This window comes from Periplaneta americana, chromosome 16 (assembly GCF_040183065.1).
Source record: "Periplaneta americana isolate PAMFEO1 chromosome 16, P.americana_PAMFEO1_priV1, whole genome shotgun sequence".
Taxonomy (NCBI): Eukaryota; Metazoa; Arthropoda; class Insecta; order Blattodea; family Blattidae; genus Periplaneta; species Periplaneta americana.
In genome coordinates this window covers 134,971,692-135,115,870 of record NC_091132.1, presented here as the reverse complement: position 1 = coordinate 135,115,870, position 144,179 = coordinate 134,971,692, and the positions used below count along the sequence as shown (strand labels likewise).

At 35.9% G+C, this 144,179-nt stretch overlaps 1 pseudogene; it reads left to right on the top strand.

Moving 5' to 3' along the window:
• Positions 1 to 53,382: 53,382 nt before the first annotated feature.
• Positions 53,383 to 115,414, top strand: LOC138691406 (NADH-ubiquinone oxidoreductase chain 5-like; annotated as a pseudogene).
• Positions 115,415 to 144,179: the final 28,765 nt, after the last annotated feature.

Genomic DNA, 144,179 nt, shown 5'->3' with positions numbered 1-144,179 from the left:
TGGTCCCCGTGTTGTCTTCTCTAGTGTTGTCGTGATGTCGCGATGGCTTGGTTATGTTCCCGCCTTCCAGCGTCGTTCCTCGGCTATGCAGGGCTGAAATGCTCCGTCCGGTCCTCCGCGTTGTTTGGTGCTGTGTTCGCACCCGGGGCCGGTCACTGGAACAGCTGTCTTCCTTCGAGCCCCACGTTGGAAAGCGCCATTTGAGGGTGAGTGGTTATTGTGACCACACGTTGGGCGCCATTTGAGGGTGGGTGCGTCTCGATGTTGCGTGAGATTCACTCAGGGTAGCCGAGGTACGGTTGTGGTATAGGTTGATGTCGGGAATAATACCAAGCCGGCTACTTAAATAAAAGGCAGCGTAAACTTCAAAACTATGAGTTTATTGTCCTATCCACTTGGTCAACCCTAGAATATGTATTTCCGGCTGACATATAATTCAATCGTTGATCGCCTTTTGTATCGACTCTATGGCGGCTCTGAATAAGCTCTATCCGATACTACAAATTCAATACTCTGTCCAGTACACTATGACACGAAGCGAAATAGTAGTCCTGTCGACACCAAACGAAGTAGTTATTCTGCCCTGTATGTAGGGCCGCCGACACGAAGTAAAGTGGTTTTGATGATCTCCGCTCCGAAGCGGAATAGTAGTCCTGTCGACACCAAACGAAGTAGTTATTCTGCCCTGTATGTAGGGCCGCCGACACGAAGTAAAGTGGTTTTGATGATCTCCGCTCCGAAGCGGAATAGTAGTCGTCATCTCCGCTCCCCGTCACCCTTATTTATAAAAACCTATCCTACGCTAAAACTAACTATCCTATTGGTTAAAAACTACGTCACTAACTGGCCTAAAATCTATTCCCTATTGGTCCAAAGTGACCTCATAAGCTGGACCAAGATCTCTTCTTATTGGGCGCGAAATATGTCATCTCTAAATTTAAACTTTGGATTTCCCATAACATCTAATTAGTTTGTATATCTCACAAGAATACCCGTTCTTTGGAAAACCCAAGCTTGGCAGTATCTTTCCCACGGGTCTAGTCCGACTCCGGCTTTAGAATTTTATGCATCATCGAGTCTCTATACGAAACCCCGCTCAAGGTGGCCCTAAATCTGTCCGATGCTGACAAGTGACGAAACACCTGTGTGGGGAAGCTAATTCTAACGAAGTCGCCAGAACATCCCCGCGAATACATGTAATAAAAATATGGAGATATCACTTCGCTAATAAATCGGTCTCTCCCTCTCCTAATTACTGCTTCACGGTCAGCAAAATTTCCCAAAAGGCTTTTGTCATAACTACGTTGAAGCCGACATTAACGACTTTTGATCTGCATTCAAGATTGGATTTCCAAAATAATACTAATAACTAACATATAATGGCTTCTAAAATCTTTACATAAATTGAACGGCTACAACAGGGATGTATAAGAAATAGCGCGTGAATGATCTTCGATTCCTTCGCGTTCTACCGGCTCTAGTATATTGCTGTACAGGTAGCAGTAACCAAAATGCAAGGATGAACAAATGTACATTAAATAAAGTCCAGTTACAATAATTTTTTTTAAGAGCCACCGGCGTAACTCGGTCGGTTAAGGCGCTTGCCTGCCGATCCGGAGTTGCGCTCGGGCGCGGGTTCCATTCCCGCTTGGGCTGATTACCTTGTTGGTTTTTTCCGAGGTTTTCCCCAACCGTAAGGCAAATGTCAGGTAATCTATAGCGAACCCTCGGCCTCATCTCGCCAAATATCATCTCGCTATTACCAATTCCATCGACGCTAAATAACCTCGTAGTTGATACAGCGTCGTTAAATAACCAAATTAATAATAATAATAATAATAATAATAATAATAATAATAATAATAATAATAATAATAATTTTTACACTTTTATTTACACCTTTGTAATAAATGAGATAAAATTATTTTATAACGGAAGATGTTATATAACTTATACGATTTTGAATAACTGACCGTAAGTTACTTATACAGGATGTTTCCGAAGTGGTGTTACAAACTTTCAGGGATGATGATGAAGAGCACATGTATCAATTTGAGATAAGGAACCCTGTTCCGGAAATGACAGAGTCGAAAGTTATAAGCAAAAATAGTTGTGTGGATATTAAATAATTTTATTCCTCTGTACACCTTATTTATGTGTATTTATCTGTACATATTACACATAATGTATTCAGCTGACGTTGTTTACATTGTCTACTTACAGTATTCCATTCAGTGCGCTATCTGAGGGATGGGGACAGGAAACTACACTAAAGCAGTGCAGATAGCGTAATGTGTAACGGACATGGTCGGTCCTGATATGCACATCTGTAGATAGCAGTGTATATGTACAAGTTGCAGTGTCTAGTCGATCAGTCCTAGTGAAATGGAAGAGTACACGAGAGCGGAATAAGCAGACCTGATTTTCGAATACGGATGAGCCAATGGGAACAGTAGACAAGCTCACAGATTGTATCCGAACCAGTACTCACGTAGGAGACATCCGGCCCATACCATCTTTCCACGACTGTTCCAAAGGTTAAGGGAAGGAGGACACGTAGTGCCAAATTACAATTCCATTTCCACATAACTATTTTTGCTTATAACTTTCGACTCAGTCATTTCCGGACCATGTTTCCTTATCTCAAATTGATACATGTGCCCTTCGCCATCATCCCTGAACGCTTGTAACACCACCTCGGAAACACCCTGTACATCATACAATACTGAATCAATAACTTAAAAGGGACTACTTCCACATATGAAACTTCGCAAACTGCTGGAGTATTGCATCATTGTCATTATAATAGCGATACTGTTATGCGAAAAGAAACCTTTCACGGTGTAATTCCTCCAAAATGGCTCCTTCCATTTCCGCTTCACACCAGTGTTATTACGTGAAAAGTTATCTAAGCATAGAGCGCTTATCGTCATGGAATGGCTTGGCTCTTGATCTTGGCTTTGTTAGTTTCACATCAATAATAATAATAACAATAATAATAATAATAATAATAATAATAATAATAATAATAATAATAATAATAATAATAATAATAATGATAAATGGCTCACCTACCAGTAGGTCTACGTATGTGCTGCAGAAAATCGGATACATTTCATAGTTTTAGGAATTGCAGCAAATTAAGAATCTTCGGATACATTTCATAATTAAAGGAATTATAAAAGTAAGGAAGTTTTTGTCATTATACGTCCATTTCAATAGTGGAGTATATGACAGATTAATTATTTATTATTTTTAGCTACAATCTGGAGGGAAATTTCCTGCTCGTACTTGACTTTTGCATGGACTGCTACCACAGTCTAGTATATACAGTCGCGAAGCTCAATACGTAGTAAATATGCAAACATTAGATAGTTGCTCACCACTAGGATCGCTAATATCGCCTCATTACAGGCAATGCAAAATAGTACCGTCACAGTCTCTTGTTTCTAGCATCCTCAAAACTCAAGCTTCGTGACTGTATATAGTAGACTGTGCTGCTACCCCTTTTTCGATGCGCTCTAGTAAGGGAAGGGAAATATCCCGCGCTCAGAGAAATCTGTTCATCTCACGCACTAGCCCGTACGGGCTTGAATATGCACCACTGGGCTAGAGCGTCGACATCCAAGTTCATATTTCAGAGATAAAAGAAGGTAAAAGGATGAGAATGGAAGAAAGAAGAAAAAATTGAAAGGATGGAGAGAAGAAACGGAAGGAAAAAAGGAGGAGAAAGATATTTTTCAGTCTTGTGAAACATATGCGGGGAATAAGATAAGGGCGGGAAATAGTGAAAACTTCCCTTGGACAGAAAACTACGAATGAATGAATTTCTAAATTTTCTAATTAGTACCCTCATATGTGAGATATCATAACTGAGAAAGTAAGAAAAATTGTCCGTTCAAGAAATGAAACATGAGGTTTGAGTTAATTATTCTCTTCTGTTTAGAAACCCTTAACATAACAATACCAGAACGTTTTATAGGTGTGAGGTGCGATTTCTGAAAAAATTGGCTACCGAAATGAGAATAACATTTGTGCAAGCACCAACGTAGTCCAAATATTTTGGAACCATTATTTACACAATAAAAGAGTAATATAATAGATTAACGACCTTAAAGTCCAAAGTTTAAATAGTCAGTTCTAAATACAATAATATTTATTGCAAATTACGTTCACCCTATTCGAATTTCTTCCTACACGTATGCTACCATTAATCTCTTTTTCGGTGTAAACCTAAACAACATATAGGTACTTAAAAATATTTACAAAGACACAAGGAAATTTAACTTCTGGTGTTTAATCTAGTTTTCCTCATTGCATTCTTAATTTAGAAGTTATGCTTGTGAAATTAAACATGTTTATTGATGCAGACCTTATTCTCGATAAGTTCACTGTTAACATTACCAACAACATACAGATTACCTTATACAGGATGTAAACTGAAGAAACTGACAAACTTATACAGATAGTACTGTACAGCAGACTCAACAAAAATAAATTAATAATGTTTTCTTCTAATGTTCACGGGTTTACCGAAAAAAAAATTGCAGACCGATTATTTAGTCTTGACAGCTCAGCGACGCGAAAGAGGAGGAGTGGGGAGAGTTCCGGAGTAAAGATAAGGGCGAGCGGTCGGTAATAATAACCCAAACACCCCTTGGCGTAACTAAATGGACTCGCCTGTCCCAAGCGTAAATCTCCGGCGACTGTCAGGACTAAATAATCGTACTGTACATATAAGAAATGAAGCTGTGTTGGCAAGAGTGGGCGAAGAAAGAATGATGCTGAAACTGATCAGGAAGAAAAAAAGGAATTGGCTGGGGCACTAGTTGAGAAGAAACTGCCTACTGAAGGATACACTGGAAGGCATAGTGAATGGGAGAAAAATACGATATCAGATGATAGACGACACTAAGATATATTGTCATATAAGGAGACCAAGAGGAAAGCAGAAAATAGGAAACAAATTTAACACCATACAATTCCGATTTCAAAATTCTCCATATGGAAAAGTCATGGGATTGAGGTCAGGTGACCATTGTACCCATTCCACAGGACCCCTTCTCCCAATCCAGCGTCCGGGAAACGTGTCAACCAATTAGTGGCGTACGAATCCAGCATAATGAGGTGGCGGATTACATCAAGTTCAGGTACCATTTTATCACCCGACATGCGGAACTAGCCTACTTTCCTCTGCGGACTTAGGTTTCGAGAAAGACTAAACCAATAACGTTCTCGTCCTATAAGTTAAACCACATCATACCAGTAGCGGCCGGTGATCGAAATCCTCGGTGAGGCCAGATGCAACTAGTTTAAGTGCCTCCGATAGAAAATGTTTATTTATGACAGTAATTATTATTGTTATTATATTATTAATATCATTATTACAGTATTATTATTATTATTATTATTATTATTATTATTATTATTAATATTAGTCTATTATTATTATTATTATTATTATTATTATTATTATTATTATTATTATTATTATTATTATTATTACTAGTAATTAAAAATAATAATTTCACTCACCAAATAAGCTGTTATGCTGCGAGTTTCAGTGATTGTTTCATTGTGATGAAGCAACCCATATTATGTGTTGAAATTTCCCTTTCTTTCTTTTGTTTTTATTTTTTTTTCCTTTGACAGCAACAAACAAGACCAAAAGAGAAGTTTATTTTCCACCACTTAACCATTTATGTTGCCCATACCAGGATGCAATAGAAACTCGCGTTTTAAGATTATCTGCCAGAAAAATTGTCAGCGATGTCGTAGGTATCTCGGTAGGCTCTCTCTTTATTTAAAACTTCCTTTCTTTCAATATTATTTCTTCTCGGAAAAGGACACTCTAACAATGAATTAACTACACCAGCATTATTTCTCGCATTTGTTTCTGTTTATATTTTCCCAAAATACATAACAACATTGGCTCAGATTCACTACTGTACTACGAAGTACAATAATACAACACCCTCGCTTAAGTCATAAACTAAGACATAAGAGGAGAGAATAGTGTGGGTCTCCGCCTGCCAAAGAGCTGGAATTTTTGTTATTTATGGCCTATTTAGGAAGACAAGTCACCATCGTTATTCCCACCCCACTCTACCCTTGAGGCCGGCCCATGGATGGGAGGAGTGAAACCTGACCAGACCACGAGGCCAGACGAATTGTGCCTCAGCTACAACGTTTTAAGCGCAACCTCAAAAGCCCGCGAAGACACACGAAATGCAGAAGCGGACCCGGCACGAGCGATCCTGGCCTCAGGAATAAATTTTACTGCAAAACAGGTCTATATACATCACAAGCCAGACCCGGGGCACGAGCGATCCTGGCCTCAGGAACAAATGTTACTGCAAAAAAGGTCTATCTACATCACAAAGATTTCAAATGCTCCTACAGCGATATATGCTTCATTCAAATAACTAATACATTACATAAAAACACACAATTTTATTTCAGTTAAGCCAAGTGACTGAGGCCTGGCCTCATTTGCCTCAGTCAATCAGCCGTCATTGCATAATACCATAACTTTTGGAGAGCTTTGTAGCTTGCTGTCATTGAACTTATGGGAGTTCGTGTTTGACTAGTACAGCTCGTCCAAGTCAAGTCTGCGAGTGGGGATATCGGGATGGAATGTAGAGGCAAAACACAGTTGCCACATAGGTCACTTGAAGCTCAGATTTCAACGTGTGCACATCGTTTAAAATACACTACGGATCGCACGCATTTGTTGTCCTTTTCTTCAGATAAAGGCAACAGTTACGCTGCCTCCCCCCCTCATGCAACTTTCTCTCCTACGCCCACGCTTGCCAATCAGAACGCCAAACCTCACTGTCAAGCAGAAGTAGAAGTACAGTCTATTTCAAAGCGTCTTAAATTGTTACCGCTCTATGAACTGAAGCGCAGTAGGAAAACTTTGCTGTCATATGAGACTGTACTGGTCTCCTCTCGTTACCTCCTCCTTTTCTTACAGAACTGTCTCCAACTTCCCCTCTTGGCTCGCAGACTTAACTTGGTCGAGCTGTAGGCCTATCTCAAATTTTGCTTGTTCACCTCCACAGAAATATTTCGCTTCGTCGAAGGACATCACTCGCCCCCCCCCCCCAAAAATGGATTACTTTTAATTTAGAGCAGGAACCATTCCCACGTTTGAACCCTGCCAGCAGTTATCTTGCTACGGTAGTAGAATCTGTGATAGTGGTATTGGCCTGGTCGGTTATGTAACCGTAGATTCTTGAGTGCCATGTTAGTTTGGGGAGCACCCTCCTATAATTGGGTAGAAGGCACATGTGAATCTTTTAACAGCCGTGAAATGGCAAGTTGAGAAGACATCCGGCGCAGGCGGCCCGCTGTCTGGTACACAGCAGCAGCAGCCCTCATCCACCCCTACTCCAATTTGAACAAGCTTTTTACGTACAAGCCTTTCGTTGCACATAGACTAAATCGATTCACACGCGGTTTTGCACTCTGAACGAGAATTCAAGTAATACTGAATTCGTAATAAGCCAGTCGGTGGGAAAATGGCAGACTGTGATCGCCATGTTGGACATGTAGCGTTCTTGTGCTCTGGTTATTTATACATGTATTCGACAACGTTCTCCACTCATGTTTATCTGCACCAACGGGCGCCTGGGTGTATTTCCGCTCTGAAATCATACCACTGTGCATTTCATCTCTTCGGTTTAGATATAGATAATGAGAATACCATGGTAATGTGTCTGATGCCATTGTGAAGAAGATTTTTAGTTTTGCAACCGTGGGTTGCGAATTAAATTCGTCGATGTTTGAGAACTACAGATTATATCCGTGAGATAGTAGATAACTTCCTAGAAGTAGAAGAGTAACCTGATATATGTTGGATAGGTCTGAAGATTAGGCCTCTGCTTCCTTGAGAGAGAGCCACTGTTTCTTGCCTTTTTCGTTATGAATATTATTGTGTTAGGTGATTTGAACGCTGACCCTTTCATGAACTATTTTTGTAAATAAAGACGTTCAATTTCAGTGGTGTATGAACTATTAAAATTAACAGAAGTGCAGAGCGTTCTGACAGTTGTTTTAAAACAAGTAGCAGTTCTAATCTCTTTTTTTTCTTTTTTCATTAAGACAAGACAATGAAAATAATTTATTACCATCCCCTTGTCATCTGTTTCTCATATTTATTATAAAAATTATATTATCTAATAACAATAGATACCAGAGGTCTGCATCGGACGCTTTCGCTCGAGCGCCAAGTAGTTTATAGCATAATCCGATAAATAGCGCACATGCATGATGGGTAAAATTGTCACGAGCGATAAATCCTCGAACAGTATAAGCCGAGCGTTAGATATTTGTTCTTGTTACAGTGATGATCTGTGTAGTAACAACATAGATGTTTATCATTTCAAAACTTTGCAGTGTTAACTAACCTCTCCATAGTACAACTACAAAATTTGCTTTAAAATGTAATATAAATGTTGTAGGTAAATGTTCCCCCCCCCCCCACAGGAGTGATTTTGTTTTTGCCACATCTGATAGATGTTATTGGATGTAAATGTAATTATTATAAACGGAGAACACAATCACGATAATGCAAGGACTGTATCAAGTTTTCTAGTAATAATAATAATAATAATAATAATAATAATAATAATAATAATAATAATAATAATAATAATAATAATCTCTAATAATTAGGGTATCAATCTTTGCGTCTGTAACAGTTGTGCAGCATGATTATTCGTTTTATTATATTTTCTATTACGTTATCTCTGTACTAATATTGTTATTAATCTACTGCTATATCAATAATATTTTGTAAAACGTTTCTACATTGTCGCAGTATATAGGCGGAACACTATTTATGGACCTATCATATTATATATGTGGTAAATAAAATATTGAATAATTATTAATTAGCAATAATAACTGTATATCGAAGTTTTTCATACTATTTTATTTATAACTTCATGTTCCTGTTTTGGTACGTTGCATTGAATGTTCCATTAAACGTTTGTCATAAACGCAGAAAATAAAGCCCTATTTTTACCGTGTGAGCAAAACATATGTGTATCTTATCTGTCGCCTTCCATACACGATAAGACATGTCGGTGAGATGACCTTATACTGTGCTTCTATTTATTACGAGCTTATCACGACCGATCGTATCTCACTCGAGGATGCGGCACTCGACCGAGTTCAAGCGAGCGATTTAACTCCAATGCAGCACTCTGATAGATACAAATTTTAACATTTATTTCACACAGTTATAACAAAAGAAAATACCGTGACATTTACCTTTGCAGATAATCAAGTGATTTAATCAATTCTGAGGAAAATCTACAAAAATCAATATACGAAGTTAATGAAATAGTAAGAAAATATACAGATCACATGGAAATATCTGTTAATAAAAGTAAAGTCACGGCCAGGGTTAGGTTGTCGTTCTCGGTGATATAATGGTTACCGAACTAGTCGTTAAATCCAGGTTCGCGCGACAAACCCGTGTCCTCCGCTATGGAGTAACGGTTAGCATTCCTGCCTGTGAAACGAGCGGGCCCGGGTTCAAATCCTGGTTGGGACAATTTACCTGGTTGTGGTTTTTTTCCGGTGTTTTCCCTCAACTCATTAAGAACAAATGCTAGGCAACTTCGGCGCTGAATCCTGGACTCATTTCGCTGGCATTATCACCTTCATCTCATTCAGACGCTAGATAATTGTAACAGTTGATAAAGCGTCGTAAAGTAACTAATTAAAAACCCCAGCTCTAGGGAATGAATTTTAAAAGGGTGGTAAAATCTTTAGTATGGTTTCCTGCACGATGAAAACGGATCTCTGTGTCGTAGATTTATGACATGTGAAAGAACTCTTCCCTTGGCTGAGATTACAGGAAAAAATTACCGGTCATTTGTCGCCAGGTCGAATTTTAACGCTAAATAATCTCTGTAGTTGAATGCATCATAAACCAACACCACCACCACCATCACCATCACCATCTAGTCTCTGAGGTCAGTTCAATCAAAATGCAGTACAATTTCACAGCTTACAAGCAGATGGCGTACGAAAATTGACCATCGTCTCTCTTGCTAATATGCATAGGCGGAGAGAGAACCGTTTCCTTGGGGCGGGGGGGCAAAGGAAAACTATAGAATTCCGATATAACGAGATTATGGGGGACATCATTTATCTCCTTCCCCCCCGTTATAGTAGCGTCACCTTGGTAGACTACAGTATATCGGAATATGACCATTTAATAAAGGTATTGTAAAATAAATGAAAATTGTAACAACATACGAGTATACCGAAAATTTTACTTTTTTTTCCTCTTGTACAGAACTGAGAGGCCGAAGGCTTGCACTGCAGCCTGAGGCTTATTGTGCTTACCACTCCTTTTTGTGAATGATCGGGTAGCGGAACGGCCGCGCTCTTGTACAAGTACAGCACGCCGCACCGTGAACTTAACACGGGCTATTGTATGGATGATAATATGTGAATTAAATTAATGATGGCGAAATGAATCCGAGGTCCAATACCGAAAATTACCCAGCAATTATGCTTCAATTGGTTGAGGAAAAACCCCAACTAAGTAACTCAGGATTTGAAACTGGGCCCGCTCGTTTCATGGCCAGACGTGCTAGCCATTACTCCACAGCGGTGGACCAATTTTACATTTACTTAATCTGTTTATTTAAAAAACAGATATCATATGAAATGTAAATTCTAAATATTTTATTTAATCTCGTCTTTAAGTTTACACATTATACCGGGATCACTTTTCTTTTTTCTGCATTGTTGTGCAGTATGTTATTCATATTTCTCCAAGTGGCGGCCTGAACACCTGCAGACTTCTAACACATCAGTACAGCTTAAAAAAAGAACCTTACATTGCTTCCATTCCTCAAATGGGGTATAGAAATTCTTATATATTCAGAATTTAAAATAAATGTTATAGTCCAAATAGTCTGAAGACATTAATTCGTCAATTTAAGCACAGAAACTTAATCATAAAGAAAAGCAAGAAAAATCTTTTCAATTCAATATTTTCTAACGTTAATAGAAAAAAATAAGAGTTCGGCCAAGTTTGGAGGGGCACTGCCCCTCCATGCCACCCCATAACTCCGCCTATGCTAACATGCAGAATATCTCTTGGTTGGGAAACAAGACAAAGTTAGAATTTAGTTAGTAATTAACAACAGTACGAATTCATTTGATAGGAGTTGCTACAAATATTCTCCGCTAGTAACTAGTCATGATTGGAATTTGATTAAATAGTGTTAATTCACACGAAAGAGCTCTTGGTAAATTATGAAGAAAGCTTTTATCTCAGTGTCAGCTTTCATTTATTGAAAGCATTGGGATTACTGTATGTTTATACACTTTGTTCTTTATATTTCAGCAAAGATAAAAACTACATGTCGTGAAATAGGAAGTGAGGTTTCGAAATACTATGTGACGTCTGTTTTGTTAGCACGCGATATCACAATTTCCAATTTCTTGTCTAAAATAGACCGGAGTTTTTTATTTTTTTAAATGCTGCATATCATGATCTCATTTACAATGGCGATATCAGAAAATTTCTTCGGACTCAGTTTCGACATAATATGTATCCCACATAAAAGGTCACTGTCCGTTCAGCGTAACATACCCTGGTATGATCACACCCAAAAGATGATCGTCAGTAACTTTCCACTGTCCAGCTTGTTTCTTAGACGACCGTACTCTTTTGTTGTTCTAACCGATGCTGTTTAGATTTTTTATCATAAGTTGACAATACCATACGTTGCCTGGTTGCTATACAAACAAAAGAAAAACAGTGCCGTTATATGATTACTTCCTGCACGCAATGTGGAAAGTAAAATGAACAAAAATCTATTCAAGTATTTCTTACATTTAAAATATCTGAAGTGTGATCATGAATATGCACATGTGTCACACTGTATCTTCATCGAATTGGCATGTTTATTCACTTATGTCATATACCTAGCTTTTATTTTTCAAGACAATTATACTAATAACACTGGACAACAAATTTAAACTTTGTTCCTGTCCTTTAGATGAAACTAGGCTATGTAATTTTAACTAAATGAGAGGTGCTGAATTCGTTTCTGAAAACCATACTTGCCAGAATACTCGTACTTGCATTCCACTTTCCACTGAAGCGCTTTTCGAAGGTAGATATTTATTGATGAAAACTCTCCCCGTGTTCATCACTTACAGCACCAAGGTTTCTTGGAAAGAAGTTCAGATGGTTGTTAAGAAATTGTACTTTCAGTGACATGTTGTAGCCCATAAAGTGAAAGTAGTGCAACATTTCACTAACATTAAATTTTTTATTTTGGAGAAACAGTACGTGCTGGACAAAACTAACTGCAGATTCCTTTTTACCATCACAAAATACATCGAATACACATATTTTTATAAAAAGGACAAATTTCATGTTGAACATTGTAATTCAAGAAGTTAAGCCATTTTCTGAATTTGTAAGGAATCATTGACGCCCAACCGTTTTTCCATTCTTCTTCAGTATCTTGATCTTCTTCAGTGTCTAAGTCTGTGACTTTAAATTCATCCAATTGCATTTCTTCTAATACTCATTCCTTGAGCACGATACTAATATATTATGTTTGACTGATTACAATAAAGACACACAAAGACAAATGCTCTATATACAATCTATGCACACTAAAATCGTATAGACCTATAATGCCATAGCAGCAAAATCCAAATCTCTCTTAGGCCTACAGTCCTACATTTATCGCTAAGCTTTTAAATTTCCATTTAATATATATATATATATATATATATATATATATATATATATATATATATTAAACGGAAAGGTAAAATCTTAATTTATTTCTTAAGCGATATTAATGGCCACCCTATCCCATTATCTCCTAGCTTAGTTGCATCATGAATAATACCTTATTGATGTCATTTATGAGGTTCCAACCTGTCTTCGGACAGTTGACTAAACAACACCAACAACATATATGTATTAAACATAAAGGTAAAGGTAAAGGTATCCCCGTAACATGCCATGAAGGCACTTGGGGGGCATGGAGGTAGAGCCCCATGCTTTCCATGACCTCGGCACTAGAATGAGGTGGTGTGGTCGGCACCACGCTCTGACCGCCTTTTACCCCCGGGAAAGACCCGGTACTCAATTTTATAGGAGGCTGAGTGAACCTCGGGGCCGTTCTGAAAGTTTGGCAACGAGAAAAAATTCTGTCACCACCTGGGATCGAACCCCGGACCTTTCAGTCCGTAGCCAGCTGCTCTACCAACTGAGCTACCCGGCCGCCTTATGTATTAAACATATTAAACAAAAAAGTAAAATCTTAATTTATTTCTTAAGCGTGATAAATCTAATATATGCCTGAAGGGGTTTTGAATTTTGTTGCTATGACATTATATATCTTTCTTTGTGTGGATATAAATAAAGCGTGAAGTGAAAATGGGGAGGACACATAGCACGATCGGATGAAGGTCGATAGAAGGTCTCTCTTTCAGGGGAGTGCTAGAACTTTGTAAATTTACAATTTCTTTGTATTGTATTTTTCTGGCAATAAAGAATATTATTATTATTATTATTATTATTATTATTATTATTATTATTATTATTATTATCATTATATGCGTCAACTATGTGGGACAACAGACTAGGGAAGAAATGAAGAGGGCGTCCGCATCACAGATGGTAAGACGACTTTGTGAACACAATGGGAAAGGTGGACAAGACTAGCCAGAACCGTGCATGATGGAAAAACATAGGAATGAACTAATCATACACCTTACACAATGTTATAGAAGAGAAAAGCAAGAAATATTATAGTGAACAGTGTATAGAAGGTGATATGAAAGACCATAATGTTAGCAATAGTTAGTATTATCTAATATATTAAATTCAGTGCCAAAGTTAATAGGTAAAACACTAGACAACATTTTTCATAGATTGGCTCAGCATGGGAGGTCAACGGCGCCACCCTATTTTGAGTAGAAGGTCATTCTACAATAAGTAAGTTATCTTTTGGCTATCATACTTACAAAGTTAAGAACATATTGCCAATTAATTAATTTTAAAAGACGTGTTGGTTCAGAAAAGTGTGAATGCAATTAATAATTATATATAATAAATTTTCAGTCAAATACACTTTTCAATTTGTGAGGTCAGCTAATCTGTTACATCACAATATTTAATACGAAGTCACTAATATTTTCGACTTTAAAAAGTCATCTTCAGGTGCATGAGATGCAAACAATATTTAAGAAATAGGTGATAAGTTGATCTAGCAATTAATAACATAGTAAGTAATGCACGTACTGGCATTTACAATTATATAAATTTCGTGCCTCTTGAGGTAAACTGTACATGGTAAAGCTGAACACTGATGCTAGATTCTCGTATGTATATAAGACAAGCAGAGGGCACAGCATGATATTAACCTTATACAATTAAAGGCTAAGTATTCTCATTAGATCATATCATTAAAATTAAATTTGTACAGTTTGATATTAACTATGTTAAAATGTTAAATATAATGTATAAATTTAAAAGAGATGGAGAAGCTGTGATGAAAATGCTGTTGGTGGGAGAGCACGCAGTCTAATTCGTCACACATCACAGCTTCTCCATCTCCTTAAATTTATACATTATATTTAACATTTTAACATAGTTAATATCAAACTGTACTAATTGAATTTTAATGATATGATCTAATGAGAATACTTAGCCTTTAATTGTATAAGGTTAATATCATGCTGTGCCTTCTCCTTGTCTTATAGACTATACATACGAGAATCTAGCATCAGTGTTCAGCTTTACCATGTACAGTTTACCTCAAGAGGTACGAAATTTATATAATTGTAAATGCCAGTACGTGCATTACTTACTATGTTATTAATTGCTAGATCAACTTGTCACCTATTTTTTAAATATTGTTTGCATCTCATGCACCTGAAGATGACTTTTTAAAGTCGAAAATATTAGTGACTTCGTATTAAATATTGTGATATAACAGATTAGCTGACCTCACAAATTGAAAAGTGTATTTGACTGAAAATTTATTATATATAATCATTAATTAATTTTAATTATATTAAGTGACGATCGTCTAAAAAAATATGCAATAAACCTGGTAAATGAAATGTAGAATCTCGGAAATAGAAAGAATTCCGCTTCTCGTTTTTTCACACTTTTCCTCGATTCTGTAAAATATCACTTACCACACTCATATGGTAATATACTATTTCTCATTGAAGCGTCTGAAAATAATGTTATTTCGACTTGAAATTTACATGACTTAACGATATACATATTTTTCTTACGATGCATATGTGTTTTATTACCAAAAGGAGTGCGGAGTGTTTCTCGAACAATTAACGATCGTTACTGGTACGTGGTGTGTTTGCAGACTGTTGAGGAACTTAAAACAGGACCATAACATTGAAAAATATCACGTGTAGGTCTACCTTTATTAAAAAGAATGCTTATACTATGTTTCTTTTGTCCAGCTCTTTGGCTAGTCAAACACAATTTTCAGAACGTAGGTATTCTTTTCAGTTCTTCATGAACCTGTTCATAAATATTGGACAAATGACTTATTATTAACAGCCTGTAGCCCTTTCGGTAACACAATGCTACAGCGTGGGCTTACCATTCTGCAAACTGCGTTGGACATCCGGTGTGTTACGAAGAAAGAAGGGTTAGGATCTTTCGGCGTTCTCCTTTCCACCCTCCTCACCTTACATTTACCTAATTACATGTCATAGAAAACGACACAGAATAGCGCATGAACTTCGATGACGCCGAATAGAAATCGACACCCAGATTACTGCGTATCTGTAAACGCTTACTGCCAAGCATCGAGTTGGTCAGATTCGCTGTCGTTCCAGAGTGTTCCCGATCATAGTCGACGAATTTATTAATGTCGTGTTGGGAAGACATGCTAGTATACGACTGTTGGTCACGATGGAGAATTTCTAGTTACGCTAGTGTATAGGATTTCTGTAATATCTGGTGACCGCTGAGGGAACTATCTTAGTCATCTCTCGGGTATCTCCGGGACTGAAAATTCATTCGCGTTACTCGTTATTCCACTATTCTCATTCTCCTCTCTTGAAGATTGTACACATAAATGGCTTGTATACAATGTTGCCAACTCAGAATTCCATTTACCGCTGCACAAGCTTAAAAAACCGCTAAATTGTATTTAAAAAACTCCAGACTTTTTCTTAACACATCACTTCCAAATTTCAAATACAAATTATATGTACAGTTTTAGGAATTGGAGAATTTTATATAAATATACACTAAATTATGGAAAATGTACATTACTTTGGGTCTCTATATTCTATGCAAAATCGTCTTCATCCTCGTACAGGATGGATGATGTACCGTACAGCCCTGCAACTCACGAGATTATTCTCCTTCATTACTCCACTTATATGCAGCCATTGTACTTAAACAGAAGAAATCATAGTCGTGTCGTGTTTATTATGAAAACATTTTGTGATAAGATACTGTTTTTAAATAATAATAATAATAATAATAATAATAATAATAATAATAATAATAATAGTAATAATAATAGACTAATAATAATAATATTATTATTATAGCTGGCAGAGTTAAGGCCGTAAAGTAAATCAAGAATATACTGGACACTTGGGAAATAATCACATTCACAATCACACCAATCGGTTCGAAATCTGATTTCACACTGAGCTGGAGACGTGGCTGCCAACAATGAGTCTGGTGTCTGTGTTACATAAACTATAATGTGGAATGATAAATTAAATAATATATCATAAATTAAAATAATAATTCAGTTCATTATCTATTCTTTATGATTAAATACATCAATTCATTTACAAAACAATGTATACATTAGATTAAGAGTTTAACCTTATTATTTTGTACAACAACAATGGTTGACGGAGGTGGTTACACCAAATCGAGTTATTAGAAAACGTTGATATTTTATACTCGTACAATGAAAAAGTGTGATAATACCATACTAAACTCTGGTTTATGATTAACTAACACTTGTCCGCAAGTACATATAAAAACATTACAAATCTTTAGAGAGAAAAAAAAAACTTAGAAATATTATCTCCCTCTACCGGAATCATAAAAAAAACGCCAAATAGATAGCTAGCCGCTGACGGTAAAATTCTATAGCTGATCATAGTTCTGAAAACACCAGATTTAGCTACAAAACCGCTGACTAGGCAACACTGCTTGTATATTGTCGCAGTTCCAATATTTCCGCCACCTCATTCTGTCGAAAAAGAAGAAATAACGGTTCAAAGATCCAAGAAAAATTTTACAAACTACACATAATGAAAGACTGAAGTCTCATATTTGACCCTATTGTTACAGTACACAGTATTGTTATTATTATTATTATTATTATTATTATTATTATTATTATTATTATTATTATTATTATTATTATTATTATCAGTATTACTTTACTTATTTGCATCCGTATTTGCCAACCGCATTAAGAGCAGGCTAGCAACGTTCTAGCTGGTTGTCAGAAACTAGCCAGTGACTTGGGTTAGTATAAAAGGGATAAAAGCACCGTTGCAGTTTATCCTGTGTCCTATGTCCTTCTGAACGAGTCTCAGCTTACAGTGCTGTTGAACTCGAAGATGCTGCTCCCCGGGGCAACTTCTGTTTGCTTCACGTCGCAAAAGGAAGTGCGTATACAGTATGGCGAGGGAAACCCGCAGATTTGAACATGGAACGAATCCACAAAGTTGCTGCTGTAATTCCAATATATAGTAGCATTCGAGTCAGTCAACCGACAAAGTTCTCTTCCAGTTTGTGTACAGGTTCCTCTGTGTGAGCTCCTGCTGTGTTGTTGGTTCCTCTAGGAAAACAAACGCTTCCGACTCTACGGATGTATTCCTACTAGAAGCGACGGCATTCATCCGCTTTTATACTGCAACACTCTGCACAGATATTTCTCATTGCATTCTTAATTTTTTCACATAGTTTGATACTTTTTTTTATCTATTTATACAGGGACATCATTTTATTTTTACTTCAATTTTTATTGTACCTGAGTTTTTGAATGTACTTCACTCCCACCCCTTTTACTAATGATGTTCCAACTGTCCTCCACACAGAACCAAGGCCGCATATATTAAAGAGTACTGAGTAAGTGAGTATAGTACGTTCCAGAAATATGTCCGCGTTTTCCAGTGACGAAAGAGATTTCAATATTGAATCATATCATCATTTAATTCGAGAAAAATTCGTTCCGGCACCGGGAATCGAACCCGGGACCTCTCAACTCTGCGCGCTGAGTGCTCTTTCCAACTGAGTTATGCCGGGACACGATCCACAGTGCCGGCCGAACTCCTCTCGTAATATTTTACGGCCTTACTACCTGCACTTTAGACAATGTAAGTCATACAGAAGCGCATATTTAAATGACTTTATGGCCATATTCATCCTCAGTTTGTGACAACTGCTAACAGGTAATACATCACATATTCATTATATATGAGGTCTCGCCTATCTCATTGAATATTACACGACTACTATGAAGTACCAATGTGTATTATCATCATTTAATTCGAGAAAAATTCGTTCCGGCACTGGGAATCGAACCCGGGACCTCTCAGCTCTGCGCGCTGAGTGCTCTTTCCAACTGAGCTATGCCGGGACACGATCCACGGTGCCGGCCGAACTCCTCTCGTTGTAAAGTTTTTCTCGAATTAAATGATGATAATACACATTGGCTACTTCATACTAGTCGTGTAATATTCAATGAGGTAGGTAAGGTAGGCGAGACCTCATATATAATGAATATGTGATGTATTGAATCATATTTTTGCACAGATACTGTCGTCCGTTTGCCTACGTCGCATCCCGATTTCCTCCACGTGCTTCTGCACGCCCCACTGTACGCCCCTTACGGCCTTAACTCTGCCAGCTAAAATAAATCATTATTATTATTATTATTATTATTATTATTATTATTATAAAGGCTAGTGGCTGGGCGTCTTAGCTTTTTTCTAAAAACATTAATTTCTGTTCGGAATTGGACGCCTACGTAATATTATACAATTGTTTAAAATTACTTAAATATAAAGGCCTCGTTAAGTAATTAACTATCACGTGATTTCCGCCCTTTCTACGAACCTGCGACAAAACCACTTGGACGGACAGGAGGTAGCATGTCTGAGTAATTTTATCTTTTCGGATCGGACAGAAGTGAAGATTGAATTTACAGTACGTAAGGTACTCTTTTATAGACTAGGTATAGAATTATTTGAACATGAGTTACTACTGTAGTACGAAGGACGAAACTGGTAATTGGAATTAGATGCAACAGTCTATGCTGCGATAATATGCACAAAAGAACTGAAACCTGTATCGAAATGAACGGCCACCATTTTCAAAAATGTGTTTAAATATCCATATTATGATTATTTTTCAATTTAACTTCATTCTTTACATTGTACGCTAATGTGCTGTAGACAGTATAATATATATTGTATAATAAATACATTCGCATGGATAACTCAGTTCGTGAGTAAAAACATTTATTGTTAATACAGTACTGTATTTTCATTAAAACAAAAACCTAATGAAAATTATCAAACTCAAAATTGCGATATTTCCTAGTTTACGTAATTGGATGAACTACTTTTCTTCCCTCTTATACCTAGTAAAGTGATTTGTGTTTATTTTACGCCAGTATCATCGAACTCCAATCTTGGAAGGGGGTAGCAAACGGGTTTCCGATTCTCAACCCCAAAGGTATAGCCAGGTTAATATTAAAAATGCTCGTAAAAATAAAATGATGTCCCTGTACTGTATATGTTCAAACCGTAATGCCTTGGTACAGTGTTTCTCAAACTATGGTCCGCGGACCACCTGAGGTCCTCGAGTTCTGCCCTTGTGGTCCTTCAAAAAAGACAAAATAAAAAATAAAAATAAAACGAATTGCGTATCACACTATAGCTGAAAATCTCAGAGTTTGAAAATTACACATGGCAATCACTTTTCACTTTTTCTCCCTAACCGTCTATCCACTTCCCACGCTACTCTCAGCAACAAAAGAGGGATTTTAAGAGGGAACGTGGCGTTTCTCACCATACTGTCCTGCATATCTGGCGCCGAACCTGTAACCAAGTCAGGGATCACCCGAATTCGTAACAGAGAAATCTTTTCGTGTATTGATGACTTTCTTAATATTTTTACGTCGTACACCAATAATAGAACGTGCCAAATTGCATCTTTACTTGTTGAAAATAGGGGATTTTCTGCATTAATTTTTATTTGTGTGTGTGTTTTTTTTTTTTTTCAGATGACCATATATGAAATTTTAGACTCCGCCTATTTTAAAATCCGACAGGTTTACTTGCGTGTTCCATCTCTAAGTGCCGTTTTAATTTCGCGGGTTTCATACACTCGTTTAAAGCACTTCTTAACAAACAACGCACAGAGGTTTTGGTTCACTCTTATTGCCACATCAAGTAAATCCAAGTTCCAAATAACTCTTGTCATATTTACGAAAGTATTTTTATTTGAATAGCTACCACTAGGATTAGATATGTCTTTAATGACACTATAATTAATATATTTCTTCACATAGCTTCTGATATTAGCACTGCCTAAATTAAACGTATCTTCATGTTTCTTTCTTTTCAAAAATCCGGATCGAAGCCAGTTTTCCATTATTTATAATGGGCACTATTTAACAGAGACATGGACAACTAATAGCGTAAGAAGGATTTCAAACAACTAACTGCTAGCAGGCAAGCGATGAATCAACAATGCACAGAATTTGTTATAAGTTACTTTTGATTGGCTACAAAAAATAATTAGAAAAGTATTATAATTAATTAATTCTATTTTAAAATATAAGTATACTGGTATAAAATATGCTACAAAAATGATGATTTTGCTTTCGAAGGGAACAAGAGTAAGGTGGTCCGCGGAACTGTTCTGACTTAAAAAAGTGATCCCCACTTCAAAAAAAGTTCGAGAAACGCTGCCTTGGTAGATCAGTTGGCAGAGCACTGGCTTACGGCGACTGCGAACCCGGTTTCGAATCCCAACTGTTGCGAATTATGAAAATATCCGAAGTTAGTTAGGGCTTTTCTTGAAGTTCTCCCGTTTCCACTATCACTCCCAACTTCAATATTATTTTGTTGCCATAATTTGAATATTATTAACCCAAAACTGTGCAGCGTGATCTAGTATTGACACTAGAGTATAGCTGGTTTCTCCTATAGTACGTGGGAACGGTAGAACCACAGTCTACTATATAGTCACGAAGCTTGGAATGATTTTTTGCCAAAGAGTTGCATTTCTGGCGATAGTTGCTAGCCGCTTGGAGCGCTGTGAGTACTAGGAACAATAAACTGTGTCACTGCCATCGTGATCTAATACAGGCCGTAAGGCAGACCATGTGACTCGCTTAACCCGATCACGAAGGGCGGCGTTTCAACATTATAAATTAATTGGAATGCATAAAGAGTAACATATATTTCTCTAAAATGTAGTGTAATTGCACTAATAAAATTTAAAACAATGATTAGGGGACACTTCAGACATAATTCCTTGCGAGTTAAGGTGTAATATTATTTTTGGTGTGAAAATTACGTTGTTCGTATGTGTAATACCCGCCTATATTTCGATTAAATATTGCGAAATTCTTGTACATTCATTTATACACGCTTCAATAATTCTCAGTTGCACCGCACGAATATTTAGATATGTTGAAATTATAGGTTATGTTTACTGTACCAGTTGCCCCTTTCTGTCTAATTTTAGTGGTCTCCAATGCCCTGCCACTACATATGTATGTTTAGTCATATGGATATTATAGGTTATGTTTACTATATTTAACTTATATTCCTATATTCGCAATTATACATTATAATTAAACATAATGTCATGTATGACACCCGTCACATTCCATTTGTCTGTATTTTAATACTACAATTGAGTAATGAATTATTGTATTTATCTACTACCTAAGAGACGAAGTAACACAATCGTACGTACACTAATTTCATAGGAATGGTAGGCCTATGGTAAATTTTCTGTCTACAATTAAGGAAGGTAGATGTGCTAAATTAAAATCACAATATAAATTCGTTTTTATTGAACGTCAAAATAGCTTCCATTCTAAACTTAAAATGTTGATGCGAACAGATTATGTTAACACGTAAAATTCTCTTCACATTAAAATAACACAGTTTTGTAATTATTTCTGCAACATATTATGCAACAAGAAGTAAACGGAACTTATGGACCCATTACACTAAATAAAGCTTAGCAATGATATGCAATAAAGTTATAATATAATATTTCACTGAGCTCCATAACTGAAATAGGAAACCCGAACATACATTACCGCTTGGTCTAGATCGAAAAGGCATTGACTGTGCCGTATTTCGCTTTGTTGTGAAAATTTGTGTAAACTGTGAAATGTTCGTTATCGGTTGCAATAACTGTAAATGGCTAAAATACAATAATTTGAATAATAATTATATGGGACAAGAAGACGTTTGTGGTACTATAAATATTGTAAGAAAAAGAGGTCAGAGTTATCCTTCTTCCGAAAGTTCCAGGAAGGTGAGTTTATAAAATATAATATATACTTTATGAAAATAATATATAAATCTTATGTATTTCACATTTCAATAGTGGAAGGAAGGTGTTAATTTTTTCAAAAGAATACGATATCGAAAGTGCAATAGATTTTATCGTCTGCTAGGGAAAGGGTCTGTGACGAGGCGATAGTAGCGATCCTGGTGGTGAGCAACTATCTATGTTTGCATATTTAGTAAGTATTGAGCTTCGTGACTGTATATATTAGACTGCGGTAGAACAGCATTCCAGTGGCATTTCACCGGAATCTTAAGACGCGCAGATTCAATCGATATACGACACCACACAGCTGAATCACCATCTCTATAAAACCAGATAGTTCGGGCTTCAGAAATTATTTGCAGTACAGGAGTGGTAAAGTACAAAAAGTCCACTAGCAGCTGCAATGTAATTGTTTATTGTACGAGTATTTAATGCCATGAGCACAATAAACACGATAATTTTTTTAATTTTATTTTAGTAGATTATTTTACGACGCTTTATTAACGTCTTATATTATTTAACGTCTGAATGAGACAAACGTGACAATACCGGTGAAATGAGTCCGGCGTCCAGAACCGAAAGTTACCCAGCATTTTCTCATATTGGGTTAAGGGAAAACTTCAGATAAAACCTCAACCAGATAATTTGCCCCAACCGAGAATCGAACCCGGGTCACCTGGTTTCGTGAACACGATAAATCTGTAGTGCTCGGGAAAAATGGCACAAGTAAAAAATGTTAATTTTACAGGAGAAGGAAAAAGCTGTCTTCACACTGGTTTATGTCGATTTGATTTTCTTCTGTATGAATTATTGTAATGGGAGAAATACTTATGTCTCTTTTCCCAAGCGAGCAGATGTTCCGTAAGTTGTCAATAAATTAATAAAAAATGTTTGTGGAAACTGACTTATGCCACTTTTCCCAAGCATTGCAAAAATACAAAGCAAAATTAGGGCAAATACATTTAAATTAAAATATAAAGCAAAATGACATTAACGCTATACACTAGGCTTACTAAAATACGATGTTCTTCACCTAATATAATAAGGAACATTAAGTCTAGACGTTTGAGGTAGGCAGGACATGTAGCACGCATGGGTGAATCCAGAATTTCTTATAGAATATTAGTTAGCATATCTAAGGGAAAAAGACCTTTGTAGAGGCCGAGACATAGATGGGAGGCGATTTGAGGGAGGTAGGATATGATTGTAGGGACTGGATTAATCTTGCTCAGGATAGGGAAGGCGGGCTTATGTCAGGGCGGAAATGAACTTCTGCCATTTGTAAGTACAGTGGACTCTCCTAAGCTCGACAGAACAGAGTTGAAAGTTCTGACCAGTAAGGGTAGTGGGTGTGGCAGGTAAAATGAATACAAATTCTTATTGGTTATCTATCAACGAATACAGTACTGTACTTGCATTTCCTGCCCACCCCAAGACTTGCGTGTGCGCTTCTAGTACCAGAGTGGGTTTCGACAGTTCCGTCTCACAAACGGCACAATTCTCAAATAGAAAAAGAAGAGTTCATTAATTTAAAATTAGTGATCAATATGGATGTCCTAATCAATAAAATATTCTGTCACAAGACTAATTTCTATTCAAATGGCAAACCCATTTCTTAGTGCCCGTATATAGGGGCGTGTCTAATTCTCCTACGCAAGCAGTCGAACTTTATTTCTGTCGAACTTAAGAGCTTCCACTGTAAGTAAGGTCTACAGACTAGTCGGGTCCACCGCTGTGGATTAGCGGTTAACATGTCTGACCGAGAAACGAGCAGGTCCAGATTGAAATTCTGATTGGAACAAGCTATCTGGTTGGAGTGTTTTCCTATGTTTTCACACTTCAACCATTTGAACAGAAATCCTGGGTAACTTTCAGCGTTAAAGCCCGGACTCATTTTGCCTTCATTAATTTCAACTTCATCTGTCACCTTCAATAGTTTCAGGTCGACCGGGAGATTCAACAGTCGTGGTGACGTAATTCACCTACAGGTGTCATCTGTCTGGGGTAGCAGCAAATATGCCCATGGACTCGAAGGGGCTTCCATAGTCGACTACGGCAGATCTGTGTAGCTCCTTCGGATAGATGGCGCCATGGTGGATTACGGTATATACGGTGCCGCGATCTTCAGATCAATATAAGATGCAGCAGGACGTAGTACGCAATTTGCGAACAGATGCCATCGATCTGAAGAAACTGCGGACAACAGGGAGACTCCGTCAGACCCGGATGACGTAGCTGAATCGATAAAATGGTACCAAGAAGTGAATCACGTACTTATAGGAATACAATCCTAAGGACTTCAGCAATCATCCTGCAATAACGAGATCGGCATAATAACCTCTTGCTGCTGTACAAGTCTTCCCAGATAAAAAGAGAAGAATCGTCGAAACATTTTTTAATATCATAAATGGGGTTTTCTGTTAGCCTACGTTGCAAGGTGGTATTAAATCTGTTAAAATGTACTACCGCATGTGCCTGCTGTGTCAATTTATTGAACACAGCAACTGCAACTGAGTTAAAATGTTTTTTTTTTTTTTTTTTTTTTTGTCTAACATATTTTGATTCAGAAAGATAATACTTATATCTCGTTAGCCTTTGGCCCCTCATCCGCAACAAAAACGAAGTTAATTTTATACTACGAGTAAATATGTTTTTCTTGTATCCGATGATAGATTCTTGAATTGCTTCATTAATTATTGAACTATCCCCCTCTAGGGCCCTAGGCAAAAATATGGTATAATACATTACAAATTACAACAGGAAGTTATTCTAAATATGGAGTTGTAGTGGTATCTTTCTGTTCCACAAAATTATGTATATAATTCAAAATATAGTGTATTTTTGAAAGTATAATGAGAGAAAAGTTTTTTCTCAAGGAAATCCTAGCTTTGACTCCATATGAAATTAGAGTAGTACCAATTTTAGTCAACAAACTGCATTAAACAAAATATATATAGTTTAGGACATAAAACATGTATGTATGTAGGAATATTGCTGTTAAATAGAAACATCTCGTGCTTACAAACATACAAACAATACAAACATCCGAACCAGATTCTAAGTTACAGGCTTAATTAATACAAAGGGGTGGCTAGAAAGGGCTAATGAAAGTAAAATCAGATAAAAATTGATCTAACTCTATTTAATGAATAATTAGTAACACTATCTAGGATAGGAGGAAGGCCATATTGATATACATTTTGCATCCAAGAAGAGGTCATATTATAGTGCAATAAATTATTATTTTATAGTTGTTTACTTTACGACACTTTATCAACTGCTGTGGTTATCTAGCTTCTGAATGAGGTGAAATTGATAATGCCAGCAAAATAAGTCCGGGTCCAGCGCCAAAAGGTACCCAGCATTTGTTCCTAATGGGCTGAGGGAAAACCCTGGAAATCCTCAATTAGGTAACTTGTCTCAACCAGGGTTTGAACACGGGATCGCTCGTTTTACGGTCAGGCACGCTAACCGTTACTTCACAGCGGTGGACATGCAATAAATGATAAAATGATCGTACAATGATGATAATTTTGTGTATAAAATCATTCTTGTAAGAATAAAATAATATAGTATTAGCTAGGGTAAAGATATGAGGTGTTGAAGGCGGAGATGGGAATGTAGATGGTGTAGGCAGATCTGGACAAGAGGCTAGTGGAATTTTATACGGAAATGTTTATAGAGGTGATGATGAAGTGAAGATAGTGGAGATGGCGGTGGAAGTGAAAGTGGAAGTTTAGATATGGAGTGAAAGCGTACTGGTGGTTGTGACGATGGAGGAAGTGAATGCGAAGATAGTGGAGAAAGCAAGGAGTGAAAAGAATAGGTTAGAAAAAAAAGAAGAGAAAGGTAAAGAAGGATAAAATTTGATGACGATATAATGGCAATGACGGTAACATGGAACGAAACGGAAAGAATAAGAGAAAGAACAAAAGGAGAACCGAGAACTTGTGTCATAACTGTATCAAATATGAATGAGGTCTCTCCCACCTCTCGTACTTAATTGTGTCATAACGGTAAAAATGGCGGTAGTGAAATTTGGATTTTGCACTTTTATTTTGTTTCCATAACGTCAACACAGAAGAAGGTAGAAGAAACTACAGGAAACTCAGTAACGAACCAAGAAAATAAACTAATAAGGGGAAGGAAGACTGGGTGAAAGAGAAATGTAAAGAAATAGAGGATCTAGAGCGAAAAGGAAGATTTGATTTAACGTACCGCGAAGTAAAATGTTTGGACTTCACAAATAAGTAAAACAAATTAATGTGGTTGATAAAGGACGAAATGGGAAATGAATTAACAGGCAGACCAGGGATACTGACCACATAGACGAAATATGTAGAAGAGTTATATGAGACAGGGAATCGTTCAGATGACTTGGATATAGAAGACGAAGCAGCCGTATCAGAAGACGAAAAAGGATTTTCTATTTTAAGGGAAGAAGTTGAACTAGCGCTTAGGAAAATGAAGAATGGGAAAGCAACAGCAGTGAATGGAATTACCAGTGAATTAGTGAATTGCTTGGGTGAAGACAAGAAGGAAATTTTATCATTATGCAAAAGGCGACTGGCCTGAAGATTTTACGGAGACGATGTTGCTTCCAATACCAAAGAAAAATAATGCCAAGAAATGTAACGAGTTCAGGACTATCAGTCTGATATCACACTCGGCGAAAATTCTTCTGCGAATATTGAATCGACGTTCATATTCTAAGATGGAAGAACAGTTGAAAGAAGAGCAGTTTCAAGAAGGGAAAAGGTACGAGAGATGCAATTGGACTGCTACGTACAATCGGCGAAAGATACCTAGAAAAGAATAAAGAAGAGTATAGAGTATTTGTGGACCTAGAAAAGGCGTTTGACAGAGTGAATTGGAATAAACTGATGGGGACTCTAAAGAAAATTGGCGTGGATTGAAACGACTCAAAGTCAGGATAGGAGAAGAAATGTATGAAGGAAGTGAAATAGGGAGAGGAGTACCATAAGGATGCTCTGTTCAACATCTACTTGGAGGATTTAGTGAAGAACTGTTTTCAGAACATGGAAAGAGTGGTAGTAGGAGAAAGAAGAATAAAGTGTATAAGATTTGCTGATGATATGGCGTTGTTAGCAGAAGAGGAGATGATACTAAGGGATATGCTACTGGAGCTAAATACAGCTGTGAGCAGTATGGAATGAAGATAAATGCCAACAAGACGAAGATCATGGTTATAAGAAGAAAAGTAAAGAACATAAACTTGCGGATTCTAAATGAGGCAGTAGAGCAAGTGGACAGCTTCATATACTTAGGGTATACTACAAGCAGTAACATGGCCAGTAGCCAGGGAGCATCTTCTGCGGACCTCTGGAAAAAGAACTCAGGAAGAGACTAGTGAAGTGCCTTGTGTGGAGTGTGGGATTGTTTGGGGCAGAAACATAGACATTACGACGAAATGAAGAGAAACGAGTAGAAGAATTTAAAATGTGGATATGGAGAAGAATGGAAAGTGTGTAATGGAAAGACAGATTAATTAATGAAGTTGTGTTGGAAAGAGTGGGTGAAGAAAGAACGATGCTGAAACTGATCAGGAAGAGAAAAAGGAATTGGTTGGGTCACTGGCTGAGAAAAAACTGCCTACTGAAGGATGCACTGAAAGGAACGGTGAACGGGAGAAGAGTTCGGGGCAGAAGAAGGTATCAGATGATACACGACATTACGATATATGGATCATATGCGGAGATAAAGAGGAAGGCAGAAAATAGGAAAGACGAAGAATGCTGGGTTTGCAGTGAAAGACCTGCCCTTGGGCAGAACACTATGAATGAATGAATGTGTATTCATAGACTTTTTGCACAAATTATTTTCGTCCCTTACGATACATACTCGTTTACTGTATTTCAGTTTTATTTTGCCTATAAACGCCTATTTTGATTGTTTAGCGATCATTTTAAGAATATGAAACTGTACGAACTTGAACGTAATATACGAGTAGAAGTATGTATATTTTGTCACTTTTTTTATTTTTTTATATAGTATGTTTGCAAAACAATAATTTTTTTTTTCAATAAAAATAGTTGTCTACTTTTCTTTTCTAGAAGTAAATGGCATATTACGAGGAGAGGCTTAGCTTTGTAAGTAACTGACTTTATTGAATCTGCTTCCCATTTAGAAAACTATGAACTCAAGTAATAACAATTTGCACAGTTATGTACGAGAATTAATATTTGAGGAGAAAAATTCGCTCCGGCGCATGCGATCGAACCCGGGTCGTTGGTTCTACGTACCAAGCGCTCTGACCACTGAGCTACGCCGAATTCAATCCACTGCACCGGATCGAACTTTTCTCCTACAGTGTTATTTCTCTTTTGTGGCCTGGCTCTAAGTTGGGTATATACGTTGACGTTTATATTTCAAGTCAACTGCCATTCGATCCGATGCTGTGGATTGAATTCGGCGTAGCTCAGTGATCAGAGCACTTGGTACGTAGAACCAAGGACCCGGGTTCGATCCCCGGCGCCGGAGCGAATTTTTCTCCTCAAATATTAATTGCCACTATAACAGATATTATTCTGTTGGACCAATTAATAACATCTTCAGTAAACATATACGATTAAGAGTGTCCTTGTTAAGCAGCAGATTGCTGTATATTTCAATTCCTTTGCTGACTGTAAAGTTATTTTTTGCCCATCTGATCAAAAGAGGTACGTAGGACTTGCTATGATTAATTTCGAAAGTTAAATGTTAAAAGAAATAGATAGGCTTAAATAATTTAACTTAAAAATTAATCAAAAACAAACAAGTAGGTTAGACTGATACATCTTTGGATAAAATATGAGAAAAAATTCATTTAGATCAGGAGTAACGTCAGCACTACACTGTAATCCAAACTGCAACGTAATGATACATTTTCTTTTATAGTGAATGGGGAGTCCCAGCAGATCTCTGACATGGTGTCTAATCAGCTTGAATGAATTGCTCTTATGTGATTTGGAGAGATCATTCTCTCATTAGAAGCATACTTTGAGGGATTGCTGTTGTTGTTGTTGTTGTTTAGTCCACTGTCCGAAGACAGTTTGAACCTCATTTGACACCAATAAAGATCAGTCATGAGGCAACAAAACCAGGAGATAATAGGGTAGGGTGGTCAGTTTCTTTCCTTCTCCGTTGCATACGTCACTGACTAGTAACATATTACACTAATCAAACTTCAGATGTATACAAACTATTGTTCTTACTCTGTCACATATCGTCAAATGAGTGTACTGCCTGATAATAGATGTACATATCAGTCAGAACTTCTACAGGGTGATTCACGAGGGTTTGCCGTCCTTTACGGAGCTTATTTCCGAAGACATTCTGAGCAAAAAATGTCCTATTCTCAATATTTACAGAGTTACGTTTCATTATTGGAACGCATTGCTGTGAACGCGTGATCTTGGTCAGCATGCAGTCAGCAGCCAACGCGAGCGCTACGGAAATCAAAGATAGCCGTATGCAGTTACGTAGCGCGACGAGTGCCGTTCACAAGTGTGCGGGCAAGTGTACTCAAGACGACGAGACATTTTTAAAATGTGTTGTAAACTCTCTAAGACTGTAAATTAGGATGCAAAATTGAACTGCAAATAATTAAGTCGGTGGAAGTGGTGTGATGTGTAATAATTGTTGTGATAAGTGCGTAAGAATAATGTAACTTTCTAGTTAAGAATATAACAAAGAGTCTGTACGAAGCAACTAAGGAGTTCACAGCACATTTTTAGCTTCATAATATTTAGCAATTAAATAAATGATACTTCTGAATGGTTCATTCTCTATTTGTATTATTCTTTTACCTTCAAACTAAAGAAAAAACGTATTTTAAAAACAACTTTAAATTAGTGTAACTCTGAAAATATTGAGTGTAGGAACTATGTTTATGACATTTTTTGCTCAAAATGTGTTCAGAAATAAGATCCGTAAGGGACGGTAAATCCTCGTGAATCACCCTGTATAAGAAATAAAATTTGAGCCATTGGTGTCAAATTAGTTTATAAATTACCTTCAATGGGTCTTAACAATATATTGCCAATTTATTTTGTAATAATTTAAAAAAATTGTTTCCTGGTATTTTTTTTCTTTATTAAGTGTTTTCGAGTTATTTCTACCACAAGTTCTATTTTGAAATCTTGACATTGTCAAAACGGCTTTTTTATGTCTCATCATCATCATATCTTCTCCCTTTTTGTGCTATAAAATCAAAGCACATAAACAAATTGTCTGAATTTAAAACGTTTATTATTGTTATCATTTTATTATTATTATTATCATTAATTTACAATTTCACTTATTGCTTCATAATATGTAAACTTATATATATATATATATATATATATATATATATATATATATATATATATATATAGCTTCAATTAAATAGCCTACAATATATGTTGATTTTAGAATATCATAGAAAACTAAAAAATACGTATCTACAGGGTGATCCATATTTAAATCCAACTCTTTATTGCACTATAGTAGCGTACAGTTAGGTTAAGTGACCCATTTCACCGCTAAAATGTACTGTATTCCATAACATATGAAGCACAAATGAAGCTTTAATTTTATTTTATTCTCAGTGCGTCCGAAACATGTGCATTTAATCAGAATATTTACTGGAAAATATTTTGTATAAAGAAATAAATCTTGAAGCAGTAACCATGGCGACAAGACTGAATGTATATGCCATTACTGGGTACCCAGGATAACAAATCCAGACTTTACGATTGAAAAAAGTATTACAGTCAAGACTTTCGGTCACCGTGTGGTGGGGCTTGTCGGTCCGTACATCCTCCATGACACAATGGAAGCCGAGATACACGTGGACATGCTGAAGAATTTTGTCCTTCCCATCGTATCTGCCTGGGATGATGCTGATGTGCACTTCGTACATGACGTTACAACTCTCCATTTTGCATTGCTAACACGGGAATGGCTTACCAATGCGTTTCCTAGACGGATCATCGTGCGCCGTGATAATGTCGAGTGGCCTGCAAGAAGCCCAGATTTAACACCGTTCAACTTTCTTATGTGGATATACCTTAAAGAAAAGGTGTACGCCAGGAAACCTCAGGATGTGAATTACTTTAGAAACGGCATTTCGAGAGTGTGTGGTCGGGTGCCAAATGATATGTTTGTGAGGACAGTACAGAACGTTCAGTCATTTCTGGAAAAATGTGCAGCAAATTCTGGTGCTTACGTTGTATTTTAAGTAATTCTAATGATTGTACTGCTGTTTTATTCTAATTTGTTCCTGTCGTGTAATATCATTTATGTGTAATAGAAGGATGAGAAATTGGATATAAATTTGGATCGCTCTGTGTTCCTTCATTCCTTCATGTATAGTATTCTGCACAAGGGCAGATCTTTCACTGCGAACCCAGCATTTTCTAATCTTTCCTATTTTCTGCCTTCCTTTTAGTCTCGGCATACAATCCATATACAGTGAAACCTCTCCTTACGTACATCCCCAAGATACGGACACTCCTCATATACGGACAGATTTTTATGTCCCAAATGAAATACAGAAATAATGATAAATTTAACTCTCGTTTACGGACACTCTCAAACACGGACACGGACAGCTATTTCACCGTCCTAAAGCTTGCTTTACCTCCTGACTGTGGATAGAACTTGGATTTCAAGACCTAATGTGTTACAAAAATGGAAAATTTAGTACAGAAATTCCTTAACATGAAAGAAGACAACAAGGGTCTCGTAGGCTACCACTAGCCCAGCCGGCTACCCCTTGTTAGCTGGAAGCGGGTGGATATACAAAGTCATAAAATTTAACCTGTCTTATAAGTCCAAGGTTTCCGTGGTCGTGAAATTGTATTCGACACATGATGAGGTTAGTAGATTATTCTCTTCACTTCAATCAGTTGTTCTGTTTCGAGGGACATGACACCTGAACGTAAAGGTTAAGTTGAAAATTGTAAATTACAGTACTGCATAACTGTAGACCTAGAATAAAATTGCATGGTACAGTACTGTATTTTCCTTTTTTTGGTTTTATCTATTGTAGTTCACAGTTGCAAAGAATATACTGTAATATACTGTATTATTTAGATTTAAACTACAATAATACATTTCATTTAAAGCTTAAAGGGATACATAATGCATATTATAAATTTACTGTTAATTTGGGGAGCCTCCCTCCCAATAAAGGACACCTCCCAGATGCGGACAGATTGTTATGTCCCTTTGATGTCCGTAAATGAGAGGTTTCACCGTATCTTAATGTCGTCTATAATCTGATATCTTCTTCTGTCTCGAACATTTTTCCCGTTCACCATTCCTTCCAGCGATTCTTCAGTATACAGTGCCTAATTATCGTTTCCTGCCTACTTAAGCGCCTATTTTCTCAAATGTCAGTGCCTTTTGCTTGTCCACTATTAATACAAGCACTTACCGATCCAAACTCTAGTTACGATGATGGTAGTGATATCTATGCATCACATATTTACAATTTTAAGAAGTTCATGAAAGAAAACTTTTATAAGTTGTAAAATAAAATGTATATGACAGGTAAAGTCCGCAATATATTGTACCCTAGGGTCGGGGTATTCTTGAGGGATCACTACATGAATGCAGCTGTATACAGAATGTGGGGAAGGGGTTGCTTTGGGGGTTGTTGAAACTGCGTACTCCAAAGTTTCTGCGATGGGTACACAGCAAGGAAACAAGCGATGTGTGGAGCCCGAAGACAAACACAACTCCATCGCTTTGTCTGCCGAACAACAATGAGACACAGTCAGCTTGTTGTACCTCGCAAAACACTGCTTTATAGCGCAAAAAACAACAATAAAACAAAATTCATACTACAAGTTGTTATAAGGAGAATGTTTCAATATTTTGTTATTATTTGCACAGTGGATTCCTGTCAAACACGAGCCGCCCCTAAGGATGATGAGTTCCTCTTGACAATATTTCTATGGAGTTGTATAGAAGAGAATATTTTTTTACGGTTTAACCTATAATGGATGCACCGTACTGGGCGGTGAAGTACAATATTTACCATGCTGCCAACTATATAACATAAAATGTTTTAATTTTTACAGTAGGCCTACATATCTACATTCACAATATAGCATTACATATTTAAAATAATTGTAGTCCTATTTTATATTTTTATAGTCTTGTATTGCTGTCAGGAAATCACCTGCAGGCGCTAGCACAAATATTAAAAGAGTTTCTTCACCTACCTACATGCCACATTTCCAATACGCCTATTTGATATGTTCGGTTTACAGAGGCCTAATTTTTCGAAAGGTTTATACATAGATAAGAGGAAGGCAGAAATAGAAAAGACTGGAGAATGCTGGGTTTGCAGAGAAAGATCTGTCCTTCGACAGAACATTATGATTGAATGAATACATAGATAGGTACAGTTCACAGTATAATAATACTCGTCAAAAATTACTTTCATACTCCATCATAGTCTATCGTGCTATCAAAAAGGAGTGCGTTATATGGCAGTAAACATTTTTAATAGCCTCTCTATGGATATAAAAAAAATCAAACTCAAAACTTAAGATATGCCTGAATTATTTGTTGTGTTTATTTATTTATTTTTTTTTATATTTTTGTATGTATCAGTTCATAATAACTGCAAAAACATAATAATTAGGATAAAATGCAATGGAAGGTACATGTGCAGGAAAAGGGTCGTCCTACATATAATAATAATAATAATAATAATAATAATAATAATAATAATAATAATAATAATAATCATGATTTATTTTAGCTGGCAGATTTAAGGCCGTAAGGCCTTCCCTTCCACTCAACCAGCAAAAAGTATACAGTACATACATATGTATGAATTTAAATTCAACAATTTGATTTAGATAAGAGCTACATGTATACAAGAGTTATTTACGAATTAAACAACAAAATACTATGAACTATTAATTAAACACTGAAATACAAACTATGTAGCAGAATTAAGCTAAAATACATAGAATGTTAATATATTTCAAATAATGCTAGATAATAGAAAGAGATTATTATGAGACAATTTTGAAAATACAGCACTATCAGGATGCATGTCTACAGGAAGGAGTAACATTGTAGACAGTGATAGTTTAAGTCGGTATGATTGGAGTGAAATGCTAAGAAGGTTATCTTTTAAGCTGTTTTTAAAAGTGTTTATTGTCTTGCAGCCTCTAATACTTTATGACAGGGAATTCCATTGTCGCGAGCTGGATACTGTAAAAGATGATGAATAACGAGATGTTCTATGAACAGGTATACTTAACGCGCCACAGACAAGTGATCTGGTATTTACGTCGTGGTTAGAGTATAGATAAGAGAAACGAGACGAAAGGTAATTTGGTGTTGAAGTGTGCAGAATTCGAAAGAGTAAAGACAAAGAGTGTAAAGTTCTACGTTCTTTAAGTCGGAGCCACGAAAGACTTGCGAAGGACGGTGATATGTGATCATATCGTCGGATGTTGCACACGTATCTGACGCACATATTCTGAACTCGCTGTAACTTGACTGACAGTTCAGAACTTAGGTCACTTAACAGAACGTCACAATAATCGAAGTGCGGCATTACTAGGGTTTGTACTAGGGTAAGTTTTAGTTGCTGGGGCAAGAAGTTTCTTAAGCGACTCAAACAGTGAATGGAGGAACAGATTAGGATGCTAGGAAAATATGGAGTATGTAACTTACATATAAAAAGGGGGAAAGTCTCCAAATTAAATTTACTAAAAGGAACATATTACATGGAGATATGTGATTCCTACTATAGACCCTAAATTTATTTACAATCACAGTGCAAATGGAGGTAAGTCACTTCTACTGAAATTGATATAATGACAGCACAATATTCTCAGTGCTATTTTAGAACATTAGAGCACTTAGGCCTACATGTTACAAACAGGGTCCAACAGATATGAACATAATACCTGAAGTAACATAATACACTACAAGTATGAAATGAAAACACGTTATTCTTACTATAATAAGTTTTACATTGTAAAAATTGGGCTAGACACACATGAACATTTCCAAAATCTTGTAAAGATAATAGCAACGTAAGTCATGCTGAAACAAGTGAAACATATTACAAATATAACAGTTGCTTGCACCACGTATTATTATGAATGCTCATATACACAAAAATAAAGTACAAGCAACAACAATAGCTGCTTTTCATTTATTGAGTCTCAATGTTGAAAACGGCTGTGCTAAAATTTTTTTTTCCGGAGTTTTCAATTGTCAGTATTTACGATTTTGTATGAAATGCAAAGAAACTCTTTGGGTGAAGTTCTACATCACATTTCGTACGACATTGCCTGTATCTGATTTGTTTCTTTTGGGGAGCATTAAAATGATCTAGACCAGTGGTTCTCAACCTCTGACAGACCGAGGCCCGGTAAATTCTTTTTCTATAAGAAGAGGACCTGGTGCCAACATATTTACTTGTAAACACCTTTCCATTTGTTTTAAGTTCATACGTATATTATTAACTAGCAGAAATATTAATAAAGCAGCATTATAAACACGATTTCAAGAAATAAAATCATTGTCATCAGCACTAGCAGTCAGCGAAAGCAGCGGTATCAGTATCAGGAAAAAAACAAAACAGAAGCACCAGTATGAGTTAACGGAAGCAGCAGAATCAGTAACTTCAGCAGTAGCAGTCAATGAATGTAATATTATAGTCATTAGTAGAAACACCAAATCAGTAACAACAGGATTAGCCTCGAAAATAGCATCAGCACCAGCAGAAGCAACAATAGTAGTAGCATTAGCTCTAACAGCCGGCGAAAACTAAGGGACGACGAAAACAAGAGCACCAGAACCACTGTTGCCAACATATCGCCGTGGATAAATATATAATAGGATGCGAAACTGCGGTCAGCACCATCTGGCAGGGGGGGGGAATGAAATAAGATGATCAGCGCCCAACGTCGTAGGTGGTGAACATTAGAACTACGTGTTGGGTACATTACCCAGAGTTCTCTATTTATCCTTTCGAGATAATCGAGATATTGCTCGAGGAGACGAGAATGACGAGATGGCAGACAGAAACTTGCTAATAAGTGAACATAAAGTGATACGTGCGTGTATAAGCAGTGTATGTTAAACAGTGATGTTTATGGACGTTGTAAAAATAGTGTTGTTGAATGTATTGTTATATAATAAATTGAATATCTAAGTAGTTCTTGCAGACTTTTCCATTGCGCTGTACAATAAATACCCAAAGAATACAATCCCAATTATCTAACCTTTTGCTTTATTTTTTTTTGTCTCTGTCTGGTTATATTTTAATCGGGTAGTGTAAAATAGATCGTCTCTTTTATCTTCCTGTTGGCTCCGGTAAGAATTTTCAGTAGAAGATGCTGTGAGGAATAAAAATGTAAATGTTTTATTTTAAATTGGGTTAGTTTTGAGTATCGATGAGGGTGGGAGGGAATACTTTCTGCACAGTTTAACATTTTCGTCACCAGGTGCGCTGCTAAATGCATGGAGTAATTACTCTTTTCGCCACTTGGTGCGCTGCTAGATGTAATAACGCCCCTCCCCCTAACAGGTGGCAGCAAAATCAATTTCTAAAACAATTTCTAAATTACGGGAAACTCAGTAAGTTTCGCATCGTATTATATATTCATCCATGATATCGCCCTACAATCTCGCAAACTTTTCAACAAAAAGTAGCTAAATCTGTCCAAAGTTTGTTAAAAAATCCCCAGAAATGTCCCTGAAAATTAATAATAAATACCACTAAATAAAAATAAGAAAAACATGCATATGCGAGAAAAATATCACTTCCTCGTCATCACCTTCTTTTGCGGGGTCTGGTTGTGTTGTTGACGGCTGTGATGTTGAGGTGGAAGATGTGGAAACAGCTGATTGTGAATACACTGCACTTGATCCAATCATTGACACTACACTTCCTGGCAAATTGTAACACTTTTAAATATATATTAAATCTATTAAAACCAGCAAAAACTACAGTCTTATTTGCTTCACACGAACTGTCGACAGAAAATTCCAAAACTCAATTGCCTCGGGTCGGTTCGGAGTGGAAAATCTCCCCGTTGCGGGGAAGAACCAAGATTACATTAGCTGCAGCTCGCGACTCGTCACGTGTCAATCAAAGTTGCCACCGTTTATGAGTGTTGGAGCAGTAGCATTGAGAGAGAGACCTAGCCCGTGAGAATCATTGAATCAGCATCTTTCACCCCTGATCTCTGATCACAAATATATGAGACCTGGGCTTTCACGTATGGAATCATTAGACTACTCAGTCATGCAACCATGTCTCTTCTAAAACTAAGAAGTGCATGACTTCAGTTGAATGTTTTAATTTAGAAGAAAGAAAAAATTGGAAGAATATAAAAATCCGCAGAAAAGTCGCTAATCGTATTTTACAAAATTTGTCGCCGAGACTGTTTCAAAATTCTCTAGATTTAGCGACTTATCGCTAAATATGGCAACACTGACCATAACCAAGAGCATGGTTGGGCAACTCGTGCTCACAAAGTGCTAAAAAAACCTTGAAAGAGAGAAAGACAGACGGAGCCAGCCGCAGCAGTTACAAGTTGTTTGTAGTTTCGCTGCAAAAGCCAAGGTGCGCTCTGGCGGCTCATGCAGGTGGTCGTGATATCTACTCCATGATTTGAATTTCAGAATGACGCTGGTACAATAATTATAGTAATTTTAGACAGACTATCTAAACATACATAACAAAATTATATTATTTACTAGCTTTGTAAATTAGTTTAGTACTGGAAACACAACCTCAATACAACCTTTTCAAGAGACAACAAACATAGCTGCGACACTTATTTATTATTATGCTATTTGTTAATATTTTTTATTATATAGCTTATTTGAAACATAAAACGCGAGAATTTACAAGTCTTTATACATTAAAGAGTATTCCTCTGTTCTCAGAAATGTAATAGTCTATATTCGCAAACAAACACAAATTTAAGGAAGTATTTTTCACATGTCACGGCAGATGAAATAAACTTACTTCTAAGCTCTTTTTGTACATGGAGACCTTTTACACTTCTTTCTTGTATTAAACTCTGACTCAAGTACATACAGTATATATGGAAGCAAAGAATATATTTGGAAATTCTGACTTAGGCAGCATTACGAACAGTTCGATTCCTGATCTCGCTGGAATCTGAGTAGCGTGCTGTTCTGTAGATTTATCAATTCAAGCTATAAACTTTCAGTATCTTCTATCGGCTGTGAGCCAAAAGGATTCAGAAAAATTTCGATTCCTTGTCAATTGTCACTGTTTCTCCAAACTTACCAGTGAATTCTGCTGTAGGTCTTGAAGTAGGGTCTTATATTTGATAAGAAGATTTTCTTATCACTCTTAAAGATAGTTTATAGTCAAAGAAAGTGAAGTTGTCTATGTTCTACATGATACTGCCACATTTCAAATTTATCCATAAATGCTCTTAGCTAGTCGATCATATGTCGTGCAATTCTGTAACTCGCACGCACAACGTACTAAAGATATTTGTTATCCGTCTCACATTGTTGATATCACATTTTTACCTTTAGCTCTTCTAAAGCAGATCTAGACAGTATTTCTTTACTAAAACCTTCACTGTGTTTATTTGTAACATAAAATGGCATGCGTAGGAAAGTGTAATAGAACATAATACAAGCTTTACCTCCCTTCTTAATAAATAATCTGTCTCTTTGTACTCATCACTATAGGGAAATGATCTGGGGATTATATTGTTTTTCACTTAAAACGAGCCGCCACTTACTGCAGACGCGAACAGACTTGTATACAGACACTACAGTACAGAGTCCGTTCTACCTGCAGTGAGGTTGTGTTCACACTTCGAGAGCATGAGTTGCCCACCCATGACCAAGAGGAACAACTGGATGATTCAATAAATCAGTATCGTCGACACCAACATAGACTATCTGCACTTGTAGGAATAACCAGAGTAGAAGCATCAACATAACAAAAACGATGCAGTAGCAACAGGGCCAAGGATACCAGGGAAAAAAATTCAGCAGTAGCGCCAACAGCAAAATATAAAGATATCACCGAAACGGTAGTATACCTATAACTAAGCTTAGTATTTCAGCTACGTCTAAGCTGGAATACAGTTGCCTACTCTCATACTGTACCTGACGTCACAGCCCAGGGATACGTCCCGTCTAATACAACATAGAACCGCATCTTACTCACGCTCACTCTAGTTTGTGTTGAAGACGAAACACGGTCATAGTGAGTGCTTTAAACCAGTGAAGTGTAAAAGTCGTATTATTTACTTAACGTAACATTTGTATTTGCGACGAGGTAAAATGCCAAAGAAAAAAGTTCGAAGTATGAAAGGCTGGAGGACTTAATTCAGGAGTTCGGAGCCAATAATAATTTACATTGCATGTAAGTTGTGCAAAGTAGATATAAAACTTACGAGAAAACAGTGCATTGAAAGACACTGCAATACAAAAAGGCATAGAAATATGGCTGAACGTAACTCAAAACAAGCAGTACCACCAAACTCAGAGAGAGTACGATAAGAAATCCATGTTTTGCAGGGATCTATGTGCCATGATGGTCAATGCCAATATACCGCTTAATAAATTGAACAATAAACACTTTAGAGAATTTCTAGAAAAGTACACGAAGGAACATATTCCAAGTGAGCCCCAACTCCGTCAGCAGTTTGTACCCATACTTTATGCAGAAAAAATGTTTGTCACGCAAGTAGGCCCTGGCCAACTTCGGGCTGTTGCACCATTAGATGATAAAGTCAGTAGTTGCTCTACTTTTATTTCAGGTTGGATGTACTCTACGTACATGCAGTAAGAACATGTTTGTCTGTCTCTTTCTCTGCTGCATCACCTGGGTTCCACCTACTATATGGGCTATTCCATCTCAAATCGACCGAAATATAGAGAAAATTGACCTTGCAATTTTTAAATACAATAAAACTTTTTCTGTCCGTTGACAACTGTGATACAATGCTTTGTGCAAAGTTTGAGGCATCAGAACTTCATAGTGTTTAAATTAAAACTGTTTAAATTTATCGTATTTTCATGAAATTAGCAACTTTAAACTGTTGTGGCTCCGAAACCCTTTCACTCAATGATCAAAATCATGGTTTATTTTGATGCTGAGAAATTAAAGTTTATATTGACATGTAAACAGTTTTTCTTACTTTTTAGAGAAATGGAGAAATTTAGATTTTTCCTCATTAAGACGCCTTTGCCCACGAAAAAATATTTTTAAAATATATGATTAGATTCCGCATTGAAAGTACAAATAAACATATATTTTTTACTGATGGTATGTTGATAAGAAAGTATTGAAAATATCAAATAAAGAACATAAATAGTACGCGCGTGAACTAACCAGCTGACTGTGAGGCGGGAGCTAGCCGAGACAAGCAAGGCCAGGAGACAAACACGTGATGTTTCGTCTAGTAGCGCATAGCTGGCCTAGCTTTATCACAAATTTTCATAAACACAGGAGTAAAATGACGCCCCCGTTCAAGTCTAGGCGTGTGAAAATAATTTATTTAATACCCTCGAAACTTATTGCCTAGCCACTAAGCAAACAATGCCGAATCCCTCTTAATAATGCAAGGTTTTTTCTCAATATTTTTTACATTTTTACAAATGGGCAAAAAGCCTAAAAGTAAGTAAAATCAGATTATCTGTCTCTCTGTGTACAATAAAAACAAGGATTACTTCTTAACATAACCTACCAAATGTCAGCTTCAAAAAAAGCTCCCGTTAAATGTTCTGTAGTAAACGGTTCCAGAGTTCTGAGCCTTGAAAGAGGCTTGTTTTTATAAAATACGCTAAATTTGTCGGTCAATAGTACGAAAACCGTTTGACTTTCGATAGTATATTTTTGAAAATGCACTGTCCTCAGCACCTTGTATAAATAGGGAAAAAATTAGAGTATTAAAAAAATGCGAGGTTTTTTACTGATCGATTTCATATGGAATAGCCCATATAGACTATTTACCCGCAACTTCAGTCTTTTGGTAGCAGGAATACTAATCTTATCTATAACTAATGGAGAACTAGAAGCAATATTCAACTTCAGACTCGTACAGAAAGTCTGTCGTCAGTAGCGTCATGCCCGGCATCGATCCCGCGGTTTGGTATTTTACTAGGCCACGTGCGCGAACATAAATAATACCGACAGTTGTTATCCCGTTCATAACGTAGTTATGACGCCCGCGCTGACACATGGGTAATGACTAATATAGCGGGAATGCAGACGGCGGGATAACCTAACACTGAAGGAAATATGGTCTAATTTGTAGCGAAACATCAACAGAACAGATCACGCCGGTAATATCCGCGGCTTGTTGTTCCACGCTTCACAACGATATGAATTATGCTTCTTTTTATATATGGAACCAAAGAGGGGACGGTCTCCATGTTCTATTTACGTTCCACAAGATGAAAGTCGTAATACAGTCTCCTCTTAATCCTTAAATTCTAGCCACGTTCTTTCATATTCATAAAAATAAGGGACACTGTGGTAACTATTTGAGCAATAAATAAAACGTCATTTAAGTAACAGATTTGAGAAGTACAGAGAGAGTACATTCCACCTATTTCTCTTCTGCAGATCCATCCACTCACCGAATTAAGCATCCAATGCTTATTCTTCCACCAAACGACTCATTGTACTAGTACAGAGTGTATACAAATGATTCATCAGTTTTGACATCGTATAGCTTAAAATTTATAATGTCCACCCATTTGTACTCATAGCCAATAGAAAGAGCATATTCTTAAATTTGGTATCTCTCATTTCAGATTTCATTCTGACTCTTCAGTGACTCACTAGTGGCGGTTGGTAAAATGGTGACTGATCAACAGAAAGCATTTTGTGTTTTAGAATAACAGAATACTCAATCCATCATCAGCAGGCTTCGAGACTCCGGACCCAATAGAGCAGTTTAGTGGGAAATCCGCATAACGGCGTACTGAGTACAGTGGTAAAGCGTACAGTGGGTGGGGGTACTGTAGAATGAATGCCAACAAATACGCAAAGGAAAACCCTCTGGATTTGAAGGTACTGACGAATAATTTGGTTTTCATACAAACTGTGTCTGAAACTATTACACAGTTAGAAAAGTCAGAGCAAGAGATGCCGGAAGCTCAAAATTAATTTAGGAAATGATGCAGAGAATTAATGAGACATCAAGTACACCGGTTACTGAACGTGTAAAACAGAAGTGGAAATAAATTTTATGTAAAAGTAACGGATATGGAACATTATGTAACATAAACAGCAAATTAGTGGACATAGAGTCACCCGAGAATAAAGGAGTGTCTCTTAGAGACTGCAATGATGTTAGGTTTTTTCGTTTTGCTCCTATCACGTCATGCGACGTAGAGAGCAGCTTTCTACAGTACAAACTTTGGCAGATAACCGAAAAAGATTTACGTTTGAGACACTGAGAATGTATCTTGTAGTAGGTACATTGCAATTCGGTACTGTAACTGCACTTTCTAAAGACGACCAATAGGATAAATGAAAAAATTAAAATTGCTACATGCTTATTTCCACCATTAACACTGTGTATAATTAAACACAAATGCTTATAAAAGACAGGAGAATAAATGCTTTTCACATTCTTTTGACATTATCATTGTGTAATGTATATTTACTTTCAGAATGTACATGAGTGTTTCCCCAAACTACGGTAAATTACTCTAAATAGCAACGTTGATACATCAACACATCTCTATCTACCTGCAGCGAGTCAACAACCTATAGTGCATGCACAGTAAACTTATTGTATCGGGTCCAAAGCCTCGAAGCCTGATCATCACTGTGCAGCTTGCGTTCCGGAGATAGTACAGAGGAGACCCACCAAAGCTTTCTGCGGTGGTATCGACAGTTGAAAGACAAAGGGTGCTTGTGTAAAGGAAAAAGCTCAGGACGACCAGGTGTTTCAGCTGAAAAGGTGGAGAGAATCCGAGAGGCATTCGCTCGTAGCCCACAAAAATCAACACGTCGAACAAGTCGCGAACTGGACATTCCTCACGCCGGTGGATTGGGCGATGTGCTCAGGATGATTTGGCACTCAGGTGGCCCCCACGGTCTCCTGACCTAACAATTTGTGATTTTTTTCTTTGGGGATACGTGAAAAAGAATGTTTACATGCCACCTATGCTGACCACATTGGCTGAATTCCCGGATGGCATCACCGCTGCGCAGAGTAACATGACAATGACATGCTCCAACGTGTATGGGTCGAACTGGACTACCGCATAGATGTGTGTCGGGTAACACGAGGAGGGCACATAGAACATTTGTAATGATATGTACAGAACTTGAAAATGTGCTCTTTCGATTGACTATTAGCACAGGGACATCATTTTATTTTTACTAACATTTTTAATATTAACCTGGCTATATCTTTGGATTAAAGGTCTAGAACCGGAAACACCGCTTGCTCTCCCTTCCAAGACTAGAGTTCGATGATACTGGCGTAAAATACAAATCATTTTACTAGGTATAGGAGGGAAGAAAAGTACTTCATCCATTTATGTAAACTGGAAATATCACAATTTTTAGTTTGATAATTTTCATTAGGTTTTCGGTTAATCAAAATACAGTACAGTATTAACAACAAGTGTTTTTACTTAGGAACTGATCTAGCCTATCCATTCGGACGTATTCATTATGCAGAGTATATTATACTGTCTACAGCACATTAGCGTACAATATAGAGACTGAAGTTAAATTGAAAAATAATCATAATATGGATATTTAAACACATTTTTGAAAATGGTGGCCGTTCATTTCGATACAGGCTTCAGTTCTAATGTGGATATTATCGCATTATATACTATTGTACCTAATTCCAATTACCAGTTTCGTCCTTCGTACGAGTAACTCATGTTGAAATAATTCTGTACCTACTCTATAAAAGAGTACCTTACATACTGTAAATTCAATCTTCACTTCTGCCCCATCCGAAAAGATAAAATTACTCAGAAATGCTATCTACTGTCCGTTCAAGTGGTTTTGTCGCAGGGTCGTAGAAAAGGGGGGGGGATCATGTAACAGTTAATTACTTAACGAGGCCCTTTTATTTAAGTAATTTTAAACAGTTGTATAATATTACGTAGACGTCCAATTCCTAACAGAAAATTAATGTTTTCAGAAAAGAGCTAAGACAGCCTAGGTACTAGACTTTACAGAGAGGCGAACAGAAGCAGGTGGGGAAACCGGGATGCGACGTAGGCAAACGGACGACAGTAACTTACCTGTGCGAAAGTATGATTCAATATGGAAAGCTCTTTCGTCAGTGAAAAACGCGAACATATTTCTGGAACGTACTATACTCACTAACTCAGTACTGCATACGCGGCCTTGGTTTTGTGTGGAGAACGGTTGGATGTTTACTAGTAGAGGGGGTGGGAGTGAAGTACATTCAAAAACTGAGATACAATAAAAATTGAAGTAAAAATAAAATTATGTCCCTGTACAAATGGATGGACATTATACATTTGAAGATATACGATGTCAAAACCCGATGAATCATTTGTATACATTCTGTAAAAGCTCCCATCCATTTACCTGCAAACAGTTCGACACCTGCATGTCCATCTATCTTTTTTTGACCGTAACACTCAACCAATCGTCACCTTATTCATAACATAATCTTCTTTCGTTCAATCGTAATCCATCCATCCATCATCCGTCCGTCCGTCCATCCATCCATCCATCCATCATCCGTCCGTCCGTCCATCCATCCATCCATCATCCATCCATCCATCATCCATCCGTCCGTCCATCCATCCATCCATCATCCATCCATCCATCCATCATCCGTCCGTCCGTCCATCCATTCATCCATCCATCCATCCATCATCCGTCCATCCGTCCATTCATCCATCCATCCATCATCCGTCCGTCCGTCCATCCATCCATCCATTCATCCATCCATCATCCATCCGTCCATCCATCCATCCATCCATCCATCCATCATCCGTCCATCATCCGTCCGTCCATCCATCCATCCATCCATCCATCCATCATCCGTCCATCCATCCATCCATCCGTCATCCGTCCATCCATCCATCCATCCATCCATCATCAATCCGTCCGTCCGTCCGTCCATCCATCATCCATCCATCCATGCATCATCCGTCCGTCCGTCCATCCATCCATCCATCCATCTATCATCCGTCCGTCCGTCCATCCATCCATCATCCGTCCGTCCGTCCATCCATCCATCCATCATCCATCCATCCGTGTGTCCGTCCATCCATCCATCCATCATCCATCCATTCATCATCCGTCCGTCCGTCCGTCCGTCCATCCATCCATCATCCGTCCGTCCATCCATCCATCCATCCTTCCATCATCTATCCATCCATCCGTCCGTCCGTCCATCCATCCATCATCCATCCATCCATCTATCATCCGTCCGTCCGTCCATCCATCCATGCATCCATCATCCGTCCGTCCGTCCATCCAACCATCCATCCATCCATCCATCCATCCATCTATTCATGTCACCCATTCACTATCTTGGAATCAAAATAGGTCTCACTTCACGAAAACTTCGTGCTCTGCCTCCTTGCTCTTGTGGCTTGGTACGGAAACTGCGTATTTTTAGTTTTATGCTATTCTCAACAAATGGCTAACCAAGAAAATCGTGTTTGTGTTTACAAGTTTATTTTATAAATTACGTACCTAATTTGTTTAAGAAAATACTTTACTATGCAGGAAGAAACTTTCAATCAGGTAATTCCTCCATTGAAAAATTAAACTGAAGGTTTTTAATTGGTCCTTGATCCTAAAACTGAACACAGCATTGCGGGAGATGGTATAGTATTTGGCGCCCACATTGCGGTTGGAAGTTATTTTATTGTCAGAACGTTAATAAACATCCCTGAATTATTTGTATAACAACATTTATAGGCAATATAACATGTGGAACGAGGCCCACTGAATACACAACGCGACTAACTGGAGTGTTAGATATGGGGCAGCGGCGACGCAGGAATTTACCTTGGCAAACGATCTGCTTTCCCAGCTGCCGCCTCGCGGTCGTAACTCATCTCTCTTCACATCGCGGTGTGGTGCCGATTTTTCATATTCTGTCCAACCGACAGCATCCGCCTTTGTGTTAAGCCAAATGTCAAGCCGGCAAATATTTCATATTTTTGGAAATATCCTACATACGAAATTGTACATTTTATAGCCCCTAGTCTTAATCCAAAAGAGACACAAAACACATAAATCTGACGCAGCTTGCAAGACCGTGTACGCATTCCAACAGCCCAATTTAATCACTTAGTACCAACCGCTGCTAGTAAACGAAATATGTTGTTGAGATACGTGGAGGTTTTGAATGTTTGATTAATTTCGGAATATGTATGATAAGACTTTCTTGTGTTAAATTTTAACGTACCTTGTTTACATGTTTCGACCTATTTATGGGTCATCTTCAGAACTGGTCGTTGTTGGTCTTGGCGCCTCTTGTTGTTTCCTGTGAGGGTGCGTTCGTAGTGTAGAGTCAAAGAGTGTATGTGTTTTGAAATTGAGTTGTGTGTTGAGAATATAGTTGGGGTGTGTTTTCGTGTGTCTGTACATTTCATATTGTTCTAGTGTGTTGAGTTTCTGGCTTTTTGGTTGGATGTGCAGTATTTCCATGTCTGTGTTGATGTCTCTGTAGGTGTGGTTGGCATTTGTGATGTGTCCTGCATATGTGGAGGTGTTTTGTAATTTTGTTATGGCTGTGATGTGTTCTTTGTAATGGGTTTGAATTGATCTGCCTGTCTGTCTTATGCAGAAGTTGTTGCAGGTGTTACATTTGAGTTCAGTTCACAAAGTGCAGTCGTAGAGAACGGTTGTGTAGTAAGCAGCATATACAAGTAGGTTAGCGTGTGAAGAAGGTATGGGCGACGACCTAAATTCTTACAGGGCGCGAATCGGGTGCTTCAATGCAGGGCAGTGTTGCAGATGTTCAAAAGGTGAAAATGCAATAGTGTCTGATAGAATCAACATATTTGTGGCCGCGGCTGTTTTATCAGTTCTACTGATTATTGGAAATGTGGAGTTAAACCCTGGTCCTGGAGATGCAGAAGGAAGAGTCTACAGTGATGAAGTGTTACAAAGAGAATGGATAAACTATATGAAAGAAACGAGAGAAGACAGACTAAAGGCAAGTGTTCTACTAAACAAAGTAGCAAGTGATATAGATACATTAGTAAATAGATACACTGAAGTGGAAAAGAAGTTAAAGGAGGTTATCCAAGAGCAGGTGGTGTTAAAATCGATAGTTAAAAAATGGGAAAATGATAGTAGAATTAATAACATTGTAATTTATGGTGTTGAAGAGAGCAATCATGAAAAAGGAATTGATACTGGTTTCGTAGTGTTAGAATTATTAACTAAATATTTCAGTCTAAACTTGGACATAAGTGCGATTAATAACGCGTATAGAGTCGGTAACGGAAAAAAAGACCAATTATTGTGAAATTGAACAGTTACTTTATCAAAGAGCACATCATTGCCAATACGCGTCAACTCAAAGGCACAAATATATTCATAGAAAATGACTTTGCAAAAGAAATTAGAGAGAAAAGAAAGAAATTAATTCCAATATTAAAAGAAGCTCGAGGTAAAGGATTGAGGGCAACTTTAGTAAAAGATAAAATGAAGATAAACGGAAACATAGTTAACGTAGAGGCCTTAAATAATCAATTCACTGAGGATTTATTCAGTTGCTGCAACAAGAACAGAAATAACGAAATAGAGACTTGTGGAAATAGAGCATCATCGACACCACACGTAAACAGAAGTGCATCACGAAACAGGAAGTCTAGAAGCGTAGAGAGGACTGATAAGAAAAGTAACTCATCAAGTGGGCAGAAGGAATCAGAAATAACAAATAGAAGAATTGATGAGCTTACAGGAGTGAATGATATTAGAGCATACCTAAATAAACTAGACAGTACTGTTTTCACAGATCCCTTTAGAAGAAAGAAGAGTGAAAAAGGAAAACCTAGTATGGAAGAAGATGCTGGAACCAGTGAAGATGCTGTTTGGGGAGCTGGGGCACAGACTGAGAGAATGACCAGTGAGGGTAGTCTGAGGCGCGCAAGTGAAAATACAACAAGGAGAAGCGTTTGTGGATCAACCGGCAAAGTCAGCGCAAGTGAATATCAATTAATAAGAAGGCCACATGCCGTTGGTAGTCCGGGGTGCGCGAGAGGAAGTGCTACAATTTGGAGGAGCTGTGCGATACCGACCGATGAAGTAGAAGCATGTGACGAACAGTTAATAAGAGGTAAAATGACAAATAGAAAATCTAACAGAAACAAAGTAGATTCAATCAAAACTATAGATACTGAACGTAAGTACCTACTAAGAGATAGGCATCAACAAAGATTAAATTTTCCTAAAATCAGAAAAACTTATTATTAATTAAATAAGATAAGAAGACAGGTTTAGAAAATAAGATAGAATTACGTCAAGGTTTTTTAAAATAATAATAAAAAAATTGAAAATAGAGAATTAAGGTAGTTATTAATGTATTCCGATAGCTATATTAAATAGTAAAAGTTCAGAAGAAAATTTGACTTTATCAATTGGTTAACTAATATATTTTAATTTCAATAAGAATGCAATTATAATAAATTTATTAGTCATCATAATAGCAATGAATCGATAATGAGTGCATGCGACACAATGATGAAACTAAATTGAGGTTGATTATGTAAGCAACTTGTCAAGTTTGTTTTTAAGCAGGTATGCGGTAGTCTTCATAAAAGTTACGCAAACGTTTCTGCTGACATGAAAATATTGCAAGAAAGAAAGATTAACTTACATATGGAATGTACCGATTCAGCTATTTCAGGTTCATGACTTACAGTATGTCGACATCTGATCACCTAATTGGAATAATAAATTATTATGTAAAATAAGACCTAAATATTACAATTAGATTTTGAAAAGGAGCAAATAAATAAGGTTTAAAGTCTTAAGAGTTATCACGATTGGTTTAACATGGACTAAAACAAGACGTAAGTGCAAGTTTGAACCAATAAATTATTGAGATTTGCGATAGATTAATTAGTTAAGGAAATTGTTTATTTATTATGTAGAACTCCATTTGTATATAGATCTTTTGTTAAATTATTAAGTTTTGTACTTTTGTGAAATCTATCTATCTATCTATCTATCTATCTATTATCTATCTATCTATCTATCTATCTATCTATCTATCTATCTATCTATCTATCTATCTATCTATCTATCTATCTATCTATCTATCTATCTATCTATCCATCTATCCATCTATCCATCCATCCATCCATCCATCCATCCATCCATCCATCCATCCATCCATCCACCCATCCACCCATCCACCCATCCACCCATCCACCCACCCACCCACCCACCCACCCACCCACCCACCCACCCACCCACCCACCCACCCACCCACCCACCCACCCACCCACCCACCCACCCACCCACCTATCCACCTATCCACCTATCTACCTATCTATCTATCTATCTATCTATCTATCTATCTATCTATCTATCTATCTATCTATCTATCTATCTATCTATCTATCTATCTATCTATCTATCTATCTATCTATCTATCTATCTATCTATCTATCCATCTACATTTGAGTTTGTATACGCCTGTGTGGTTGTATTTGTTTGTTTGTGTTATTTGTGTGTTGAGATGTTTTTATAGAGTGCTATTTGTTCTGTATGCGATGTTGTAATTTAATTTCTTGAATGAGGTTGCAATTTTATGTGTGTTTTTGTTTTCGTATGTTAGTGTGATGTATTTTTTGTGTTCTTGTGTTTGTGTTGCATTCTTCTGTTTTTTGTGGTTATGTTTTGTCTTACGTATTATGTTGTCTATTATGTTGGGGTTGTATCCAACCAAAAAGCCAGAAACTCAACACACTAGAACAATATGAAATATACAGACACACGAAAACACACCCCAACGATATTCTCAACACACAACTCAATTTCAAAACACATACACTCTTTGACTCTACACTACGAACTCACCCTCACAGGAAACAACAAGAGGCGCCAAGACCAACAACGACCAGTTCTGAAGATGACCCATAAATAGGTCGAAACATGTAAACAAGGTACGTTAAAATTTAACACAAGAAAGTCTTATCATACATATTCCGAAGTGTTACAGTGTTAAAAGTTGCGTAATCAAGATGTATTGATTAATTGATTTCACTAGGACTGAATCAGGGATGGATCCTTGCACTAGGTGTTGCTAGTGGTGATGGTGGAATGAAAGGGGAGACGGAAGTACCCCGAGAAAAACCCTCTGCAATGTCTGTTTTATCCGCACAAATTCCACTCAGACCCGCCAGGGGATCGAACCTGGGCCGCCTGGATGAAAGGCCAACGCACTAGTACTGTAGCCACAGACAAAGCAAGTGGAGGGTTTATTATTGTACATATTTCTTCAATTAACTTGATAACATGTATGAAGTCATCCCTACCCTCCTGAGTCCTAAGACATTTTTTGTTTTATTTTTAAAGTTCCCATGTATTGTCGGTCCCTTTCACCACGACATGGCGCGTCATCAGGTTGAGGATCGAGGAGACGGCCTCCAGATATGGAGGGTAGCTGTGAATATATTGAATAAGCAGTCGCGGACAACCGATGAGGGGTGGTCCTCCAGCTTGGGAGTTGGACGAAGGGCTAACAACCCATCCCCCTAAAAAATAGCTTGTTACGAAACCTTCAAATAAGCTGCACGCATTGTATTCTTCACCTGACATAATTAGGAACATTAAATGCTGACGTTTGAGATGGGCAGGGCATGTAGCACGTATGGGCGAATCCAGAAATGCATATAGAGTGTTAGTTGGGAGGCCGGAGGGAAAAAGACCTTTGGGGAGGCCAAGACGTAGATGGGAGGATAATATTAAAATGGATTTGAGGGAGGTGGGATATGATGATAGAGACTGGATTAATCTTGCTCAGGATACGGACCAATGGCGGGCTTATGTGAGGGCGGCAATGAACCTCCGGGTTCCTTAAAAGCCAGTGAGTAAGTAAGTAAGTAAATATTGTGACAGCGACGTGAGATTCGAACTCACGACCAGCGTCCCGCAAGAAAGCAGATCGCGCGGGCTTGACGGAGCACTTTGGGACGGCGCGCGGCGGGGAAAGGGGAAAGGGCCTACGCGGCGAGAGAGTGGAGAAAGAGTGCGCGCGCAACTGCTGCGTACGGAGTAAAGGGGGGACGGACCCTCCCGACTCTTCGAGAAGTCCGTCGAAGTGGAGATATCCAGATAATTCTCTGCACACCTGTAGAAATTTTTCGCAACTATGATTTCGCTATAAAAGAAGAAACGCCAGCGAACTCGAGCAGTTTCAGTTGATTAGTCAGCCAGTCAGTGAGAAAGCCAGAGCAAGCAAGCCAGACTTGTGTACCGGAGTTCGGCTCGAGTGTGCGTCCGCAACTGTGACAGCATCCGAAGGCCTGAGTTCGAGTGCAGTGGACTGCAGTTGAAGGGACCTGAGTTCGAGTACAGTGAACTGTCTCTGAAGGTCTGTGGTTCGAGATACTGTGAACTCGAGTGACTGAGCTAGAAGAACTGTGAACTGAGAACTGATAGTTCTGATTTGTAAATAGTGCTTTGTAAATATTAGTTAAGATTAACAGTTCATTGTTGTTCGTAATAGTCCAAGTAAATTGTCATTGCCGTCAGTGGAGTGCTATAACGAATACTGTGTTGAGTGAAAATCCTATTGTTGACGAGTTCGTTTAAGGTGAATTGTAGAAAGGAATTATTGTTGGAAGAATAAAATCCTATTGTTGAGTGGAAATAAATTCACATTGGTGTCAGAATCGAGACATTATCGACAATGGAGAACCTACAGCAAATCCTGCAAGCCATCGCGGAAATGAAAGCAGAAATGAAGAATGATATTAGTGATATGAAAAAAGACATCAGTGAGGTGAAAAGCGACATAAGTGAAGTGAAAACGGAGATGAAAAGTGACATAAGTGAAGTGAAAGGCGACATAAGCGGAGTGAAAGATGACGTCACTAAGCAAATTGAAAGGGTTTCGGCGCACGTAGATGGAATTGTCGCCATTGTGAAAGACGAAATTAAGGCCGATCTGGATAAACTAAACCAGAATTTTACAACTATAAACGAGACAGTAGCCAAGTTGAGACAGGATGTAGACCATTTCGACGGCAAAATCCGCGATCTCGAGCGTCGTCAAGAGCAGACGAGTGAGGTGATGGACAAACACGCTGAGGAAAACAAGCACATACTCGCGTTAATGGACCAACATGCTGTAGAAAACAAACACATCCTCGCGTTGGTGGATCGCCAGGCTAGAGAACAGAAACAGATAATTGCCGAGGAAGTTCAACGGGCCGTGGAAAGATCGACGACAGAATTGAGGACCTCATGTAGTGGCCATGTAGAACCATCGCCTTCAGCCAGACATTACAACGTCAAGACGCCGAAGTTCGACGGTACGACGTCTTGGGCGATATTCCGTCGCCAGTTCGAGGCCATCGCAGAGCACAATGGGTGGACGCCAGCAGAGAAAACTACTCAGCTGCTGGCCGCGCTTCAGGGACAGGCGTCGGAGAATCTTCACAGCGTTCCAGAAGATGGGGCAGCTGCTGAGATAATGGCGGCCTTGGAGGGACGTTATGGTGACCATCAACTTGCGGCAGCATTCAGGACCCAACTGAAAACGAGGGTCCAACAGTCAGGCGAGTCCCTGCAAGAATTCGCGATGGCGGTCGAACAACTTGCCCAAAAGGCCCTCAGGGGCCTACCTAATGACTTCATCGCTGGAGAGGCGGCTTACACCTTCGGTAGCGGAGTTCGAGACCCTGAAATCAGACAACAGCTACTCCTGGCAGAGCATCGTACCATCAACGCAGCTCTGGCGGCGGCCCTCAGGATGGAGGCAGCTAAGTTGACGGCGAACGTCTCGACGTCGCACCGGATTAGGAGCGTCGAGGCGGCCGACGTCGAGGAGCGTCAACCGAAATCACCCGAGCGACGAAGACGAGGAGTGCCTACCTGCTGGTCCTGCGGCGAGCCTGGACACCTGAGGAGGGACTGTGACCGATCTGGTCACAAACAGGAAAACTAAAAGGGGCCGATGCGATGAGGGGCACGTCGGCGCCGTCATCACCATCCCCTCGGCTGATCTTGAAGACGGTTAACAGAAGATGCGACGATGGGCTGATTGCTGACGTATGGATAAGAGGCCGCCCATGCAGAGTACTGGTAGACACCGGGGCGTCGCTCACTATCGCCAGACCGGAAGTCGTGCGTGGCCTACCTGGGAGGACGCCGCTGCGCCGGAATGAGCTACGTACTGCCTCAGGTGAGAACCTGCCCATCCAAAAGGAGGTTTTCCTGGATCTGACATTGGGAAAGAGGAGACTGGAGATGTGGGTGTTCGTCGCCAACATCACTGAAGACGTCATCCTGGGACTCGACGCCATGCGGATCTTCGATGGAACGGTGGACGTCCGGCGCCGTATCCTCCGTTTTGGTCAGGATGAAGTGTTCCTTAGGGACGTCGAAGACTAACCCATGGCCAGCAGACTCACCTTGGAGAATCATGTGACAATCCCGGCAGGCTGCGAGATGGTGGTGACGGCAAGACTGGACGGACAACCTAAGAGAAACCTGCTCCTCGATTCGCAAACAACTCCGATAGATGGGGTTTATGCGGCCAGATCCCTACTCCTGAATCAGAAGGTGGTACCGGTGAGGGTCCTGAATGTCACCAATCGGGACAAGGAGGTGCCTAGTGGAACTGTACTAGGTAACGTCGAACCGGTGGTGTCTGTGACGTCTCTAGCAGATAACGAGGAGTGTCACCGACCACGTCCAGACCTAGACCCATCGCTGAAAGAGCTGGCTCGAGAATTGCCGGCGAATTTAAGCAAAGGAGAAAGAAGACAAGTCCACGATTTGCTGACAGAATTTCAAGACGTGTTCAGTCTGTCTGAAAACGACTACGGGAGAACGGAGAAAGTTCAGCACCGCATCGACACCGGAAATGCTCGCCCAATCAGACAACCTCCTCGACGCGTCCCTCTAGCTAAACAGAGGGAGATTGACAGCCAACTGGAGGGAATGAAAGCAAGAGTGGTCATCGAGGAATCCGACAGCCCTTGGTCATCACCTGTAGTGCTGGTGAAGAAGAAGAATGGGGACCTGCGTTTCTGCGTGGACTACAGAAGACTGAAAGACGTCACCAGTAAAGACTGCTTTCCCCTCCCACGAATTGACGACACCTTGGACACCCTGGCCGGAGCAGAGTGGTTCTCGACGTTGGATCTCAAGTCAGGATACTGGCAGGTGGCGCTACATCCTGAGGACAAGGAGAAAACGGCATTCTCTACAGGCCAGGGACTATGGCAGTTCACCGTTATGCCATTCGGGCTCTGCAACGCCCCGGCTACATTCCAGAGACTAATGGAGTCCGTAATGAGAGGCCTGACATACGACACCTGTTTGCTGTACCTTGATGACGTCATCGTGGTCGGCAAGACATTCGGCGAACAACTGTCGAACCTGAGGAAAGTGTTCGAGAGACTGCGACAAGCCAGGCTGAAGTTGAACCCGAAGAAATGTCATCTGTTCCAGAAGAAGGTCAGCTACCTGGGGCACGTAGTAGGGACCAATGGAGTGGCTACGGACCCGGAGAAGCTACAAGCCGTCAGAGGATGGCCGAGACCGAGGGACAAGCAGGAGCTGCGCCGCTTTCTCGGCCTCTGCATTTATTACAGAAGGTTCGTAGCTGGGTACGCCAACATCGCTAAGCCTCTAACCCAGCTGACCGAGGAGAAACGACAATTCCAGTGGACGGACGAGGAAGAGTCATCCTTCCAGTCACTGAAAGAGGCGCTCTGCACTGCTCCTGTACTGGGATATCCCATCCCTGGAAGGAAGTTCACGCTCGACACGGACGCTAGCAACGTAGGCATCGGCGGAGAGAACAGAGGGGGTGTATTACGTCAACGCGACGAGAGTGCGCGCGCATCTGGTGCTGGTAGAGAGGAGAGGGCTCTGGATTTCTCTGGAGTGCAATCTCTGGAGACGCGTCGAACTTTCGAATCTCACGTCGCTGTCACAATATTTTTAAAGTTCAATATAATTTTGTACTTCAAAAAAGTTTCTGAAATGAGAAAAAATGATGAAATAATTCTACAGGTTACAGTTAGGGTACAAATGTAGGTATATTATACTATACTTCGGGTCTCTGCACATACATATTATATCATATTTTTTACCCTTCTGGGAGGAAGAGAAGGCCTAATGGCCTTAGCTCTGACAGATTAAATAAATAAATCATTAAATTATTACACAGTTTACTATGTACTTACTTCGAAAGCATGTCCTTGGCGTTGGCGTTGAGTTGCTGTTCACCATTTTCGTTTACAAATAGTTGAAACACGCATTGCAATGATTGAATCGATCTTCTTGTGCTTCCTTTAAGTCCCAAGAGATGTCAGGGGCTTGAAAATAACAGAAAAGAAGCGATCGATGACGATTCCACTTAGTAATAAATTTGAAACTAAATACATATATGTATGAAGTATAGTATACTATACTGCAGGACCCAGGAGGCCACAATTTGGAAACTACTACTACTACTACTACTACTACTACTACTACTACTACTACATCAGAATCAAGGTTAACTAGAATAGATGGAGTGAGAACTGAAGACATCAGAACGACAATGGTGATTAAAGAAATATTGTAGAGGGAACTGAAGAACCACAAGATGATAGGGACGTATCAGAATAGCTGAAGATAAATTAGATGTCACAGAAGCGGAGCAGAACAGCCAACACAAGGATAAGCGAAGCCAAGTTGCATTCACACTATGTTGACGTGACGTGTTAACATTTTCCTACGGTATATATCAACGAGAGTGTACATACTGTTCTCCAACCAGGAGATCAACCTTGAAAGAAATGTGCTTACTATTGCGTCATCTATTGGAGCGAAGTAGATAGATAATATTACCGTTATAACGTCAGTTTAAAAATCATGCGCTCTCATGCATATGCTATTTCCTGTATGGAGAGATTAAAAGACCAGGAGATTAACAGTGACCTAATTTTGTAAGTAGGGTAGTATAAATATATTTGTGTATGAATGTTATTGTTTGTGCTGTGAGAGCTAGACAATAGAGATACGAGTACCCACGTGTGTGACCTTATGACATCTTATGACATCAACATTCATTCACAGCATTACCCCGCTTCGTCTTATTCCCCAAAGACTTTCTCGTGGTTGGAGTACAGTATTGATATGTCGTAACAAATAAATGATGATAAAAAGAACCTTCATTTGACTGTCTATTCATTATGAATAATTTAATAAGTGAATAGTATGTAAAAACAAGTACTGTACTCCAACCACGAGAAAGTCTCCAGGGAATGAGACGAAGCGGGGTGATGCTGTGAATGAATGTTGATGTCATAAGATGTCATAAGGTCACACACGTGGGTACTCGTATCTCTATTGCCTATCTCTTAAGGCACAGACCATAACACTGATATATACATTTTTATACTACCCTAGTTACAAAATTAGATCACTGTTAATCTCCTGGGGCCTGTTTCACAATGTTTACAATCTTTGTAAATTGTAAACTTTGCTTGTAAATTGTAAACTTCTCTTTCATAATCTTTGTTTGTAATGTTGAACTTTACAAAGGAAATCAAATCTTTACAAATTAAATTTTTCTCACTTTACAAGTGTTCTGTTTTACAATGAAGAGTAATTTTACAGACGTGTAAATTTTATTTGTAAAATTAGCACATTTTCTATAATACCTCGGAGATGTGTAAAGTTTGATATTGCAACAAATTATGAATAAATACAATAAAGAAATACTTATTAAATTATTTTTTGAGTAACTGGATAATATTAAGAATTAAACTAAATCAGTTTTGATGTTATTAAGGAGTTCTAATGACTCAGACGGAGATATTGAATTTAGGTCTAATCAAACGAAGACGTATACGTAAAATTCTCAGGGAAAGAATTAATAACACGTTCGTATCATTGTATAAATTTAATGAAAGGTTTCGAATGAGTCCCGCGCTATACTTCAGAATACCACGTAAGTATTTATATACGAAGACTGTATTTAATAAATACTCACACTTAATAAAGAAGTTCCCTGCACCAAAAATAAATAATTCAATAATCCAATAGCGACACTACTTACACGGTATTCTGAAGTTGTTTCAAGTCCCGTTCCGCTGGAATCTTTCCTACAAGATATGGGACATCATATCCAACATACAAAAGAGAAAAGTGATGTCCTAACCTCAAAGCGAGAACTGTATTGTTTTGTATTGGATGCATACTAGCTTTCAGTTCCGTGGGTTAGCAGATAAACACGGAATTTCTAATATATCAGTGTGCAAAAGTGCCCACTGGGTAGTTGATGTTGTTAAAAGAGTTAAATTCGGGGCAGGTTTTTGATCACCAAAATGTTATTTACTATAGCACAGAATTTTTATGCTGCTGATGAGATCACTAAAGATTGTGAGGTTAGGGATACAACATTAATAAATACTGATGGATCAACACAAAAAAATAACCTGATTTTGTGTTTAGAGATCGTAATTATTTTATCAATTGCATATTTGTAAGTGGACCAAATCTGTTATTTACTTATTTGACTGAATTTGGTGCTAACTTTGGTCATTTAAGTAATAGACGTATTGGTATACTCGACCAATCATATCACATGAAATTCCATTGTCGCCAATATATAAAAATTTAAATACTTTTAATTTTTTTAACAATACTTTATATTTTCTGTTGGTGAAATATGAATCAGCAAGCTTAGAATAATCTATTTTAGTACAAAATATAAACATATGTATCGATAGTAGTAAAAATACAGCGACTTTAGCTCTGCTCCTTAGCGATTTTTGTAAACTGTCGTTGGCGATGTTGTGTAACTAATAATGCGTATTTGTAAATTTCTTTAGCTGATTTTGTAAAGTTCGTCAGACTTTACAAACTAATAAAATAACATTGTGAAACACAATTTACAAGCATTTGTAATATTTTACTTGTTATTTGTAAATTGTTAATTTGTAATTTGTAAGGATTGTGAAACGGGCCCCTGGTCTTTTAATCCCTCCATACAGGAAATAACATATGCAGGAGAGCGCATGATTTTTAAACTGACGTTATAACTCTAATATTATCTATCTACTTCGCTCCAATAGATGACGCAATAGTAAGCACATTCCTTTCACGGTTTATCTCCTGGTCGGAGAACAGTATTGGCTACAAATACAAGTAGGCCTACAAGTTGTTTTTGCATGCTATTTACTTATTGAATGATTCATAATAAATAGACAGTCAAATGAAGGTTCTTGTTATCATCATTTATTTGTTTCTATTGACTTATCGGTCCAATACGTTTTTTTTTAATGATATGTTGTGTCGTGACGTACAGTAGGCCTATAATTGCCGCATCTGACACAACATGCCATCTGACGCATCAGATCAAGATCTGGATTCTCAGATTTCGTCAGACGTGTTGAGGCATCAGAAGTGCTCTGCTCATTGTCAAAACTTGTTTCGTAAATATGAACAATCTTATCGAACATGTGAGGAAGTAGATCATCTTATATGACGCATTAGTCAACTTGCACGCAGGAAGTGTGGGAGGAGATTGCCGAAAATACACTTACTTTTAATACATTCCTCCAGCTTTGTTGCAACCATTTCCAAAAGTGTACAGAACTGTTATTTCAACGTTCGAAAATACAATAAAAATCGCTAATCGTCTATCAGAAGTTGACGCATCAGGTGATGAACCCACCTGTCTGGATTTATAGGATGCACCGACATCATTATTATTTCTTGTTGAGCTGCAGTCATACATATTGCTGCTATATACTTCCCCTGATCAAGTTCATCCAGCAACGTCTCTGCCACTCCATTAATTATACCATTATATTGTATAATTGTATTTTTATGCTGAAGAAGACCATGTACTCGTGGAGAAATTTCTAAATAAGGATTCCAAATTTTATAAGTTCTTGTTCTGAGTAATCGGATAAAGGTGTTTGGACTTGTTGATAAGACTATATAAAATAAATAACTTCTTCTCCCGTTCACCATTCCTTCCAGTGCATCCTTCAGTAGGCAGTTTCTTCTCAGCCAGTGACTCAGCTAATTCCATTTTCTCTTCCTGATCAGTTTCAGCACGATTCTTTCTTCACCTACTCTTTCTAGCACAGCTTCATTTATTATTCTGTCTGTCCATTTTACACGCTCTGTTCTTCTCCATATCCACATCCCAAATGCTTTTAGCAGTTTTTCTTCACTCAGTCGTCATGTCCATGTATAGTATAGTATAGTATAGTATAGTATAGTATAGTATAGTATAGTATTTATCAGCTGTCTTTATAGCAAAAGCTAATGACATTGTCAAATTACACGTGTGAAATTATAGTGCAAAAATGAAAATTATTCTATTACAACACTAAACATAAAACAACATGATCACAAATACTCCTTAGTTTACAATTGAGAGTCAATATTATAAAAAATAGGCTAATATCTAGATGAAAATTGTAACACACTGATCACAAATATTATTTGATGTGATTAACAATTTATGAGAATTTCCTAATATATTACAAAATAATAATACAAGTCAGAGAAAGAAACCTAAAAAATATCTACAGCTTGATTTTCTGATTCAAAATATTCTTGTACAATTCTGCCCAATAAAATGCCACATTCCACAGAAAGCATTACATTAGTCTCTTCCTTAGTTTTTTTTTTTTCCAGAGGTCTGCAAATGATGTTCGTTTTTCTATTAAAAGCTTCCTTTGTCATTGCTACTCTCCTGACAGGAGTTCGTGTTTGTACTTATAGTACACACTAGAGGCCGGCAAACTGTCGATCAGACTTGCCCATGACTGTTTACGTCCGTGAGCGGGCTTACGCTTCGTATCGTTCGCCCGCCTGCAACCTTCCCTCACAAGCAGGCAGGCAGTGTGGTTGCACGTGACTCCCAAACAGTCCTAAGAGTGACCCGAAAGGCCTGTTGGGTTCCACCGACCTGCAGCAGACTGCTGCTTTCAGATGCATGATAAATATGAACCTAGTCATTCAAACCTGACAAGAAGCCTATAGATATAGATAAACTACTGAAAACTTAATTTGTTGTTTTCTGAAACGTACCGTTAATAAAGACAAAGAAAACTATTTGTCGTAAACATAATATCCATTAAATGCCAACAGTTATTATAAATTACTTGCACTTTCCTTTTCATCGTAGTAATATAAATTTAATGCAAACCATTCAAACTTTCAGCTTCATAAATAAAAAGAAATCTGTCCCTCAGAAGTTAAATAGCAAATCAATATTCTGAAGAACGAAAAACTTTTATACATTTTACAGGTATTCATGAGGTTTTCAATTGTTGATAAGGAAAAAGTTGAAATGAAATCCTCTCCTCTCCTCTCCTCTCCTCTCCTCTCCTCTCCTCTCCTCTCCTCTCCTCTCCTCTCCTCTCCTCTCCTCTCCTCTCCTCTCCTCTCCTCTCCTCTCCTCTCCTCTCCTCTCCTCTCCTCTCCTCTCCTCTCCTCTCCCCTCAGACAATCTATCAAAGGTAGAGAAGTGATCTTGCATCATATTATAGATATGACATGCATAAATACAGACAAAAAATTTCATCACAGAATGTTGGATAGTTTTTGAGTTATGCGAGAAACGCTTCATCACTGCACAGTGAACTGAATTTTGGAAAAAAAAGTAAATAATTTTTTTTAAATCATAAAAATATTTTATTCATATAGCAGAAGGATAGTGTTTTATACCTACTATTTTTCATTGTTGTACAAGATATAGTAATGAAGGAAAAAATGTGGAATATTTCCAAAAATTTTACTGCTGTAAGCTGTACCTAACCCCTTAAGGCAACGTTTCTCAACCTTTTTTTGAAGTGAGGACCACTTTTTTAAGTGAGAAGAGTTTCGCGGACTATCTTACTCTTGTTCCCTTTGAAAGTAAATTTATCATTTTTGTAGCATATTTTAACACCAGTATAGCCTACTTATATTTTAAAATAGAATTAATTCATTATAATACTTTTCTAATTATATTTTTGTAGCCAATTATAAGTAACTTATAACAAATTCTGTGCATTGTTGATTCATCGCTTGCCTGTTAGCAGTTAGCTGTTTGAAATCCTTCTTATGTGGTACACGCAGTAGTTGTCCATGTTTTTTTAAGTAAATTATTTTACGAGCTGTATCAACAACTTAGGTTATTTAGCGTCTCAATGACATGCAGGTGATAATGCCGGTGAAATGAGTCCGGGGTCCAACACCGAAAGTTACCCAGCATTTGCTCATATTGGGTTGAGGGAAAATCCCGGAAAAAACCTCAACCAGGCAACTTGCCCCGAATGGGAATCAACCTGCCTGGTTTCGCGGCAGGACGCGCTAGCCGTTATTCCACAGGTGTGGAATTAGTTGTCCATGTCTCTGTTAAATAGTGCCCATTATAAATAATGGAAAACTGGCTTCGATCCGGATCTTTGAAAAGAAAGGAACATGATACGCTTCATTTAGGCAGTGCTAATTGTTCAGAAGCTGTGTGTGAAGAAATATATTAATATCAGTGATTATAGTGTCATTAAAGAAATATCTAGTCCTAGTGTTAGCTATTCAAAGAAAAAATACTTTCGTAAATATGACAAGAGTTATTTGGAACTTGGATTTACTTGATGTGAACCAAAACCTCGGTGAGTTGTTTGTTACGAAGTGCTTTCAAACGAGTGATGAAACCCGTGAAATTGAAACGGCACTTAGGGCCGTATTCATGGACATTTTTAGCCGGGCTTCCGGTGGATGATCAGCGTTCTTCGTTTTCGTATTCATAAACCAGTGTTAGCGATAGTAACCAGTGGATAGCCGGGGCTAACTTAGTACCCTCGTAGCGCGTGCTGCGAAATGTCTATGAATAGCACCCTTAGAGACAAAACACGCTAGTGTAAAAAGTAAAACCGTCGTATTTTAAAATAGGCGGAGTCTAAAATTTCTTATATTGTCATCTGGAAAAACAAATAAAAACAATTCATGCAGAAACATGCCCGATTTTCAACAAGGAAAGATGGTATTTGACACGTTTTATTATTGCTGTATGATGTAGGCCTACGGTACGTGCACATTTCAATGTGCATACCGGGTGTCGGCAAAACTATTAAGAAAGTCATCAATACATGAAAAGGTTCCGTACTTTGGTCCTCTGTTATGAATTTGGATGGTCCCTGTCCGGGTTACAGGCCCGGCGCCAGATGTGCAGGGAAAAGATAGCGAGAAACACAACGTTCATAGTGCTTTAAATCCGTCTTTTGTTGTTGAAAGTAGAGTGGGAAGTGGGTAGACGGATAGGGTAAGAAATTTCATAAAACAGTAGTACTGGGAGAAAAATGTCATTTCCAAACTTTGGGATTTTTTGCTATAGTGTGATACGCAATTCGTTTGAATTTTATTTTTTCTTCTGTTTTTTTTTAGGATCACAAGGGCAGAACTTGAGAACCACAGGTGGTCCGTGGACCATAGTTTGAGAAATGCTGCCTTAAGGAATTTTGTTAATGAGTAGCCTTGTTCAGTTTCTTAAACTATATTGTGCAGTTCAATTTCGCAAATAGAGGGAGTACGTCTTAAGAACACATAGAAAAACAGTAAAAAGTACCTATGACTTACATGATTTACATTTCCATTTCCTTACGAGGAATCGATCTCGAGTCTCCTAGAATTAACTTGACAAATTAAAATAATCGTTCTCTGTGGGTAATTTAGGTGGTCCTAGTTTCATAGCGAGGACAGATGGCGTGTCATTCAATATTTCCTTACATGTTTTTCTCTCCTGACTCTTTTTAAATTCACTGGTTTGTATTTTACCATCTCGAGATATACATGTCAAGAACACCACCATTTGTTCGTAAAAGGGTAGCTTGGTTTAGGCAGTTGTCGACGGCTTTCCCTCCTGCCATTGTTAGTACGAGTAGCGAATAACAATCCAACATTTTCCTCTTTTGTATGCATCATTTCCACGTCCATTCTTCTATATCCCTCACCCACTCGACTTGTGGTATTTGATACGCAATTTGTCTGCTATTATGTCCGCTATTTTACGAAGGATCACGGACTTAAAAAAGAAAAGAATTGCAATAGTAATTACACAGCAAGTGAAGGAGTAAACGTTAGCAGTGGAGTCTAAACCACTCCCTTCTTTTGTGATCATTCTCTCTTGTTCTCTCTCGTACTTTAGCGCATCGTGTGAAACATTAAATTATTTGTAGCTTGTTGCTCCGTCCTCGCCATGAGCTCACCAGGACGACCGACAAGAAAACTGAATACTTGTGAATTTCGAATCATCACAGTAACTAAAATAAACAATTGGGTATACAAACTAAAGTAGTGAATACGAAAGTAAAATAAGCAGATCAGTAACCACTAAATGAAGATATAATAAACTACTATTAATTACGTAAAAAAAAAAAAAAATACATAATTGCACATCAATATTTACAAACAAATGCCAAAGAAATAAATAAACACTTAGCAACAACAAATGAGTGTTACGAAGCTCATACGTACTTAATCATTAGTTTATTATCTATACATTTTACGCATGTCACAAACATTCCATTCTCTAACTGCTTTAACCCTTAAATTGGCAATGTTTCCTATAGGATACAACAGGTTAATATCCTTGGCTTCTGCCCCTATAGTGAGGCCCTTCGCAACATCCGTCACCATGCTGTCCGTTCTATGCTGGCCGAGGCACTGAAGGAAGTAGGGTTTACAGTCCATCAAGAGGTGCAGGGACTAGCCACACAAGGAAGTGTTCGGCGAATTGATATAATTGCCATTAAGAACAACTCGGCATACATTCTCGATCCCACCATCAGATTTGAGACACATATAGATCAACCGCATGAGGTGGACAGTGTAAAGAAACGGATCTATGAACCAACAATCCCGTTCTATAAAGACAAATATAGCCTGTCCCACATTGATGCGATAGGGCTGATGGTGGGAGCACGAGGTACCATACCCTCCTTCTTTGCTAACAAAATGTAAAAACCTGGGGCTAACACACAGCATTGTGAAGGAAATAGCCATTAGTGCCCTCAAAGGATCGGTTCAGATATTGAGAAATCATTTATATGGGAGTGATAATGGAAATTTCAAATTATCTTAACCGATGGCTGTTGATTGGTTTAGATATCAATGCCATTAAATCCGTACTATTATTTTTCTCGCGGTATACGGCATTCAAACCATTCTAACCTATCTGATGATATTTTTTCCCCCTTTCTTAACTGTAAATGAGCACAAACGCTACTTAGGTGTAAATTTTTCTGACATTTTGTATATTCGATTCCCTAACCGTTTCAAATGTATATCATTTTACCTTTTAGGTGTGTTTCCAAATTATATGTAATACGCTTTGTCAAATCTGGCAACCTTTTCATAAGGGAAGCTAAATTTATATTATATTGCTATAATTTTAATAGAACAATAGAAAAAAAATGGCAGAAAAATTAAAATTTCACAATACTTTGAACAACATATGAAATATAGACATTGCGATAGTTGTTTTCTTTACAATCCGACACGGTTTAATAAACTAGTGTGAGAAATGAAGTTTTGCCAATTTAAGGGTTAAGAATGATTCTTCTCTATATTATTTTGAATTTTATTCAGCTTCCTCCAAGTCAAGGCCAGCGAATAGGGATTATAAAGAATGGACATTGAGCGAATTTTCTTGTGTTTTGTTTCTCTGTGCGCCAGCGTCTAGTTCTACTTTCAAGCGCTAGAGGTTAGTGTAATCGAGCATACGCTAAGATAATAATTGAGAATAGAGTTGAGACACAGGATTCAAACATCGCCTACCTTATTGCATAATCCAGTAACGCTTTGCTTCAAATAAATTCAAGTTAACAGCTTTTCCTTATTTCTCAGCGACGAACTAGTTGTAATAATAATTTTTTTTATTTTTCAGATATAATAAATTATATTATAAAATAATATAATACATTATAAAATTATGTATCAAATTCGTTTAATATTTGTATATAATACAATATAGATATATGATTTTACTTCTCATAAGAGTTTTGTTTTTCCATTTTCAGTGCTATCAAATCATTGCATATTTTAATTGTTGTTGAGGTCAACGTCTCAACTCTCATTATAAAGGAACTATAGAGTCTAGACATTACAGTTAATGACGAATTTATTATTTTATGGATCCAATTTATTTTATTTCAGTACATAATGTACCTAGATGTATTAATTATATGTGTTATATTTCCGCTTTGTCGACTGCTAGCTGGTTTGATGTCAGCGCCAACTCTAGAGAGAAAGCAGAATCTCACGCTCTAGCTGGCTTGAAGGTCATTGAAATCAGTCCGGCTACATCAAAGGTACCGACGCGAAGTGTCCATTCTTTATAATCCCTATTCGCTGGTGAAGGCTGCCTAGAAGACAAAACTTATAAAAAAAATTGTTGTTTTTTTGAGTCAATGGTAGGTACACAATTATAATGAAAAAAAATGGAGAAGGAAAAGAAAAAGAAATAACACAATTATAAATAATTGAAGACGACTAAACAAAAGATCATTAATTCCAGAAGAAACATAAAATTTCCTAGTACGGTATCCATTTGCTATCAAGTGATCACAGTCGTCTATTTAACACTAGTTGCAAGACCCAACTTAAGTGAGCAGATCGCCATAGGAAAAGATCAATCTATTTACGTGTAGAGATGGTTTCTTAGGATTTGTATAGATCCTTTACAGCAGACAGAGATACTTCAGTGATAAGAGTTTGTCCTAGACCAAACTGCTTGCAAAAATGCGCGAGTCTTTTTGTGATGGTCCCTCTAGCCCCAATCAGTAATCCAATAACTTCGATCGATGTTAGATGATATTTTTCCTTATAATATGGTATAGTGGAGTCGTATATGTCGCATTTTTCCTGATGTACCTCAGTAGGTTGATTTTCGTACGTTTCCATCCTTACAGTTGGATCAATTACGAATCCGCTTGTTGATCTTGTCGGGATAGCGATGATGTCAATGCGCCTTGTAGATCCATTTGTGGACAAACCATGGACCTCCTCCTCTACTTGGTAGTCTTTTCCTCGTAGGGCCGATGCTAGGAGGGATAGAATCTTGTGGTAACGACTATTTCTCAGTAGTTCTCCATGAGGACAGGCTCTCAGAATGTGAGCAAGTGTTTCTTTCTCACTCCGACAATGTCGGCAGTGGGTTCCATTCTGAGACCTACCTGGTAGAGCACGTACTGGACAGACATTGGCAGTCATATTAATAGCGTCCTTCCATTCGCTGCTGGTCAATCCATTCGGTTTAGATAGCCATTTATTACCGGGCATGTATTCTTTTTATAGAATGACTCCCTTTCCTTTCTGAGGCAACGTACACCAGGAATCAAATTCTTTGTCTCGTAGGAGTTTTCGTAAAGATGGTACGTTTATCTTATCAGAGGAGTCAATATTTGTATAAACTGTGCAAATCTCGTATGCTGTTCAGAAACTGCGCATCGGCTTCGGTTCGAATTCAACTTGGACTGACTTTATATAGTTGAGGCCTTACGAGAGATTCTCAACCCCAAGGCCAATGTCAGTTCATACGACATACAATTGTCATTAAGTAAAAGCTTCCATAACATTCATCTTCATTATCTTATTCCATAGACATATTCAGGTCAAGACGCATGTCTTCGTCCGCTTACGGGAGAGGGCATCCTTTCCGCAACCGTTCCTGGGTTCCAGTCTTCAGCAATATCTCTGCTAGGATTCATTCCTTAAGAGCACTTCCAAGGGCTCTTCGATACTTTGGAAGGGCCGTTGGAATGGATCCTGTGCTGCTTGGTCACGTTGGCGGTGTGAACTTAGAGCGAGGGGTAGGGGCCTCCATTGGGTGAGTGAGTGAGGAGTCACATGCGGTAGGTGGGCTGGTACACCTCATTCCCATTTATCCCATAAATTCGGGATGCACAATAGGCCTCAGTATGGCCGACGTGCCCTGCCACTGTTCCTAATCTAAGGGACTAATGACGCAGTATGTGCGAGTTACATATGTGTTTAAAACACATGGAAAATTAAATGAAGGAATATCGATACTACAACACTTACTTACTTACAAATGGCTTTCAAGGAACTCGAAGGTTCATTGCCGCCCTCACATAAGCCCGCCATCGGTCCCTATCCTGTGCAAGATTAATCCAGTCTCTATCATCATATCCCATCTCCCTCAAATCCATTTTAATATTATCCTCCCATCTACGTCTCGGCCATCCCAAAGGTCTTTTTCCCTCCGGTCTCCCAACTAACACTCTATATGCATTTCTGGATTCGCCCATACGTGCTACATGCCATGCCTATCTCAAACGTCTGGATTTAATGTTCCTAATTATGTCAGGTGAAAAATACAATGCGTGCAGTTCTGTGTTGTGTAACTTTCTCCATTCTCCTGTAACTTCATCCCTCTTAGCCCCAAATATTTTCCTAAGAACCTTATTCTCAAACACCCTTAATCTCTGTTCCTCTCTCAGAGTGAGAGTCCAAGTTTCACAACCATACAGAACAATCGGTAATATAACTGTTTTATAAATTATAACGTTCCTCTCTCAGAGTGAGAGTCCAAGTTTCACAACCATACAGAACAATCGGTAATATAACTGTTTTATAAATTCTAACTTTCAGATTTTTTGACAGCAGACTAGATGAGAAAAGCTTCTCAACCAAGTAATAACATGTATTTCCCATATTTATTCTGCGTTTAATTTCCTCCCGAGTATCATTTATATATTTCGTTTCTGTTGCTCCAAGATAATTGAATTCAGCATCTGCATCAGCATCATTGAATTTGTTCATCTCTTCGAAGGATAAATCTCCAATACTTCAATATTGTAAATAATTATTTAAATAATAAAGTATATAAAAAAGAAAAGCTGATGGACACGGGTTAAAATTAAAGTCCCCGCGGATATTAATTCACATTTATCCATTCTTTAGGAAAAGGGATGTAGGCCTAACTATTGACAGATGTATACTTCAAACGTTATAGTTTTGTATGGTTTCACTTAAATATCACATTTTCGTTGTCGATTTCCTTGTACTAGTTAAGATACGAATATTTCTACCTTAATAACTTATTACAAAATTTAAGAGGAGGAAGGAAGCGTTGTATTTTCCATCAGACACTACACGTCACATAATATCCTGAAAGTTGCAGTGGGAATGTGTACTAAGATGACAATGTCTGTAACACCGTGCAGCGCAAGTTTCTTCTGATAAAAGTATAAATAGATTTTTTGTTCTTGAAATATTCTCTTTATGAGTAATATGCGTTTTTTTTAATTAAATTGTCTTTCATTTGCTGCAAAGTAATGAATCTCTTTGTTTTACAGCTAATAGTTGCACTATGAGCTACTCATCTGCAGATAATAATAAAATACTGGAATATAGCATATTGTATTCGCTTGAAATTAAACCTTTGTAAAGAGCTGCGACTTGCATTGCAATTTACTTCTCCTGCAATCAAGTTGCTCTTTCTCTCAGTGACAGTAATATTTCCGACAGAATTTATTCAGTTCTAGCTTCGCCAGCGTGCTGACCGTATATACGAAGACGAAGGAAATATTATTTTCAGGGAACAAGAACTTACCTTGCTCTTACAGTAGTCTATGCACAAATATATAATTTTGAGTTTATGTATTTAATTACAAACGGTGTTACTAAGAAACCGTGTATAGTTTTTATACGAGACTTATGTAGAAGTGAGGCAGAAAATGTTACTAATAAACCATGCATAAGCGCTGGATGTATAAACAGTCTGCAACTATACAATGGAAATTGCTTTGCAGCATTTATATACATGAAACCCCTTGTTTAAGCGTTGTATATAGAGAAAAAATGGCCCCCCTGTAACAGCTGGTCGTATCGACTGTCATTTTATGATGATGGCTGCCTTGTAACCACAGAGGAACAAATCAAAGAGCACATAATAATTAGAATAATATTGCTGTAGCTTGTAGTCTTTGACCAAAATATAGTGTGGTAATCGATTAGAGCCAGTTGTACCACGGCCGACTTGATGCTCGCTTTGCTTCTTCCTTACCGGCCTTGACAATTCATGTTGATCCCTGTGTTAAAGCTGTAATCGAGAAAATGTGAAATTTCCGCCAGATGGCATTAGCTGTCAAGGTTCGCTGAGGAATGTGTGTATGGTTTCTTGTGCGATTATACTAAAATATTGTGCTTCTTTCTACTGGTAAGTTAGTTTATTGTGATGTGATTCAAAATGACGAATTGTTGTGTACCATTGTGTACTTCGAATAGGAAAAAAAGTGGAGGAACAATATCATTCCACGAATTTCCGAGTGATAGGGAAAGATGCGAAAAATGGCTTAAAGTGATTTCACGCCAAGACTTTGTTCCAAACAGCAACTCCCCATCTTCAGTCATTTGTAGTTTACATTTCAAGGAAGAAGATTATTCTAATAATGGAAAATTTAGACGATTAAAACCAAATGCTGTGCCAACAATATTCCATCATTATCCTTGGTATAAAGTGACAAATGTCAAAAGACCAAGACGAACGATTACTAAAACTGATCTCCCTCCACCAAAGAAACGCAAATCTTTTAGTAATATTTCACTATTTGAACAAGATGTCCCGAGTGGCTCAACATCAGTTGGTGACATTTCCTTCTTGCCAGTTGAAAATGACCATAAAGCCACGCAAACAGACGCTGTCAACATTGACGAGCTAAAAAGAAATATTAACAGATTGCGTGTGAAAATACACGACTTAATCGGGTGTTACAAGAGAAGCAAGATGAGATAACGAAAACAACCGAAAAACTCCAACTAATTGAAAGAGATCCGTTACATAAGGAACTGGAAAATGTAAAGAAAGAGGCAGATGAAGGCAGTATTCATGCAAAATTTATCCTAGATCAGCTGCTTAATCATCGAAAGAGAATATCAAGGTGGAATAGTTAGACAATCAGAGAATGCATAATACTGCAATACATATCTCCTAAAGGTTATTCCCATGTACGATCAAGAGGTTTTTTTAAACTGCCTTCTAAGAGAACACTCACGAGATATTCTGGCCCTACTGATTGCTCGTCTGGTGTCACTCCTTTGATTAAAGAAAGGTTGGTCTTAGAGGCAAAAAACCTCACTGTAGTTGAGCGGTTTTCATCACTTATTGTAGACGAGGCTGCAATCAACCCCAAGATAATATACGATCGCAAGCTTGATACCTTTTTTGGCTATAAGGAAACAACAGAAGCACAAAGAAATGAGGATGAAAACTTGATATTCCCAAGAAATATGTAGTGGCTAATCGAGTCTTGTGTTTTGTTTTAAGGGGGCTCTCAACCAGCTACCGTATACCATGTGCATTTTCCTTCACAAAACAATTTTCAGGGCAAGAGTTACATACACTAACATTGCAAGTGATTAGTGAAGTCAAGAAATGTGGTTTTATAGTTATTAGAATTGTTTCTGATAACCATAAAAGCAATACTACAATGATGAAGCATCTTTCAGGTGGTTCATTGAAACCCGTGACCACACACCCTTGTGATGGAAACAGAAAGTTATTTCTAAGTTTTGACCAGTGCCACATATTGAAAAACATCAGAACCCAATTCCTGGAACGTGAAATGTCTGATGGTACTGGAACAATCTCAGGGAAATATGTGAAATTGTTACACAAACTCCAAAAAGATGATACAGTGAAACCTGTCAGATATCTCATGAAAAAACACGTTGAGCCTACTGCATTTGAAAAATGAACGTTCGAAGGGCAAAAGAAATATTTTCTCCATGTGTAATTTCTGCTATCAGAACATTGAAAGAAAATGCAAGCTCACACCCTGAAGCTCACAAATTCAAAGATTCTGATGCGACATTGACTTTAATGGAAAATATCAACAAGTGGTTCGCAATGCATGATATTAGCAATACACATTATCATGTGGAAAGTAGAAATCATGATAAGCAACAGTTCTTCTCTTTGGATGATTATCGTCTAAACTGGCTAGAAAATTATTTCCTTTCTTATCTCCATACAACGAAGTGCGCAAGTAGCACACGTCAAAAATATTTCCTAACTAACGAGACATATGACCAGTGCTATCACGTTGACAACAAAATCAACTGTTCTCTGCATTAAATATCTTTTAGAAAATGGGTACCTTTATGTTCTTACTAGAGGATTTTCAAGTGATCCTGTTGAGTCGCTCTTTAGTACATTGCGCCGTATGTCCTGATCAAATGACATGTTGGATGCAAGGGCAGTGAACTTCAGTTTACAAAAGATATTGAAAACGGGTATTTTGTGCATGTCAAACTTTAGCAGTGTAGAGAGCCATGCATCTGACATCACAGATGGACTAGATATGCTAGATACCGCTGCTGCACCATATAGTATTCCTGAGTCAGTTTTAAACATCCTGCAACAGCTACTAAACCAATCAGGTAAGCTATAGGCATATTAGTCATTTGATTTACTAGTAACTGTTACAGTGTTTCATTAAAGATTCTGTGGTTCTTATTATTTATTATTGCAATTTTCTTGTAAACCAGGAATGGATTTTTTTACAGACATTCCATTACCAATAATGAAAACAGCAAGTTTGACATATATTGGCGGCTATATAGTACGAATAGTGGAAGAAAGGGTCTCCTGCATGGGATGCTTAGATTGTATAGCTGAAAACACTAATAGCTCTCCATTGATGAGTCTTATTGCAAATCAAGATTTAGGAGCTCTGCGATATCCGAAACCTACCTTTGTTTCAGTGTTATCAATCATTCATCGTTTTGTTGAACGGGCAGTACCATTCATACCAAATAAGAATATATTAGAAAATTTGTGTTCGGAAATTGAGCCGTTACTGTGTAGATGCCCTCTCTTGCAAGGCTCAATTTGTGACGAAGACGGCCAAAAACGACTTGCTAATATCATTACTGTGAAATTTGTTACGCCACTTCTAGATAACATTGCAGCAGCTTTAACTGAAAAGCTTGTTCCTTCGAAGAATGTGGCTTATAATCCACTGAGTCGCAAAATCTTGAAACTATGATTCTTGAATCTGCAATATCAATGGAATGTACCAGTGCAGTGAGTGGAATTATAAAACTTAGTACAAGTTATAGTAAATATTTACCCTAAGTGATTATTTAGAAACATTGCAGTTTAGGCTAGGGGTGCTACTCAGCGAATGAACTACAAAATTACACCTCTGTCATCATGTTACTTAAACTGAAAATGTTACTATGTGTTATCTTCCCTGCTTTTAAACTCACGCTTTTACCATAATTAACAGAACTAAACATAATAACACTTATTATTTTCTTATTTATTATTTATAAGTGTTATTATTACTCTTTAATCATTTATTTTAATTCATATTGAGTATTTCTTCTATGGACACCAGAGCTTGGCAGACAACGCCTCGTGGTGGAATTGAGAAATTATCCAATTTCAAGAAAACATTACTATTGTCAAGGCCGTATACAAAAAAGCGAAGGGACATCAAGTCGGCCGTGATTTTACTATAGATACTTAACACGGCACACTAGAGCGCTCTACCGGATGCAATAGAGAACTTCAGATATCCTAATACCTTTCGTAATGAAGTAATGACGGAACTATGACGTAGCTGTGTAACAGTTATACTGTTATAAACGACGTATGTAGTGATTATTAGTAAAAAATTTACACACAACTTATAAACGAGCTACTCATTGTATAAGTATAAGACAGTTACACGTCTGTATATAGAGTTTTTATTAGTAAGACCGAAAGACTATTTTCAGATTTAAATTCTCAAAAATTATTCTTTTTAGGATCTACAGTGAAATCTACTTAATATCACATGAAAAATGATAATACTAGAAAGGAATTTTCTAAAACTGAATTACAAAACAAAGGACATAGGGAAAGACGGAAACTATGTAAACCTATAACCAGAAATTAGCATGCCTCACCTGTCATGCATGCATAAATATAAACCGATAGGATAACAAAGAAATAGGCCTATAGGAAGACCGAAGAAAATACTGACCGACCAAGAAATATGAAAGCAGAACGAACCAAAGTAATTTACGTCGTCATATTATTGTTGATGTGAGTATAATTGCAGTCCGCTCAACCATTCTTGACCCCTATGGCAGCAGCGTCACTTTTAATGTACCATCTCCCGCTGCTCGAATTTCTTCCCTTTCACGCTTCTACAACCTGTTCGCAATACCTTGCTCCCCACTCTCAAACGCCAAAAACCTTTATCCGGCATTTTTATATGTTAGGCGTACATTAATGTAGGTCTATGTAACTGCCTTACCTAGTGTGAGGGAGGAAATTTATTGTATATCCGCTCCAGATCTTTCTATTTCTTGGGTGGATAACATAGACACTTTTAAATAATGTTTCAAGTTTTACTTTACTTTAGTCAATTTCTACCGCTAAGTAGGCCTATGTAGTTCTCACGAAAGCTGCTTAGAATGCTATGGCACTGTTTCTCGAGAACATCTTTCATATAGTTTTGAAGTGAAGACGTTTTATTTGGAGTTCAACCAATATAATTAGGTTGTAGTGTTGTACATAATAGATAAAGCATAGGTACGTCTCTCTTGGAACAACGGTCGTAAATTCGAAATAATAATAATAATAATAATAATAATAATAATAATAATAATAATAATAATAATAATAATAATAATTTTCACTGGATTGATCACCGGATGGACAATGTTATAGAATGTTATCTCATCTAGTAACTGTTAAACCTTTATGTACAATATGATCTATTCAGAAGACTGTAGTTCTTTGATTTTCATAAGAACTTGTTTTCGAAATCTAGTTTCTTGCAGGCATCTCCTACTCCTGACACTAATATAAAGTATTACTGACACTTTCACGGATACAACATCAATATTTTCTTCATTTACTCGTATATGCATCTGTTAGAATAGTTGCACATTATTATTATTATTATTATTATTATTATTATTATTATTATTATTATTATTATTATTAAATAAGTGGTGAAATAAAGATAAGGTTATCAGAAATACTCTAAAAAATCTTCAACATCGTGTTTGTTCAATAAAAATAATTTGTATTTGATCTCTCCGTGATTTGAACCCAGATCTCTGATTTGTAAATGAAAATAATGTCAGTGTTCGCATACATACGTACAATATGATGTATTCAGAAGACTGTAGTTCTTTGATTTTCATAAGAACTTGTTTTCGAAATCTAGTTTCTTGCAGGCATCTATTGAAAGTAGAATAAGCTACTCCTGACATTAATATAAAGTACTAGCTGAAAGTACCCGGCGTTGCCCGGGTTTTCCTTTCTGCTTCTATTTTTAATTAAACTGGTTATTAAATTTTCGGAAATCTCGGAAACCTAACTATACACAACCAAAACGAATTGTCTTTACTAAGCTTTCCTCGCCCATAAAGATGAATCTTTACTTAACGTCACTTACATGAATTAATGAACTCAGCCAAATGCCTGCCAGGGTTAGCTCAATTTAAAACAGTTGTAAATCAGGCACCGAAAAGAAAACATTTCATCATGTGCCTGACGTTAAACTGTTGTTTTAAATTTATTTATTTATTTGTTTTTATTTATTTATTTATTTATTTATTTTATTTATTTATTCTGGTGAAGTTAAGGCCATTAGGCCTTTTCTTCCACACCGCAAGAAATACAAATAAAGTAATAGAAAAATCAAACTATAAATAAAGTAAAACCCAACGAAAATATAATTCCTTCTCCTCTTTCTGATCAGTTTCATCATCGAATCAATATACACTATACATATATATAATTTAATTTATATTGGAAGATCTTTTTACCTCTTGACCGCTGTACACCCACTTATATCATATCCAGTTTTTTTTTAATATAACTTGAAACTATATCTCATAAATTCAGAACATATTATATTAATTCTAATTTTACACAGAATACAGATACAATATTAACTCGCAATAAGTCATTCTTTAACATAAAGACTAATATTCTGAGAAACGTATAGGCCTACCGGTATTTTAGAAATTAAGAGATTTTTATTTCCACAACGCTTAACATATTAAATTTGCAACGTGAACAACAATATTTTGAGAATAATACAATGTTATTTTCAGTGGGCTTATGGACATTCACATACTACATTAGCAACATGACAAAAGTATCATTGAATTGATTATTGATATGTGTAAAATCTTTTTTTTTTCACTTCTTTGTATAAAATATAGTTGAGGATGTGCAAAACACGCAGTTTTTTTAGTTAATGTCTGCAACTTTGAGCGACTGTCCTTGAGCTTCATTTTAATATGGCCATTACAAATGCTAGTGGCATTGAAATTGCAGTTGCTTAAAATTGAATGAGTATCCTAGAAATACGTGGATAAAAACATCTCCTTTTATATTTGCAGTTAATATTATCAATTCTATTACGTTTCGTATGATTTTTTTCACACCAATACTTATTCGTGCATAATTTTGGTGGGTCAATATTTCGCAATAGTACTATTGGTTATTCAATATTAAGTAAATTATGTGGTAGCAATCCTTGTAGTTTCAAAGAATTCTAGAATTCAGTTGCATAAAACAGTTTGCTCACTATCTACAAAACTGCATCGAGGAATTCATAATACGGTACTGGAATGCGTAAAGATACTTATTTCATGAATTATCTAGTTTTAGCCTTCATGATCTGTAACAACAGTGTAATTTAATTTCGTGTTAAAATTTCCAAGGCCTCGTGAAAGTCGATGTTGAATACAACAGACAATAATAAAAAACAATTGACTGTAGAAGATTTTGTATTTTAATATTATGCATGAAGATTTGATCTATTTATTTTTATTTTTTATAATTTTAAGGGAACGAATAGGTGAAATTACTAAATCTTACAGTTTTCATTTTTTTTCTCAAAGACCAAGGACACTAGAATAAAATTATGTGACACGTTTCCTTATTAAGATGAAGTAAATGGCAGGAATTTTTTTCAACGTGATTTTCTTTAATGTTCGACGTGTGGAACCATTTATATACTAATTTAATTAATTAATATATAAATGGTTCCACACGTCGAAAATTAATGAAAATCACGTTGAAAAAAATTCGTGCCTTTTATTGCATCTTAATAAGGAAACGTGTCACATAATTTTATTCTGGTGTCCTTGGTCTTTGATAAAAAAAATGAAAACTGTAAGATTTAGTAATTTCACCTATGCGTTCCCTTAATTAATTTAACTTCCATTTGCACAATTTTAATGTAGCCTATGTTCTTCTCCTGGTTATGAAGGTTAAATGTGCAAACTTTAGCACATATTGGTCAAAGCGTGTAGATTTGTATAGGGAACATACACACCCACATACATACATACATACATACATACATACATACATACATACATACATACATACATACATACATACATAACCACATTCAATTTTATATATTAAGATTACTGACACTTTCACGGATACAATATGAATATTTTCTTCATTTACTCGTATATGCATCTGTTAGAATAGTTGCACATTATTATTATTATTATTATTATTATTATTATTATTATTATTATTATTATTATTATTATATAGTAGTACTCTTAGCGGCAGTAGTGCTCTTAGCGTATTGGTAGAGCGTTAGCTAATGTTCGTGAGGTTGCAAGTTCAGATCTTCTTGGAGCTATTAAACTTTTAATGCGCAATGTTCAAAACATACAGAGGTGAGCCTGCCTGGAGAGAAATAAAAAATAGGTTGCAGCCGCCAAATTACTCTTCAAGTAACGACCACTCATATAAATTGAGGGAAAGAAGACAGAGGACGGACACTGGAAAGTTTTCTTTTCTCAATCGTACTATCAGGGACTGGAATGCTTTACCTGCAGACTTACTAAAGGCTTTACCAATAACCAGAAATGTATTTAAAAATAGGCTTAAGGACTTTACTAATAGACGGTAGTAACTATTTAAAGGGTGTAATTGATATCTTGTTATTAGTAGCAGTATTTATTTATTTAACCTGGTAGAGATAAGGACGTCAGGCCTTCTCTGCCCCTCTACCAGGGGATTACAACTATAACATGAAAAATTAAATTACAATTAATATTAAATTTACAATTACAATTACAACAAAAATTAAAGTACGACAAGAATACCTGATTAATGAAAGCTAGACATTTTATCATAGAAATTAAGAACAAAGAATATTTTTGTATTTACTGAATTACAAATTAAACCTACAATAACAAAATTCTATAGTGATGAAGAAGTGTTCTATCAGTGAGGAAGTGTGTTGTGTCAGTGAAGTGTGTAGTGTCAATGAAGTGTATTGTGTAAGTGAAGTGTGTTGGTGTCAGTGAAGTGGCTGTGCAAAGTATTTGAACAATGAAATGGTTAGAAGTGTTAGTGAAATCAGGTAGAATCAGTGCAGTGAGTGAATTGACAGCGAAATACGTGTAGTGCCGAAAGGTACTTGTGTAGATATGAATCTGTCACACTCGTGGGTCTTAGTTCGAACTTAGGGTTAAGATACAAATTAGATTTACTTTAAATGTTATTTTAAGTGACCATGCTTCATTTAATTTAGGATGCTCCTTATTATTATTATTATTATTATTATTATTATTATTATTATTATTATTATTATTATTATTATTAATTATTGTTTTTTATTAGTTATGTTTATTATTAATTGTCATTATTGAGTGTAATTAGTTACCACTGCCGCCGGGTATATACCCATTTGCAATGTGAATAAATAGATACATACATTATTATTATTATTATTATTATTATTATTATTATTATTATTATTAATTATTGTTTTTTTATTAGTTGTGTTTATTATTAATTGTCATTATTAAGTGTAATTAGTTACCACTGCCGCCGGTTATATACCCATTTGCAGTGTGAATAAATACATACATACTCGTACATTATTATTATTATTATTATTATTATTATTATTATTATTATTATTATTATTATTATTATATAAGTGGTGAAATAAAGATAAGGTTATCAGAAATACTCTAAAATAATTTGTTTTTTGATCTCTCCGTGATTTGAACCCAGATCTCTGATTTGGAAATGGAAATAATGTCAGTGTTTGCATACACAATCTAGTCCATCCTTACTAACTCCTTGTTTTGTTTTGCCATCCACTGTTACAGTACATAGAAGAGTTCCCATCAACTTCTCTTTCTATTTCTCTCTCCGTCTCTCGTACTTTTTTTGGTTCATTTCCCTTCATAGCAGCATTATTCCATGCAGGTCTCTCTCCTCTTCCTCCCGCTCTCTTCAGTCTGCCGGAAAAATCCACTCAGCGGAGCAGCCAGAAAACTAGAGCCCCGAGCAAGCAATTTAGCTACATTTGGTACACTTTCAACCCATCGCAGGGCAAGAATCTCAGTGTTATATAGACGCTGGTGCCATTATCTCAAAGAAAGCAACTCATTAAGAGGGACTGTATGCGCTTTTATATAGCCTATAGTTTAAAGTTGAAAAACTTTTTCTTTTTCCTTCACCGAAATGATGATTTGGCCATTTTCAAAGTACGCAATTAAAAGTTAAATGGAGGGAAGATTTTGAAGAGAGTAAGTGGGGTGGGTAGCGTGGATAATCAGAACACTTCGCATGTTCTCCGTCTCCTTCCTTCCATCTCTTGTTGTTTCCCATATTTCTGTCCCCAGAGCGGACGCATCGATCAGCCCACTCGGTGTACAAACCCCACAGCCTTCTTGTGTTCGTTCAGACTTCAAGTGCTAGGTACATACGCGAGATGACAGGTCTCACCGCAGCATGGAGCCACTGAGCGCACTGTAGATTGCTCGCACACGCACTTTGCTTCAGCCGCTTCTATCTCGAGAACCGTTCAATCACTCCTCGTGTCGTTGAGAGCGGAACCCAGCGAGTGGACTTCTCAACCACCGGACTTGAAACACGCAAGCTTGCAGTTGTTAATTACGCATTTTATCGCATGCGCTTTAATTAATATTGACCTAAAACGATTGAAAAAAAAACTAAAGCGATTTTTGTCTGCTGCGAAGAACTTAAGGCTGAACCGTACTGTGTCACCTTGTGCCATAATTCGGCCGTAAACCCTTGAATAATGATGAAAACTTTGTTGGAATAATGGGATTACCAATAGTAATATGCGTTACAAGAGCGGTATGTTGAAGTTTTCATGTTCGAGGAAAAGTTTGAAAAAGCGAAACGTAGTTGAGCTTTTTTAATTTCCGACAATTGAAAGAAAACATATCACTCTTGTATCGTACATTATTTTGTGCGAAGATCGTTTATTACATACCTGAAAGAGGAATTTCTAATTAGTTGCAATGAAATCTCCATCTTGGTTTCTGTTCAATGACGGCAAATTTGCAAAACAAAAATATCTATCTTCAACATTGTTGCTTCAAAATGTTTTCTGTGTTTACTATACTCCAGCAGGCCGTGATATAAATCTGTCTTTTTTTCCCCCCAGTCTATGATGAGTCTGGAATCTTGTTGATTTTTTCACGGCTTCCTTAATGTTACTTGCATCACGAATGCAGTAACTTTAGTGGAGTTGTAGAGTTTACTTAATTTTTGCAAATATTTAAAAACAATAATTAATAATAGGTGAAATTGCAGTGGTAAGTTTCCAATTTATAATTATTACTGTATTGAACGTCTCTAAAAATAATATGTTAAAAGCCTAAAGCAGTAAAATCAATATGTCACTTAAGCGGTAAGAAGAGGGAAATTGTTATGTGTGTTAGGTTGGGAATACTGAATGTGGAATTTTAGACTTTCCGCGGGTTGGTTTTGTGCGGAAACCAAGAAAATACGCACGATTTCGCACAAAATAGTTTTACCTTCATAACAATTTATTTTTATAAAATATGGTAATAACAATTTTATTGAATAATATATATATATATATATATATATATATATATATATATATATATATAATTTGAACTGGTAATGGAAATTACGTGAAAACGACTGAACGGATTTTAATAAATGACCCCTCATTTTGAAGCTTGGAACCCAAAATTTTTCAGAAAAATAATAGTTTTCTGTGAAATGTCAATTTTTAAACATAATTTTCCTATTTTTCAAAATCCATCTGTCGTCAGTTTTGAGAACTAGCTAATTGCATTTCAGAATAAAACAAAACAACACTACAGTAAACAATATTACACGAAGGCCATGATCTGCAAGAATGCTGACATATTTAGAGCTCAAATTAAATTGGTTATTAAAAACTTAACTTACTAAAATAATTTACAGGTTCGATTCTGTGATGTGTAATTTTCTAGGTACAGCTGTGTATTGGATATTAAAAACTATAAAACTTGAGGTGGTTTGATGACATTATTACCATTAGAAATGAAATATTATTGTATTAATGCCATGATGTGACTATTTTTCATTAATTTAACATATTAATGCTATATTGATGATATGAAAGTAAAACGTTTTGGGGTTATATAAGTAGATGTAGAGAATAACTTAAATTAGATTTTGATTTCTATATTTCACTGAGTGGCGGCTATATAGTATATATAGTATATGTTACTGAAAGCTATAAAACTTACGTAAGATAATAATATCGTCATTAAAAATCAAATATTTTTATAGTTATTAATCAAGTGGAGTTGGGTCTTTTTCATATATTTAATGGCGGTGTGGTGTAGATATTTATATGCGTGATTCTCTTCAGTATTGGCTCGAGAGAGCGCAAAAATTAGAGTTTCTAAGGAAAGACCAAAAGGTATTACTTACTGATAAAATTAGAGGCCTACAAGATTTTGTAGTCTCCCGATCAATTCAGCAAGATCTCTTAGCAGGATAAAATGATTTTACTCTCTACATTTCAAGGTAGTTTACGAAACATGCAGCAGCTATACCAAGATGCTGAGTCTATTGTTCGAAAGCATAGCAAACCTGACATTTTTTTAACTTTCACCTACAATCCACAATGACCTGAAATAGCTACTGCTTTACTCCCACATGAAAAACCGACTGATCGTCCTGACATTGTTCCTTGCGTTTTAACTTTCAAACTCAAAAACTGAATTATTACTATTTAATACGAGAAAAATCCGTACCGGCAGGTAGTAAGGCCGTTAAAAGCATTACGAGAGGGGTTCGGCCGGCGCCGTGTATCGTGTCCCGGCATGGCTCAGTTGGAAAGAGCGCTCAGCGCGCAGAGCTGAGAGGTTATGGGTTCGATTCCCGGTGCCGGTACGGATTTTTTCTCGTATTAAATACTAATAATACACATTGGCTACTTCAGAGTAGTAGTGTAATATTCAATGAGGTGGGCGAGACCTCATACGAATATGTGATGTGTCAAAAACTGAAGGTGTATAGGTTCAAGAAAAAGTATTTGGCATAAAAAACCATTCAGAGGGGTATGTTTCATTTTTATGGAAGCAAATAACTTTCAGAATGTCTGGTATTCTTCATTGAAAATTAATCTGAAAAATGTTTATTTGAACGTCTAATGAACTTAGTTTGCAGCATTTGCTGAACAAGCCACTAGTAAAATATAAATGATCCGTCCGGTTTTTCCTTTTTTCAGGCTTGAAAGCAATAGAATGTCCCACCAACTAGTTGCTAGCAAGGAGGTGGTTAAGCCCAGTGATGGAGTTGCCATCTTTAAGCATCTGGACCTGCTTCAATACTGCATTTCCTCACTATTAGGTGCAATGGTTACGATATATCACTATTAACAGAAATTTAAAATTAGATGTAATAACGTTTGCAGATGACCTTGTTTTACTAGCAACATCTGAAGATGATTTGCAATAGTCAGTACATAATTTATATTTAATAGCTCGAAAATATTCAATGAAAATATCCATTAACAAAACAAAAATAATGGCCTTTTGTGGTAAATACCCAATACCAAACAAAATTTGTTTAAATAACACAATTTTGGAAAGAGTTAATGAGTTTAATTATTTAGGATATAAACTTTCTTTTGTTGAAAATTTGGATTTATCAGAGAAAATTGTAAAATTCAACAAATCAATGGGCATCGTTAATAGAGTTTTAAAACCTTCATTAGTACAAAAATCAACTCGTTCTCGTGTTTATCAAATAATAGCTCGACCAGTCTTATGCTATGGGAGTGAAGCGTGGACTATACGGACAAAAGATGAAAGCAGACTAACAGCTTGCGAGATGAGATTCATGCGCCGAACAGCTGGCTACACTAAATGAAATCGAAAGAAAAATGAAGATATCCTTCAAGAACTTAATGTGTCATCAATACTGGACTGTATCTCCAGATATCAGTTAAACTGGAAGGAACACGTCTCAAGAATGGTTTCATCCAGGATCCCTAAGGCAATAATGAAGTATCGTCCAAATGGGAAACGGTCACTTGGTCGACCTATGAAAAGATGGCAAGAAAATCGCTTTTTCAGGCCGTAACAGTTCTTTTGGGACTAGTACTTGACGATGATGATGATGATGATGATGATGATGATGATGATGAAATCAAATATAAACAACAATTGGTTGCCTGTATACATATATATATATATATATATATATATATATATATATATATATATTAGTTAAATATAAAAGAAAAGGAAACAGCAATAGAGACTAGAAAGTTAATAGTCTACCAATAAGGAGAGTGAAGCTCTGAACTGAAAAATATGTGCTAATAAATATATAAAGGCCAAAAGCAACTAGGGATTGAAGCAGGAATTAGGAGAGGGAGAGACCGATTTATTAGGGAAGTGATATCTCCATATTTTTATTACATGTATTCGCGGGGATGTTCTGGCGACTTGGTTAGAATTAGCTTCCCACACAGATGGTTCACATCGTCTGCGTCACTTGTCAGCATCGGACAGATTTACAGCCACCTTGTGCGGGATTGCATTGACACTCGTCGAGGCGTAAAATCAGAGAGTTGGACTGGACCCGTGGGAAAGTAACTGCCAAGCTTGGGATTTTCCAAAGAACGGGGTTCTCCAAAATCGACAAACTAATTAGAGGTTATGGGAAATCCAAAGTCTAAATTTAGAGATGACGTATTTCGCGCCCAATAAGGAGAGATCTTGGTTTAGCTTATGAGGTCACTTTGGACCAATAGAGAATAGATTTTAGGCCGGTTAAGTGACGTAGTTTTTAACCAATAGGATAGTTAGTTTTAGCGTAGGATAGGTTTTTATAAATAAGGGTGACGGGGAGCGGAGACAAGGACAACATCTCATCGTGTCGGCGGCCCTACATACAGGGCACAATCACTACTCCTTTTCGTGTCGACGGCCCTACATACAGGGCAGAATAACTACTTCGTTTCGTGTCGACAGGATAAATACTTTTCTTCGTGTAGACGGCGCGACATCTTTTTTTCGTGTCGGCGGCCCAACTTAATAGTCTTTATTCCGGCGAAGACTCGATAGATAGAACTTTGTCATCGGCGAGACCACTCGTCAACGTTTAGGAGCTTCGATCATAGTGTGCTGGGCAGAGTATTGAATTTATAGTATCGGATAGAGCTTATTCAGAGCTGCCATAGAGTCGATGCAGAAGTGCGACCAACGATTGAATTATAAGTCAGCCGGAAATACATACTCTAGGGTTTACCAAGTGAATACGACAATAAACGTATAGTTTTGGAGTTTACACTGCCTTTTATATAAGTAGCCGGCTTGGTACTATTCCCGACATCATCCTACACCACAACCGTACCTCGGCTACCCTGAGTGAATCTCACGCAACACCGAGACGCACACACCCTCAAATGGCGTCCAACGTGGGTCCACAATAACCACCCACCCTCAGGATGAATGAGAAACTGGTAGATGCCAAAAGAGAGAGAATAAAGGAAAACTAGTTCACTCCCATTCACTATTACAAATCAGAAATTATCATAATTACCCAAGTAAATAGATCACGCAGAATCCATAACGTATCCCAATATTACTGACAAATCCATAACGTACACCAATGTGAATCACAATCACAATTAATGACAAACCAGTCTACGCAACGGAAAAATTAAAAAAACAACCAATAGGTGAGCAATCTTCGAAACCCGGAAATAATCTCGTCCCCCGACATATATTAAACAATAAAACAAAAGATATATAACAGGTAAAAATGTATGTATGTATGTATGTATGTATGTATGTATGTATGTATGTATGTATGTATGTATGTGTATGTATGCATCCATGCATGTACTGTATGTGTGCATGTATATATGTATATATGGAAGTTGTAATAACTTTATTGCTCCTGGCAGAGTTAAGGCCACAAGGCCTTGTCTTCCACACAGTGGATATGTTTGAATACCAGGTGATAGGAACTAATTTTATTAATAACGAATCATGTGATGACACACAATTATTATATGAATGCATATTACACTAATTTATAGTGTATTATAGGCTACACTACTTTCTTTTGATAATTTCCTGCGACGAATGGTTTTAGTTTTATTTTTAAATTCAGAGTATGATATGCTATGAATTGTGCGGTGCATTTTTCCAAATTATACTTAATTTTTCTTAACATGACTATTTGTATAATAAATTTAGCCTTTAATTTGGCAATTTGTCATATCTTCACTCTTTCTAATACAAGATCTATTAGTTTAAAGTTGGAAATAACTTTTTCTCGCTACATTCGCAAATATGGGACCACGGTGCGATTTAGAGTAAGTCATTACGGCAACGGTGTTGAGAAAATCATTACAATGGCGATGTGGAGGATATTGCGACAAAGGCGATGTGTAGGATGTCGTTATATCAACTGCGATATGAAAGAAGTCATTGCAACGGCGATGTGGGGGATGTCATTACAACAGCGGCAGTATGGAAGAAGTCATTACAACGACGATGTTAAAGATGTCATTATGACTATGGTGATGATTAAGTCATTAGGCCTACAACTGTGATGTGAAAGAAGACATTACAACAGCGGAAATATGGAAGAAGTCATTACAACAGCGATGTGAAAGAAGTCATTACAACGGCGATGTGGGGGATGTCGTTATAACAACTGCGATATGGAAAAAGTCATTATAATGGCGATGTGGAGAATGTCGTTATAACAACTGTGATATGGAAGAAGCCATTACAACGACGATGTGAGGGATGAAGTCTATACAACAGCGGGAGTGTGGAAGAAGTCATTACAACGAGAATGTGGAAGATGTCATTATAACTATGGTGATGATTAAGTTATTACAACTGTGATGTGGAAGAAGTCATTACAGCAGCGATGTGAAAGAAGTCATTACAACGGCGATGTGGGGGATGTCGTTACAACAGCGGCAGTGTGGAGGAAGTCATTACAACGGCGATGTGGAAGATGTCGTTATAATGACTGCGATATGGAAGAAGTCATTATAATGGCGATGTGGAGAATGTCGTTATAACAACTGTGATATGGAAGAAGTCATTACAACGACGATGTGAGGGATGAAGTCTATACAACAGCGGGAGTGTGGAAGAAGTCATTACAACGAGGATGTGGAAGATGTCATTATAACTATGGTGATGATTAAGTTATTACAACTGCAATATGGAAGAAGTCATTATAATGGCGATGTGGAGAATGTCGTTATAACAACTGTGATATGGAAGAAGTCATTACAACGACGATGTGAGGGATGAAGTCTATACAACAGCGGGAGTGTGGAAGAAGTCATTACAACGAGGTTGTGGAAGATGTCATTATAACTATGGTGATGATTAAGTTATTACAACTGTGATGTGGAGGATGTCATTACAACAGCGGCAGATGATATTACAACAACTGCGAAGTGCAAGAAGTCATTACAACGAAGATGTGATGGATTTAATTACGACGACGTCATGTGGATGATGTCAATTTGACAACGGCAATATAGAGGACGTCATTAGACTACGCTAACGGAGATGTGGAAGAAGTCATTGCGACGAAATGCAGGAAGCCATTACAATGACAATGTAGGATGTAGTTACGACTACGGCATTGTGAAGGATTTCGATGCAACAGTGATGAGGAGGATATCATTACAACGGCTATGTGGAGAATGTCGTTACTACAACTGAGATGTGGAAGAAGTCATTACCATGGTATGGAGGATGTCATTACGACAACGGCCATGTGGAGAATCTCATTAGGTAGGCCTACGACAACGGCGATGTGGAGAATCTCATTAGGTAGGCCTACGACAACGGCGATATGGAGGATGTCATTACGACAATTGCGTTGTGGAAGAAGTCAATACAACGGCGATGTGAAGGATGTCATTACGACAATTGCTTTGTGGAAGAAGTCAATACAACGGCGATGTGAAGGATTTCATTACGACAATTGCTTTGTGGAAGGAGTCAATACAACGGCGATGTGAAGGATGTCATTACGACAATTGCTTTGTGGAAGAAGTCATTACAACGACGATGTGGAGGATGTTATTACGACAATTACGTCGTAGACAAGTCATTACAACGACAATGTGGAGGATGTCATTACGACAATTGCGTTGTGGAAGAAGTCAATACAACGGCGATGTGACTTATGCCATTACAATTGCGTTGTGGAAGAAATCATTACAACGGCGATGTGAAGGACGTCATTACGACAGCGGCAATGTGGTAGGAGGATGTCATTATTGCAACGACGATGTGGAGGATGCCATTACGACAACTGCATGTGAAAGAAGTCATTACAACGGCGATGGAGAAGAAGTCATTCTGATAACAGCAATGACGAAGAAGTCATTACGTCAACGATTATGTGGAGGATGCAATTATGACAACAGCTTCAAGGACGAAATCATTATGATAACGGGTTTGGAGGAAGTACTGTAATTATGACTACAATAAGGAGAAGGTTATTGCGACGAAGACAAAAGTTTCGTCATAATAACATTGAGATGAGAGTCGCGACAATAATGGTTAAAGTAGAAGGAAGTTACGATGATTCTGATGATAACGGTGATGTTAATGAGGAAGAAGAAGGAGAGGAGGAAGTGTTGTTTATCGATTCACAACTTGCGTTGTACTCTCCTAGCCACACACTCGTGCACTGAATGCATGCATAATTGTAACTTCTCTCTGGATGTGTTTCCGCCTGGAACATTTAATTGCTTATAATTACATTTCCTTACGGCGGGTGGGGCTGATCCGGCTCCCCTGCAGTTGCCACAAACCCTCGGCGACTCAAGTGGTGCCGGGGGACTGTTGTGAGGATTATATCGCCGTTGCTCTTTAATGCGGTCCCCTTGTTCAGTCTTTGTTCACTAGTTCATACAGATTACCATTCACGTCTGACTATGATCAGACCGCCAATGAAATAAATACAATTATGCAATCAATTAGTTCGCCATTATATGGAGTCGTGCAGATGCGATAAAACTGAAGCAGATTATCAGCGATACGGAGAGTAATATTCAGCAATTAACTACTTGCATCCTTACTCATGAATATCGTCATATCATAGGATGGAGCAGTAGTAATAAGTGAATAAGTAAGTATATAAATAAATAAGTCTGTAAATAAATATATTATTTATCTATAAACATTATTTTTTTTACACTAAACTAATTTTCCTCCTCTATATTATTCTCTTTTTAGGAGCATCTTAGTCTGTTGAAACACGGTCACTACATTTCGCCTATTCCTAACTATTCATTGCTTCTTTGAGTTCTCTTACATCATTTTCCTTAAAATGTCAATGGAATTATTTAAAATTTAGTGTATATTCATTGTTTTCATGCTATTTTATTGATAACTTACTTTTCACTCTTTCTTCACTTAAAAATAAATATCTTCTTCACTTCTATTATTCTATAATAATAATAATAATAATAATAATAATAATAATAATAATAATAATAATAATAATAATAGCCATGATCATAAATTTATCCAGCGACTAAAATGTCAATTTTAGAGTCAAAGGAATTGTTTTACAATATCAGGTCGAAATCCACTTGAAAATCTGTAGACGGTAAATACTGTAAAAGAAAAAGTTATACAAAATGTGGTATGTAATACAGTTCTTATGGCAGAAATATGATCGAAAAATGGCGTAACATCTTCCGTTCTTCTAGTATTATCGTTAATAAAGACAAGTCAGTTGAATCACACCTTATACTAGAGCAGAAACAATTCGGCGTGGCTTAGAAATCACATTTAATTCGATCATTGTCTAATTAAAACTGTGTGTTGTATTATAGTTGGTCACTTGTAACAATTTTACCGGCATTTATAAAAATATAATTTAAACAATGCATTCGAAGTCGAAAGAAAGAAAAATATGCTGCTGAAAAATAATTATTACAGAGAAGGAAAAGTAAGGCATTGTAAATAATTATATACAAATTTCTGTATTTACTCTGCATGTCTCTGTTATGAAGAAAAATGGGAAGTTCACGGAGAACTGAGTCAAGAATGTATGTTTCATTCATTCATTCATTCATTCATTCATTCATTCATTCATTCATTCATTCATTCATTCATTCATAGGTCCTTCACTGCAAACCCAAAAATTTTCAATTGCCCCTCTTTTCTGCCTTCCTCTTCGTCTCCGAACACTAATATTGTGTATCATCTGGTATCTTCTTCTGCCGCGTAATTTTTTCAGTTCAGCATTTCTTCCAGTGCATCCTTCAGTAGGCAGTTTCTTTTTAACCAGTGATCAATCAATTCTTTTTCTGTTCCTGATCAGTTTCAGCATTATTCTTTCTTCATCCACACTTTTTAACACAGCTTAATTTCTTATTCTGTCTATCCATTTCACACGCTCCATTCTAATTCATATCCAGTTTTCAAAATGCTTCCAATCGTTTCTCCTCACTTCGTCGTGGTGTTCATATTCCTGCCCCATGAACGCTCCACACAAAGCACATAACTAGTCTCTTCCTTAGTTATTTTTCCAAAGATCTGAAAAAAAATGCTCCTTTTCCATTGTTATCCTCCTTTTGATTTCCTGGTATTCATGGCCTAGTTCACTATTGGGTTAAATCTTATTTAGGCCTAAATAAAAGATATCAAGTAGTTGAGATCGTTCATAGAATGAGAAAATTTCATTCACAATGCAAAGAAATGACCAAAGAAATTCCCCATAGGTCTATGATCAGCCCCATATTATTCTTATTATACATTAATGATCTTCACTTTTTCTAACCTTCATTAAATCCTATCAATTCACCACTAAGTACCTACTTTCCCTTCCCCTGTGTATAATGCCCGAATAGCCACTGGCGTAGCTCAGTCGGCTGTGTCGCTTACCTGCCGATCTGGCTTGCGCTCGAGCGTGGGTTCGAATCACGCTTTAGCTGATTACCTGGTCGGATTTTTTCCGACATTTTCCTCAACTGCAAGACGAATTCCATGTAATCTATGGCGAATCCTCAGCCTTATCTCGCCAAATACCACCTCGCTATCACCAAACCCCATCGACACTAAATAACCTAGTAGTTGATACAGCATCGTTAAATAACCAATAACATGCCCGCATGACTACATCTGTCTACTCATATACTTAATTCGCATCATTGTTTCACGTCTGTAACTATACTTACTTCTATTTCTGTGTCTGTAAGTAGGTTATTCTGTGTTCACATGATTGCAACTCGCCACTGTTTTTCTTTATTATCCACTTATCCTTCTCTATTGCTGCTGTTGTTGTTTAGTCAACTGTCCGAAGACAGGTTGGAACCTCATGTAGGGGGCGGATGATGTTGACCTACAAATCTACTTAAAATTATCAATAAAATGCTCTTAAAATAATGGAAAAATGACTTCAAATTAAAAGAAAATGATATTTAAATATTATTCACCGTCCTCGCACCACAACTTCCTGAAAATTATTCACCTTGTTTCAATGACTGCCCTGCAAATGTCGGAGAAAGTAGGCAACTTCCTGGAATTTTACTAAGCTAAAAGAAAAGAGCATGCAAGAAAATAAAAGTTTTAAGGGAAAACTATAGATTTTAATGAGGGTTTACGATGTGTTTTTTCAGTCAGGGGTGGTCCATGTCAGTGCCTTCATTCTCCGTCTCCTCCTTCCGCTCTGCACTTTTGTTACCAAACCTTCCAGATGGGGACTGTAAATGACAAAAAAAAATTGTGGCGCAACGTGCATTTTTGCAATCTTAGTGTTAAAAATACTGTCTACTCTAGTAGCCTACATCCCTTCCGATCCATACTGGGGACACAATGTCCTATTGTCCAGGAAACGGTGAAAGTTTTCCCCTCTTCCAAAGATAAATTCTAAAGACACCCTCATACCAACAAAAGAACAGCAGCGGTCAAAGCCCTCGCTTAAACTAAGCTGCTGTCAAGCATTTTATATTATTTCTGTTGTGTGAGGTGAAGCCTTCAGTGAAATGAGGGATGGACTTTAGTGTTTGTTCCAAATTATAAAACTCAAACTTCACTGTTATTCTCTTATTCAGTAGGTAATTACTAATAGGGCCTACTACTGACCTATTTGGTTAGAAAAAGTTTTAACAGGCCTATATGTAAAGAAGGAAGTAAAATGCATTAAAAATGATCTAAAAGTTCTTCAAAATATTAAAAATGATTAAAAAATTCCGAAAAAAATGTAACAATGACTTATTAGTTCAAAACTGTCAAAAAATTCAAAAATGCAATATAAGAAATTTATTTTTTACGTTGATATTGATATTGATATTGATATTGATATTCATAGATTTCAAAAAGGCATATGACTCGGTTAAGAGAGAAGTTTTATATGATATTCTTATTGAATTTGGTATTCCCACGAAACTAGTTCGATTAATTAAAATGTGTCCCAGTGAAACGTACAGCAGAGTTCGTATAGGTCAGTTTCAGTCAGATGCGTTTCCAATTCACTGTGGGCTAAAGCAAGGAGACGCACTATCACCTTTACTTTTTAACTTTGCTCTAGAGTATGCCATTAGGAAAGTCCAGGATAACAGAGAGGGTTTGGAATTGAACGGGTTACATCAGCTTCTTGTCCATGCGGATGACGTAAATATGTTAGGAGAAAATCCACAAACGATTAGGGAAAACACGGGAATTTTACTGGAAGCAAGTAAAGAGATAGGTTTGGAAGTAAATCCCGAAAAGACAAAGTATATGATTATGTCTCGTGACGAGAATATTGTACGAAATGGAAATATAAAAATTGGAAATTTATCTTTTGAAGAGGTGCAGAAGTTCAAATATCTTGGAGCAACAGTAACAAATATAAATGATACTCGGGAGGAAATTAAACACAGAATAAATATGGGAAATGCCTGTTATTATTCGGTTGAGAAGCTTTTACCATCCAGTCTGCTGTCAAAAAACCTGAAAGTTAGAATTTATAAAACGGTTATATTACCGGTTGTTCTTTATGGTTGTGAAACTGACTCTCACTTTGAGAGAGGAATAAAGGTTAAGGTTGTTTGAGAATAAGGTGCTTAGGAAAATATTTGGGCTAAGAGGGATGAAGTTACAGGAGAATGGAAAAAGTTACACAACACAGAACTGCACGCATTGTATTCTTCAGCTGACATAATTAGGAACATTAAATCCAGACGTTTGAGATGGGCAGGGCATACAGCACGTATGGGCGAAACCAGAAATGCATATAGAGTGTTAGTTGGGAGGCCGGAGGGGAAAAAAATTTAGGGAGGCCGAGACGTAGATGGGAAGATAATATTAAAATGGATTTGAGGGAGGTGGGATATGATGGAAGGGACTGGATTAATCTTGCTCAGCATAGGGACCAATGGCGGGCTTATGTGAGGGCGGCAATGAACTCCGGGTTCCTTAAAAGCCAGTAAGTAAATAAGTACCTTGATATTAACATAGAAAGAATTTCTGTATTAATAGGCATCGTCCTAATGTGAAAAATAAGAAGATGACTTTTCATTAACATCCGCCCCTACACATAAGTGACACCAATAAGGCATCACTCATAAGGCAATTAAGCTCGAAGATAATGGGGTAGGGTGGTCTGTCCCTTTCTCTCTCTCCTTCTCACCTGTATTCGATTAATAGCCTTCGTCTACCCGTCGTGATTTTCGCTTACTTTCCTTTCCTTATATCCCCACAAAACACTCTCGTACTCCCTTCCAAACTTCTTTCTAGTTTACCTAGAATTTTGTTCTAAATTTCTCTAAAACTCTCTGGAACTGTAATTTCTGCATTGCTGCGTATTGCTTTACACTCACCTTAAAACAGTGATGTCAAAGGAAGCTCATTTTTCTGACCTTGACGTCGTGCGCGGGCATCAAGCGCTAAGTATGGAAAGAGGTAGGATTATGTACTGTACATGAATAAGCAGCCTGTAGGATTAAGAAACTTCAAACGGAACGTGAAATTTTATGTCGTTATTTTTATATGGCTTCTTTCTGTTTGATATTATCTATATTGTCTGTAAAACGAACGTACTAACACTGATTTCTTAATATTGCACTTGTGTTTTAAATGTTAATAACATAATAAAGACTTAAGAAGGAATATTCACATAAATTCCATAGTAGTACAACTATACTGTACTAAATGGATGAAACACATCATTCATAAAGAAAGTGATGTCCCAAAAAAAGGGATTGAGTATTACATGATAAGTTGGTATTGGTATTGATGGTATCTTTAGCCTTATAAAAGTAATAAATAAACTAATAAAAACAATATTACAGTACAAAACAAAGTTACCTAGGTGCTGTATATGTTTTAAGTGTAACTAATATTCCATAAGAAAACTCTCATCGCATTATGCTTTCAAGGTGATATTGGTGAGCAACTTCGTATCATCAGAATATTAAATTATTTTCTCGAAATGTGTTGAAGCTATACAACACATAAGCACGTATCTTTTGCTTATGATGTAACAGTAGTTGGTTTGTTAATTCATTTCCTTACAAAACAATTTTCATGCGAATATTTTCAAAATTTTCAATACACTATCTTTAGTAATACGCATTTACAGTATATTAGATTTACGAAAACATTCTGTAAGGCTACTAAATAAATAGGCTGATATCTGAAAATTTCACTTTTCTATAAAAAAAAGTTGAGGAAATATTTGTTTTGAACAAAAAAAAATAAATAAATTTGTGAAAAATGAACATTAAAATTAAAACTTACATTCTTATAATGCACTTATACTTCTCAGACAAATCTAAAAATTAACATGGATACAGTTTTTATAAGTTCTCTTCCCTTTATCCATTGAATCAGTGCTGACCATATAGCTCGATCAAGCAGCATATACTACTTCTTTCGTCTGTCTCTTTCCTTTCCGCTGTAAAGCGCTCAGGCTCTCCTGAGCTCTAAAGAGCGCGCTTGCTCCTATGGGCATCAATTGACATGACTGCCTTAAAATAAGGGATAAACAACCTCAACAATAAAGAGAGAAATGAACTGAAGACAAAAGGAAAAATGTAACATAATTAATCAAAATATAAATGTCTACTCCTTAGTTTAAAGTGTAATAGCGCCACTAAAAGAATGACAACAAGAAGTGGCTCCTTTAGCTTGAAACGGCAATCCTATGAGATCAGACAATGCAACGAAGCTAGCAGTATTTTGAAGACCATTATCCAAAAGCATATAACACAACCAGGTTAGGCAATTGTATCAGGCATCTCGTTTGCACTGGATACAGAATAAGGATCTCTTTAAATTTCATCTCCATCGCTCAGTGTTTGCCTGCACGCAATCATCCAGTTGCTGGGTAAACGAGAACGCAGCCAGCAATTCCCATTAATTAATTAAGACGCGGCACTCGTCTCCCCCCCCCCCCGCAGTTCCTTCTGAATGAATGAATTGTGCTATGCGGAACTGCAAAAGGAATTCGCCAGCTTTAGATAAAACTGCTCAAGAAATAAGACCTCTTGAATTGCTTGGATGTCGAATAAAGGGCGGTTTTCAAATGCCATTACTTCCAGCCCCCTCACCCCCTGCAATTTGCCACTAATGACAACTGACATCAATTTAGCTCCACTTCTATATGCATATTGCATCACTGCTGATAATGACTAAAGGTATGTTCATATTGCTCAAATTTATTGCATAATTTGAAAAGTTCGAACGTCCAAGCAAGCACCACACAGTAAATGACGCTAATACCAACGGTAATGATTATTTAGGGTCCGCTTTTACCTACACAAGCAGCTCAGAAGCGAAAGAATGGTAATATGATAATGATCCAGTTATAATGACAGGAGAATTGAACGTACTTATTGGAGATTATCTGACCACTACAAATCTCGCCGGATATTCCAATAGTTAAATCTCAGCTTCTTTAAACTACAGATGCTATTTACAGATTACAAGACGGTAATCTTATTCCTTAAACTTATTAAATGTCATTTTATATCGACTAGGTTTTCAGATGGTAATTATAATATATTATTTATTCAATGTCCATTTTGAACTACTGCTGTACAAAGATTATGAGATAATGATTCTAACCTCAATTTTTTGTTTAACGTCCATTTTCAACCGCAAAAAATATTACGAGATTATGAAATAATAACTGAAAATTTAATATATATTTATATAATGTTTCTTCTGAACGAAAGACCGTTTTAAGAAATTATGAAATGATCACTATAATGCAATTCTTTTTTTAAACTTCCCTGCACAACTTCAAACGGTATTAAGTAGTGCTGTTGATCGATCAAAATATTTAATCGATTAACTATTTGAATTTAATCGATCAATCGAGTTGAAAAATGTTTTAATATACTGTAATACACAATTATTGTTAAATTTAACTTGTGTTCGGTGATAAGCATAAGTATTAAATGTTGTATATCTGCATATATTGTATCGTTATATTACAAAACAACTATTTTAATTTTGCAGTGTAGGCTTTCACGGCCGGAGTCTATAGATGTAGTGGTATCCGAGGTCGCAAGACTCTTCTCGGCGTACCTGAGGTTCAGTTACCTCAGGTACGCCGAGAAGAGTCTTGCGACCTCGGATACCACTCCACTGAAGATGTCTGCCGCAGTTGCAGACGAAACGTCTGGTATAAAACCAACCAATAGACCACGGCCTCTCAGCCCGGAAAATGAATCTACAACTATTTTAATTACTTACTAACACATTAATTATGAGGCTTATAATTTATTGTTTCAATTTCTCCGGAAATTTTTGAGACAAATATAAATAACAAAAAGTATGAAGACTCACTTAGTAAATACTGCTTCAGCCATGATTTTAAACATGTGAGTGCAGTCACATGCTCCGAATTAAGTGCCGCTCTACGTTTAGTAACAATGTTTTCTGCATTTCTAAACACGAAAAAAACTTTTTTTTCTGTCAAGCACTTCTCCACGATCGTTCAATTTAAATCAATACGTTTCACCGAGTTTACCTCTCAAATTCTCATATATTCACAAACCACAAGAAACTGATTTTTTTTCTTTATCAAACTAAACACACAACCTTCATATACAAACTCAGTACAGAGACTGTAACTGCAAAACTACAGCGGTCGAAAAAGGGGATTGGCTCCTATTGCAATCTAATTACCAGATTTTAGAAAGAGAAGAAGGTAGTTACGCTCTCATTTGCACAGAGTGTAGACATGGCTATTTTAGAAGGGATGGGGGGACGAATGCCAGAAAAGTATGTATTTCATATGCTAGGAAGATGAGCTGACAACAAGGTGGAAGTCTTCTTGGAAAACCATAAAACTTAATAAGAATTTCGCATTGTGTTTCAACTTTCAATAGAGGTAGACTAGGTCACTATCCTCATATTTCCATCTCTTTCTGAAGCGTTTGTGCAAAGATTTTCCTACGCTACCTGGTTTACAGTTAGAAAATAACAGTACTATTGTGCTTTTAAGTAAGCAATTTCCGAGAGAGAAATATTGTCGGAATGTTTAGTATGAGTTTGTATTAACAAAATAATAATTAATACCAACTACAACCGATTAATTTTAATCGACTCGATTAAATTCCACAACACCAGTATTAAGAGATTATGAGGTGACCACTAAAATGTAAATCATTATTTAAATTACCTTTATAAACTTAACCAATGACCGTTTTAAGAGATTATGAGATGATACGGGTGCAATGAAATTCTTTACTTAACTTCCATTTGTAACTATCGAAAGCTAGATTATAAAAGGAGCACTGCAATGCCATTCTTTATTGAAATTCCCTGTCGAAATTACGGATGGTAATAAAAAGTTATTAGATGACATCTGCAATGTAACTTTTTAATTTAACGCTCATTTCAAAATATTGCGAGTTTTAAGAGATTATGAGATAATCATTGCAATGAAGTAGGCCTACTCATGTTTTATTTAACTTCTCTTTTAATTTATAGTCCGTTTTAAGAGTTTATGAGGTGATTACTATAATGTTACTTCTGACTAAGATGTACTGGACATCTCACTTGACGATATGTGTCAGAGGAAGTACAATTGTTTGTATGCATATGAAGTTTGACTAGTGTAATATATAGCTAATCGGCGATATATGCAGTGCCCGGTGGGGGGGAAGGAACTAGCCACCCTATCCTATTATCTCCTGCTTAGTTTTCTCATAAGTGGTGTCTTGTACATATCACTTGTGAGGTTCAGACCTATCTTCGGACAGTTGAATAAACAACAACATTACAATGCAATTGAAGGGTTCAGAGCCATAGTGGGCCAAGCGCCATTTATTAAAAACGGAAAAAACAAGGGTTAAAATTAAGTGATTACCACAATTTAACGAAACATATAGTAAGCACTATAAAGTATGTGCATTAAAACTAAATTATATGTCAATCTTCATTAAATTACGGTATTTACTTAACATTAACCCTTGCTTTCTCCGTTTTTAGTAAATGGCGCTTGGACCGCTATGGTTCTGAACCCTTCAATTCTTCTTCGAATTTCCCTTTCTAATTATTGCAGACGGTAGAACCTATTGAATGATTATGAGATGATCACTGTTATGTAATTATTTAACTTCTTTCCATATTATTATTATTATTATTATTATTATTATTATTATTATTATTATTATTATTATTATTATTATTATTATTATTGAAGGCTTCAAGAGATTATGAATTCGATGAAAATTTTTATTTAACATCCCTATATAACTCAGAGAAACGAAATTGTGTTTGAAAGAGTGGTGAAGAAAGAATGATGCTGAAACTGATCTGGAAGAGAAAAAGGAATTGGCTGGTTCACTGTTGAGAAGAAACTGCCTAGTGAAGGATGCACTGGAAGGACTGGTAAACGAGAGAAAAATTCGGTGTAGAAGAAGATATAAGATGATAGACGATATGGAACATATGCGGAGACTAAGGAGAAGGCAAAAAAGGGAAAGATTGGAGTATACTGGGCTTGCAGTGAAAGACCTGCCCATGGGCAGAACACTATAAGTGAATGAGTTAAAATTAGGCGGTATTAACAGATTATGAAGTAATGAATGCAATGTAATTCCTTATTTAACTTCTCTTTTGATCTACAGATGGTATAAAGAGATTATCAGATGATCACTGGAATACCATTCTTTATTTTACTTCTCTTTTAAACTACAACTGGCATTATGAGATCATGAAAACATTACTCCAATGTAGTTATTCACTTAACTTTCATTTCGGAGTAGAGACTTTATTAAAAGTTTTTAAGATGATCACTGCTATGCAATTATTTAACTTCTATTCATAAATACTGGAAGTGTAAGAGGTTAAGAAATGATCATTGCAATAAAATTCATTATTTAACATCTCTTTATTACTAAGACTGTATTATGAAATTATGAGATGATCATTGCAACGTAATTGTTTTCCTTTTGTACTACTGATGGTTTTAAGGTATTATGGGATGACTGTATTTTTCATTTAATTTACTTTTTGAACTACTGACGGTTTTTAGACAATATATGATATGATAATTGCAATGTCATTCGTTATTTTACTTTCACTTTGAACTAATGACGGTTTTAAGACATAAACTGATCATTGCAATGAAGTTTTTAAAAATTGATTTCCCTTATAAACTAGTGAAGCTTTTAAGAGATTATGCGAAGATCGCTGTAATGTATTTATTTATTTAGCATATTTATTTCTACTGGCAGAGTTAAGGCCATAAAGCCTTCTCGTCCACTCAACCAGTATTAGAACAGTAGCAAATATAAAAATGGCAGAAATAGAGGAACAATTACAATTTATAATAATAATAATAATAATAATAATAATAATAATAATAATAATAATAATAATAATAATAATAACAACAACAACAACAAAATGAAAACAAGTTTACTTACATGTAATTCTAAGAATCAAACCATTATAGTAGTGTGAATCGAAGTAATTGCTAAAACAATAAAGAAAATTTATATGTTAAAAATAAAAATCATATACAGTTCTAAGTTCGACAAAACAGAATTGAAAGTTCAGTCCAATAAGAGTAGTGGGTGTGGCAGGTGAAATTAATACAAATTCTTATTGGTTATCTATCAACGAATACAGTACTGTACTTGCATTTCCTGCCCGCCCCGAGACTTGTGTATGCGCTTTTAGTACCACAGTGGGTTTCGACAGTTCAGTCTCACAAACGTTACAATTCTCAAATAGAAAAAGAAGAGTTCATTAATTTAAAATCATTGATCAATATGGATGTCCTAATCAATAAAATATTCTGTTTTCCTTCAACAAACGTATCACTACAAGACACAGAACCAATTCCCATTCAAATGGCAAACCCATTTCTTAGTGCCCGTATAGGGGCGTGTCTAATTCTCCTACGCAAGCAGTCGAACTATAGGATGTCGAACTTGTTTTCTGTTGAACTTAACCCAGATAAGCCCAAATATTTTTTGTGATAAAAATACAGTAGCACATTAGTTACTTTCAAAAATCGGTTAAATGATGTTGAAATAAACTGAAACAAGGAACGTATATTTTCTAAAGCTAACAAATACTACCAACATTATCGCACAACTTATAAAATGTCCCTAACACCAACAATGACATAATATCCGAAGGCACTGCAACTGTCCTTAAAAATGGACGGTGGGAAAATCTGGGTTAAGAGGTTCCATTGTATTAGAAAAAAAATTACATTTTAGGAAAGCTCACGGTCTAAGCAGTCTATTTGACAACCGGGTTTTGAAATTAGTGTCTGACAACCTCTTTAGGTATGAAGTAGGGGGTTCCAATGACGAAAAATTGAAACGGTAAATGATGAAGACTATCGGGAAGTGATATGATGAGCTATACTCAATGTATCGGTGATCTGAGATCGAGTATTTAGGTTATGGTTGGAGCATAAATACACAAGACGAGACAACAGATAACTTGGGGTTGAGGTGCGCAGAACTTGAAATAGAAGATAAAGACAGTGTAATGTAGTTCTTTGTTTAACTCCCCTTTTTAAATACTGATGGAAGTATGAGTTTGTGAGGTGTTCACTCTGACGTAATACTTTACTTAACATTCCTCTTGAACTACAGAGACCATTAAGAGATTATGAGATGATAACTGTGACGTAGGCTAATTCTTTATTTAATTTCTCTGATGAACTGTAGAAGGTATTAAAAGATTATGAGATGATTATTGCAATGCAATCCATTATTTAATATGATATGATATGATATGATATGATATGATATGATATGATATGATATGATATGATATGATATGATATGATATATGATATATGTGTGGTGTGGTGTGATGTGATGTGATGTGATATGATATGATATGATCTGATATCATATGATATGTGTGGTGTGGTGTGGTGTGATATACGATGCGATTCGATGCGATACGATACGATATGATATATGATATGATACGATACGATATGATATATGATATGATATGATATGATATGATATGATATGATATGATATGATATGATATGATATGATATGATATGATATGATAAGATATGATATGATATATGATTTATTCTAACACTAATCTCTCTGGTCCTGCCGGCCCATCACACTTCTATAGCTATTCAGCACTATTTACAACTTTTACACGACTAGACGTTTAAGACAGAGGCATATTCATCATTTTATTGTTCATCTGTTCATCCACTTTGTCCTCCACGTTCATTCGCTGCACTTGTTGCTTACTATATTTCTACGTTTATTATCTAACCCTGCTTATCTTCTAATCCTATCTTCTTCATAACAAAACCTAACAATTTTCTTTACTACTCTGTATTCCTACAGTCTCTACTTATTTACAATTTCACTACAATTATGTTACACTCTGTTATTTACTTTATAACTGTTTATATTACCTCTTTGTCCTTATTGATATGTATCACAGTCTACTATATACAGTCGCGAAGCTCAATATGTAGTAAAAATGCAAACATGGGTAGTTTCCCACCACTAGGATCGCTACTATCACCTCATCATTGCAGATCTATCTCCTAGCAGACGACAAAATATGTTACACTTTCGTTGTCGTGTTCTTTTGGAAAAATTAACACCTTCCTTCCATTATTGAAATATTAAATGCATAAAGTTAATTTATTATTTTAATTAAGTATATTAAATTCCACCATAAACTCGAAGATACCTGCAAGAAATAAGTTAATATAATTTTTGTTTATGCAAAACGAACTGAAATTTACTATAATAGCTTCACTCATTCAAGATTATAGCGATAATTAACTATGAAACCGATAAATATTAATTTGCATTTCCCTTTACAACAATAATAATGGAAATATGAATTAATGGAGTAACTTACGTGTACCGGTACCGGTACTTGTAGTGTAGGCTTACGTAGTTAACAAAGTGGGATGAGGTTAAGCAATAATAATCACACCAGAATTGGAAATAAAACGTGATCAATAAATTTTATTGTAACAGACTTTTTCTACGTCTCTAGTAAAGCAACAAATAAAAATAACAATAAAATTAACAGCTATAATTAAAAACATATCCTTTGAAAAAAAAGTAGGCCTAAGCAATAATAATCCCACCAGAATTGAAAATAAAACGTGATCAATAAATTTCATTAAAACAAACTTAATTTTTCTACGTCTTTAGTAAAACAACACATAAAAAATAATAACAAAATTAATAGCTACAATTAAAAATATATCCTCTGAAAAAAAAAAAAGTAGACCTAACCTTTATTTCTCTGGAAATTTAGCAGCCTAAGTGACAGAACTTTAACCGGTATCTAATGTCCTTTCGGTTAGACTGAAACATTTCATTGTGAAATTTAAGGATATAATGTATTCTAACAGTCACAAAGAACTTCAAATTAACAGTTTTGTTTCTGCACAGCATTCTTGTGGAAACCCAGGAACCTTTCTGAATCTTTCGGAAATCGGAAAAAGGATAACTCTGGCCTCTTTCTCTTACTGTTGCTACAGTTTATAGCACTACAAACGTCTCCTCCTTGTACCATATTATTATTCCAATTATTATATTTTAGCCATTAACATTTTCATCACAACCAATAACGAACATTTCACAAGCATCAATGTGAAATACGCAACGAGCTAGCACTCGATAGAAATACGACACAGTCCAAAGTCGACCACGGACAGTCTATTGTTTCTAGTTGCTAACCGCTTGGAGCGCTTTATCACAAGATTTGCAAAAAAACACCTCAAGATTCGCGACTGTATATAGTAGACTGTGTATCTATCTAGGCTAATCCTTACTTTTAGTTCTACTCCTACCATCTTTAAAGTACCGGTATGTCCTACTCTTTCCCACTATTTAAATACAATCTTCATGACCTACTCCTAATTTTTAATCACTATTCTTCCATATTTCACTGCACATTTCTTAACTAATTCTTGAATCCACTAATACATCATTTTCTTAGGGTACGTACACGTTGGAGCAACGATAAACGATAAAAGAAACTACCTAGCGACGCTTTGGTATTATCAAAGAATCAAGTGTTCATATCGGAGCAACGAGGACGCGGGAAGCGAACATTTTGATTTATCAGTAGAAGATATTCTGTGCATCCACTTAATGAAAGAAGATTATAGGAAATATCAGCTGCTAAGTTCAAGGTTAATATAACTTAAGTACGTACAAAATTAAACCCATTTCTCATCCCAAAGATAGTATAAATTCGTTGTGTTGTGATTGGTTCTTGTGATCACATAACATATGACGAATAAATACACAACTGATCAATTTGCCAATACTACAATAATTAATTTAATATGCCAAAATGATAATAAATCGATTAATATTCGGATATATTGATAACCACCGGTAATTATACAGATTAATATTATCTTAATCAGAGATCATATGAACGACAAGAGCGAAGAAAATGGAACTTTTCTTTTTCGTCGCTTTTATCGTGTATCTTCGCTTTTATCTTTACTCCAATATGCACACCTCAATAACAATGCATGCTTCAATTCTCTCTGATATAGCATCGCTGCTTCTTTTATCGTTTATCGTCGCTCCAACATGTACGTACCCTAAGATTATAAGAGAGTTTATCCTTGCTACTAATTCCCCATATGAACTACAGACGTTATCAGGAGATTATGAGATAATTTTATTACTGAAATGAAATTATTTACTTAACTCCTTTTCTGAACTACATATGGTATTAAAAGATTATGAGGTGATAAGGGCAATGCAATACTTGCATTTATTATTTTGTTATGTTATTGTTTAACTGCCCTTTTGAAATGCAGGCCACTCTAAGAAATTATGAACTACAGGAGATATTAAGAGATTATGAGGTAATTACTGAAATGTATGTAAGACTTTATTTAAAGTTTCTTTTGAACTGCAGACGACATTAAGACATAATGAGATTATTATTGCAATGTAATTATTTAGGGTCGTATTCATAGACGAGACTTTGGACCAAAGTTGACTTTGGAAAGTACAAAGTCACCATTTTCATATTCACAGTCGACACTTTGAGCAAAGTAAACTTCAATCGTGACTTTACTTCGAAGTCGCCGAAAATCTAGACTTTGACTTTGACTTTCGTTCGTGGACATCAGGAAAATGGCTGATATTTTGGAAATTGTTGAATTTGCCAAGAATATTGAAGATATCTAGGAGAGTATTAAAGCTGTTCATGTTCCTTAGCGTATTATTATAGATTATAAATTCAAATCAAGGTACAGAGTTGATAAACAGACAGTATTAAATATCCTCGTCATGTTTCAACTTTCATTGATGAATAATCAAAGAGGATTATCTGTTCCACCAATAAATAATACAACTTATTTCATCGCGATTTTACGCTATAGGTAAGGATTAATAGCTTAATATTCATTCTTACTATTTAATTCTATAAAGAATAGGTTATACAGTTGGAAATTCTGTTAATCTATAATCCTTGTGGTCGTCATAATAATGTTTTCCGCATATTGATTTCAGATAATTTTTAAATAGTGTCTGCAGACATGCAGGGAATAATTCTGCCAACTGTCAGCAGGATAATATGTTTCTTTCATAGTCTGTCATTGGTGGAATCTTATCTTCCATATCTTCACAACAAAATTATTTTACTATGAAATAATTTCAGGGTTTAATGTGAAACTAACGTAACTACAATGGATGTTTTATTCACAACAAAATTCGTAACAGGCAATACTATTTCAGATAAACTATACCATCATGTTTTGTAGTTATGAATTGCGTTATATACAAGACTGTTCGAACTGAGTTACGATTTTTTGTGGCCAGGTAGAAGAACAAATTATTATCGATTGGTGTAAAGACCTACAAATGTCAATTTTTGTAGTTACGTTAGTTTCACAATAAGCCCTCGAATAATATTATTCTTATGTAAAGCTGCAAGAACGGTTAACAATTGCTTAACATGTACCGATGTTCAATTGTTTCATTTAATTGTGACTCAAAAATGGCTTTGATTGTGGTAATGCCTACTCTATTTCAACTAGCTATTAATTTAATTCGTTTAGAAGGCAGTGAGTTTGATTGCCAGCATTAGAACAAGATCGTCAAATCTCGACTTACCGAAGTCAAAGTCAAAGTCTCAGAAGTATTGTCTATGAATAGGACTTTTAACAAAGTTAAACTTTACTACGAAAGTCGACTTTGGGAAGTCTTTATCCAAAGCCTCGTTTATGAATACGACCCTTAATATTTCTCCTGAAATATAAAGAGCTTATGAGATAAACACCAATATAAGTTTTTAAATGCCTTTTTTAATAAGTTATGGATACTGATGATTACGAAATGATAACTGTATTATAAATGCTTTCTATAACATTCTGTTTTTCCTGATGCTATTGACAAACTGTGATATATAATAATACTATGATATTTGAACATTGAGTATGTATGGGTAAATCGAAATGTGGGCAGCCGCTTTGATGGCCACAAATTCTCAGAATCTTTTGGAAATGAACCCTGCACTTTGTTGAGAAGCCAACAGATGACTGAGCTACAGTAGTACCACTAGTGTGAAGATCGTTTACTGTTACCAACAGCTGATGCGAAAACCTCTATGTAATACCGAAGATATAACCCTGCCCGGCTGGAATGACAGAAACCACAGAAAGGAAAAATATTAGTTTAAGGGCGAGGGATGGAAAGAGCGAGCGTCTTAAGAATTCCCACAACAGATCTGTCTCATGCAGAGGAAAAGAAAACAACCAGACTTCCTTACAGAGGAAGCCAGCAGGCGGTGTTTATGTAGATATGTGTGTTTATATCGTGTTTATACTGTAAGGTGCCATCTTCTTTCCGGTTAGAAATGACATCACAGCCGCCTTGGTGTTCGCTTTCGAGAACAGAGGAAAAGGGACAGAAAGCGTATCAAGGAAGCAGTGAACGAAAGATAAACGTTCTAGTCAAGAAATACATATGCTGATATTTGTGGAAAAAGAAACTGATTTTAGTTACTTAGGTAAAAATTTATCCAATTATGGTAAAAATTATTGCCATTTCATATTTAAAGAAGAGCAAATTTTAAGACTGTAAAACTTATCGAGGCATTTTCCATCTCTGTAATTATTATTATTATTATTATTATTATTATTATTATTATTATTATTATTACCATCTTGTCATTATTATTTTACTGTTCATATTTTATTGTAATTACACAATGGTATTACTACAAGTGTTACGGAATCTATAGAAATAGATTTGATGAACCAAGTTCTATGAACCTTGCATTCCTTATTTTAGTATTTTAGCAAGCAGTATTACATCATGGCTAATCATTGGCCAGTACACGGACTTCATTTTGGAGTTAGTTATACTATCTCCAAATATAGGCCTACCTATAACCTGTTAAAATCAATGGAATTCACATTTTACAACATTGAGAAAATCCTTAGAGAAATTCTGAAAGATTGAATGAAATTTTGCAATTCTGTCTCTATTTTAAGTAATATAATTTCACCTTCACTTTAATTTTTAATTATGCGCTTTCGTTGTTTCAATATAAACGTAGAACTATATACGGTACTGTATATGTATTTTGTTTTCTGGATCCTTGCGGTCACCCTTATTGAAGGACAGATAGTTTTATTTAATAAATCATTAATATATGAGGGGCTCACAACCAGACTGGACCAAGTCCACCAGTGATCAGTTTGTGGATTAATACAATCTCGGATGAAGAAAACTTAGATTTATTCATTGCCATAACAAACAAAGTCCATAACTCATTTGATACTGCACAGAGGGCAGCATTTCCTATGCAAGGTGAAGATTGCTAAGCGTGAGCCAGGAACTTTAAGACTCAATATCTCAGAACTATTCCAGATGGACTTGGTCCACTCTCCTTGTGAACCCCTCATATAAAAGGAAACATAACAAACATTACTCTTCATCGATTGTAAAAAGGTTTTCGATCGAGTTTACTAAGAAATTCTGTTTAAAAACAAAATTGTAGACCAAATTATATTTGCAATGTGAAATTTCTCTAGACACTACTAGAGCCAAAAATTGTCGGATCGTAAACCTACAAAAGAAAAACGTTCGACTAAATGTCCTTTGTCATGTTTCTCTCTTCTTTTAATGTGACACAATGACATTAGAGAAAAACATCAAATAATATTGTACTACAATCGGCTCCTTAGTGTAGTGATAAGCTTGCCTGACTATGAACCAGGAAGTTCAGGGTTCAATTCCTGGTTTTACTCAAGATTAATTTCAAGGATACAGGGTCTGGAACGCAATTCAGGTTCACCCAGCATTGTTGTTATTATTGTTATTTAGTTCGAAGACAGGTTGGAACCTCATAAGCGACACCAAAGAGACATAACTCATGAGCCAACTAAGCCAGGAGATAATGGGGTAAAATGATCAGTTCCTTTTCCCCTCTATTGCATTGAGCGTATTCCGAATCCCAGCGCTGAGCAATCTGATGACATCACGGTGTTCCGATTTCCAACGATGACGTCACTGATGCTCCACCGGTGTCGCACCGGTTCCATCAGCTTGGAGAGGTGGTGGCAGTATTCATCAGTGAATATGATTGGTTTTTGTATAGTGCGAATGACATCGTGCACTGTTGTGTCATGGCGGTGTGCTCTGCTTTGATTGTGATGTATTGTTTGTAATGAGCACAACGTAAAAACAATATGTTAATGGCTTATGAGCGAACATGTCAACGGACCAGTTATTACTACTAGTTGAAGAAATAAATTGTTTATGCGCTCTTTTTTTTTTTTTGAATGAGATGACAAAACGGAAATTTCTCAAAAACTTGCTAGCGTTGTACAGACAACAACTTGTACAGCCGCCATGTTAGCCATTGAACCTTCCAGCAATTTTGTTCCTATTTCGCTGCAGCGTGACGTCATTGTTGTCCACCGATCCGGTGAGAATCGGAATACGCTAATTGTGGTCGAAACATTAGAGGACTACGACATGTGACGAACTCCGGTTGAAAAGAAACCGATTAATAGCACACGTGGGGACTTACAGCGCTAATTGAAGAGTCCCTAGTCCTTCTAGTAGTCACACTAGTTCTGACCACAAAATATCATGTGCTTGGCTCGGTCCTTATCCCTGTGTAGCTTCGCGCCAAGAAATTTCAGATAATGTACTGTGCTCCGAAAAACGAATATCAATACATTACAATCTGTTCATTTTCTAACACGAAGAATTATTCAAGTTAATTAAAACTAAAATCATGCTCCCTACTTCGAGGTGAAGCTACGGTTCACTGCAAAATATGCTACTTACATAATCATGCTGACTAGAGATAGAAATAGATTGTAAAATGTTGTCTATATCTCCCTCATATTTTCCTAAGAACTGTGTTCTGTAAATCTACGACATGGATTATCTAACTTTATTTTATTTCCGAAGGAATTCATAGTAATGATTTTAATCGACCTTTTAAGGGCATCTCCCACTTCAGGACTTGAATTCTCAAAGATGGGGCGCAGATAATCAGGAACATCGTGAGAAGCAGGATTTATTCAAGTACTGAATTTAGGTTTTCATTCTTTTATAGTCTACCATAGTTTACCTCACTTCGATTATTCTACCTCACTTCGATTATTGCGACGTTTTGTTCAGTGATCTCAGGATTGATTCCGCTCAGAAACTACAGCGTGTTCGTAACGCGTGCGTCCGCTTCATTTGTAATGTTCGATACTACGATCATATCTCACCTTCTTTCGAGAAGTTATCATGGCTTAGGTTACATGAGAGGAGAAATCTGCACTCGCTTTCTCTCTTATATCGAATTATGCACACTTCATCCCCCTCTTATTTATTCGCTCGTTTTCATACTCTGTCTCGCTATCATAGTATTAATACTCGATCACAACGCGATAACACGCTAGAAATTCCACTTCACTTCACACATCATCTCTGTATTCCTCATCTTTCACTGTTGCTACCTCTAGTCACTGGAACTCTTTGCCGCCTGAAGTCAAGGACTGCCGAACATTGAAATCTTTCAAATCCAAGTTAGAAAATTATCTTATGACGAGTTGCCAAACTAACTTACTATTATGATAAGTGTTGTATTGCATGTTTCCACGTACTCACAATTTTTTATGTTCTAGTAATATTTAACTTATTTTATCTTTTTGTTTTCGTATTTCCCGATAATGGTATATCTATAATGTGATAACTTGAGCTATAATTTCATAATTTTCCTTACTGTGTGTACCTAAAAATTTGTATTCATTGTATGCTTTGTACTGCAGTATTTTATTACTATTATTATTATTATTATTACTCTTATTATTATTATTATTATTATTATTATCACTAATTGTCTTATTCTTTATACTTTGTATGTCTCATTTATTTTGACCTGCTGTTCACATTTTATTACGCTTTTTCCTTTCTTTCTGTATGTTATAATATTATGTCTTATTTCTACTTACTTATTGTTTACATTATATTATTATTATTATCTTATTCAGTTTTGTGTGTAAAATTGTAGTGTACTTTGTAAATTTGTAGTGTTTTTTGTAACGCAGTTTTACTCCTGGTTGAGTGTTAGAGAAGGTCGTATGGCCTTAACTCTGCCAGGTTAAATAAATCATTATTATTATTATTATTATTATTATTATTATTATTTACTATTGCTATCAAATTATTATCTAAATGTTTCCGAATATCAATTGTAGGAGAAAAATTGCACAAAATAAAGTAATTCAATAAAATATTTAATGAAGAGTGCTCCTCAGCCAAGGCTATAATAACAGAGAAGTGTTTCAATGCCTACACTCCGAATATCAGGAAGACAAGTAGCAGCTTGTGGGGTCCAACTCAGAAATAAATATGATAAATCATTTGTTAGTAGGGATAGAAGGCGTTACCATTAGGAATGTAAAAACAAGGGGATGTTGAAATGAGAAATAATTGTTGTGCAGACAGACAAACAAGCTCGTTCTGATCATTTGTCAACCTCAATATCCAGACTCAAAATGTTGACTTAGCATAGCAGACCTTTAGTATACTACAATGCATCCACAAGCTTTAGAGCGGGGCGGAGACTGCTCTAAGGAATATGACTACTGAGACCAGGTTTATTAAATCTAAAGTTCAAATTAGATTTCTGTAAGTGCCTTTAGGACTTTAATAAGCTAAGTTTTTAGATGCCATTCAGATTTATATAGGACCTATACGTATTTTTGAGAAGAAAGGAAAGCTAGTGATACACTATTATCTTTAGAATACACTTCTTCTTCTTCTTCTTCTTCTTCTTCTTCATCATCTTCTTCATCTCCTTATCTTTCAGGATTTAATTCTTTAAAGACTTGTTGCGAGCTTCTACGAGCTCATAATAATAATTCTTCGATTTAACCACCATTTTTTGATTTGACAATGTTTCGTTTTCCCTTGGTTTCCCTTGGAAAGAGTGTGTGAAGAATAAATCATCCTGAAACTGATCAGAAAGAAGAAAAGGAATTGGTTGGGTCACTGGCTGAGAAGAAACTGCCTACTGAAGGATGCACTGGAAGGAATAGTGAACAGGAGAAGAGTTCGGAGCTGAACAAGATATCAGATGATAAAAGACATTAAGGTACGAGTATATGTATCATATAAGGAGACAAAGAGGAAGCAGAAAATAGGAAAGATTTGGAGAAAGTGTGTTTACAGTGAAAGACCTGCCCTTGGAGCAGAACACTGAGTGAATGAATGATACTCTCTACAATGGAATGCAATGAAAATATCTGTATGCTTATTCCACTATTAAGAGGACGTGTGGTAGTGTCATAGGCTCATAAGCTCAAAATTCAGTTGTAAAACCTATCGCTACTTAGGTTGCAAAAGGAAATTAGATACACTAAACTAAAAGGATGTTTATTTTGCACCTAATTTACTCCTTGAATATATCTTCGTTATAGATTATTCATAACACGACCTATAAACAGACAGAAAAAGCAACAAACAAAACAAAGGAAAAACAAGGCGAAGTCGTGCATAAAAAATTCCCTCAGGTGTAAATCTAAGCTGTCACGGAATCAACCAAAGTCTTCCAAAGGAACTTAGCGTATTGCAGCCGGTCATCTTTTTCTGTCTAAGAGTATACATCCAGGCCTATTATCAGGCAGTACATCTTACTTAATGATTTGTATCAGAAGAAGAACAATAGGGATATCCTGAACTAGCACCAACAGATAGCTCTCGTGTACTTTGAGGGCAGTGAGCTCTATACTAAACTGGAGACACCACCGCAATACTCTTTCCTGTCTGAAAGCGTGTCTGTAGACGCCATGTTGGTGAGGGTATTGCTCTCTCTTTATAACTAATGTGTTTCAATGAGTTTTTCGTGAGGCTCATGTTGCACATGCGCAGTAAACAATAAAAATACCGTTATTGTGTACGATAGCATTCACTGCAAGAGAAACAAGGACAACACTCTGTTAGAAAGAGATAGCAATACGCTCAGGCGCTCAGCATTCGCGTCACGCTTTTAAAGCAATGAGTGGTGCCTCCAGTTCAGTATAGAGCTCTCTGTTTGAGGGATGCACTTTGCGTGTGCATTTGTTTTCCAGTATATAAACAGTGAGGATTTACGTAGTATATTAATATATGAAATACTCTTAAAAAATAAAAATGAAAAATTGTTGTTGTGTTCCTATATATAAAAACCAGGGAAAGTTTTTCGTCTTCAATCAGGACCCGAAAGATTCTGAATACATGCTTTCAATCTTAAAAAATATAACTAATTAAATTGCGCCTCAAAATGCTAGCTATTAAACAAAAAGAACTACTTCAAGTAAAGAATTGCTGGCTACAGTTTAATTTTGGAAGAGAGCAGAGAAAAATTGTAATAAAAACATATGGAACCTCGACAGCAAACTATGTTAGCTTAAATTTAAAAATCATATTGAGGTTAATATTTCCGATAAGTTGAAAGGATATATAATAGAGAATTGTTTTATAATTTAAGTCAACAACTTATCAATTAAGACAGAAAACAATTTTCTGTTTTTAAGTTTCACATGACAAGGTTATATATCCACAAATATTTTCGATTTTTTTTTAAATCATGTTCAGTTGGAGATACAAAATAGACCAATTGAACATAGGTGAAATAAAAGAAAAAATATATAAATACACATTATTAATAAAACTGTTTAAAACCAACATAACATAAAATTTGTTTCCAAGTCATTTCTATATAATAAAACATTTTATAAAATTTCATACTAACAGTCATTCACTATTTGAATCTCTTGATGTTATAAAATAAGTTTCCAATATAAAATTGTATGTGCGTGTTGATAATTAAAATTTTTAAACTTTCAAAGCCATTAGTGATGCCGTGTTCAGACGAAGGTTACAATTATTGGTGTTCTACAAGTTTATTAGTCATTCGAATCGAAGAGGTGAGTGTGACATCATGTCACAAATAGGTAAGGAATCCGTTCCCTATTGATGACGAAAATGAAAATAATGATGAGTCTGATGAAAGTGACGTTTAAAAAATGAGGGTAGAAACAACAATAAAAATGGTGATTGATGGTTATTAATGATAATCTACTCTTATTTGATGACATCTCAGGATCATCTTCTACTGCTGTTCCTGATGACGCTCATGGTGATGATAAAAGCACCTTGTATCGGCGATACACATAAGAAAGTTGTGGAACTACTTCGTTCTGCATTACTTGAGTAGTCTGCCAAGTTGAGAGACATTAAAATAATTTATGAATAGTCGTGGAATACTCACTCGGCTGGGAACGTTATTGCGCGGTTAATTCACTTTGTCTTTAATGAGGCTGAGTGTCTAGGGAAGTGGCAGCTGAAACACTGTACACAGTTCAGGAAAAAAGAGAGAAGTTCCTGTGGGAATCGCGGGATGTAGGCGATACACTTCCACATCTACACAGAGTGCATCGGGAATAATTCAAGAGGGAGGGCGTCGAGGAAGTGGAATGGGACAGACGAGTCACAGGTGCCGGAGAGACGTATCGAAAACGAACGGTACTCTCTCTCTCTCTCTCTCTCTCTATATATATATATATATATATATATATATAAAACTCAATTGATTATATACATGCATATATTATCGAAAACACGAGATGATTGGAATGGACGACAGCAAGTAGAGTTGCAAATAGGTGCTCAGTTGTGTCCAGTGTAATTTTTGTTATTCTAATTTTTATAAAGAAATATATTTGTCGATCCTACAACCCGGGATCTATTGTATCTAACATTCGTAATATTTTTTCTAAATTATTTTTGTAAAATTATCAAAATATTTCAATTGTAATATTCGAAAAAATAATTCGAAACGAAAATAAAGAGTTCTGTTAAGGCAAACTCAGCTAATTTCGCAGTACGTCTAATTTCGCAGTACGTCTAATTTCGCAGTATTTAGTATATTAATGAGTTGTGGAATTGTCTGTGTTCGTGTGGGCTTACAAAAATACGGATAAATGCCAGAACTGTCGGGGGTGTTTCATGCAGGAAGATCCTATTGAAACGCATTCTGGCGAAAGTTATACAACTATTGTCGGACCATCGGATCTGTGCTCCCGTAAGATATGCGAATTGAATCTTAATTCCTTCTCAGCCTCGGTAATTCATTTCTCTCCCTGCATTCTTATCTCTCCCTTTTCTATCTCTCTCCCTTTCTCTCCCCCACTATTCACAATTTTGAGCCTTCTTGCGGGACAGTTTATTTGCACTTGCAGTCCAGTGTTGTCAACTCAACATGAACACTGTAGCACGGAGAGAGAGGACAGGGAAGACCACGGTTCAGATGGTCTGACATGTTTACCAAAGAGGCGGGGAAACAATGGTCGAGGACAGCAAAGAACAGAGTTTTGTGGAAAGAACTAGGGAAGATCATTGTAAATAGATAACGTAATCAGTGTTACGATATTGTAAATAGTAAAGTCAGTATTAGTGAAAGTGTAAGATAAGTTTTGTAAATAATAAAGTCAGTGTTGAGAAAGTGTCAGGTAAATAGTGTAAATAGCAATCAGTGTTTGTCAAAGTGCCAGTGTCAGTATAATGTGTGTAGTGCAAGAAAAAAAAAAGAACATAGAACAGAGTGCTGAGACTAGTTAAAGTCTAACAGGGTTATTAACCATGCCACAAAAGTAGTATACACGACAAGCTCGTCTGGATTGGCTCACCAAGCGAGTACACTTGAGCCATCCCTGTCGAGGAGGTTCTAACCCCATCACAGGAGGCCTGTGTCCAACATGGGACATCATGGCTAACATTCACATTCACATTCACAAATAAACTAGTATGAACATGCACAAAGGATTTCTGAAAAGAGACTCCCAGAATTGTTTATGATTATAAACCACGTGAATATAGAACCAGAAGACGACCTATAATTACATGTATGCTGATGAATAGAACAGGCTATAAGGTCTAATTGCTGTGGCTGGTAATGATGGTGATTATGAAGAAGCGGAATTATATGCAATAAAAGTGTATAAATATATACAGTACTTTGTTATTTTTACCTGAATATATAAATAAATATGAACAAAAAATAAAAAAACGACAATTTTCATTACATTAAAGTAGGACTACATAATATATAGCAGTTCATTGCTACAAACTTGCCTTATTAAAGGGTTGCCACAACAACAAAATGTTATAAACAATTAATTTCAGTGAATATAAAATGTTTGTTTACAAACTAAAATATGATGTTTCAATTTTTAAATTATACATATCACAATCTCCAATTTTAAATAAAACACGTTAATTGTTAAACCCATAAAGATGATTTCTCAAAATTGACATTATTAGCGATAATGGCTAATCGAAGGAGTGCTTTATCTAATCCCATTGATGTGCAGAAATTAGCAAACAATTTTGGAATGATTGCCCATGCTCCAATCATCAATCCTATTACTGTCAAATTGTCTATATTGTATTTTAATTTGTAATAATCGGTTGTGGGGTCATTTATAGTTTTTTTCAAAATTGACCTCTCATAGTCTCACTATGAGACTCCAATCGGACTGTAGGATCCAGGATTACTTCGGTTTTGAAGTCTGTTTTGGCTTTTTTTTCATTTGTTAACTCATGCATTGTTTAAAGCATTATTATTTATGTGTGCTGGTATGGTGATTCACGTTATAAGGGATTCCCAAGATATTCGTTTTATGGGTAATTTATCTTTTCAAATACCTTTGACTTCAACATGTTTATGTATTTCTAATTTTGCTTTATGTGGTATACCTATTTTGGCTGGATTTTATTCAAAGGATTTAATTTTGGAAATAGTATCTTTGAGATATGTAAATATTTTTGGATTTTCTTTGTTTTTTTTCTACGGGTTTAACTGTTTGTTATTCTTTTCGTTTATTTTACTATACTTTGTGTGGTGATTTTAATATATTGAGGAGGCCTATATATAATATGGGTGAATATAGATTTAATATAATTAAATGAATATTGGGTTTATTAATTATGACTATTATAGGGGGTAGATTTCTTAGTTGAATTATTTTTCCTACTCCGTTATTAATTTGTTTACCTTTTTCTTTAAAGATTTTAGTATTGTTGGTTAGATTTTTAGGTGGTTGATTTGGATACGAGATTTCCAGGATTAATATTGGTAATAGGTTGTTATCTATTAAGTTTTATTTATATTCAAGATTTATGGGTTCAATATGATTTATATCTTTTATTTTTACTTATGGCATATCTAATATACCTTTATTCTTGGGTTATAAATCATATAAGTTATTTGATTCTGGTTGAAGAGAATATTTTGGTGGTCAGGGTATATATTTATTATTTATATATATGAGTAAGATTAATCAGTGATGACAATATAATAATTTAAAATTCTTTCTTATGTTTTTTGTAATGTGAATTGTTGTAATAATATTTATATTAATTATTTAGACTTAAATAGCTTATACTATAGAGATAACGCAATTATAACTATACGCCGAGTACTGTCATTTGTGGCAGACCAGAAATTTCCTCATAGACGATGTAGTCATGATCTCTCAGAGCTTGAACTATCGTGCCCCGAAAGCGAAGGGGGCCTACTATTGCGCAGTACCTCCCTATACGAACAGGCACCCAAGACGTGCACAGGAGTTTCATGCTCTCTGCTGCAACGCAATATTATTATTATTATTATTATTATTATTATTATTATTATTATTATTATTATTATTATTATTATTAGATAATAATCATTATTTTAATATGAAATTCAAGTAACAAACATTATGTCATTCCGTTACCAGAACGAAGATTTTCCAAAGTAAATACCTTTATATACGTAGTTATTTTAATCTAAAATATTTAATACTTTAAAATTGCAAAAATTACAACGTTCGTATAATTATTTGAAGTATAATATATAATTTTTTATTTTCCATTCATTAAACATAAAATTGAAATGACACATCATCATTTATTCTCTGTAACCAAAACAACAGATTACAAAAGTTTCTTTCAAGTGCTCGAAAATGAATCTTCTTCTGTTGTATCTGAGGACAGATTTATATTGACTGAAATTGCATTCAATATCATATGATCTAACTGGAATATATTTCAAATTCCGAATGTTTGCTGGACTAAATCTGAGATTATCTTCACATTTTAATATCTATACATCACTAGAGCAACATTTCGTATTTATACATATCCTGAATTCTTTGAAACTACGATTCAGTTGTTTCACGTACTATTCACAATTTCGGAATTTTACCAAGTGAAAAGTGTCCGTTTTGGAGACTTCTGAATGCTTTCGCAATGCATAAAATATTATGTTGAATATAAGGTAAGTCATGTCTCATACTTGTGTCACAGACAACTGTTCAATATGTAGACTACTTCCTCAAAGTCTGTGACATGTTGAACATTCTTAATAGAGTCTATATTATCCTTGGCATAATATTCAATCGCTTGCAACTGCATATCCCACTAGTTAGAATTGTCTTAGGGGCAACAGAGTTTGGGAATAGGCTACATTCCTTTCAAAATATTAACTCTACCGGGAGCTTAGAGGAAAACTTATTTTGCAGAAGACATCAACAAATTTAATTTAGGTTAACAGCCTCTTACCACTTCTGCCACACGGTGAAAGGCATGTGCTACATAAGTGAAATGAGCCATTTTATGATAACTAACGATTAATGCTTGAATAATTTCAAGGGAAAAATTGTTCCGGGGCCGGGGTCTTGGGACAATTTTTCTCTTGAAATTATTCAAATCTGCTTTACAGGGAGCTTCACCTGAAAGACTAGATTTGGATTAAAGCTTGTCCAGCTTTCATCATATAAGGGGCGGATATCTATATCTATACTAATAATAAATCTGTAGCCGAAATTTTTCTGGTAATTTTCGATTTTCCAAAAATAATTGGTCCTAACATATATAATTAACCACCCTGAAACCGAAAATCGCATTTTTGAAATTTTTGTTTGTATGTCTGTCTGTATGTTTGTTACCTTTTCACGCGATAATGGCTGAACCGATTTCGATGAAAATTGGAATATAAATTAAGTTCGTTGTAACTTAGATTTTAGGCTATATGGCATTCAAAATACTTTATTTAAAAGAGGGGTTATAAGGGGGCCTGAATTAAATAAATCTAAATATCTCGCTTATTATTGATTTATGTGAAAAATGTTACATAACAAAAGTTTCTTTAAAACTGATTTCCGATAAGTTTTATTCTTTACAAAATTTTGATAGGACTGATATTTAATGAGATAAATGAGTTTTAAAATTAAAATAACGCTATCTAAAACGGTGCAATGAATTAAGAACAAATGACTTCGTCTATAAGGGGCCTTGGACAACAACAATCGAAACAGGGGCCTTGGACATCAACAATCGAAAGCTATGAAACATAGCCTACAGACAATGTTTCTGTTTGTATGAAGTAATATTGGAAGCTAAATTAACCGATTTGTATAATTAATTATTATTTCACCATTGGAAAGTGTAGTTTTTCTAGATGGACATAATGCTATAATGTTATTACAGTAACGTCTGAATAAATCGAGGACAGGTAAGATTAAAATAGCTTCTTATGCACAGAAAATTTGATAGACTATTTTGTACATTCGTTTTCTGTATTTCTTAAAATAATATTTATATACACTCATTTTAATATCAGAGAATTAACGAACAACGAGAGTGTATTGATTTAGTATGCAGTAATAATACGTTAGTTTAGCAATCCATTATTTTATAATTCAAATTTTAACTATGCTCAATTGAATCGTGTTAAAATACATAAAATATATATGCAATAAATGCAATGCAAAAAAAAAATTGGGTAATGAGCGAAGCAGATTATCTTGCGCTGTTGTAAAAGTTGTTCCCTGGATCAAACGTCCTATTTTAATTATGTAATTACTTTATATTTATTTCTAAAAGGTGCAGCGGAGCGCACGGGTACGGCTAGTTAATAATAAATCTGTAGCCGAAATTTTTCTGGTAATTTTCGATTTTCCAAAAATAATTGGTCCTAACATATGTAATTAACCACCCTGAAACCGAAAATCGCTTTTTTTGAAATTTTTGTTTATATGTATGTCTGTCTGTCTGTCTGTATGTTTGTTACCTTTTCACGCGATAATGGCTGAACCGATTTCGATGAAAATTGGAATATAAATTAAGTTCGTTGTAACTTAGATTATAGGCTATATGGCATTCAAAATACGTTATTTAAAAGGGGGGTTATCGAAATATCTCGCTTATTATTGATTTTTGTGAAATATGTTACATAACAAAAGTTTCTTTAAAAATGATTTCTGATAAGTTTTATTCTCTGAAAAAGTTTGACAGGACTGATATTTAATGTGATAAATGAGTTTTAAAATTAAAATAACTGCCATCTAAGGCGGTGTATTGAAATAAAAAACAAATGACTTAGTCTATAAGGGGCCTTGGACACAACAATCGAAAGCTATGAAACATAGCCTACAGACAATGTTTCTGTTTGTATGAAGTAATATTGGAAGCTAAATTAACCGATTTGTATAATTAATTATTATTTCATCATTGGAAAGTGTAGTTTCTCTGGATGGACATATGCTATAATGTTATTACAGTAACTTGTGAGTGAATTGAGGACAGGTAAGATTAAAATAGCTTCTTATGCACAGAAAACTTGATAGGTTATTCTGTATATTCATTTCCTGTATTTCTCATAATAATGTTTATGAACATATTCATTTTTCAGAGAATTAACGAACAACGAGGGTGTATTGATTTAATATGCAGTAATAGTACGTTAGCTTAGCAGTCCATTATTTTATAATTCAAATTTTAACTATGCTCAATTGAATCGTGTTAAAATACATAAAATATTATGCAATAAATGCAATGCAAAAAAATTGGGTAATGAGCCAAGCAGATTATGTTGCGCTGTTGTAAAAGTTGTTCCTCCTGAGATTCAAGAGCTCCCACAACAAATTAAAAACTTTCTAATTCGAGTACATCCGTTATCAACACACTTTTTCATAATATAATATAATATAAACATAATAATAAATCTGTAGCCAAAATTTTTCTGTTAATTTTCGCTTTTTCAAAAATAATTGGTAATAACAAGTATGAAACATGTTAAAGGAATTGTCATTGCACCAAATGAGTGGTCTCTGGATCAAAATGATCGCATTTTAATATTTTAAATACAATTTAAATTAAGTAACATATTAAACGATTTATCCTTCTATCAAACACGAATGTTCCCTGGATCAAATGTCCTATTTTAATTATGTAATTACTTTATATTTATTTCTAACGGGTGCAGCGGAGCGCACGGGTACGGCTAGTATAAATATAAATTTAATTTATTTTAGCTCCATAAATAGATGCTTTCACATAGCAATACGCTCCCCGATGTACCTACACATGAAACACTGAAAGTGGATGGGCAGTTGCTGGATGATTTTAGCAGGTAGATGGTATATAATAACATAAATGGTTTCAATACTTTCAATGCAATCCAATTCAATCACGCTGTAATTTTTATAGTAGACTGCTTTGTTCAAATTCTGACAAATTTCACCTAGCTTTTAGTTAGAATAGCTATAAATTTCTCATTTTGTCAATTTTGTATATTTGTTCAGGACAGAAGAATTAAGTGCAGCGCTCACACGTCCGTCTCGAAACGGAACAGATGCAAATTCACAGTCGACTTGACGTGCTTAAAGCTGACAAACGCCTTCGGTAAATATCGATCTTCGTTTCTCTGACTTCGTGAATTCTTTCCTGTTTCTGCAAGAAAACACTTTTATGTTCCGTGTGTCAAAGGTTTCGGTAATTGTATTGTGATAAAATAGGATCATTCGAAAACGGACCTGACAGAGACAACTGTTTTAGTAAATAAGTTTCGACACTTTGCATATGGGTTGTGAGACATGTGGAAGTCATAATTGGTTATCTTTCGCTCCTGGTTTTTGTTTGGGTTTCCATAGAAACCCATATGTATTGCAAATTTTAATCTACTGTTTTCCAAGAATATCCACGTGCATTTCTTTAATGCATTGCATTGTGAAAGTGTCAACCTAGAAAAATGCTCTATAAAATTACGAGTGCAATAATAATAATAATAATAATAATAATAATAATAATAATAATAATAATAATGGGCCCTAATAATAATAGCAATAATAATATAAACCAGTGGTTCCCTATCTCTTTAGTGGCACAGATCCCTTGAATCTCGTATTTAATTTTGGCGGACCCCCAAAATGTTTTGCATAAGTTAGGCTGATAATCATGTTTTACTCATTAACAATTGCATAATATAGTGAATTGAACATTCTTAGTAAATTGGCAGCGATATTTTTTTTTTTTCCACATAAAAACCCTATTTTACATGAGTATATTAGGGTTAAAGTTTTCTATTTACTTGAGATAATATAATATAAATACATTTTTAACATTTTTTCTGTCGATGTTATGAATAAGAGAAATGTAAACTTAATTTTACGACAGTTACAACTATCAGCACAAACACATGAGAAGTCTACATCAACCATAAAGAAAGCGCTTAATTATACGAAATACATTAAAAAAATGATATCTGTAAATATAAAACATAATTGAATAAGTCCACACCTGTGGAGTAACGGTCAGCGCGTCTGGCCGCGAAACAAGGTTCGATTTCCGGTAGGGGCAAGTTACCTGGTTGAGGTTTTTTCCGGGATTTTCCCTCAACCCAATATCAGCAAATGCTGGGTAACTTTCGGTCCTGGACCCCGGACTCATTTCACCGGCATTATCACCTTCATCTCATTCAGACGCTAAATAACCAAAGATGTTGATAAAGCTTCGTAAAATAACCTACTAAAATAAAAAAATAACTGAATAACAATAACATAGAATTTGGCATGAAATAATACATATAGCGTCCATAAGTCAACAAATATTATGATACATACTAGAGCAATGTGGAATATACAGACATAATCATACAAACATATATTTTATACACAAGTAAATTCGTAATTTACACACATCCTTTTATAGCATAGCATAGATGGACAATTCATATTACTTAAGGTTAAAATTTTCAAATAATACAAGAACAATATTGACACTTAAAATTTTCTATTGATGTGGTTAATAAAATTAATGAATATTTTGCGACAACAATTTCTACTGAAAATGTTGTACAATGGCTCATTGTAGCTCATATTACATTCATTTAGGTGCATTTCAATGCTGTATCTGCTATATCCATAAAGTGGGCAATCAAATAACTAATGTTCTACTGTTTGTTCACTTCCACAAACGCATTCATTTCCGTTCTCTACATTAATATGAAATATCCTGAAATATTAAATATCAGTTTTACTTTTTTAAATACAATCTGAAAATATACAAATAGCTCCGTTTATGCTCCCGTAACTCCTGTACGCCTCACGAATTTTATCTCAGCATCAGCTATTCTTGAGGAGTCCGGTGTTCTAATTATCCATGTCTGGCATCCGTAAGATAGAACTGGTCGGGGAGAGTTTTATAATTTTTGGTTCATTTTCAACTAGACCTAGCAAATGGTTGCATAACTGAATTTATAATGCTTAAGTTTTTTTTTTTAATTTAACAACTTTATTGGGAATGTCAAAGTCGTGTGTAAATGATAATGGATATCAAAGATAGTTACAGCTATTCGCCTTTTCTAATAACTTCTTGTTTAGACAGATTGTGCTGGATATGGGTTCCATCGTTCTGAAGGCAAGCACTTTATTTTGTCTATTTTCCATGTCGTAATTTATCAATATTACATTTTGATATTTTAAATACTATTTTGTTTGCTGATGATCTGGTCATTTTTAATGATTCGGAAGACGGTTTGCAATTAGCAACAAATAAACTTATAAATACAATACAAGAATATAATTTAAAGATATCATCAGCCAAAACCAAAACTATGGCCTTCATAGGTAAATACCATTTAAGACCTATAATAGTCACAGAAGGCAAAATAATCGAACAAGTTAACTCCTTCAATTACCAAGGCTGCAATGTATCATACAGCCAGAAAAACGATATAATTTATAAAGTGATTAAGTTCCAAGGAATGTGTGCCACTATAAGGATCTTAGGACGTAAAACTTTGAAGTCCACACACTTAAATTTTATAAAGTTATGTCAGTCCCTATACTCACATATGGCAGCGAGAACTGGACTTTGAATAAATCAGACAGAAGGAAGATAGAGGCTGCAGAGATGAGATTTTTGAGATTGATTGCGGGGTTTACTCTCTTAGATCATAAAAGATCTGAAGACATACGTGCTGAACTTAAGATTTTTAACCTCAATGACAAATTATTACAATGTAAAGAAGACTGGAAAGAACATATTGAACGTATGCATGAACACAGGTTCCCAAAATTACTTTTGAACTATACCCCAGTTGGATTTTTATTTTTTATTTTATTGGGTTATTTTACGACGCTGTATCAACATCTAGATCATTTAGCGTCTGAATGATATGAAGGTGATAATGCCGGTGAAATGAGTCCGGGGTCCAGCACCGAAAGTTACCAAACATTTGCTCGCATTGGGTTGAGGGAAAACCCCGGAAAAAACCTCAACCAGGTAACTTGTCCCGACCGGGATTCGAACCCGGGCCACCCCAGTTGGAAGATGGAGTATAGGTAGACCTTATAACAGATGGGAAGATCAATTTATCTGAGAAAGAACGGACCAAATGGCCCGAACCTTGATGATAATGATGATGATTAATCGATCAATTTTTGTTGTAAGATTAAACGATCAAAACTATTTAATCGAATAATCTAGTCGATTAAAATTAATCGGCTGTAGTTAATATTAATTATTATTTTGTTGGACTAATACAAACACATACTAAAAATTCCGACAATATTTCTCTCTCGGGAATTGCTTATTTGAAAGCATAATAGTACTGTTATTTTCTGTATGGAAAATCTTTTTCACAAAAACTTCAGAAAGAGATTGAGATATGAGGACAGTGACCGGTCTACCTCTATCGAAAGTTGAAACATAATGCGAAACTCTTATTAAGTTTTACGGTTTTCCAAGAAAACTTCCACCTTGTTGTCAGCTCATCTTCCTACCATATGAAATACATACTTTTTCTGGGATTCGTCCCCCTCATCCCTTATAATATAGCCAATCTACACTGTATGCAAGTGAGAGCGTAACTACATTCTTCTCTTTCTAAAATCTGGTAATTCGATTACAATAGGCTGCAGTTGCAGTTTCTGTACTGAGTTTTTATATGAAGGTTGTGTTTTTAGTTTTATAAAGAAAAATCAGTTTTCTGTAGTTTGTGAAAAGTGTAAACTCCATGAGAATTTGAGAGGTAAACTCGGTGAAACGTTTGGAATTAAATGGAACGATGGTGGAGAAGTGCTTGACAGAAAAAAAAAAGTTTTTTCGTGTTTAGTGATGCAGGAAACATTGTTATTAAACGTAGAGCGGCACTTAATTCGGAGCATGTGAATGCACTCACATATTTAAAATCATGGATGAAGCAATATTAACTAAGTGAGTCTTCATGCTTTTTGTTATTTATGTTTGTCTCAGAAGTTCCCGGAGAAATTGAAACAATAAATTATAAGCCTCATAATAAATATGTTAGTAAGTAATTAAAATAGTTGTTTTGTAATATAACTATACAATATATACAGATATACAACATTTAATACTTATGCTTATCACTGAACACAAGTTAAATTTAACAATAATAATTATTGTGTATTACAGTATATTAAACATTTTTTCAACTCAATCAAAACTCGATTAATCTACCGAGTTAATCGATTAAATATTTTGATCGATCAACAGCACTAATCATTTTAATTAATTAGAGACAAATTTGCATCTTTATAATTATGCCTATCGTTTAGCAACTAGGCCATGTCTCTTACACACATAGAGTGAAAGAGGATTATATGTCAATGATTTAATAATAAATAGCAGATTTTCTCATATCTATACTAATAATAAATCTGTAGCCGAAAATTTTCTGGTAATTTTCGATTTTCCAAAAATAACTGGTCCTAACATATATAATTAACCACCCTGAAACCGAAAATCGCATTTTTGACATTTTTGTTTGTATGTCTGTCTGTATGTTTGTTACCTTTTCACGCGATAATGCTGAACCGATTTATATGAAAATTGGAATATAAATTAAGTTCGTTATAAGTTAGATTTTAGGATATATGGCATTCAAAATAGTTTATTTAAAAGGGGAGTTATAAGGGGGCCTGAATTAAATAAATCGAAATATCTCGCTTATTATTGATTTTTGTCAAAAATGTTGCATAACAAAAGTTTCTTTAAAAATTATTTCCGATAAGTTTTATTCTTTACAAAATTTTGATAGGACTGATATTTAATGAGATAAATGAGTTTTAAAATTAAAATAACGCCATCTAAGACGGTGCAATGAATTAAGAACAAATGACTTCGTCTATAAGGGGCCTTGGACAACAACAATCGAAACAGGGGCCTTGGACATCAACAATCGAAAGCTATTAAACATAGCCTACAGAGAATGTTTCTGTGTATTAACCGATTTGTATAATTAATTATTATTTCACTATTGGAAAGTGTAGTTTCTCTAGATGGACGTAATGCTATAATGTTATTACAGTAACGTCTGAGTAAATCGACGACAGGTAAGATTAAAATAGCTTCTTATGCACAGAAAATTTGATAGGCTATTTTGTACATTCGTTTTCTGTATTTCTTAAAATAATATTTATGTACACTCATTTTAATATCCGAGAATTAACGAACAACGAGAGTGTATTGATTTAGTATGCAGTAATAGTACGTTAGCTTAGCAATCCATTATTTTATAATTCAAATTTTAACTATGCTCAATTTAATCGTGTTAAAATGCATAAAATATATATATGCAATAAATGCAGTGCAAAAAAATTGGGTAATGAGCGAAGCAGATTATCTTGCGATGTTGTAAAAGTTGTTCCCTGGATCAACCGTCCTATTTTAATTATGTAATTGCTTTATATTTACTTCTAACAGGTGCAGCAGAGCGCACGGGTACGGCTAGTTAAAAATAAAAACGAAAGTATGGGTATAACACATACAATAGATCTCTCATATTTAAAATCAGCGCTTATTCAAGATAAATCGTGAGTTGTTCGCTTTCAATCCTATTCATACTGGGAAATCACACGTCAGATATTCTTTAAGAGGTTGAGGTTGTTATACGGAAAGAAATATTCAAAGTCTCGTCCGGGAAGGAATTTGTGCTCACAGTCCAAAGTCAGAAATCTCTACTGTCTGAGGTATTTAAGAATATAGGTAACAGACTAATCTTCTCACGAACGTCACAGCATATGGAACTGCCTTCGATTTGAACACCTGAAAAGCAGAGTAAGGTGAGAATTCTTTGTAGAACTCTACCTTAAAATTAAGTTGGCAGAATGATGGAGAAAACTGAGATCAGAACGTTCTTTTATTTATTCATTAAAGACATCAGCTCAAAGAATTTGAGTGACCACAAGGGTCCTGAATACAATAAACATGTACAGCATAATGTGATTTGAAATATTAAAGAAAAAAGAAAGTTAATTGTTGAAGGCAAATAATTTAAGTGGATTAATTGAAATAGAGATGACGTAATATCTGAAGAGAATCCTTGATAATATTTATAAGGACAGACGTTGCATAATCAAAAGGAATGTGAAGTTCCTTAAGATAATTCCACGTGTATTTTGTAATAGAACCTCTACTGCCAAACAGCAAACCAATGACAGACCATTGTTTAAGAGGGACGTTGTACTTTTCAGAAAGATACGGCAGACAAGGTTCATATATAGCCTTCTTCTCAATATCAACTTCGGTGGCCTGATTTAGGTTTCTTTCGAAACGGATAGTAGGGTCAAGAACAAGAGCCCGTTTTAAGCGTACATTAATAGCAATAATGCCTTCCCGTCTGAAAGAACCATTTGATGATACACAATGTACTTCCTCATGAATCTCCCAATTTAAAGTTTTTAACGATGTCGCCAAAGCATGTCGTACACGATGATGTCTAGCATTGATCATTGGAAATATTGTATTAGCCACCGGCGTAGCTCAGTCGGTTAAGGAGCTTGTCTGCCGATCCGAAGTTGCAGTCGGGCGCGGGTTCGATTCCCACTTGGGCTGATTACCTGGTGGTGTTTTTCCGAGCTTTTTCCTAACCGTAAGGCAAATGTCAGGTAATCTATGGCGAATCCTCGGCCTCATCTCGCTATCACTAATCCCATCGACGCTAAATAACCTCGTACTTGATACAGCGTCGATAACCCAATAAAAATATTTTATTTTAAAGTTATGTTAAAGTAAGTAATAAATTCTATTCCCGGATATGAGAAATCTCATGTGACGAAAGACGAGACTGAAATCGAAGCAAATGTTATTGTATTCAGCTCATTGTGGATCTGCTGACAAAGCTACAATTTTCAAGTTTCTCTTTGTTACCCTTCTATGTAAGTTACCTATTAAATGATATTTTATTGTAAAATACGCACAGATATATAGGCTAGTAAGGAAAATTACATTACATTTTCACCCAACAACTTATCAGATTGGTACAAAAACAAGTTTTGTTACAATAATCACATCATAATTCATGGTTGTATCCACGAATATTTTCGATTTTACAGAAAATCATCATCAGATGGAAAAGCAATGGATTAGACAATTGAACACAAGTGAAATATAAAATATAAAATGCATATATAATGAATAAAACAGTGTAAGAACATTATCATATATCAAAATATTGCATAGAACTCCAGTTTTTCAACTACCATCAAAATATGGCATCATTAAATTTTAACCTTCAACATACACATATCTTATATTTATGTTCTTGTAGTCATTAAAATCCAAAAGATGTATATGTATGTGCATCACTTCTTGAATGCATGTTATCATTGAATTTTATAAGTTGTTTTAATATTTTTGGTATATGATAATGTTCTTATACTGTTTTATTCATTATGTATGCATTTTATATTTCATTTGTGTTCAATTGTCTAATTCATTGCTTTTCCACCTGATGATGATTTTCTGTAAAATAGAAAATATTCGTGGATACAACCAAGAATTATGATGTGATTATTGCAACAAAACTTTTTTTGTATCAATCTGATAAGTTGTTGACTGAAATTGTAATATACTATATTATTCAACTTATCTGAATTTTAACTTCAACATGACTTAAATTTACGCACAGAGCACAGATATATTTTTTCAGTTAAGTGTCAAGTGGTTTAAAAGACCTATGAAAGTCGTGACATGATATCCGTGAAAACCTGCGATAGCAAAAATATGTGCCAAGAGCTAGAGTTACCACACGAGACTGTACAAGAGGTAGAGGGAGGGGAACTAGAGGGGTGCACTGTGGTTTGGACTTCTCACACGGACACAGAAACTCCATTTCAACTCAGAGAAAAGGAGAGGGGTGAGGGGAAGGGAACAAGGGGGATTGTGATGGAGGACGGTGTTGAGATAGGCACATTGTGTGAAGGTGATGCAAATGTACTCCTGCTTGCAGTATTCTGCATATATGCACGTCGCTGCAACCTGCCAAACAGATCTGAGACATCTGGAAATTGAAGCAACTTTAGTCTAGCTCCAACAGTGAGAATAACATTTTCATGTAGCGGTTACCAGATAAATGGCGCCCTTGTGGTTTATGCAAATTGCATAATCGTACCAATTATTATTATTATTATTATTATTATTATTATTATTATTATTATTCTGCTTTTAAAGGGACACGGAATAGCCTACCTTGACAATGTTAAATTACGTCTTACATAAGTAACTTTTTCTCAAAAACTGTTGAAGATAGACAGCTGATTTTTTACAGCTCATGAACACATAAATTGACTTTATGCTGATACAGTATTTTTTATTTCATTATTTCCTTACTGAGAAATATTTTCTTTCCCATTCGTAAGTTACATATTTTTTCAACAATTTTCAGTACAGTGCCCCATAACATCTCCAGAATTTAACAAATAGCAAAAACATTTTTTCAGTAGCTACGTGTAGGCCTAAACCATCCAAATAAACAATTCCTGAATATTTCAGCTTTTTAGAATAAATAAAAACTGAGAGAAGGTTCCTTTTGTACTGAAAAAATTAGGCTTCGGAAAATAAGCCCTAAAGTAAGACACGCGCTGTAGTCTGAAAAATGAAAAGTTAACATTGATATAATTTTAGAATAATATGTTACATACCATTTCAAAAGAAATCATAGCCTAAATTGGATATATACAGTGGCATATGTGCAGAGGTGCACTCGTAATGAGTGACTAAGTGGCCGGGATCCGACGGAATAAGCACCTCTGCACATGTATGGACATTGTGCCACTGTCATACATCTATGACGCATTGCAAGAGGGTAGGCCACTAGAGGGAACCCAAGGGTTGGAACTTAAACTGAGAGGATTCGATCCGACATCGGGATGGGAATCCGGTGTGGCTTAGTGGATAGAGCGTCAGGACGTACAGCTGAAAATCCGGGTTCAAATTCCGGTGCCGGAGAGAATTTTTCTCTGCTCCACTCATCCTTAATATTTAATTTGTTTAGTATCATAATCCAAAGTTTTTATGTCAGATTTTGGTGTTTTTAAGCATAAGTGCACACATATTTCTAGAGTTTTTAAGTCATAGAAATCCGGGACCTAATCATAAATTACAGCCCTGGAGAATATATCTTCATGTGGATCAAACGAATAGCTTCCTTCTTTCCCTACTCACCTAATGATGGAGCTCCAAAACGTTGGGTTCTCTAAATCTACGACATAGTGAGAAGATCCAGAAATCTCGCACCAACTTCAACACGTTCAAGTCTCAAACCATAATAATAAATCAGACTTGGACCACTATCTAGTATATACAGTCACGAAGCTCAATACGTAGTAAATATCCATCCATAGAAAGTTGCTAACCACTAGGATCGCTACTATCGCCTCATTACAGACAATGCGAAATAGTACGTGCAAAGTCTATTGTTCCTAGTACCCTCACAACTCAAGCTTCGTGACTGTACCTATATACTACACTGTGTTTGGACTCTATTTCTTTAACCATGGTACAGAGCGTTGAAAACCGATGTTTTAGTTGTTAAGCTAACGACAGGCTATATCAGTCATGTCAACTGATGCCCATAGGAGCAGGCGCGCGCTTTAGAGCTTAGGAGAGCCTGAGCGCTTTACAGCGGAAAGGAAAGAGACAGACGAAAAAGGTAGTAGGCTATATGCCGCTTGGTCGAGCTATATACAGGGATGGCCAGCACTGATTCAATGGATAAAGAGAAGAGAACTTATTAAAACTGTATCCATGTTAATTTTTAGATTTGTCTGAGAAGTATAAGTGCATTATAAGAATGTAAATTTTAATTTTGATGCTCATTTTTCACAAGTTTGAATTTTTTATTCAAAAGAAATATTTTCTCAACTTTTTTTTTTATAGAAAAGTGAAATTTTTAGATATAGGCCTATTTATTTAGTAGCCTTACGGAATGTTTTCGTAAATTTGATATACCGTAAATACGTATTACTGAATATAGTGTATTGAAAATTTTGAAAATATTCGCATGGAAATTGTTTGTAAGGAAATTAATTAGCAACTACTGTTACATCATAAGCAAAAGATACGTGTCCATGTGTTGTAAAAATGTCAGCTCTATACCTTCAGCACATTTCGAGAAAATAATTTAATATTCTGATGACAGGAAGTTGCTCACCAATATCACCTTAAAAGCATAATGCGATAAGAGTTTTATTATGTAATATTAGTTACACTTAAAACAGATACAGCACCTAGGTAACTTTGCTTTGTATTTTTTATTAGGTTATTTTACGACGGTGTATCAACATCTAAGGTTATTTAGCGTCTGAATGAGATGAAGGTGATAATGACGGTGAAGTGAGTCCGGGGTCCAGCACCGAAAGTTACCCAGCATTTGCTCATATTGTGTTGAGGGAAAACCCCGGAAAAAACCTCAACCAGGTAACTTGCCCCGACAGGGATTCGAACCCGGGCCACCTGGTTTCACGACCAGACGCGCTGACCGTTACTCCACAGGTGTGGACAACTTTGCTTTGTACTGTAATATTGTTTTTATTGGTTTATTGATTACTTTTATAAGGCTAAAGGTACCATCAATATCAATTCCAATTTATCATGTCATACTCAATCTCTTTTTTTGGGATATCACTTCCTTTATGAATGATGTGTTTCATCCATGTACATAGTACAGTATAGTTGTACTACTATGGAATTTATGTGAATATTCCTCCTTAACTCTTTATCATGTTACTAACATTTAAAACACAAGTGCAATATTAAGAAATTGGTATTAGGACTTTTGTTTTACAGACAATATAGATAATATCAAACAGAAAGAAGGCATATAAAAGTAACGACATAAAATTTCACGTTCCGTTTGAAGTTTGTGCAGCACTGTTTTCTTAATCCAACAGGCTGCTAATTCATATACACAACCCTTCCTCTTTCCGTACTTAGCGCTTGATGCCCGCGCACGACATCAAGGTCAGAAAATTGCGCTTGCTTTGACATCACTGGGCTATATGAACAAATTCTACACCTTCTCATGGGAATTTGAACCCGAATCTCCGGCATGAAAAGCCGACGGCTCTAGTTGTTCATCTGATGGTGCGCCATCTCACGTGCCAGAGAGATATTGAAAATATTTTGCGATTCAGGAGACTTGGAAAAGAAAAGAATTCCAAGAAAGGAAAGTAACAAAGAATGTTCAAGAGGGTGGGATTGCGAGGAAGTAGTTTTGCATAGCGTCCGCTCCCCATCCCCCGCCATCAGTTCGGAGTACAGATCCACGTTCACAACAAAATGTACGAAAAAAATCGTAGCCTAGCTCCCTCATGTCTCGCAGCAAGAGCGGGGGAGGGGAAGCTCGGAGCGAGTCTTAACTTGAGCTCGACAAACTAAACCACTCTCCTTCTTACTATATCTAAACAGTTTGGGTTAATTACGCCAAAATGTTTGGTTACGAAGAGAAACCCCAAAAGCAAAACGCTGTATAAACTATATAGGCATTTTGTAGCGAAACTTTGTGGAAAAGCAAAATACATTTAGACGAGTTGAAAATGGCTTATAGGTCTTTAAACTTCCGAATAACTTTCAAGCATTTTTATTTTATCATTAGGAAGTTTAGAGAAAGCATTAGCACATATTTAGTTGAGTGTCTAGTTCTGGGACTTCCCACTCAAAGACAGATCTAAGTGGTATTTTTAATTAAGGAATATGATGTTATGATAGGCTATTTCGCCTTGTTATCATTCCGTCGTTCCTCTATAATGCATAATTAATTAATTAATTACTCTTATAAACGGTGCAGAAAGCGAGAGGAAACTAGGGCATGGTACTGTTATTGCAAGTTATCTTGAACCTTACATCCCCTAAGTCTGTCTTTCGAACTGCTCGGTACGGCATGTGCTCATCAACGTAACGGCACGGCAAGGATGCCCCTCCCTCGGGTAACGTGACTCTCTTCAGAAAACGTTGGTTCTTACACTTTACGGCTCTCTACTGTAAAAGAAATTGGTTCAATACAGACATCATCATCTCACGACACTCCGGTTTTGAGAGGAGAACATAGTTTCGTAGCAGGTTTTAATCAACCTGTAATGAGTAAGTATTCAAATATAATGGTGTGTACACTCCTCCTCTCTCATTCGGCCTGGGGACCGGCAATAGCGGAGTTACTACAGCTATTTCTGTACATTATATAGGCCTACATGACTTACACCTACAGCTGATATGTACATATTCTTATAACAATATTTTATAGGCTTATTATTTGAATTTATATTAATTTACAATTATACACAATCCATATTCCTATCATCGTCTTCATCGCTTGGTTCAAAATTAATTATTATTTCGTCAATGGCATCATCCATTCGGAATTATCTTCTTAATCGTAGGCACTACTTTCTGAACAAGATATAATTCTTCGATTGTATCCCGAATGACTGTTGATCGAAGTCGTCCACTTCAACTGTACACAAGTCCTAATTCTGGAATGAAACAGTATGTTTTGCAAAACTATAACAAAATAATAACTTACAACAGTAATTCATTATGTCGCTCACAATACACACACTATTGTACATAACTATTATAGCAATAATTTCTAAACATTACATACCTATTCTTTCCCGGGGTAGTGTGAGGTTCATTCGGTTGTAATTCAATATTATTCTTAATTCTCTTCACGGAACTAATACTTTTGCCAGAGTATTTAGCCATATTCCTTATCAAGAAGTTCTAGCAAACATTTGTTAAGTTTTCCTCCTCGCAACACTTAATTATATTAGAGATAATTTCTCTTTATCCGCTGTGGATAACAGCGTTACTTTTTCTCCGCTGTGGTGTGATTTCACCATACTTACTACCCTGTAGTTGCTGTTCCATGTTAACACTACTGGTACGCAATGAAGGAAATAGTTCTATGTTTCTTGACAAGAGATTATGATGCGGAGCAAGCGCAAACAACAGTTGGCTCCACCCACGTTACGCGCTTCCTTCCCTCTGCCCCTCTGTCCCCGCTCAGGTAGTTCAAGATAACTTGCAATAACAGTATCACATTCCCAGAAGACCAACTTCCTGAAAATCATGCAGCGTAGTTCAATGGAATATGTAACCTTATAATGTACAAAGTTGGAACTGACGTTAGAAATTTCAAATACAGTAAAACCTCAATAAACTGGACCCAGATAAGCCGGAATTCGCTTAATCCGGACAGAAAAAAAACGATGAGTTTGAAAAAAATTAAAGAACCTTGTCTTAAGACTTACTTTTATACATTAGAACTATGGAATTACAATAATTACAATATTACACCTATAGTATTAAAATAAAGAAAATCCATCAAGTTTGCATTAAAGTAATTAAACTATACAAACAAATATTATTATAGACTAGCCGTACCCGTGCGCTCCGCTGCACCCGTTAGAAATAAATATAAAGTAATTACATAATTAAAATAGGACATTTGATCCAGGGAAGATTCGTGTTTGATAGAAGGATAAATCGTTTAATATGTTATTTAATTTAAATTGCATTGAAATAATTAAAATGCGATCATTTTGGTCCAGAGACCACTCATTTGGTGCAATGACAATTCCTTTAACATGTTTCTTAATTTTTATTACATGCATCCATACTTTAATGAAGACTGACATATCATTTAGATTTAATGTGTATACTTTATTTTACTTGCTATAGGCCTATGTTTCCATTGAATTATGATAATAACTTAATTTTAACCCTTGTTTTCTACGTATTCAGTAAATGGCGCTTGGGTCACTATGGTTCTGAACCCTTCAAATAACTTAAATAACTTAAATTATATTATATTATATTACATTATATTATATATTATATTATATTATATTATATTATATTATATTATATTATATTATATTATATAAAAATGTGTTGATAACAGATGTACACCGATAAGTATGTTTTTAATTTGTTATGGGGGCTCTTGAATCTCAGGACGAACAAATTTTATTTTACAACAGCGCAACATAATCTGCTTGGCCCATTACCCAATTTTTTTGCATTGCATTTAATGCATATGTATTGTATGTATTTTAACACGATTCAATTGAGCATAGTTAAAATTTGGATTATAAAATAATGGAATGCTAAGCTAACATATTATTACTGCATACTAAATCAATACACTCTTGTGGTTCGTTAAGTCTCTGAGATAAACATTATTTTAAGAAATACAGAAAACGAATACACAGAATAGCCTACCAAGTTGTTTGTGCATAAGAAGCTATTTTAATCTTACCTGTCCTCAATTCACTCCGAAGTTACTGTAATAACATTATAGCATTATGTCCATATAGAGAAACTACACTTTCCAATCTATACTAATAATAAATCTGTAGCCGAAATTTTTCTGGTAATTTTCGATTTTCCAAAAATAATTGGTCCTAACATATATAATTAACCACCCTGAAACCGAAAATCGCATTTTTGAAATTTTTGTTTGTATGTCTGTCTGTCTGTCTGTCTGTATGTTTGTTACCTGTTCACGCGATAATGGCTGAACCGATTTCGATGAAAATTGGAATATAAATTAAGTTCTTTGTAACTTACATTTTAGGCTATAAGGCATTCAAAATACATTATTTAAAAGGGGGGTTATAAGGGAGCCTGAATTAAATAAATCGAAATATCGCGCTTATTATTGATTTTTGTGAAAAATGTTACATAACAACAGTTTCTTTACAAATAATTTCCGATAAGTTTTATTTCTTGAAAAATTTTGATAGGACTGATATTTAATGAGATAAATGAGTTTTAAAATTAAAATAACTGCCCTCTAAGGCGGTGTAATGAATTAAAAAACAATGACTTCGTCTATAAGGGGCCTTGGACAGCAACAATCGAAAGCTATGAAAGATAGCCTACAGATAATGTTTCTGTGTTGGTATGAAGTAATATCGGAAACTAAATTAACCGATTTGTATAATTAATTATTATTTCACCATTGGAAAGTGTAGTTTCTCTAGATGGACATAATGATATAATATTATCACAATAACTTCTGAGTGAATCGAGGACAGGGAAGATTAAAATAGATTCTTATGCACAGAAAACTTGATAGGCTATTCTATATTCGTTTCCTATATTTCTTAAAATAATGTTTATCTCAGAGAATTAACGACCAACGAGAGTGTATTGATTTAGTATGCAGTAATAATACGTTAGCTTAGCATTTCATTATTTTATAATCCAAATTTTAACTATGCCCAATTGAATCGAGCTAAAATACATAAAATACATATGCATTAAATGCAATGCAAAAAATTAGAATTAGAGAATTAATTGTGGTATGAACAGTGGGTTGTTTTTCCGCACCAATCACTCTCTTCAATCTATTTGTTGTCAATAAGGTATTACCATTGTGAATAACAGCTGTACTTCAGGTCCACGTTGCATTATTTTATAATTATTCTATTTTCATGCAGGTGCATTTGCGGGATTCAACAGATATCATTATTATTCCACAGGCATCGTTATTAGTGTTCAAATCTTACGTTGTTAAACATGTGGAGACCCTAGGAAGTCATTAATGGTGCGTCAAATAATGTTAATGTGTTAAATAATAATAATAATAATAATAATAATAATAATAATAATAATAATAATAATAATACTTACTGACTTTTAAGGAACCCGGAGGTTCATTGCTGCCCTCACATAAGCTCGTCATTGGTTCCTATCCGGAGCAAGATTAATCCAGTCTCTATCATCATATCCCATCTCCCTCAAATCTATTTTAATATTATCCTCCCATCTACGTCTCGGCCTCCGCAAAGTCTTTTTCCCTCCGGCCTCCCAACTAACACTCTATATGCATTTCTGTATTCGTCCATACGTGCTACAGGCCCTGCCCATCTCAAACGTCTGGATCTAATGTTCCTAATTATGTCAGATGAAGAATACAATGCGTGAAGTTCTGCGTTGTGTAACTTTCTCCAGTCTCCTGTAACTTCATCCCTCTTAGCCCATATATTTTCCTAAGCACCTTATTCTCAAACATCCTTAATCTCTGTTCCTCTCTCAAAGTGAGAGTCCAAGTTTCACAACCATACAGAACTACCGGTAATATAACTGTTTTATAAATTCTAACTTTCAGATTTTTTGACATCATACTAGATGACAAAAGCTTCTCAACCGAATAATAACACGCATTTCCCATATTTATTCTGCGTTTAATTTCCTCCCGAGTGTAATTTATATTTGTTACTGTTGCTCCAAGATATTTGAATTTTTCCACCTCTTCGAAGGATAAATCTCCAATTTTTATATTTCCATTTCGTACAATATTCTGGTCACGAGACATAATCATACGTTCCAGGTGCCAAATCTCAAAACCTTATTCCTTTGCTGTGGTCATGCCAAAGAATCAGTCCCATTCCGAGGTCTATTATAGCTATTTTTTACGGTGATGGGTTGGTAGCCCTTCGCCCAACCCCTAAGCTGGAGGACCACCCCTAAAACTGTGTGCTTAAATTTTGCGACTTTAATTCCTTAATATGAAGCGTAAAAAACGTTTTCCTTAAATCTCCGAGCAGAATCAATTTGTTAATAACGGAGAAAAATTAGCTTCGGCGTCGAGGATCGAACCCAGGACCCCCAGTTCCACGCACCGGGTGCTCTACCATTGAGTTACGCCAGGGCTCCCTTTCTGGCCTACTCCATGTTCGACATAATATATTAGCCATCATATCGAAGTGCACTCATATGAGTGCTTACAAACTTGTTTGTTTAGTCAACTGTCCGAAGACAGGTCTGAAGTCACAAGTGATACCAAGAAGGCACTACTTATGAGCAACTAGGCCAAGAGATAATGGGGTAGAGTGGCCAGTTCCTTTCCCCCTCCATTGCATACATCGCCGAATAGCTACATATTGCACTAGTCAGACTTCAGATGCATACAAACAATAAGTTCATCCTCTGACACATATCGTCAAGTGAGATGTCTGCCTGATAATAGATGTAGGCGAGTCTGCATCGGACGTTTTCGCTCGAGCGCCAAGTAGTTCATAGCATAATCCGATAGGTAGCGCACATGCATGATGGGTAAAATTGTCACGAGCGATAAATCCTCTAACGGTATAAGCCGAGCATTAGACATTCGTTCTTGTTACAGTGATGAACTGTGTAGTAACATCATAGATGTTTATCATTTCAAAACTTTGCAGTGTTTAACTAACCTCTCCATAGTACAACTACAAAACTTGCTTTAAAATGTAATATAAATGTTGTAGGTAAATATTCCCCCCCCCCACACACAGGAGTGATTTTGTTTTTGCCACATCTGATAGATGTTATTGGATGTAAATGTAATTATTATAAACGAAGAACACAATCACGATAATGCAAGAACTTGTATCAAGTTTTCTAGTATTAATAATAATAATAATAATAATAATAATAATAATAATCTCTAATAATTAGTGTATCAATCTTTGCGTCTGTAGAAGTTGTGCAGCATGATTATTCGTTTTATTATATTTTCTGTGACGTCATCTCTGTACTAATATTGTTATTAATCTACTGCTATATCAATAATATTTTGTAAAACGTTTCTACATTGTCGCAGTATATAGGCGGAACACTATGTATGGACCTATCATATTATATACCTATGTGGTAAATCAAATAATGAATAATTAATTATTAATTAGCAATAATAACTTTATATCGAAGTTTTTCATACTATTTTATTTATAACTTCATGTTCCTGTTTTGGTATGTTCCATTGACTGTTCCATTAAACGTTTGTTATAAACATAGAAAATAAAGCCTTATTTTTACCGTGTGAGCAAAACATATGTGTATCTTATCTGTCGTCTTCCATACAAGGTAAGACATGTCTGTGAGATGATCTTGTACTGTGCTTCTATTAATTACGAGCCTATCACGACCGATCGTATCTCACTCGAGGGTGCGACACTCGACCGAGTTCAAGGAAGCGATTTAACTCCAATGCAGCACTCTGGTACTCATAGTATACAGGTGTACACTGAATAACATTTCTTGAGACGACAAAGAAAACTCGATTGAATATAACCGTAGTAACACTTTGAGCAAATTGTAGCCTTTCCCACGATAAAATAAAAAGATGTTGTACATGTCAATGCATAGTGAAACTTTGCAGCTGCATAGTGTATTTCGCAACCCTTCACTCTAGTCTTACTTTTATTTTCTTCTCAAACATTTAAATACCTATACTGATTCTATACTGTGCTTTTATAAAGTCTATCGCAGGTTAACAGGTGGGAGGAAGTATCTTGTCAAAAGAAACAGAGATTCTTGAAGCATCCATTGTTTGTTTCGTACAGGTTTTGCCTCGGGAGATTCTTTCCAAAAGTCTTTGATAAGTTAACCTAGTTACATCAGGTATATTCTTCTTGATGAAGAATACACCCGAATTTTTACCCACTAAGAACTAAAAGGATCTATCTCTGAAGTAATAGCACACTAATCAAATTTCAAAACAAAAAATTGAACATGAATTGTAACACTTACGCCAGTCTTCCGCTAAACCAAATATTATACCTGTTACAAGTTTACATTTCTTCTACAACAAAAGATAGAACATAAATGAGACTGAGTTTCCCATGGAGAATGGCTATGTAGTCTACTTCTGCAGGTGGAAGTTAGATATATGGCAAGTTTTCATTTGGAGAGACAGAAGCTCACACATAAATTCAGTACTCTGCTAATGTAAATCTTACTCACTGTTTCATTACACAAAATACATTTACGTAAAGATTAATTTTTGGTTCTAGAGAATTTATCTGTTATGGTAAAAATGGTTATTAGAGGAGACAAAGTCTCTCAGGCGCCGTGGATCGATCCCGGGTCCTTGGTTCTACGTACCAAGCGCTCTAACCACTGAGATACGCCGAAGTTCAATCAAAAGCTACCGTATCGAATCTCCTCCTCTAGTGTTTTTTTCCTTTGTGGCCTTATTTCATGTTCGACATATATGTTGACAAACTATATATTAAGTCAACTGCCATTATACAAGGAGCGCACTCAATTGAGTGACTTTGTGGCCGGGATTCCACAGTACATGCACTGTTGGGCGAAGAATTTACGTAAAGATTAATTTTTGGTCCTACAGAATTTATCTGTTATGGTAACAATGGTTATTAATAATAAAAATTCGCTCCGGCGCCGGGGGTCGAACCAGGGTTCTTCGTTCTGCGTATTAAGCGCTCTAACCACTGAGCTACGCCGAAGTTCAATCCACAGTACCTGATCGAATCCCTCTCCTCTAGTGTTTTTCTCCTTTGTAGCCTTACTCCATGTTCGACATATATGTTGACATTATTAAGTCAACTGCCATTATATACAAGGAGCGCACTCAATTGAGTAACTTGGTGGTCGGGATTCCACAATTGTTGGGCGAAGAATCACAACAATACACATTGACAATACTGTGAACGTGCATAAATCTATTTCAAGAGTTTGAGGAACGTACTTATTTTTTGTAGGCCTATCCGTGAAATAAATATGTGAATTCTGTTTAATTCGTAAATTATTTTTGGTGTCCTAGGTTTTCTTCTTGTCATTTTTGTTGTCGTCATTGTCTTCCACTGTTTATACACAGGCCTATATCAACAAGATCATTCTGAAATTATTATAGTCTGGTAAAATTGGGTTTCACTTTTGGGTCCGTATACATTATCCCATTATGCATATACAGACTTATGAATAGTCACGACTAGTTTGGGACATTTGAGAAACAATAAAATTATTTAAATATAATGGTAAAATTAAAATTACTGAGCAATGAAAAAAAAATTATATTCAGAGGAAAATTTTTAAGTAGGCCTATACAGTTTCGATCCCTGAAACATATCAACTTTATGATATGGAAGAATTGCTGATGGAGTAAAATCTGTAACTGCTATGTAGTCAAGAAGTCTAACGACAAGAATGTTTCGAGAATCACTTTTAGGAACACTACGGACCTGCAACCCTATAATAGAAGTATGTTGGAGTTTATTCTCCAAACCCTAGGCCTACAACTAGCGTAGGTTTCATTATTTATTTTATTTATTATACTCCAATGTTACATAAAACCTTGTTGGAGTTATAAATACATTATCATAATATTTATATGATATTGATTAATAAAATCTTGTATTGAAAGTATTTTTAAGTACAGTGTGATATGATTTACATTACATGGATGAATGAGGTGAAATAAAGTGAGAGGAAATAAAAAGAGATATTATATCTTATGTTTAAATTAAAAATTAGTAACATTTTATAAATCTATAAATTCAGTAAATCTGTACAATATTTTATAATTTATTTACATGAATGAATGAAATGAAATGAGACGAAATTAAAGAATAAAATATAATCTTTTGTTTGAATTAACAACTTTCATGAAATATATACAACACTATAACCTAAACCAGCAGTGACCAAAGCTGGTGTCGTGATTACATCGTATAATCACAGACATTCAAACGGGTACGAGGAGTTTCCTGTACACTGCTGTGTGTTTCATTCGCGTACTTAAGGCAAGCAGTGGCGGTATCACGTCTGCAAACTTTGTCTCTACAAGTAGTAAGAGGTGGTTTCGTAAAGAATGAGAAGGAGAACTTTTTTCTTGTTCTGTCGGATAAAATGTAATATGTTTAGTTCGCTCAACGGTTCAATTAGGAGTATATAGAAACATTAATTGCCACGCTGAGTAATTTATTATTATTATTATTATTATTATTATTATTATTATTATTATTATTAATACTGATAACTAAGTATGTGTTTCTATAATTCTCCTTTACGTGCATTAATATTGATATTTTTAGATCTTCTCCCTAGAAGGATAAAATTATTAGGTTTTATTTCAGTTTTAATCTTCTTAATGTTTAGACGAGGGTAACTATTTATTAGTTACTCATTTAATAATGATATTGCAGAAAAACTGATTCAATATTATGTGCCAAGGAACTATTAAACGCCAGGAATTGACATGTCTTAAATCATAGCCAGGAAGAGAAAGATGAGATAAATAAATGTAAGGAAGTCGCTACTTAATGGGGTTTGAAATATCTCGTGCTCTAAAGTCTTTTAATAGAACAGAATTTCTCAAAATAGTAATTATTAAAATAGCTTAAATAACTTGTCCAAAAGAAGTTTTTAATTTTGAAAAACTACGAATTTCTCGACCAAGTATCGAGAGAAGAATTTAGAAAAGTCCTGATTATATTTAAGAGGAAGGTTTAAAAAAGAAGCAAGAAAAATCGTATATTATTCACTGGCTCTTGATGACAGCAGTGACATTACTGATACAGCAAAGCTTGAGATTTTTATCCGCGGGATTGATCAAGATGTTAGTACAGGAACCACCACTGGTTGTAGTTTTCATGCCAAGTACCTTTCCTTCGTCTCCTTACTTCATAGGCTGTCTGTCGCATGTAATCACTACAGCTCGAGTTTTGGTCACTGCTGACCTAAACAAACAACTAATCCAGAACTTCCTACCAAATCCCACACAATAATGATTTGGAAATATTTTCTGCATTGTACGAACTCTCCTCAAACTGCTCAATTTTTCAAGCTGAACTCCGGGCCAACAATTCTGCCGTACAGTGGTGCAGAGAAAACAACAAAAATGCACGGATAATCAGTGACTCGCAGGCAGCCTAATGAACGCAATAAATGACAAATATAATTTCATTAGGCCCTAATTTCGCATTTCTCGTACGCAATCTTTTCTTGTTAGTCGTACTCATTAATCGGTTTAAAATTGATAGGAGAATACTGAATCAACATTATCTTGTATCGCGACATAAAATGAAAACTGCAAACAATTTATTAAAGATAATCACTTTGGAAAGATTACTAACACCAAGATTAACAAGAACTTAAACCGTGTTTTGTTAGAAATAAAGGAAAAAAAAACAGTTTCTTGTCGGCTGCAGGTTAAGTTTAAGACGAGCTGTGTCCTTAGAACCGGAAAGAATGGGATCTATATCAAATTCATCGGATCAAAGTGCGGTGAAAGATTGCACTGAAGCGTCAAGCACAGGTAGGTGCACCTGCTGATCCCACTTAACCCACACAAGAGGGTCTCAAGTTGATCCGGCGCACCTCAAGTGTCTCTTTCTACTCTTAGCGAATCTCCGTTCTAACAATTTCTGTAGGGCCTTACGATTTCTTGAGAGTGGGAGAATATCCCACAGTGGCGAATTTTGTATCTTAGGAAGCGATAAGAAGTTTAAAGTAGGTCGATAGTGTAACATGAAGACTGAGTTTATTTTCAAGCCTTTGCAAGGCAAGCTACCTCCGGATAAATTATGTCGAGTACGTAAAGTCATACATACATGTATTTACTAGTGCTGTTGATCGATAAAAATATTTAATCGATTAACTATTTGAATTTAATCGATTAATCGATAGATTAATCGAGTTTTAATCGAGTTGAAAAATGTTTTATTATACTGTAATACACAATTATTGTTAAATTTAACTTGTGTCCGGTGATACGCATAAGTATAAAATGTTCTATATCTGTATATATTGTATCGTTATATTACAAAACTATTATTTTAATTACTTACTAACATATTTATTATGAGGCTTATAATTTATTGTGTCAATTTCGCCGGAAATTTTTGAAACAAACATAAATAACAAAAAGTATGAAGACTCATCTAGTTAATACTGCTTCATTCATGATTTTAAACATGTGAGTGCATTCACATGCTCCGAATTAAGTACGCTCCACGTTTAGTAACAATGTTTCCTGCATCACTAAACACGAAAAAAAAAACAACTTTTTTTCTATCAAGCATTTCTCCATGATCGTTCAATTTAAATCCAAGCATTTCACCGAGTTTACGTCTCAAATTCTGATATGACATAATGGAGTTTACACTTTTCACAAACCATAGAAAACTGATTTTTTTTCCTTATCAAACTAACAAACAACCTTCATATACAAACTCAGTACAGAAACTGCAACTACAACTGCAAACGTACAGCGATCGAAACAGAAGACTGGCTCCTATTGCAATCAAATTACCAGATTTTAGAAAGAGAAGAAGGTAGTTAAGTTCTCACTTGCATACAGTGTAGACATGGCTATTTTATAAGGGATGAGGGGAAGAATCCCAGAAAAGTATGTCTTTTATACGTTAGGAAGATGAGTTGACAACAAGGTGGAAGTTTTCTTAGAAAACCTTAAACTTAATAAGGGTTTCGCATTGTATTTCAACTTTCAATAGAGGTAGACTAGGTCACTGTCCTCATATCTCCATCTCTTTCTGAAGTGTTTGTGCAAAGATTGTCCCTACGCTACCTGGTTTACACTTAGAAAATAACAGTACTTATTGTGCTTTTAAGTAAGCAATTACCGAGAGAGAAATATTGTAGGAATTTTTAGTATGAATTTGTATTAACAAAATAATAATTAGTACTAACTACAACCGATTAATTTTAATCGACTCTGTTATTCCATTAAATATTTTAATTGATTAATCTTACAACAGAAATTGATTGATTAATCGATTAAATCCCAGAATACTAGTATTTACTACAATAGCAAAAACCAAGGGTTTTCTAAACAGTTTTGCATATTATGAAAAGTAAGGCAATCCTGAACACCGAGCTATAAAGCTACCTTATCACACATTAACATCACCGGTTCTATTAAGCCTATACTATATCAATAATTGTCGATATAGAAACAGAATATTGTTATTATATTAATATTAAAATTCATCGACGACCTAATGTAATCTACTAGTGTTTCTGTTCTGTTTGCACATCGTAGGATATATTTTCTTAAGAAAGTAGAATAAATTTCTTCTGAAAAATGTGTTTCCTTGTTATGAAAATAAATAAAATGATGTACCGGTAGACTATGTAACTTATATGGAGCGTAGACTTTTTTTTTTTTTGTAACTAATATATTTTTAGCACTTTCTTACGGTTCGTGCTGAATATTTTCGCTCGTGAAAGAAAGTTCCAGTTTTTACACAAGTTACATAATAACGATTTATATTGCAACTTTATGTTTAGTTATTTGCGACACGAGTATCGTAATGTTTCACATTACAATGCGAGTTTGGCAACTAGTGGACTATTGTAATATGAAGTTAAGATATGTATATCCACTTTGATCAATGTTTTTAAATAAAAGTAATTGTATTATTTTTTATTAGTTTTAACATATCTTTTGTGAAAGGCGATTGTACTATTATTAATAGTTTCTTCCTGCGAGATGCGATTCGTTTATGTTTGTTTTATTGGTTTTGAACAAATAGATTTTTGTTTATAAGAAAAGAACAGTAGTACTAGGAGAAATAAACATGTTAAAATGAGTTTAAACGAAGATTCATATATTGAAAATGCTGAAAAATCTGCAATTGAATGTTTAGTGCGATTGAAATATGAAGTGGAATATAAAAAAATTTGAAGATTCGTGTTAGAAGAAAAATGTAAAAAATGTTTAGAATTAAATGTTTAT